Source organism: Carcharhinus amblyrhynchos, chromosome 34 (assembly GCF_965287045.1).
Source record: "Carcharhinus amblyrhynchos chromosome 34, sCarAmb.v2.hapA, whole genome shotgun sequence".
Classification (NCBI taxonomy): Eukaryota; Metazoa; Chordata; class Chondrichthyes; order Carcharhiniformes; family Carcharhinidae; genus Carcharhinus; species Carcharhinus amblyrhynchos.
This window is the reverse complement of record NC_137357.1, coordinates 4,607,683-4,724,109: the sequence shown is the minus strand read 5'-3', so window position 1 is coordinate 4,724,109 and position 116,427 is coordinate 4,607,683. Positions and strand designations below refer to the sequence as shown.

The 116,427-nt window shown below is 48.9% G+C and overlaps 3 protein-coding genes across 3 annotated transcripts; 1 reads left to right on the top strand and 2 right to left on the bottom strand.

The window, feature by feature from the left end:
• Positions 1-1,907: 1,907 nt before the first annotated feature.
• On the bottom strand, positions 1,908-49,558 carry LOC145361415 (STE20-like serine/threonine-protein kinase). Its single transcript, XM_080217145.1, has 20 exons — positions 49,406-49,558; positions 33,807-33,971; positions 31,300-31,348; positions 28,957-29,106; positions 26,955-27,027; positions 25,304-25,498; positions 23,260-23,341; positions 22,951-23,061; positions 19,634-22,078; positions 16,253-16,471; positions 16,134-16,160; positions 15,071-15,201; positions 13,914-14,037; positions 13,012-13,188; positions 10,241-10,370; positions 8,804-8,928; positions 7,190-7,375; positions 5,618-5,743; positions 4,653-4,766; positions 1,908-2,991 (listed from the first exon to the last, which is right to left on the bottom strand). The coding sequence occupies exons 1-20, from the start codon at positions 49,556-49,558 to the stop codon at positions 2,857-2,859; spliced, it is 4,917 nt and encodes a 1,638-aa protein (XP_080073271.1). The 3' UTR covers positions 1,908-2,856.
• A 5,389-nt stretch (positions 49,559-54,947) lies between these two features.
• timcc (TIM double twin CX3C motif chaperone) lies at positions 54,948-61,889 on the bottom strand. The gene is made up of 4 exons (XM_080216916.1): positions 61,785-61,889; positions 58,971-59,111; positions 56,872-57,078; positions 54,948-56,326 (listed from the first exon to the last, which is right to left on the bottom strand). Exons 1-3 carry the CDS (start codon positions 61,875-61,877, stop codon positions 56,890-56,892), a joined length of 423 nt encoding a protein of 140 aa, XP_080073042.1. The 5' UTR covers positions 61,878-61,889; the 3' UTR covers positions 54,948-56,326; positions 56,872-56,889.
• A 31,098-nt stretch (positions 61,890-92,987) lies between these two features.
• Positions 92,988-101,899, top strand: LOC145361414 (prolactin-releasing peptide receptor-like). The gene is made up of 2 exons (XM_080217144.1): positions 92,988-93,412; positions 101,266-101,899. Exons 1-2 carry the CDS (start codon positions 92,988-92,990, stop codon positions 101,897-101,899), a joined length of 1,059 nt encoding a protein of 352 aa, XP_080073270.1.
• The last annotated feature ends 14,528 nt before the right edge of the window (positions 101,900-116,427 follow it).

Sequence of the window (116,427 nt, the reverse complement as noted above, 5' to 3'; positions counted from 1 at the left end):
GCACAGAATACAGGAGATTCATTTTGAAAATCCCGCTGAATAAAGCAGCGCGATTTACTCCAGTTTTCCGGTGAATCTGGTACTTATTTTTGGAGAGAATCCGATCCAACCACACAAACAGAATATGCTCTTTGTCAATTAGCAGCCAACACTGCCATCTGGTGGCCACAGCCATTTTAACAAGAACAAGAGAGCACGAAAGGCAGAGAGTGAAATTCTATCTGGAAATAGTTTGAATGAGATCAATGGCAAAACAAGAATAACAAAAACAAACAGAAGTGAACAAATATACAATATTTTTCCTGTTTTTCTTATTCAGCTGATCTGATCCTAATATGGACAGAATAAGAAAGATATCCTGTGTCCCTGGAACTCGAACTCGACTAAGTTCACATCCTTTGCAAGAGTTGCGAGGAATCTAAGTGCTATGCAATTGTGGGGAGATCTTCTACACCCTCCCGAGAGGTCAGTGTCTCAGTTTAATACCTCATCCAACAGATGGCATCTCTGGCAGTGCAGCACTCCCTCAGTACTGACCCTCTCACTGTGCAGCACCCCCTCAGTACTGACCCTCTGACAGTGCAGCACTCTCTCAGTACTGACCCTCTGACAGTGCAGCACCCCCTCAGTACTGGCCCTCTGACAGTGCATCGCTCCTTCAGCACTGACCCTCTGACAGTGCAGCACTCCCTCAGTACTGACCCTCTGACAGTGCAGCGCTCCCTCAGCACTGACCCTCTGACAGTGCAGCACCCCCTCAGTACTGGCCCTCTGACAGTGCAGCGCTCCCTCAGCACTGACCCTCTGACAGTGCAGCACCCCCTCAGTACTGGCCCTCTGACAGTGCAGCGCTCCCTCAGCGCTGACCCTCTGACAGTGCGGCACTCCCTCAGCACTGACCCTCTGACAGTGCGGCACTCCCTCAGCACTGACCCTCTGACAGTGCGGCGCTCCCTCAGCACTGACCCTCTGACAGTGCGGCACTCCCTCAGCACTGACCCTCTGACAGTGCGGCACTCCCTCAGTACTGACCCTCTGACAGTGCGGTGCTCCCTCAGTACTGACCCTCTGACAGTGCGGTGCTCCCTCAGTACTGACCCTCTGACAGGGCGGCACTCCCTCAGCACTGACCCTCTGACAGTGCGGCACTCCCTCAGCACTGACCCTCTGACAGGGCGGCGCTCCCTCAGCGCTGACCCTCTGACAGTGCGGCGCTCCCTCAGTACTGACCCTCTGACAGTGCGGCACTCCCTCAGTACTGACCCTCTGACAGTGCGGCGCTCCCTCAGTACTGACCCTCTGACAGTGCGGTGCTCCCTCAGTACTGACCCTCTGACAGGGCGGCACTCCCTCAGCACTGACCCTCTGACAGTGCGGCACTCCCTCAGCACTGACCCTCTGACAGTGCGGCACTCCCTCAGTACTGACCCTCTGACAGTGCGGCGCTCCCTCAGCACTGACCCTCTGACAGTGCGGCGCTCCCTCAGCACTGACCCTCTGACAGTGCGGTGCTCCCTCAGTACTGACCCTCTGACAGGGCGGCGCTCCCTCAGTACTGACCCTCTGACAGTGCGGCACTCCCTCAGCACTGACCCTCTGACAGTGCGGCACTCCCTCAGCACTGACCCTCTGACAGGGCGGCACTCCCTCAGCACTGACCGTCTGACAGTGCGGCACTCCCTCAGCACTGACCCTCTGACAGTGCGGCACTCCCTCAGCACTGACCCTCTGACAGGGCGGCACTCACTCAGCACTGACCCTCTGACAGGGCGGCGCTCCCTCAGCGCTGACCCTCTGACAGTGCAAGAGATAAATAATTATTACTTAGAACAGCCGCAGTGAAACATTGTGAATATTTGAGGCTCAGTGTATAAAATTGCGTTAACCCCGAATAATTAGTAGGTCGAGAAAGTTTATTTACATTTCTAGACAATAATGTTAACAGGCGTTGTAAAAAAATTTACAGGTGTGCAGAACATGGGAAACCTTCTGCTTGATGAACGGTTAGTGGGCAGTGTGTCAGACTGACTTTTAATCATCCCTGGGACATGGGCGTCGCTGGCTGGGTCAGCATTTATTGCCCATCCCTCGTTGCCCGAGGGCAGTTGTGATTCAACCACATTGCTGTGGCTCTGGAGTCACATGTAGGCCAGACCGGGTAAGGATGGCAGATTTCCTTCCTTAAAGGACATTAGTGACCCAGGTGGGGTTTTCCAACAATAGCTGGTAGTTGTCACGGTCGCTGTTACTGAGGGCGGCACAGTGGTCAGCACTGCTGCCTCACAGCGTCAAGGGAACCAGGTTCGATTCCCGGCCTCGGGTCACTGCCTGTGCAGACGTTGCACATTCTCCCCATGTCTGCGTGGGTTTCCTCCGGGTGCTCCGGTTTCCTCCCACAGTCCAAAGATGTGCAGGTTTGGTGGATTGGCCGTGCACATCTTCATGTCCCAAAATGTGCGGGTTCGGAGGATTGGCCATGTCAAATTGCCCCTTAGTGTCCAAAGGTTAGACGTATTAGCTGCGTGGGCTTACAGGGATAGGGAGAAGGCCTGGGTAAGTCACCCTGTCAGTGAGTCGGGTACAGACTCGATGGGCTGAATGGCCTCTTCTGCATTGTAGGGATTCTGTGAATTCCAGATTGATGAATTGAATTTTAAATTCCTTTTGGGATTTGAGACCATGTTCCCCCACCCCAAGACCATCTGGGTTACTAGTCCAGTGTCAATACCACTGCGCCACTGTCCCTCCCCCGCCGCACTGACAATGCGAACCTGGTTCCAATCCCCCGCAGCGCGTTGGTTCTGGCTGGTTACCATGTCCTCTGGTGATGGGCGCAGGCGACGGGCGAGGGGCTACCTACGACGGGAAGCTGGGCAGTGGGAAGAAGCGGGAGATTCTGTGCAGCGAGGACTTGGAGGTGTCCGGCTCGCTGCTCCGTCGGTACGGGATGTCCGGCTGCGGCTGGTCCCGGGATAGTGTCTCCTCAAGGATCTGCGGGAGACACACAACAGAGGGGGAACACCCCCGGGAACATGTCAGTAACTCTGAGAATTATCATCCACCCCCTCCCAAAGATGTGTAGGTTAGGTGGATTGGCCATGCTAAATTGCCCCTTAGTGTCCAAAGATGTGCAGGTTAGGGGGATTGGCCATGCTAAATTGCCCCTTAGTGTCCAAAGATGTGCAGGTTAGGGGGATTGGCCATGCTAAATTGCCCCTTAGTGTCCAAAGATGTGCAGGTTAGGGGGATTGGCCATGCTAAATTGCCCCTTCGTGTCCAAAGGTGTAAGGGTTAGGGGGATTGGCTGTGCTAAATTGCCCCTTAGTGTCCCAACTGGGTTAGCACTGCTGCCTCACAGCGCCAGGGACTCGGGTTCAAAGACTGGCTTTGGTCACTGTCTGTGTGAAGTCTGCATGTTCTCCCCATATCTGCATGGGCTTCCTCGGGTGCTTCGCTTTCCTCCCACAGTCTGAAAGACGTGCTGGTTAGGTGCTAAATTCTCCCTCAGTGTAACCCGAACAGGTGCCGGAGTGTGGCGACTGGGGGATTTTCACCAGTCCACCAGAATGACGTGGAAGCTTTGGAGAGAGTACAAAGAAGGTTCACCAGGATGTTGCCTGGTCTCGAGGGTGTTGCTACAAGGAGAGCTTGGATAAACTGGGATTGTTTTCACTGGAAAGACTGAGGCTGAGGGGAGACCTGGTCTACAAAATGGTGAGAGGCACAGACAGGGTGGATAGTTAGAGGCTTTTTCCCCAGGGTGGAAGGGTCAGTTACAAGAGGACACAGGTTCAAGGTGAGAGAGGGATGGTTTAAGGGAGATGTGTGGGGGAGGTTTTTCACACCGAGAGTGGGTGGGTGCCTGGAACACGCTGCCAGAGGAGGTGGTGGAAGCAGGAACATGAGCAACATTGAAGAGACGTCTGGATGGTACATGAATCGGGAGGGAAGAGAGGGATACGGACCGAGTAAAGGCAGAAGGGTTATTGTTTAGTTTAGTTTGGGCATCATGATCGGCACGGGCTTGGAGGGCTGAAGGGCCTGTCCCTGTGCTGGACTTTTCTTTGTTCTTGGTCTCAGTTGAGACCGTTCTTGGAGGAGAGGTGGTTGAGAGGAGATCTGATGGAAGTGTTCAAAATTGTGAGGGGTTTAGACAGAGTGGATGGTTGCGACTGGTGAAAGGTTGAGAATTAGAGGGAAACAGATTGAAGGCAATTGGTAAAAGCAGCAAGGGAGACACGAGGAAAGATACCTTCAGTGAGTGGTTAGAATGTGGAATGCACTGTCCGAGAGTGTGGTGGAGACAGATCCAATTGGAGTTTCCGAAAGGGGAACTGGATCGTTAACTGAGGATTTCCAGGGGAAATGGTGGGGAGTGGGTTCGCAGAGCCGGGATATGATGGGCTGAACAGCCACCTTCTGTGCTGCACCCATTCTTGGGTGTAGGATGGGATTACAGACACAGGGGAGGGCATGGTCATTCAGGGGTCTGCACACAAGGGTGGGAACTCGAGGGCTTAGATGTGGCCGGACTGGGAGACAGAGCAAGTCAGCGATGGGCAAACGGTGAGGGTTGGGATTACAGGCAGCTAGGGTTTACAGAGGGAGGACAGCGGGAGCCCTAAATCTGGGAGCCTTTGTGTGAAGGTCACCTCTTTCCGGGACTCTAGGCGGTTCCTCCATTCCTTCAGCTCCATCGTGTGCTCTTCATCCAGAGTTTTCAGTTTCTCCTTCTCACCGGTGACCAACAGGTTCAGTTTCTCATTCTGGGAAAAGGGGACAGAAACAATTGGATCATCTCAGTGCCAGTCTGGCTCAGACCCCAGTTTACACGTGATACACAGTTCCCAGCTTACACATGACACGCGTCCCTCCCCAGTTTCCAAGTGACACAGGGTCCCCAGTTTACATGCAACACTCAGTTTACATGTGACACACAGTTCCCAGTTTATATGTGACACACGGTCTCCAGTTTACATGTGACACACAGTTCCCAGTTTACACATGACACACGGTTTCCAGTTTACATGTGACACCTGGTCTCCAGTTTACATGTGACACCCGGTCTCCAGTTTACATGTGACACACAGTTTCCAGTTTACACGTGACACACGGTCTCCAGTTTACATGTGACACCTGGTCTCCAGTTTACATGTGACACCCGGTCTCCAGTTTACATGTGACACACAGTTCCCAGTTTACATGTGACATACGGTCAGTAGTTTACACATGACATGCGGTCCCCAGTTTTGGAGAGGTGCGGGGTTAGGTGGGACCCTCTGTTCGTGATGCCCTCCCCACTCGCCTGGAGTTTCCCAAATTCCCCGGGAACTCCCTAACCCTGAAGATAGAGGCGAATGTTAACACCGTTGAGAGAGTGATCCTTGGGGGAGGAATCTTTTGCGGCCGGTGCTGTCACTGGGTTGGTGAACCAGGCCGATATCGATGTCCCGGGTGATCGTGAAACACTTTCTTCCACCCCTCCCCACTCCCCCCCCCGCTGTGGCATGGGTGCCTGTTTTGGGATTTGATGGGGGGGGGCTGGGGGGAGGAGCAGCGGAGAGGATGTTTCCTCTTGTGGGAGCGTTCCCTCTCTCACCCTCGGATAGAGAGTTACCTGAAGCTGCTGTAACTCCGCCATGTTGCTCTCGCACTGCCTCTGTAACTCCTTAAGGTGGGCTTCATGCTTTAGCTGCTGCCGTTGTCGCTCCTCCTTCTGTCGGACCTCCTCCTGGGCTAAAAACTGTGGGAACGGAGACAAAAAAAAATTGTTTTAGATACTTGCGGGATGTGGGTGTCGCTGGCTGGGTCAGCATTTATTGCCCATCCCTAGTTGCCCCTTGAGAAGGTGGTGGTGCTGAGCCGCCATCTTGAATCGCTGTTGTGGGTTGACCCACGATGCCATTAGGGAGGGAGTTCCAGGATTTTGACCCAGCGACAGTGAAGGAACGGCCGATATATTTCCAAGTCAGGATGGTGAGTTGCTCAGAGGGGAATTTGCGGGTGGTGGCGTTCCCCGTGTATCTGCTGCTCTTGTCCTTCTAGATGGAAGTAGTTGTGGGTCTAAGGATGAGTTGCTGCAGTGCATCTTATAGACGGTACACACTGCTGCTACTGAGTGTCGGTGGTGGAGGGAGTGAATGTTTGTGGATGGGGGGCCAATCAAGCAGGGCTGCTTTGTCCTGGATGGTGTCGAGCTTCTTGAGTGTTGTTGGAGCTGCACTCATCCAGGCAAGTGGGGAGTATTCCATCACACTCCTGACTTGTGCCTTGTAGATGGTGGACAGGCTTTGGGGGGAGTCAGGAGGTGAGTTACTCTCCGCAGGATTCCCAACCTCTGACCTGCTCTGGTAGCCACCGTGTTTATGTGGCGAGTCCAGTTGAGTTTCTGGTCAATGGTAACCCCAAGGATATTGATATAACAACATAAAACATAGGTCTGGCCACATTTGGAATACTGTGTCCAATTCTGGTCCCCACACTACCAGAAGGACGTGGAGGCTTTGGAGGGAGTTCAGGAAAGGTTTACCAGGATGTTGCCTGGTATGGAGGGTATTAGCTATGAGGAGAGATTGAATAAACTGGGATTGTTCTCCGTGGAAAGACGGAGGCTGAGGGGGCGACCTGATTGAAGTTTATAAAATTATGAGGGGTGTAGATAGGGTGAACAGTTGGAAGCTTTTTCCCAGAAATGACAATTACAAGGGGGCACAAGTTCAAGATAAGGGGGGAATGTTCAGTGGAGATGTGCGGGGGAAGTTTTATATACACAGGCGCCGGAGACTAGGGGATTTTCACAGTAACTTCATTGCAGTGTTAACGAATCAACTGAAATTAAGAGTTGGGAAATGTACAAGTGGAGCATTTCGCACAGTGGTATTGTAAAGTTAAAGTTTATTTATTGGCCACACAAGTAGGTTTACATTAACACTGCAATGAAGTTAATGAGAAACCGCCTGTTCGGGTACACTGAGGGAGAATTTAGCACCTAATCAACATATCTTTCGGATTGTTGGAGGGAACCGGAGCACCCGAAGGAAACCCATGCAGACACGGGGAGAATGTGCAAACTCCGCACAGACAGTGACCCGAGCCAGGGATCGAACCCGGGTCCCTGGCGCTGTGAGGCAGCAGTGCCAACTAACCGCCGCGCCGTCCGCACTGATTGTCACAAGGGGGGATAGCTGACCTGTTTGATGAGCTCCCTCTGCTCCAGGGAGCCGATGGCCCTGATCTTCAGGCTCTGCTTGAAGATGTTGAGGCGGGCCTTGCTGTCAGCTCGCTGCGCCTTGGGCATTCGGCCCCTCTCCTGAGCCTGCTGGCCGCGCAGCTCCTCGAGGAGGCAGCTGTGATGGTGGGTCATCCTCTCCGTCTCCTGCCAGGGGAAAGGACGCTCTTTATTCCGAGGGAATCCGATGGCGGGGTGCCCATCCCCTGTTTGCCCTGGGTCGCTCAGAGTCAACCACATTGCTCTGGAGTCACATGTAGGCCAGACCGGGTCAGGGTTTTCTTCCCCGAATGGAATCAGGTGGGTTTTTCCTGACAAGCGACAAGGGTCATCGGCAGATTTTTAATTCCAGATTTTTTTTTATTGAATTCACATTCCATCATCTGCCGTGGTGGGATTCGAACCCGGGTCCCCCGGAACATTAGCTGAGTTCCTGGATTAATAGTCTAGCGATAACGCCACTCGGCCATCGCCTGCCCTTGGGAGCAATCTGGGGCTTTTATAGAAACTAGGAGCAGGAGTAGGGCATTCAGCCTGCTGTGCCATTCAAGGCTGATCATCAAATTCAATATCCTGATTTCCAACCCCCGCATGTCCCTCGATCCCTTTCGCCCCAACAGCAAAATCTGATTTCTTCTGGAAATCACACAATATTTTCTGGCCTCAGCAGCTTCCTGTGGGAGTGAATTCCACACATTCACCACCCTCTGGGCCACCCGTCGCGAAAATCGGAGCGGAAGAGGGGGGGAAACTATGGAAAGGTTTCGGGCCGAGTGAGGGCGTAAAATCCCATGCACAGACTTTCCCAATTCCCTCTTCAGTGCCCCAGCTGTCCCCATTTATAGGGACCTCGTGGTATTATCACTCGATTATCCAGAAACTCAGCTAATGCTCTGGGGACCCCGGGTTCGAACCCCACCACGCCAGATGGTGGAATCTGATCTCAATAAAAAAAATCTGGAGTTAAGAATCTACTGATGACCACGAAACCATTGTCAGTTGTTGGAAAAACCCATGTGGTTCCCTTTAGGGAAGGAAATCTGCCGTTCTTACCCTGGTCTGGCCTACATGTGACTCCAGAGCCACAGCAACTGCCCTCGGGCAACTAGGGATGGGCAATAAATGCTGGTCCAGCCAGCAGTGCCCATGTCCCAGAAATGAATAAAATATAACAAATTAAACCAAATGAAAAGAGTAAGACAAAGGTCTCTTAAAGGGACGTTCTGTCAAATCAAACATACACATGCTCTCACACGAGTGCACATGCACACACACACACACAAATACACATACATTCACACACACAAACACATCTGTGTACACACATATGCACACGCACATACAGAAATACCACACACACACACACTTGCAAACACATGCAGCCGCACTCACACTCTCACAGACACGGAGAGGTAGGAACATATGCAGATACACACAAAAACACACGTGCACCGTCTGTGACATGTACCGTCTGTGACACACGTGCACCATCCATGACACAAGCACACTGTCTAGTACGCACATGCACCGTGTGTGACACATGCTTAGTTCAGTGTAAAGCTAAGGCACACGCACCTTCTCATGTCTCTTCAGGAGTAGCTGCCTCTGTAGGGACGACTGTTCCTTCACCTGCTGCTTAAACAGGTGATATTTCTCCTGTAAGTGTTGCTCTTCCACATCCCAGACCGCCGACTCCCGCTCTAATCCGGAGACACAGAGGAGGAGGCATGACACAGACCAACCAGACAGCCAAACAAGTTAACGTGTCGCATCACTGAGAAAAAGTTCCCAGGACATAGAGCCATAGGGGTTTACAGCGTGGAAACAGGCCCCGTTTGTCCACGCTGCCCTTTTTTTTAACCATTAAGCGTGGGGCGATTTTTTTACACAGAGGGTGGTGAGTGTCTGGAACGAGCTGCCAGAGGCAGGAGTAGAGGCGGGTACAATTTTGTCTTTTAAAAAGCATTTAGACAGTTCCATGGGTCAGATGGGTATAGAGAGATATGGGCCAAACACGGGCAATTGGGACTGGCCTAGTGGTAAAAACTGGCAGCATGGACAAGTTGGGCCGAAGGGTCTGTTCCCAACCTGTAAACCTCTATGACTCTTAGCTTCTATTCCATTTACCTTCCTTACTGCCTGCTGTACCTGCATGCTTCCTTTCAGCGATTGATGCACGAGGACATTGGAATGTTTTTTAATGACAGGAATGACAGCATGATATAGAAGTGCTTGACACTAAATGTGGGTTTATGTAGGATCAGTGACACAGTGGTTAGCACTGCTGCCTCACAGCTCCAGGGACCTGGGTTCAATTCCCGGCTTGGGTCACTGTCTGTGTGGAGTTTGCACATCCTCCCCTTGTCTCTGTGGGTTTTCTCCGGGTGCTCCAGTTTCCTCCCACATTCCAAAAATGCATGGGTTAGGTGGATTGGCCATGCTAAATCGCCCCTTAGTGTCCAAAGATGTGCAGGTTAGGTGAATAGGCCATGCTAAATTGTCCCTTAGTGTCCAAAGATGTGTAGGTTAGGTGGATTGGCCATGCTAAATTGTCCCTTAGTGTCCAAAGATGTGTAGGTTAGGTGGATTGGCCATGCTAAATTGTCCCTTAGTGTCCAAAGATGTGTAGGTTAGGTGGATTGGCCATGCTAAATTGCCCCTTAGTGTCCAAAGATGTGTAGGTTAGGTGGATTGGCCATGCTAAATTGTCCCTTAGTGTCCAAAGATGTGTAGGTTAGGTGGATTGGCCATGCTAAATTGTCCCTTAGTGTCCAAAGATGTGTAGGTTAGGTGGATTGGCCATACTAAATTGCCCCTTAGTGTCCAAAGATGTGTAGGTTAGGTGGATTGGCCATGCTAAATTGCCCCTTAGTGTCCTTAGCTAGAATAAATGCATGGGGCTATGGAGATAGGGCCTTGGTGGGATTGTGGTCGGTACAGACTCGATGGGCTGAATGATCTCTTTCTGCACCATTGGGATTCTATGGTTCCATGATCATAGGATGTTCTCACCTCTCTTCAACTGGTGCCCCTTCATCAGCCGTTCTGAATCTGTGGAGGATATCTTCGTCTTCCTCTCCTGAACGATCTTCTGCAGACCCTCGTTGAGCTCCTGTTGTTGTCTCTGGATGAACTCTTGCTCCTGGGTGAGAAAGAAAGTTCTGGTATTTATAATCGTCCCTAGTGTGACCACAGGACATCTGCAAAGATGGCCCTAAGTCAACCAAAGGTCCATTTTTATTGGGAGGCCATTCCGTATGAGGAAGGCAAATGGCAGGCTGGCTTCGATTGGAAAGGGATCAGAGTACGAAGATGAGGATGCTGAGGAAGAATATACTTGCACCAGATGCGGCACAGTGAAAGTTCACTCAATTAGATAGAATAATAGAATCCAAAGGTATAGAAGGATGGCCATTCGACCCATCGACTCTGCACCAATCACATTCCCACCCAGGCCCTACGCCAATAACCCCATGCATTTACCCTACTAGTCCCCCTGACACTGAGGGGCAATTTAGCATGACCAATCCACCTAAATTGCAAATCTTTGGACAAAATGGGACAACTTAGCATGGCCAATGCACCTAACCTGCATCTCTTTGGACACTAAGCAGCAATTTAGCATGGTCAATCCCTAACCTTACATCTTTGGACACTAAGGGGCAATTTAGCATGGCCAATCCCCCTAACTTGCGCATCTTTGGACACTAAGGGGCAATTTAGCATGGCCAATCCACCTAACCTACACATCTTTGGACACTAAGGGGCAATTTAGCATGGCCAGTCCACCTAACTTGCACATCTTTGGACACTTATGGGCAATTTAGCATGGCCAATCCACCTAACCTGCATATCTTTGGATATTAAGGGGCAATTTAGCATGGCCAATCCAGCTAACTTGCACATCTTTGGACACTAAGGGGCAATTTAGCACGGCCAATCCACCTAACCTACACATCTTTGAACTCTAAGGGGCAACTTAGCATGGCCAATCCGCCTAACCTGCATGTCTTTCGGACAGTGGGAGGAACCCGGAGCAAATGGAGGAAATTCACGCAGACACGGGGGGGAACGTGCAGACTCCGACAGGCAGTGACTCAAGCCAGGAATTGAACCCGTGTCCCTGGCGCTGTGTGGCAGCAGTGCAAACCACTGTGCCACCCACGTGTCTACCCTATCAAGCCCCGTTTTCAAGGGTCTTGACCATGTAGACAGTGAGGGATTGAGTCCCGCTGGTCGGGGAAACCTAGGACATGGGATAAGGGACTGAGATGTGGGGAAATTTCTTCACTCAGAGGGTGGTGAATCTTTGGAATTTTTCCACCCCAGAGGGTTGTGGTGCTCCATAACTGAATTCATTTAAAACTGGGACAGACAGATTTCTGGAACGTTTGAGTGATAAGGAGGGGCTGGGACTTTCTTCCCTGGGCCATAGGAGGATGAGGGGTGATCTTATAGACTTCTATGAAGTCACGAGGGGGCAGAGATAAGGTGAACAGCCGAGGTCTTTTCCCCAGGGTAGTGGAGTCCAAAACTAGAAGACATAGGTTAAAGGTGAGAGGGGAAAGGGGACTTGAGGGGCAACGTTTTCACCCAGAGGGTGGTGTGTGTGTGTGGAATGAGCTGCCAGGGGAGGGGTACAGGCGGGTACAATGGCAACATTTAGAAGGCATTTGAACAGGTAACTTTATTTATTACTGTCACAAGTCGGCTTACATTAACACCGCAATGAAGTTACTGTGAAAATCCCCCTAGTCGCCACACACCGGCCCCTGTTCGGGTTACTCTGAGGGAGATCTCATCACCTAACCAGCAGGTCTTTCGGACTGTGGGAGGAAACCAGAGGACCTGGAGGAAACCCACGCAGACAAAGGGTGAACTCCACACTCCATACAGCGAGCCAAGACGGGGAACCGATTAAATCGTGGCAGTTTCGGTTAATAACTGTGGTTACACTACAAGTTGAACTCTCCGGGTTGGCCGTCCAGTCTTCTTCAAGAGGAAGCGTGTGGACCCTCTGACACTGAACCCTGCGGGATTTCCTGTTACTATTTTTCTCCATTGCAGGAGTAGGCCATTCGGACCCTCCACCCTGCTCCGCCGTTCCATAGTTGCCCTTGGTGTTCTCCTCTACTTGTCCACCTGCTCCCCCTAACTCCCTGAGACAACATAGGTATTCAGTACTGAAACAGGCCCTTCGGCCCAACTCGTCCATGCCGACCAGTTTTCCTGAACTGAACTGGGCCCATTTGCCTGCATTTGATTCATATCCCTCAACATTTCCCATCCATGGGTTAGCACGACTGCCTCGCAGCGCCGGGCACCCAGGTTCGATTCCTGGCTTGGATCACCGTCTGTGTGGAGTCTGCACATTCTCCCCGTGTCTGCGTGGGTTTCTTCCGGGTGCTCCCGTTTCCAAAGATGTGAAGATTAGGCGGATTGTCTGTATAAAATTCTCCCTCAGTTTATCCTGACAGGCGCCAGAATGCGGCGACTGGGGGATTTTTATAGTAAGTTCATTGCAGTGTAAACATAAGCCTTACTTGTGACACTGATTAATAAACTTTAAAACTGTAAACAATGCCTGAATTGGAGAGTTCGGCGAAGGGTCAATGGGGTGGACTAATCGGATAGGTCTTGCACATCCCATTCCAAAGAAGCCATGTTTGACTCAAGACAGTAACTCTGTCCATCTCTCTCTCTCTCTCTCTCTCTCCCGCCCCACCCCGTAGGCGCTGGCAGACCTGCTGGGTTTTCTGTTGCTGCCCGAGAGAGATTCTTACTTGTTTTTTGTCCTTCAGCAATTGGCGCTGCTTTGCGAACTCTTTGGCTTGTTGTGCCTTCAGGCGTTTCGCCTCATCGCGCAGTCGGGTGGCGTAGTCTTGCTCCAGTCGCTGGAGGATCTGCCTGTACTTCCGTTCCAGCGTCTCAATCTCTTGGTCGTAATACTCCTTCTTGTTCTACCCAGGGGTAAAGCAGACCGGTAAGTGTATGAAGCTCTGTGCTAACATTGCTCCTTGTGTTAACCATTCCTCTCCGTGGGCAAAAACCTAGTCAGTCTGGGACAATTTAGTGACCGGAGGGTTTGAGAGGCTGAATAATCTAAAATTCACTGTCTGATCCTCCATCACGGTCACTTAGTGTCCAAAGATGTGCAGGTTAGAGGGATTGGCCATGCTAAATTGTCCCTTCGTGTCCCAAAATGTGCAGGTTAGGGGGATTGGCCATGCTAAATTGTCCCTTAGTGTCCAAAGATGTGTAGGTTAGGTGGATTGGCCATGCTAAATTGCCCCTTAGTGTCCAAAGATGTGCAGGTTAGGTGGATTGGCCATGCTAAATTGTCCCTTCGTGTCCCAAAATGTGCAGGTTAGGGGGATTGGCCATGCTAAATTGTCCCTTAGTGTCCAAAGATGTGCAGGTTAGGTGGATAGGCCATGCTAAACATGTCCAAAGATGTGCAGTTTGGGTGCTATGTAAGTGAGGGTTCCGGGGAGAGGGACTGGGTAAGATACTCTGTCAGAGATACTACAAAATGGCCCTAATTTACCTTAACCGAGCACGTTCCCGTATCGCTCCATCTCATCCGCAGCACCCCCCCCACCCCCCCCCCTCCCCACGCCCCCCCCCCCCCCCCCCCCCCCCCTCCCTCCCCCCCCTCCCCCCGGGCCCACTCCAGCTCACTCACCATCATCTCCTGCTCAATCTGCCGGATCATTTGCTCTCGTTGCTGCTGGAGCTTGAGGTCGAGCTGGCTCTGCAGTCTCTGCTCCTCCTTCTGTAGAAGCCGAAGTTCTCGCAGCTCCTGGCGCCTGTGAGGGAATCAGTCGGGTGGTTCGCTCGGGCTCTCACATAAGAACATAAGAAATAGGAGCAGGAGTAGGCCATCCAGCCCTTCGAGCCTGCCCCGCCATTCAATAAGATCATGGCTGATCTGTCGCTGCTCAGTTCCACTTTCCCGCCCTCTCACACCGTGACACGCCGCAGCGCTTGGCCAACCTGCGCTTTTCAGGGGGCAGTGGGGGGGGGGGGGAGATAGGGAATGGCAGGGGTGGCATTGGGTAGGGGGGGGTGAGGGTGGGGATGGGTAGGTATTGCACAGTGGTTAGCACTGCTGCCTCATGGCGCCACGGACCCCGGGTTTGATGGTTTGATTCCCGGCTTGGGTCACTGTCTGCGTGGAGTCTGCACATTCTCCCCGTGTCTGGGTGGGTTTCCTCCGGGTGCTCCGGTTTCCTCCCACAGTCTGAAAGACCTGCTGGTTAGGTGCTAAATTCTCCCTCAGTGCAACCCGAAGTGCGGCAGTGCCCTTTCGAGTGTTGCAGTGTTAATGTAAACCTATTTGTGACACTAATAATTAAACTTTAAATAGTTGGCTTTAAATATCCCGAACCTGATAGTTGGCAGGAGAAGTGTTAGTTTATTTATTAGCGACACAAGTAGGCTTACATCAACACTGCAATGAAGTTACTATGAAAATCCCCCCAGTTGCTGGGGTGAGGGGCTGAATGGCCTCCCTACGTAGGGCATGGTAGGGGAGTCTCACGTTTCTGAGCAGGTGGGAGAGGGAGGGAGGGTTTAGATGGAAGACGTCATTTGGGTGGCACTTGGCTGGTTTATTTATTAGTGTCACAAGTAGGCTTACATTAACACTGCAATGAAGTTACTGTGAAAATCCCCCAGTCGCCACACTCCTGTTCAGGTGACACTGAGGGAGAATTTAGCGCCTAACCAGCACCTAACCAGTGGGAGGAAACCAGAGCACCCGGAGGAAACCCACGCAGACACAGGGAGAATGTGCAGACTCTGCACAGACAGTGACCCGAGCCTGATTGTCTGTCTCACCTGGCAGACCGCATGGCCTGGCCCTTTTTATCATCCTCGCTGACAACTTTGGACGTTGTGACACTCACTTCCACTCCATCCACCACAAACTTGCGTGTTTTCTTTAAGGTCTTCCTCAGGGTGGGTCTGTCCTGGAACATAGAGCAGCCTGTTTAGAAACTGTACGTACAGCTCACCCCTTCTGTAACCGTGCGACAATGAGTTACAGGGCTTCATCCAAGCCTTTTCCAATCCGATGGGCTATCAGTACCTCTCCCTTTACTTGAGCTATGGTTTGAACCAGAGAATCCTGTGGTGCAGAAGGAGGCCATTTGGCCCATCAAGTCTGCACCAACCACAATCCCACCCAGGCCCTGTCCCCCGAATGTCAGGCATTTATCCTGTTGGTCTCCCTGACAGTATGGGGCAATTTAGCATGAGTTTGGGGGAGTTGGGGAGTTTGTAGAGTTGGGAAGTTGGGGGAGTTTGTAGAGTTGGAGAGTTTGGGGAGTTAGTAGAGTTGGGGAGTTAGTAGAGTTGGGGGAGTTGGGAGAGTTGGGGTTTGGGGAGTTGGGGGAGTTTGTAGAGTTGGGAAGTTGGGGGAGTTTGTAGAGTTGGAGAGTTTGGGGGGTTAGTAGAGTTGGGGAGTTAGTAGAGTTGGGGGAGTTGGGAGAGTTGGGGTTTGGGGAGTTGGGGGAGTTTGTAGAGTTGGGAAGTTGGGGGAGTTTGTAGAGTTGGGGAGTTTGGGGAGTTGGGGAGTTTGGGGAGTTGGTAGAGTTGGGGAGTTTGTAGAGTTTGGGGAGTTAGTAGAGTTGGGGAGTTGGGAGAATTGGCTACCGGAAAGTTAAGAATCCAGGAAAAGTATCCCTATATCGATTTTCTGCATAACTGTGCCTTCAGACACTGTTGCTGTGAGACCAATGGCTCTTTAACTATGAAAACTCTGAATGTTTGATGAACCACGGGTCCTTGTGTCAGCTTGAACGTGGGACACTGGACTTCATTACCAACCATGGTGAACATTCTGGAAACATCTACTGGTGCGGGAAACTGAAACTCCCCAGGCAGAGAAAAAAATACTCACTTCATCCTGAAACTCATCAAACTGCCTCTGGAATAAAAGAGAAATCCAATGAGATGGTTACCAAAAGCAATAAGAAATGGCAAAAATTTGAAATGTAGAAGGTTGTTAAATTGAGTTACCTGTCTGTCAAATGCATTAGCGCAAGGGGAGAGTCTGTTGGTTTCGAGGTCGTCAATGCCATATAGATAGGAAGATCGTCTCTCTCCAGTCTCATTTGCCAGTGACTGTTCAATCATAGCAGCACTTCCAGTGGGAAGATGTTGTGTCTCTCCCTCCACGATGGTCAGGCCGTTTGCCTCCAGTTTTTCCACTTTCATGGACACGGCTGTTTCGGGAATCTGAATCAAATTCAAGCGCAGAACGTTTTTGCTTTGTCCTTGCAAGGTTTCCTTCTTTTGAGGTGGATTGGCCATGCTAAATTGTCCCTTAGTGTCCAAAGATGTGCAGGTTAGGTGGATTGGCCATGCTAAATTGTCCCTTAGTGTCCAAAGATGTGCAGGTTAGGGGGATTGGCCATGCTAAATTGTCCCTTAGTGTCCAAAGATATGCAGGTTAGGTGGATTGGCCATGCTAAATTGTCCCTTAGTGTCCAAAGATGTGCAGGTTAGGTGGATTGGCCATGCTAAATTGCCTCTAAGTATCAGGGGAATGCACACTTTGTGTGGATTGGCCATGCTAAATTGCCTCTTAGTGTCAGGGGGATCAGCAGAGTAAATATGTGGGGTTACGGGACAGGGCCTGGGTGGGATTGTTGTCGGTGCAGACTTGATGGGCCAAGGTTTAAAGTTTATTTATTAGTCACAAGTGGGCTTCCATTAACACTGAAATCCCCGAGTCCCCACACTCCGGTGCCTCTTCGGGTACACCGAGGGAGAATTTAGCAGCCCATTCGATCCCTCAGGCTGAACCCAACATCGGGCTTGGTGAGTGGGGAATTGGCTTGCCCTACTTCCTGGCTCATTGCTGGATTCCCCTGGGGGAAGGGGCAAGCTTTATGATCTGGCCGCTGTTCCAAATGACACGGGGCGGAGAGAATCCTAGAATCTCTACAGTACAGAAGGTGGCCTGTAGGGCGGCACGGTGGTTAGCACTGCTGTCTCACAAAGCCAAGGACCCAGGTTCGAGTCCCGGTTGGGTCACTGTCGGTACGTTCTCCCCCGTGTCTGCGTGGGTTTCCTACAGGTGCTCCGGATTCCTCAAAGATGTGCTGGTTAGGTGCTAAATTCTCCCTCGGTGTACCCGAACAGGCACCGGAGTGTGGGGACTAGGGGATTTCAGTGTTAATGGAAGCCCATGTGTGACTAATAAATAAACTTTAAACCTTGGCCCATCAAGTCTGCACCGACAACAATCCCACCCAGGCCCTGTCCCATAACCCCACATATTTACTCTGCAAATCCCCCTGACACTAAGGGGCAATTTAGCATGGCCAATCCATCTAACCTGCACATCTTTGGGCACTAAGGGGCAATTTAGCGTGGCCAATCCACACAGCCTGCACATCTTTGGACACTAAGGGACAATTTAGCATGGCCAATCCACCTAACCTGCACATCTTTGGACACTAAGGGACAATTTAGCATGGCCAATCCACTTAACCTACACATCTTTGGACACTAAGGGGCAATTTAGCATGGCCAATCCACCTAACCTGCACATGTTTGGACTCTAAGGGACAATTTAGCATGGCCAATCCACACAGCCTGCACATCTTTGGACACTAAGAGGCAATTTAGCATGGCCAATCCACACAGCCTGCACATCTTTGGACACTAAGAGGCAATTTAGCGTGGCCAATTCCCCGAACCTGCACATCTTTGGACACTAAGAGGCAATTTAGCATGGCCAATCCACCTAACCTGCACATGTTTGGACTCTAAGGGACAATTTAGCATGGCCAATCCACACAGCCTGCACATCTTTGGACACTAAGAGGCAATTTAGCATGGCCAATCCACCTAACCTTCACATCTTTGGACACTAAGGGACAATTTAGCATGGCCAATCCACCTAACCTGCACATCTTTGGACACTAAGGGACAATTTAGCATGGCCAATCCACTTAACCTACACATCTTTGGACACTAAGGGGCAATTTAGCATGGCCAATCCACCTAACCTGCACATGTTTGGACTCTAAGGGACAATTTAGCATGGCCAATCCACACAGCCTGCACATCTTTGGACACTAAGAGGCAATTTAGCATGGCCAATCCACACAGCCTGCACATCTTTGGACACTAAGAGGCAATTTAGCGTGGCCAATTCCCCGAACCTGCACATCTTTGGACACTAAGAGGCAATTTAGCATGGCCAATCCACCTAACCTGCACATGTTTGGACTCTAAGGGACAATTTAGCATGGCCAATCCACACAGCCTGCACATCTTTGGACACTAAGAGGCAATTTAGCATGGCCAATCCACACAGCCTGCACATCTTTGGACACTAAGAGGCAATTTAGCATGGCCAATTCCCCGAACCTGCACATCTTTGTGGACTATGGAGGAAACTGGAGCACTCAGGGGAAACCCACAGAGACAAGGGGATTGAACATTCAGACTCCACACAGACAGTAACTCAAGCCAGGAATTGAACCCAGGTTCCCTGGCGCTGTGAGGCAGTAGCGCTAATCACTGTGCCACCGTCTCGCTGGTAAGTGAATAGAAAGAAAGGCAAGGAAAGAAAGGCAGAAAGAGAGGAAGACAAACAAAAGACAGAGAGAAGGACAGAGAGAACCTATAGAATCCCTACAGTGCAGAAAGAGGCCATTCGGCCCATTGAGTCTGCACTGACCGCAATCCCACCCTATCCCCACAACCCCAACCCACTAATCCCTCTAACCTACTCATCCTGGGACTCTGAGGGGTAATTTAGCATGACCAATCAACCTAACCCACACATCTTTCGGACGGTGGGAGGAAACCGGAGCACCCGGAGGAAACCCACGCAGACACGAGGAGAACTGCGACCCAAGCCAGGAATTGAACCTGGGTCCCTGGAGCTGCGAGTCAGATTTGCATTTACACCTGTTCACAGCCACTGAATGGCTCAAGGTGCATCACAATTTATTTTATGGTCACTGTTTTATGGACACTACATTCTGCACTCTCTGCCTTCCTAGTTCCCTATGTACTCTATGAACGGTCTGCTTTGTCTGTATAGTGCACAAGAAACAATATTTTTCACTGTATACTGAGACATGTGACAATAACATATCAAATCAAATCCCAGCTATGACTATAACGTTACATTCTGCACTCTCTCCTTTCCTCGTCCCCATGTTCTCTATGAACAGTATGCTTTTCTGTATAGCGCGCAAGAAACAATACTTTTCACTGTATCCCAGTACATGCGACAATAATAAATCAAATCAAATAAAAAACTTCTCCCAGTGCACTACCGAGGGTGTGCTGCATTGTTGGACGCAAGAGTAATGCAAATCCTGCTTTCTCTCCATCCACCACCAGCCCCATCCTTCCCATGAATTTGCAAACTACCTTTAGCCGAGGATCCGGAGGAGATCGACCCTGCTGGCTGGACGCATCCTTACTGGGTGAGACACTGTCGATCTCGGTCTCTTCTCTTTGTTCATGCTTCCCTTGTCCCCCCAACTTGTCTGATAATTCCCCCTCTTCCATGTGACTGTTCACGCATTCCTCTTCCTGTTCACTCTCGGAAGACTCTTCTGAAGTCTTCGGCCTATCATCAGGACTGTTGTCCTCTGTGACTCCACTTCCGGAAGATTCTATTGAAGTCTTCACCTCCTCGTTAGGACTGTTATCCTCTGTGATTACACTTCCGGAAGATTCTATTGAAGTCTTCACCTCCTCGTTAGGACTGTTATCCTCTGTGATTACACTTCCGGAAGATTCTATTGAAGTCTTCACCTCCTCATCGGGGCTGTTGTCCTCTGTGACTACATTTCCGGAAGATTCTATTGAAGTCTTCACCTCCTCGTTGGGACTGTTGTCCTCTGTGATTGCACTTCCGGAAGATTCTATTGAAGTCTTCACCTCCTCGTTGGGACTGTTGTCCTCTGTGATTGCACTTCCGGAAGATTCTATTGAAGTCTTCACCTCCTCGTTGGGACTGTTGTCCTCTGTGATTGCACTTCCGGAAGATTCTATTGAAGTCTTCACCTCCTCGTTGGGACTGTTGTCCTCTGTGATTGCACTTCCGGAAGATTCTATTGAAGTCTTCACCTCCTCGTTAGGACTGTTGTCCTCTGTGATTGCACTTCCGGAAGATTCTATTGAAGTCTTCACCTCCTCATCGGGACTGTTATCCTCTGTGATTACGCTCCTAGAAGATTCTATTGAGGTCTTCACCTCCTCACCGCTGACCTCTTCAATGGAACCATCTCCGCTGAGGGGATCAGCATCTTTCCCAAGGCCTGGCATGACTCCTTGCCCAGTTGTTTGCGAGTGGTTCGCCTCCCGTTCCCTTCCATCGTCTGCGACCAGGTCGATTAGATCACTGACAAGGCAGGTTACGATAGCAATGTCCTGGCTCCACTCGCATCCAGCTTCCTCCACTTCGGTTAAAGGCTCAAGTAACTGCTCTGTGCTTCCCTCGCTGGTGGCCTGGGTATGGTCCACGTTTGTCGCAGCACATGGCAGAATCGCCTCACCCTCGAGCGCTCCCGTCATGGGGGTGCCCTCATCTCCGTCAGCAACTTCCATCTTCCCGACTGAAGACTCGATCCGGCCGAGAGTCTCCACCGAGTGCCTTTCTGCCTCTCCGCACTGAGGGGATCCCATCGAGTCTTCACCACTCTGCACCCCTTCTGAAGCTGCCTCCCTGGGAACGTTGTCTGACTGATCCAGTGGGGGATCGGGCATTCCATCACTTGCATTCTCCAAATCCGATTCCTCTCCTCCTTGTCCCGTTGGAGATCCAACACGCACGGATGGCTCAGAACTTCCGTCAATCCCAACATTCTCAGGTAGCCGGAGATCACCTTGCAGGCAATTATTTTCGGTTGACTGGAGGTGAGAAATCGAGGATTCTTCCTTGAAATCCTGACCGTTGACTTGGAAATCTCGTACGACTTTCCTTTCTTCAGCATCCGTCGGGAATTGATCCAGCACTCCGGTTTCAACTTCCCTGGTGTGAAGGCAGCCGGCCCCTTCCCGCATTGCGCCCACGCTGAGTGTTCCAACGGGGAGTATTCCGGACGGAGCGTCCTCTGGAGTCGCCGCGTTTGTCTCTGCCGTTGCAGGATCGTCCAGCAATCCCGCCGTTTCTCCCTGCGGCTGCTCCGCCCGCTGGGACAGCTCGCTTTCCGCTTCTCCAAGTGACGGCACAGGCTCTGCTGGAGCCTCCTCTCCAGGGGGTGACGGACCGGTGGGTTCGACCCTCAAGTCCCCATTCCTCAGTCTTGACTCCGGGCCGTCCCGTCCCAGGCTGGGCGCCGCGCTGGTGGGATCTCCGGCCCCCGAGTGTGCCCCCGCTTCGCAATCAGCTCCCAACCCTTCACTCTTTGTCGGCTCAGATTCTGCAATGGGGGTGTGCGGTCTATCGCGCACTTGTTCCGCCTCACTTTGCATGGCGTCGTGCGTTCCCACTTCCAATCCCGTTGACTCCTGCGGACTTATCCGGATTTCGCCGCCTCGATTAGCGACGGGGGTTTGCGAATGGATCTCCTCGGTACTTTCGGCGCTCGCCTCGCGAGGTGGGCCGTCGGCCACTGTCAACCCCTCGTTTTCTGCCGATTCGCCCGTCTCCCCCTGCACCTCCTCCATGTTGCCTGTGCTCTCCATTGACTCGGTCACGCTCGCTCTGTCGTCAGCGGCTCCGCTTACGGTTGAGTCAATGCCTCGGCCCTCGTCAACAGACCCATCGGTTATCGACCCTTCCTCCAGGCTGGCTGTGCTGAGGTCCATCGTCTGTGCCTCCTCTGCACTGAGCCCACGCACTGAGCACGGCGGGCACGAGAGAGCCTGGCAGGGAGAAGATAAAGAGTGTGTGACTCCAACCGCAACTGAAAAACTAGTGTGTGCCCATCAGAAAATAAACTCTTGATGGGCATTGTTTATCAGAATCTTATTTAAACACGGTAGCAAGGCTTCCATCGCTGCTGGCTTTTAAGCTTAAATTAGAATCATAGAATTCCTACAGTGCTGGTACAGACCATTCGGCCCATCGAGCCCACACCAACAACAATCCCACCCGGTCCCTGTAATCCCGCATATTTATCCTGCTCACCTCCCTGACACTAAGGGGCAATTTAGCATGGCCAATTCACCTAATCCACACATCTTTGGACACCAAGGAGCAATTTAGCATGGCCAATCCATCTAATCGGTCCATATTCAGACACTAAGGGAGAATTTAGCATGGCCAATCCACGTAATCTGCATGTCTTTGGACACTAAAGGGCAATTTATCATGGCCAATCCACCCAACCTGCACATCTTTGGACACTAAGGGACAATTTAGCATGGCCAATCCACCGAACCTGCACATCTTTGGACACTCAGGGGTAATTTAGAATGGGCAATCCACCTAACCTGCACATCTTTGGGTTGTGGGAGGAAACTGGAGCACCCAGAGGAAACCCACGCAGTCACGGGAGGAATGTGCAGAGTCCAAAACTGTGTGTGTTAGGTGAATTGGCCATGCTAAACTGCCCCTTAGTGTCCAGAGACGTGCTGGTTAGATGCTAAATTCTCCCTCAGTGTACTCAAACAGGCGTGTGGCGACTGGGGGATTTTCACAGTAACTTCATTGCAGTGTGAATGTCAGCCTTACTTGTGACACGAGTAAATAAACTAAAAATAAGAACGGTATTAAACTCCTTCGGCTGCAGTACCTCCACTTGGTCTTCCTTATTATCTTCAATCTCCTCCATCACCTCTGCCTTGGCCTCAGCAATTAGCTCTCTGATTGGCTTGTTGCTTTCCGCTGCGGTAACGAATGGGTGCTGAGAGAGAGAGGGGCAGAGGTGTTAATCGGACTGGGTGGTAAACAGTTCGGGACAGCAACACCGCGCTGACGTGGGATTTGAACGCTCGATCATCAGGACAAGAAAATAAATGGCTTGGAACATGTGGCATCCACGCCACCGTGGGATGTCTTAACTTAAGATTTAACCCAGAGGAAAGGGGACTAAAATAATCACCTGGAGTAGCCGCTTTGCGCACCATCGAGCTTCGACATTTTTATCCAACGCTTTACGTAAGAAATCTTTGAAATCCGCTGACCTGTGAATTCAATAATCGAGGTGTTATTGGAAAGACATGGAGACATTTTTTTTGTTCCATCCCCGCTCACAACTCCATCCTCGAGCTCCGGACGGGATTCTCCCGAAAAAGTTCTAATTTGCGGGAAAACTGGAGTAATTCACGCTGTTTTCTCCGGTGGAAGTTCACACCGGGATCTCCCACTCCCTGTGCAACGCAGAGGCCACCAGTGTGAATATTATTAGGTTTCAGGGGTCGGGGCCTATTCACGCCTGAATTTGACAGTTCTGGTTCTCTGTGCGTGCACAGTGCCTGCGAAATGTCAGCCTCCTGTTTGCTGGCCAGTTCGATTACTGACCAGCCTGGGACCCCCTGTGGTGCTGCCAACCCCCAACCCCCGCCCCCCCATGGCCTGATCGCAGCCCCCCCTCCCCCCCATCCATTCATGGGCCAGCCCCGAATACCACCGCCACCACTACCCCACCACCCCCCGTTCTGGCCCACCCCAATCTCCGGCCCACCCTGTTTCCAGCCCCAATCAAGATATCCAGGGCTGGGAGATACACGCACAGCGGGAATGCATGAACGAATCCCGCAAGTCAGCCGACATGCAATTCTCCTGGCCTGCCACATTAAAAGATTAGCGCGGCAGGTTGGGAGAATTGCACCCCCCTCCTAACAGTTGGAGATCAAGGAAACCTTGGCGCTGCGTTTGACCCCGCAAGGAGATTCTGACCTCGCATTAGCATCGTTCACCCGGAGCATCCATTGCCGCCTCTGTACTATCGCCTGCGTCCGTCTGTCCCACTCCCCCCTCCCCACCTCAGCTCATCCGCTGCTGGAACCCTTCACTTGTGCCTTCGTTACCTTGGGACGGCGATTATCCCGACACACTTCCAGCTGCTCTTTGTTCTACAACACTCCCCAACACCCTACCATTAACTGAGTAAGTCCTGCTCTGGTTCAATCTACCAAAATGCATCACTTCGCATTTATCTAAGTTAAACTCCAGCTGCCATTCGTCAGCCCACTGGTCCAATCGATCAAGATCCCGTTGCAATCCTAGATAACCTTCTTCACTGTCCGCTACGTCACCAATCTTCGTGTCATCTGCAAACTTACTAACCATGCCTCCTAAATTCTTATCCAAATCATTAATATAAATGACAAATAACAGCGGACCCAGCACTGATCCTTGCGGCACACAGCTGGTCACAGGCTTCAGTTTGAAAAACAATCCTCTATAATGACGCTCTGTCTTCTGTCATCAAGCCAATTTTGTATCCATTTGGCTACTTCACCCTGGATCCCGTGAAATTTAACCTATGCAACACCTACCATGCGATACCTTATCAAAGTCCATGCAGACAATATCAACTGCACTGCCTTCATTGACCTTCTTGGTTCGCCTTTCAAAAAAATCAAATTTGTGAGACACGATTTTCCACTCACAAAGCCATACTGACTGTTCCTACTCAGTCCTTGCATCTCTAAATGCCTGCAGATCCTGTCTCTCAAAATAACTCCTAACAACTTACCCAGCACAGATGTTAGGCTCACTGGCCTGTAGTTCCCAGGCTTTTCTCTGCAGGTCTTCTCAAACAAAGGGGCAACAGTTGCCATCTCCCAATCTTCAGGCACCTCACCCATGACTATCAATGATTCAAATATCTCAGCTAGAGGACCTGGAATTTCCTCCCTGGCCTCCCACAATGTCCTGGGATACACTTCATCAGGTCCCAGGGATTTATCTACCTTGGTGTGCTTTAAGACCTCCTTCTCTGTCATGTGTACACTCCTCAAGACATTTATTTCCCCAAGTTCCTTAGCATCCGTAACAGTGAAAACTGATGAGAAATATTCATTTAGGATCTCACCCATCTTGTGGAGCTGCACAAAACGAATTTGTTGAGCCTTGAGAAGTCAATAATAAATCAAATCAAATCAAATGGAAAGGAAGGAAAGAGATGTAAATCTGAGTACCAGCGGGAAGGGTGGGATAGAGTTGGAGGGGGAGCCTTTGTGATCTTCAGGAGCACCCTCATTGGGTTGAGCTCATGGTGAGGTGGTTCCATCTCGGCCAGTTCGATCAGCGTGATCCCCAGTGACCAGACGTCCGCCTTGTGGTCGTAGGGAGCATCTTTTGAGGTTTCGCAGCGGACAACCTCCGGGGCCATCCTGCACGACAAGAAGACAAACTGTGAGGACAAAGTGCTGCCGGTGTACAGTCAAAAACAACGTTCCAAACGGCGCGGGCGGGGGGGGGTTCTCACAGTAACTTCATTGCAGTGTTAATGTCAGCCTACTTGTGGCACGAAGAAATAAACTAAAACATTTTGTACAAAGGACCCCCCGAGTTCTTTCTTCACACGATAAAGGGTTGAACACTGACGAGGGTCACAAACATAGCCAACTAAATAAACCCACACCCTTCCAAATAAACAGAAAATCCTTACAATCTCATCCCAACCTTGATTTGAGCAGCACGATGGCACACTGCTGCCTCACAGCGCCAGGGACCAGGTTCAATTCCTGGCTCGGGTCACTGTCTGTGTGGAGTTTGCACATTCTCCCCATGTCTGTGTGGGTTTCCTCCGGGTGCTCCGGTTTCCTCCCACAGTCCAGAGATGTGCAGGTTAGGTGGATTGGCCATGGTAAATTGCCCCTTAGTGTCCAAAGCTATCGAGGTTAGATGGGTCAACCATGGTAAATGTCAGGATTACAGTAAACACTCTGTCAGAGGTTCGGTGCAGACTCAATGGGCTGAATGGCCTCCTTCTGCACTTTCGGGTTTCCGTGATTTTTGGATATCTCTGGACACTAAGGAGCAATTTAACATGATCAATCCACCTAACCTGCACATCTCTGGACACTAAGGAGCAATTTCGCATGGCCAATCCACCTAATCTGCACATCTCTGGACACTAAGGAGCAATTTAGCACGATCAATCCCCCTAACCCACACATCTTTGGACACTGAAGTGCAATTTAGAATGGCCATAGACATAAGACCCAAGCTCCCCAACTGTGGAATAATAAATAATAACAGGGGCATCAAAAAAAATCGTGGTCCAATCACTCGTCTTCTTTTATCAGCGTATCTTTATGTGCAGAATGAACATTTCACATTCTGGAGAAAGCTACACAAGGCTGTCCAATCCTAAAATCAGGCCGAGGATCGTAAATGCTGGTATATGTGATTCTGTGACTGGGTAGCGTGTGAGCAATCCTAAGTGCGCTCATAGCTATGCCAACAACCAAAGCGAGTCGAGCTCAGAACGTGGCTCATTTATACATGCTCAAAGTAACATGCATTCACACACAGCGACTATTCCTCTGCAAACTGAAGGAATATGGTCAAGACTTGCGATTTTGTTTGAACTCCCCAAGATCCAATTGTTCCCTGTTACTTTGTCCATGGCAATACCTTGACCAACCAACCAATCAGCCCACTCTCCTCCTGCAGTATAAACCGTGGCGACTAATTGAAATTTGGCATTTTTGTGTTTGTCCTGAAGCGTGTAAGGTGAAAAGGTGCCACAAGATGTCTCTCTTTGCAGTGATACAGGGAGAACATTTTGAGGAATGGATGAAAAGTAGACTCCATGCTTTCTTAGGAAGGAGTGATACCTACCAGTAAGGTGTCCCGATGAAAGATGCTCGCCGTTGGATGGTGTGAGTGTTCTTTGCAGATACTCCAAAGTCAGCTGGAAGAGAGGAAACCATGGGTTAATTGTGACGATTCTGTGCCATTAAGAAATGTACCTTAACCGTGTTCCTTTGTAGGATTTTGTTGGCACAATGCTGTCTGTGACAGGTGTCTCAAATTATTACTGAAGCAGTATAATTGATATCACGCTGATGTAAACCCGGACTAGTGCAGCGTCCTGGGGTTTTATGGTCCTTTAAAAATTGCTGAGAGCCATTTGATTGAAGATGATTGACAGGTCAGGTGACATGCCTGGGGACAGCCTTTTTTACAGAGCATTTCAAGTTTTTAGTTTCACTTTCCCTGTCATAGAGGTTTACAGCATATAAACAGACCCTTGGGCCCAACTTGTCCATGCTGCCCAGTTTTTAAACCACTAAGCTAATTCCAATTGCCCGCATTTGGCCCATATCCCTCTATACCCATGTTACTCATGTAACTACATGCATTATAAAAGGCAAAATTGTACCCGCTTCTACGATTGCCTCTGGCAGCTCGTTCCAAACACTCACCACCCTCTGCATGAAAAAATTGCCCTGCTGGACGCTTTTGTATCTCTCCCCTCTCACCTTAAACCGATGCCCTCTAGTTTTAGACTCCCCTACCTTTGGGAAAAGATATTGAGTATCCAGTTGATCTATGCCTCTCATTATTTTATAGACTTTTAAACATTTTATTTTATAAGATCGCCCCCTACGCTCCAGGCAAAAAAGTCCCAGTCTATCCAGCCTCTGCGTATAACTCAAACCAACCAGTCTCTGTAGCATTCTCATAAATCTTCCCTGCACTCTTTCTGGTGCAGTGTCTCTCTGTCTCTGTCTTGTTCTCTCTAAAGGTTTGCTGAAGATCCAGGACTGGGAAGCCTCAGAGATCTGATCCAACAATCAAAGGACCAATTCGCGTAAGTGTTAAAAAGCTGAGGATCCAGCATCACGTGAGCAGACTTCCTTTGTGTGCTAAGTCTGGAGAAGTGTGTGTGTCTGTGGGATGTTGTTTGACTTGGAACAACAGAGATAGGTAGCTGTTAACGTAGAACATTGGAACATAGAACATTACAGTGCAGTACAGGCCCTTTGGCCCTTGAGGTTGCGCCGACCAGTGAAACCAATCTAATGACCCTCTAACCTAAACTATTCCGATGTTATCCATATGCCTATCCACTGACCATTTGAACACCCTTAAAGTTGGCGAGTCCACAACTGCTGCAGGCAGGGCATTCCATGCCCTTACTACCCTCTGAGTCAAGAACCTCTGACATCTGTTCAGGATTATACTGTGTTATGTTTGATTCACATAATTGATAAAAGTTATGGCAATTTTTTTTATATTCTAACTGTGTCCTGAAATAAACTTTGTTTGGTAAAAGTTCCCCAGTGGGTCACTTGAATCATACCTGGAGTGAAATAGCTTATAGCTTATAGCTTATGGAAATAGCAGTTGTAAATGCGCCTAGTTTGGGGGCGTTTAAGAGATTGGTGGATAGGTTTATGGACGAAAAGGGATTGGTTTAGATCAGTGGGTCAATGTTTTTTTTTAAAAATAAGACTGGTCGGCGCAACATTGTGGGCCGAAGGGCCTGTTCCGCGCTGTAATGTTCTATGTTCTATGTTCTATACTCACCCTAATGCCAAAACTAAATGCAAAACTTCGGATTTAGGCAAACTTCACAAGACCCCATGTCTGTGTTTAGTCCCATACTTTATTAGCTGGCTTGGATTCATTGAAGTTACATGAACCCTTTTGTCACATTCTGACACATGGGGGTACAACTTAACTTGAACTGAACTGGCGACTCAACTGTACCAAGAGACAGCAATCAGCTGGGAAGACCAAGTGATGGAAGCTGTACCACGTGGGATTGGTTTTGTCCCATTTTTCACTTCCTGCTCTCTCACCCTGCTGCCCGAACCCTGATTCCCCTTCTTACCCAGTTTAATGTCTCCGTCCAGGGTCAAGAGGATGTTTCCGGCCTTCAGGTCCCGGTGGATGATCTTGTTGGTGTGGAGGTAGTGCAGAGCTTCCAGCATCTGCCTACAAATGACACGAATCTGCGGCTCTGTCAGTCCTCTCTCCAGCTCTGAGACAGAAGCAAATCGAAATGAGTCTTTCTGATCCAGACCGTCACCTGTTTTCTCTCCCCTCCCAGAGGTTTAATGGGACACAAATGTTTGTGTGTGTGTAGATATGTGAGTGTGTGCATAAGCGTGTGTGTGTGAGAGAGACTGTGTATATGTGTGTGTGTGTGCATGAGAGTGTGTGTGTTGTGTGTGTGTGTGTGAGTGTCTCTGAATGTATGTGTGCGTGTGTGTTAGTGTGCTTCTGTGTGTGTGTGCAAGTGAGAGTGTGTGTATGAGTGTGTGTGTGTGTGTGTGTGAGTGAGTGTGTGTGTAAGAGTGTGTGTGAGTGTGAGCGTGAGTGTGTGTATGTCCTTGAGTATGTGTGTGTGTGTGTCAGTGTGAGTATGTGTGTTTGTGCATGTGTATGTTCGTGTGTGTGTATGTGTGCAAGTGACAGCATGTGTCTGAGTGAATGTGTGTGTGTGAATATATGTGTGTGAGTGAGTGTAAGTGTGTGATTATGTGGGTATGTGTGTGTGTGTGCGTGTATGAGTGAGAGTGTCTGTGTGTGAGTGAGAGTGTCTGTGTGTGTGTGTGTGTGTGTGTGTGAGTATGTGTGTGTGTCAAGTGAGAGCATGTGTTTGAGTGTGTGTGTGAGAGTGTGTGAGAGAGTGTGAGAGAGTGTGAGAGAGTGTGTGATTATGAGCACGTATATGAGTGTGAATGTGAATGTGCGTGTGCGTGGGGGCACACCAGCATGCCTGCTGACTAGCAACACCATCAAATTCACCTGTGATGCCTTCCGTAGTTGAATAGCTTAGCGGGAACACACACTGGAGTGACTGCAGCCTCGGTTTACCACAATAACCCCAGAACATCATGGGTCAAATAGCAGGGAGTGACTGCACAGACCAGAGTTGTATACCTGGCAACTGAGAAGGTTAAGGGGGTGATTGGGTCGAAGTTCCCGACACATTGAGGGCAATGGATAGGGTAGGTGGAGCAAAATTATTCCAACTGTTTGAGGTGGAATTTTTCTGGGAATCATAGCGGGTGGCACACAGACCATGGGAAGCTGCATTAACCCGGGGTGGGATTTTCCGACTTTGGAGTAAGCACGGACTGGGGGCCACAGACCAGAGAAGTGCAGCCAGATGCTTCAGGAGTTCTGGACACAGGTGAAGTATTAATCCAATAGCATCCCTGATTGGTGACAAGGCAACACCAAGGTTATTGCATTGTCAATGGAAGGATCTCTTTGCGCAGTTCCCCAACACCCAGAGTTTATGGAACTGTACCCCAGCTTCCTTCAGGAATAGAGCGGGGGAAGGTTATTTTTATTCATTCATGGGACGCGGGCTGGCCAGCATTTATTGCCCACCCCCTAGTTGCCCCTTGAGAAGGTGGTGGTGAGCTGCCTTCTTGAATTGCTGCAGTCCACGTGCTGTGGGTTGACCCACAATGCCGTTAAGGATGGGATCCCAGGATTTTGACCCAGCGACGGTGAAGGAACGGCCGATATATTTCCAAGTCAGGATGGTGAGTGGCTTGGAGGGGAACTTGCAGGTGGTGGTGTTCCCCATGTGTCTGCTGCCCCTGTCCTTCTAGATGGTAGAGTTTGTGGGTTTGGAAGGTGCTGTCTAAGGATGAGTTGCTGCAGTGCATCTTGTCGATGGTACACACTGCTGCTACTGAGTGTCGGTGGTGGAGGGAGTGAATGTTTGTGGATGGGGGGCCAATCAAGCGGGGCTGCTTTGTCCTGGAAGGTGTCGAGCTTCTTGAGCGTTGTTGGAGCTGCCCCCATCCAGGCAAGTGGGGAGTATTCCATCACACTCCTGACTTGTACCTTGTAGATTGGAGGCAGGCTTTGGGGGGAGTCAGGAGGTGAGTTACTCTCCGCAGGATTCCCAGCCTCTGACTTGCTCTGGTAACCACTGCGTTTATGTGGTGAATCCAGTTGAGTTTCTGGTCAGTGGAACCCCCAAGGAAGTTGATAGTGGGGGGATTCAGTGATGGTAATGCCATTGAACATCAAGGGGCGGTGGTTAGAGTGTCTCTTATGGGTGATGGTCATTGCCTGGCATTGGTGTGGCACGAATGTTACTTGCCACTTGTCAGCCCAAGGTGAGGTGTGGGAGGGTGGGTGAGGCGCGGGAGGGTGGGTGAGGCGCGATGCGGTATTGACCAATTTAGCAGACTGCAACAGCACTTACCCAACATTATGGCATCCACCGCACCACCAGGGCAGAACTCAATGAGAATCTGGAAAGGGAAATGAGAGGGTTTTAAGAGCGTCACAGAATCCCTACAGTGCTGAAGGAGGCCATTCAGGCTGTCGAGCCTGCACGGATTCTCCAACACAGCACCTTACTGAGACCCAAACCCTATACCCCATAACCCCACACATTTACTATGGCTTATTCCCCAAACCTACTTTGGACACTAAGGGGCAATTTAGCATGGCCAATCCACCTAACCTACACATCTTTGGACACTAAGGGGCAATTTAGCATGGCCAATCCACCTAACCTACACATCTTTGGACACTAAGGGACAATTTAGCATGGCCAATCCACCTAACCTACACATCTTTGGACACTAAGGGGCAATTTAGCATGGCCAATCCACCTAACCTACACATCTTTGGACACAAAGAGGCAAGTTAGCACAGCCAATCCACCTAACCTGCACATCTTTGGACACTAAGAGGAAATTTAGCATGGTGAATCCACCTAGCCGCATCCTAGGACACTAAGGAGCAATTTAACATGGCCAATCCACCTAATTCATACATCTTTGGACACTGAGGGGCAATTTAGCATAGCCAATCCACCTAACTTACACATCTTTGGATACTGAGTGGCAATCTACCATGGCCAATCCATCTAACCTCCATATCTTTGGATACTCAGGGGCTTTAGCATGGCTAATCTGGCTCACCTATACATCTTTGAACACTAAAAGCAATTTACCATGGCTAATCAAGCTAATTTGCACATCTTTTGGACTGCGAGAGGAAACTAGAGCACCGGAGGAAACCCATGCAGACATGGAGAAAACGTACAAGCTCCACACAGACAGTGACCCGAGCTGGGAATCGAACCCGGGTCCCTGGAGCTGTGAGGCAGCAGTGCTAACCACTGTGCCAAGGGTCAAATAGAACTCACCAAAGGAAATTGTATAGATAACTGATCATATCTCTAGATTCAAGTAACCAGACTAAATTCTCTTAAACTCTTAAATTGCAAGGACCCTGGGAAGTCACAGGTCACAGTCTCTAACTAGCCAGGATGCAGGACTCAGGAAACGCACAAGCAATTATAGTTTCAAATTCGATTACAAGTAATTGGCATATACCAATCAAGTTATCTCTGTCCACTCACTCGGTCAACTCAGTTATTGCTCATGGTTACATCATTCAGGTCTTAAAACCAATCACAATCACTTAATGCTTGCTTCATTGTCATATCCATTTGGTGTGAAGACTTAATCCATCCTTGGCACAAGTTATCATTGCCCCAGTGTGTGCCTGTGTACGTGGCTGGAATTTTACTGCTCCGCTCATAACAGCAAACAGAGCAGGCGAGAGGCGGACAATGGGAAGGTCCCCTGATTCTGCCGTTTTGGGCCATGCGAGGCCATAAAATCCCGCCCAGTATATCACTTCCTTTTTCCTGTTACATATCTGATTTCATGAATTTTCTCAGACTAATGACTTGGTGCTTATCTTTGAGGACTTTTATAAGGAGACCTTTCCTTTCAGAGCAGCACTTGTGATTTTTAATCTTGTGTGATTATTACCCCTCACCTCTTTCAGTACGAGTCAGAATAAAGTGGGAAAATGTAACAGCAAGATACAAGTCTACTACGCGATAAGCTTGAATGGATGTCAATGGAGAGAGGTGGATACTCAGTGAGACTTTGGCGTTCTCATGCAACAGTCACTGAGGGTAAGATCGCAGGTTCAGCAGGCAGTACAGAAGGCAAATGGTATGTTGGCCTTCATAGCGAGAGGATTTGAGTATAGGGATAGGGATGTTTTACTGCAATTGTACAGGGCGTTGGTGAGGCCACACCTGGAGTATTGTGTGCAGTTTTGGTCTCCTTATCTGAGGAAGGATGTCCTTGCTATAGAGGGAGTACAGCGAAGGTTTACCAGGCTGATTCCTGGGATGGCAGGTCTGTCATATGAGGAGAGACTAAGTCGGTTAGGATTATATTCACTGGAGTTTAGAAGAGTGAGAGGGGATCTCATAGAAACTTATAAAATTCTAACAGGGTTAGACAGGGTAGATTCAGAAAGAATGTTCCCGATGGTGGGGGGAGTCCAGAACTAGGGGTCGTAGTTTGAGGAGTTTTAGAACTGAGGTGGAGAAATTTCTTCACCCAGAGGGTGGTGAATGTGTGGAATTCACTCCCACAGAAAGTAGTTGAGGCCAAAACGTTGTGAGATTTCAAGGAATTAGATATAGCTCTTGGGGCTCAAGGGATTGAGGGATATGGGAGGGAACGGGAGGGGGGAAATCGGGATATTGAATTTGATGATCAGCCATGATCAAAATGAATGGCGGAGCAGGCTCAATGGGCCGAAAGGCCTCCTCCTGCTTCTAGTTTGTGTATGTTTGGATATTTCATTGGGATATTGGAGTTTCCCTGCTTTGGGAAGTTAAGGAGGAGGTCACTCCTATTTTGATCTCCCTGCCGCCTGTTCAGGACTCACCCACAGGCTGTTTCCATAGTAGAAAGCGTCGAGGAGTTTGACAATGTTGGGGTGATTGCACGAAGCCAGGATCTCAATTTCCACCATGTAATCCTCCAGCTCCTCCGCATCCAGGGGGCTGATCACCTTGGCAGCTGCGACGTCCCCCGTCTGCTTGTTCTGGGCCTTTGGGAAGAGACAGGTCATTGTTAGATAACGTCCGGAGGCCATTCACAACAGCCTACAAAGCCAATGTGGGCACAACAGGAACTTTTGTCTCACACCACCTATCAAAGTGAGGACTTCTTTGTCAAAAGCAACAGGACAGTTTTGTGGTCGCTTCTGCACAGAGTTTCCACCACCTTTCCCTTTCTAACCTTCTAACTTTGCTTCATACTTCCGTGAGGCCCTTCCACTGCCCTCTGGCTGGCCTCAAGGCTAATTCTGTGATTGGGCACACTTTTACCGCCGTTACCAGGCAAATTCCACTATTCGTCAAACGCGAACTGCTCTTGCAACCCTGCCAATTTACTCCCTCAAGTAAGTAGGGGCTGCGCGGTGGCGCAGTGGGTTAGCACTGCTGCCTCACAACGCCAGGGACCCGGGTTCAAGTCCCCGCTTGGGTCACTGTCTGTGTGGAGTCTGCACGTTCTCCCCCCATGTCTGTGTGGCTTTCCTCCGGGTGCTCCCCCCACGCTCCGAAAGAACGTGCTGGTTAGGTGCTAAATTCTCCATCAGTGTACCCGAACAGGCACCGGAGTGTGGCGACGAGGGGATTTTCACGGTAACTTCATTGCAGCGTTAATGTAAGCCTCCTTGTGAAACGACAAAAAAATTTCACAGGACAGTTCAGAGTCAACCACATTGCTGTGGTTCTGGGGCACCGGAAACATTGAAGAGTTGACAGAATATACGGGGGGGGAGGGAGGGGAGGATGCTAGGCCGAGGCCTGCACTCTGGTTGCCATGGAGACTCGCCTACATCCAACACTGCCGGGCATACAATGACTAAACAGGAAACAACCAAAAGTGATGTAGAAATGGGCCAAAACAATCACTTCCTCTTGTTTCCATTGTTTGTTGGCGAGCAGCAGGCTGGGGTGGGGTGGGGTGGGGTGGGGGGGGTGGTGCGGGGGAGAGGTAATTTGTGGTTCGTACTGCCGCCTCACAGCGTCAGGGACCCGGGTTCGATTCTGGCTCGGGTCACTGTCTGTGTGGAGTCTGCACATTTTCCTCCATGTCTGCATGGGTTTCCTCCCACAGTCTGAAAGATGAGTAGTTTAGGTGGATTGGCCATGGTAAATTGCCCCTTAGTGTCCAAAGATGTGCAGATTAGGTGGATTGGACATGGTAGTACCCCCTAGTGTCCAAAAGCGTGCAGGTTAGGTGGATTGGCCATGCTAAATTGCCCCTTAGTGTCCAAAGATGTGCAGGTTAGGTGGATTGGCCATGCTAAATTGCCCCTTAGTGTCCAAAGATGTGCAGGTTAGGTGGATTGGCCATGCTAAATTGCCCCTTAGTGTCCAAAGATGTGTAGGTTAGGTGGATTGGACATGGTAGTACCCCCTAGTGTCCAAAAGCGTGCAGGTTAGGTGGATTGGCCATGCTAAATTGCCCCTTAGTGTCCAAAGATGTGCAGGTTAGGTGGATTGGCCATGCTAAATTGCCCCTTAGTGTCCAAAGATGTGCAGGTTAGGTGGATTGGCCATGCTAAATTGTCCCTTAGTGTCCAAAGATGCGCAGGTTAGGTGGATTGGCCATGCTAAATTGCCCCTTAGTGTCAGGGGGACTAGCGGGATAAATACATGGGTTCTGTGGAGTGGGTAACATTGGGATCAGCGCAGGCTCGATGGGTTGAAAGGCCTCCTTCTGCACTGTCGGGATTCTAACTGAGGCTCAGGGTTCGGATTTGATGGTCGGTTCCTGTGTCAGAGGGAGCAGGGATTTGCCACAGATATTGATCTGGGAGTGCACTCTTTTTGACCCTGGTCAGCGAGCTCCGTGACTCAGCTGTGAGGGCTGCCAGAAATGGATCACAGCGACGGAGGACAAATTGTCTCACCGAGAAGAACCAGCAGAAGCAGATCCCAGAGTCCAGCGCATTCTGTTTGAGAAGGAGTTCTCATTCTGAGTTTGGTGTACAGCACTTTGCTCTGACAGTGTCTGTACCTGGGCCGTGCCTGTCGGGAGGGCAAATGAATTGACTGCACGCACATACTGTCTTCGACAAAAGATGTGCGCCTAATCGGAAGTGGTTGTGGTTTTTCTCTTTAGCTCGTTCTGGCAAGCGTTCGGCCTGAAGGAGAGGAAGGCTCTTCCTCTGCGTTCGAGAGATTGTATTGGCCGCCTTTCGCCGCCTCGTCCGAACTCAACAGCAAAGCCCGCTGTGCGAGGTGCAGAGGGGATGGTGCATCTTTTCAAAGGGGACCATGATTGCATCAGTGTGAAATTCTGGGTCGCAGAGGCAGGGCCCTGGGAGCTACTGTGAAGTCTGCATCACAGATAGTGCTGGTGTGTGGGTGTCACGTGAAGCAGGAGGCCATTCGGCCCTTCCAGCTTTTAACGTGGAGAATTTAGCATGTCGATGCGCCTAACCATCCACAATGGTGGAGGGAGTGAATGTTTGTGGACGGGGTGTGGAATCAGAGAATCCCTGCAGTGCAGAAGGAGGCCATTCAGCCCATCAAGCCTGCATTGACAACAATCCCACCCAGATCCCATTCCTGTAACCCCACATATTTACCATGCGAATTCCCCTGATGCTTAGGGGAAAGACGTGCTGGTTAGGCGCTAAATTCTCCATTGGTGTTCCCGAACAGGCACCGGAGTGTGACGGCTAGGGGATTTTCACAGTAACTTCATCGCAGTGATAATGTAAGCCCAGGTGTGACTAATAAACAAACTTTAAACTTTGGATGTTAGAAGCTGGAAATCTAGTATCATGTGAGCATACTTGTTTTAATGATAAGTAATTCTGAAAAAGAGTGGAGGCCTAAGGGGTATTACTTTTAAATTGGAACAACAGAGATAGCTAGCTGTTAAGATTCATGCAATATCATGTTTAAGTCATAAAAGTTATGCTAAGCCTTTCTGTTATATTCTAACTGCGTTCGAAAGTAAACTTTGTTTGGTAAAAGCTCCCTAGTGGATCAGTAGGATCATACCTGGACTGAAACACTTGATGCTCATTCCAATGCCAAAATCTTATGTAAAATTTAGGGTCTAGGCTAACTTCGTAAAACAACTTGAAGATTCTGGCATGAGTCTTAACACATGGTACAGAAATAGTTCACAAGGCCGAAATTGATGGAGTTAGATGCTGAGGAGTGAACGTGATGTATTTTTGCACTGTAAGGGAGCAGGGGAGTGGTATTTCATCGTATCTCTATAGCGTAGGAGAAGGCCATTTAGCCCATTGATTCTACACTGACAACAATCCCATCCAGGCCCTATCCCCATAACTCATTTACCCGACAAGTCTACCTGACACCAAGGGGCAATTTAGCATGGCCAATCCACCTAACCTACTCATCTTTGGACACTAAGGGGCAATTTAGCACGGCCAATCCACCTAACCTACACATCTTTGGACACTAAGGGACAATTTAGCATGGCCAATCCACCTAACCTGCACATCTTTGGACTGGGGGAGGAAGATGGAGCACCCAGAGGAAACCTATGCGAATCCAGGGGGGAACTGCAAGCTTTGCAGAGACGGGGCTGGAATCGAACCTGGTACCCTACTGACGTGAGTCTCTGGAACCACACCCAATTGAGTGACGTCACCACTGGGAGGAAGCGATGGATCCCGGGAATGCTGCCAAGAGGGAACGAGTGCTAATAGGATCTGAGTCAATAGTGATGCTGAAATGAAGCTGCAGTGGAGGCAACTGATTGGCCTGTCTCACTGCGCTCCCCCTACACAAGCCAGTGTCCCAGCCATCCCCTTTGAGTAGACATTTTAAAAATGGCTCATAAAATGAGCTGACTAATTAATAGGCAAATTAACAGCCCCAAGGCACTGTAACAGAAAGGCAAAACTTTAAAGGAACCTTATCAAATTGAATTGAAAGAGTGTTCTGGGGTTGGCGATGCACTCCAGTTTTCGCCCGCAGTCTAAAGATGTGCAGGTAAGGCGGGTTGGGACGTGGGGAAGATGTTTCCATTAGTCGGAGAGACTCGGATCCGAGGGGCACAGCCTCCGAGTAAAGGGACAACCCTTTAGAACCGAGATCAGGAGGAATTTCTTCAGCCAGAGGGTTTGGTGAATCTGTGGAATTCATTGTCACAGAGGAGGCTGTGGAGGCCGGGTCATTGAGTGTCCTTAAGACAGGGATAGATCGGTTCTTGATTGGAATATGGGTCAAAGGTAAAGTGAAGTTTATCTATTCGTCACTTTACATTAACACTGCTATGAAGTTACTGTGAAAACCCCAAGTTGCCACACTCGGGCGCCTGTTCGGGTACACTGAGGGAGAATTTAGCACCTAACCAGCACATTTTTGGGCTGTGGGAGGAAACCGGATCACCCGGAGGAAACCCACACAGACACAGGGAGAACATGCAGACTCCGCACAGACAGTGATCCAAACCAGGATTAGAACCGTGGTCCCTGGAGCTGTGGGGCAGCAGTGCTAACCACTGCGCCACAGTGTTGAAAAGGCAGAGGAATGTGGCTGAGAAACCATGATTGAATGGTGGAGTAGACTCAATGGGCTGAATGGCCTAATTCTGCTCCTATGTCTTATGGATACACATTACCTATTTCTCTTAAGCAGAACAATATCGACATCATGATGACAAGCCTTAATAATGTAATTTATGAGGTATTATTGGAGTATTCTGGGCAAGGGTTCTCAGCGAGAGTGTGGCCACAAACCAGCAGCACACACCTTCCTCTCTGACAACACAGGTCATCGCGTCCAGTGTTTGGAGGCAGTTAGCTGGATGCTTGCTGACCTCCCCCTCCTCTCTCAATGCCCTGGAAACAGTGTTGAGGGACAGTGAGCAGGCCGGGGCCCTCTTGAGCAGAAAGCAGTGGGAAACAGGAACAGTCCCCATCACCAAGTCCGTCCCAGGGTCTGTCCTCAAGACCCAAACTGTATCAGAGGCCTCGGGTACCTGACCGCCCGCCAGGCCGAGCCTTGCACCTTTGATTTTAACCTTTCAAACTGAGAGGCACTGTTTTATAAACTTAGAGTTATAGAATCCCTACAGCCCATTCGGCCCATCGAGCCTGCACCGAACACAATCTCACCCAGGCCCTGTCTCTGTAACTCCACAGATTTATTCTGCTAATCCCCCTAACACAAAGAGGAAGTTTAGCACGGCTAATCCATCTAACCCACACATCTTTGGAGTATGGGGGGAAGCTGGAGCACCTGGAGGAAACCCACGCAGACACGGGGAGAATGTGCAAACAGACAGTGACCCAAGCTGGGAATTGAACCCGGGTCCCTGGCACTGTGAGGCAGCAGTGCTAACCACAGTGCCACTGTGCTGCCCTGGTTTGGTTTGATTTGATTTATTATTGTCACATGTATTGGGATACTGTGAAAAGTATTGATTCTTGTGCACTATACAGACAAAGCATATCATTCACAGAGTACATGGAGAAGGAAAGGCGAGGGTGCAGAGTGTAGAGTTACATTCATAGCCAGAGTATCGAGACATATCAGCTTAATATAAGGTAGGTCCATTCAAAGATCTGATGGAGTAGGGAAGAAGCTGCTCTTGAGTCAGTTGGTATGTGTTTTGAGACTTTTGTATCTTTTTCCTGAAGGCAGAAGGTGGAAGAGAGAACGTCTTGGGTGTGTGGGGTTCCTTGATTATGCTGGCTGCTTTTCCGAGGCAGCGGGAAGTATAGACGGAGTCAATGGATGGGAGGCTGGTTTGCGTGATGGACTGGGCTACATTGACAACCCTTTTGTAGTTCCTTGCAGTCTTACTCAGGGCAAGAGCCCATACCAAGCTGTGATACAACCAGAAAGAATGCTTTCTATGGTACATCTGTAAAAGCTGGTGAGAGTCGTAGCTGACATATCGAATTTACTTAGTCTTCTGAGAAAGTAGAAGCATGGTGGGCTTTCTTAATTATAGTGTCAGCAATGAGGGGACCAGGACAGGTTGTTGGTGATCTTGACACTGAGAAACTTCAAACTTTCGACCTTTTCTACTTCGTCCCCATTGATGTAGACAGGGGCACGGTCTCCACTATGCTTCCTGAAGTCGATGACTATCTCCTTTGTTGTCCTGAGATTTGACAATACATTCGACAAAACCCGAAAACTGCTGTCCTTTGAGGAGAGGATCGAAAAAGACATTGGGGGTGTAAAACTGAGAGTGGCGGGACGTTTTGCTACTAATAAGCAAATAGGAAGGTGGGATCACAGAGCTGCTGGCTTGCCAACACAAACCCAATTGGTTCACCAACACCCTTTCGGGAAGGAAACCTGCTGACCTGATGTGACTCCAGACACACTAGTCTTAGTTGCTTGCAGTTGTTTGGAATCACATACAGGGGTCCAAGGAGCCAGCCGACTGTGCGTGCGTGTGTGAGCACACGTGTGCACGTGTGTATACATGGGCACACACTGTGAGGGAAATCAGCTGAACATTTTCCACAGTGTCGGTGTGCAATACAGTCATCGCAGCAGGAGCCCTGCAAGAATAGCCAGGGACATTTAAAACTCTCCCTCTGACTGTGGAAGTCCAACCAGTCAGCAAAGAAGGATGGCAGCTGACAAAAAGAACTCAACCAAATCGCAGGACACCCGGACAATCACACCAGCAGACGTCAACTACATTGGAATCGATTCTTAACGGCCACATTTGATCAGTTACTGTTTGCAACTCAAAGACACATAACTTTTTATTAATATTTTTCACTGACGACTGGACTCAATTTTTACTTCTCATCCATGTGAATGTAGTGGAAATGTGTTTTGTCGTAGAAATGTGTCAATGCGTTTTGCTTTTTCTTCTGCCGACTAGTTAATAAACTTGCTCCCTCTTAACTCAAGAAAACCTGGTTAAATTTGCTCCTTCTTAAACACAACTGTTGGGTCTGGAAAAGGTATCCAAGGGGAAGGGAACTTTTTACATCATTTACATTCCTTTTGTCCAATTCACCAATGCAAAGTGGAGCAACAGCGGCTCACTTCTGACTGGGCACTTCACAGACTTCCGGACTCAACATGCAATCACAGAATCCTACAGTGCAGAAGGAGGTCGTTCAGCCCATCGAGTATGCACTGACCACAATCCCACTCAGGCCTTATTCCTGTAACCCCATGCATTTTACTCCATGCTAGTCTCCCTGATGCAAAGGGGCAATTTACCATGGCCAATCCATCTAACCCGCACATCTTTGGACATTAAGCGTCAACTTAGCATGGCCAAACCACCTATCCTGCACATCTTTGAACACTAAGGGTCATTTACTATGGCCAATCCACTTAACCTGCACATCTTTGGACACCAAGGGGCAATTTAGCATGGCCAACGCATCTAATCTGCACATCTTTGGACACTGAGGGTCATTTAGCACGGCCAATCCACCTAACCTATACATCTTTCAGCCTGTGGGTGGAAAATGGAGCACCCAGAGGAAACCCATGCAAACATGGGGAGAATGCACAAACTCTGCACAGTCACCCAACTGGGAGTCGAAGCCAGGTCTCTGCCTCTGTGAGACAGCACAGAACAAACAAAAGAACAAAGAAAATTAAAGCACAGGAACAGTCCCTTTGGCCCTCCAAGCCTGCACCGACGATGCTGCCCAACTGAACTAAAACCTCCTATATATCCCGCTGTTCCCATCCTACTCATGCGTTTGTCAAGACGCCCCTTAAAAGTCACTGTTGTATCTGCTTCCACTACCTTCCCCAGCAATGAGTTCCAGGCACCCACCGCCCTCTGTGTAAAAAACCTGCCTCGTACATCTCCTTTAAACCTTGCCCCTCGCATCTTAAACCTGTGCCCCCTAGTAATTGACTCTTCCACTCTGGGATAAAGCTTCTGACTATCCACTCTGTCCATGCTCCTCATAATCTTGTAGGCTTCTGTCAGGTCGCCCCTCAACCTCCGTCGTTCCAGTGAGAACAAACCGAGTTTCTCCAAAGTCTCCTCATGGCTAATGCTAGGCTTAGTAGTGCAAACCACAGTGCCAATTTGCCGCCCAACCACTTCAGAGCATCAGTGCTCCCCTCTGCCCAATTTCCATTTATTTTATCTCATTTCGTCTCATTCTCTATCTTTCCGCTGTTACCCCCCGCTTCCCCCCCACCTTCAGGTCATAGAGGTCATAGAAACCCTACACTGCATTCGGCCCATCGAGTCTGCACCGACCACAATTCCACCCAGGCCCCACTCCCTCATCCCTACACATTTTACCCACCAATCCCTCTAAACTACACATCTCAGGACACTAAGGGGCAATTTTAGCATGGCCAATCAACCTAACCCACGCATCTTTCGGACTGTAGGAGGAAACCGGAGCACCCGGAGGAAACCCACGCAGGCACGAGGAGAATGTGCAAATTCCACACAGACAGTGACCCAAGCCGGGAATCGAACCCAGGACCCTGGAGCTGTGAAGCAGCAGTGCTAACCACTGTGCTGCCGTGCCGCCCAATTGCCACGTTCCCCGGGCAGTCCTTTACCAAGTTGTACCTTTGTTTTTGCCATCCAGGCATTGTGATCACTTCCGACACTTTCTCAGCTGACTGCATCCTCATTTACATTCCCTTTGTCCAATTCCACCACCTCTCTCTATTCTCAGTGTAAATTCCTGCTGACTCCCTTTCCTTCTCAGCGCTGAAGAAGGGTCATCCAGACTCGAAACGTTGGCTCTATTCTCTCTCCCCACAGATGCTGTCAGACCTGTTGAGATTTTCCAGCGTTTTTCTGTTTTTGTTTCAGATTCAAATGTGGCTGGCACAGTGGTTAGCACTGCTGCCTCACAGTGCCAGGGACCCGGGTTCAATTCCCGGCTTGGGCCACTCTGTATGGAGATGCTATAGTTAAGAAAGCCCGCCAACTTTCTCAGAAGACTAAGGAAATTTGGCAGATCCGCTACAACTCTCACCAACTTTTACAGATCCACCATAGAAAGCATTCCTTCTGGTTGTATCACAACTTGACATGGCTTCTGCTCTGCCTAAGACGACAAAAGGTCACGAATGTAGCCCAATCCATCACGCAAACAAGCCTCCCATCCACTGACTCCGTCTACACTTCCTGCTGCCTCGGGAAAAGCAGCCAGCATAATCAAGGATCCCACGCACCCTGGACGTTCTCTCTTCCACCTTCTTCCGTTGTGAAAAAGATACAAAAGTTTAAGGTCATGTACCGACTGACTCAAGAACAGCTTCTTTCCTGCTGCTGTCAGACTTTTGAAAGGACCTCCCTTGCATTAAGTTGATCTTTCTCTACACCTGAGCTATGACTGCAACACTACATTCTGCACTCTTGGTTCCTTCTCTATGAAAAGTATGCTTTGTCTGTATAACACGCAAGAAACAATACTTTTCACTGTATCCCAATACACGTGACAATAATTATTCAAACAATACTTTTCACTGTATCCCAATACACGTGACAATAATAAATCAAACAATACTTTTCGCTGTATCCCAGTACGTGACAATAATAAATCAAACAATACTTTTCACTGTATCCCAATACACGTGACAATAATTATTCAAACAATACTTTATACTGTATCCCAGTACATGTGACAATAATAAATCAAACAATACTTTTCACTGTATCCCAGTACATGTGACAATAATAAATCAAACCAAATCAAATCAGTTTGCGCATTCTCCCCATGTCTGCGTGGGTTTCCTCCCACAGTCCAAAAGTGTGCGAGTTACGTGGATTGGAGATGCTAAATTGCCCCTTAATGTCCATAGGTCTCAAGCTTAGATGGATTAGCCAGGGTGAATGTGTGGGTTTATGGGGATAGGGCAAGGGAAAGGGCCTGTGGAAGATACTTTACCATAGAGTCGGTGCAGACTTGATGGGCTGAGTGGTCCCTTCTGCACTGTAGGGATTCTATGATTCCAGCATCTGCAGTATTTTGCCTTTATGTTATTGTGGTGGGGAAGGAAACTTTGTTGTTACTGCCAGAGGGTGGGTTGAATAAAGACAGAGAAGCAGTCATACCTCCTCACTTGGGTTTGCAGTAATGTGGGGAGGCAGGGGGGGAGCAAGTGGAGAGGGGGGAGAGGGAAATCCCGGGCAATAATAATACAGCAGACTTGCCAAGCACTTGCCAGCGATCATTTCTAAAGACTGAATAAAATGGAGAAGTACTCGAAAGTACATAAGCTTCTTGGATATCCTGACACTGGTCTCCTCTATACTTTTCATGTTCTGTGGTTTGAACCCACTTACTGTCTCTCCTTCTCCAGCAGCCTCTCGGGATTGAGGGCGAATAGTTAACAGCTGGTGAGGCGATAGCTGAGTGGTATTATTGCTAGACTATTATTCCAGAAACTCGGTTAATGTTCTGGGGATCCGTGTTCGAATCCCACAACGACAGGAATTTTCAATTAAAAAAATACCTGGAATTAGGAATCCATGAAACCATTATCGATTGTCGGAAAAATCCATCTGGTCCACTAGTGTCCTTTAGGGAAGGAAATCTGCCATTCTTACCCAGTCTGGCCTATGTATGACTCCAGACCCACAGCAATGTGGTTGGCTCTCAATTATTTTCCAAGAGCAACTGTGGATGCACAATAAATGCTGCCCTTGTCCCATGAGTGAATAAAACAAAAAAAAACCTGCCCTGGTTCAATGGGTTCTGAGATGGCTGGTGTGTCCAATGCGTGATCTGCAGACTCTGAGGCACGCGGAGGCTGGTGGTGCTCGGAGGATTGGATGGGTGGGCTGATTTGAGGTTTGTGAGTTCCCTCCGAGACCTCGGCCTCCCTTCCGCACAATGCATTGGGTCCTCAAATCAGCCTCCTATATTATGGAGCAGTTCTCCCATGAATCTGCCTGAGGTTTGTAATATAAGGAGAAGCTGGATAGGATCATAGAATCCTTACAGTGCGGAAGGAGGCCATTTGGCCCATTCAGCCTGCACTGACCACTGTCCCACCCAGTCCCTATCCTCACAACCCCACATATTTACCCTGTTAATCCCCCTGACACTAAGGGGCAATTTAGTATGGCTAATCCACCTAAACTGCACACCTTTGGAAACCGGAGCACCCGGAGGAAACCCAGGCAGACATGGGAACAACATGCAAACTCCACACAGGCAGTGACCCAAGCAGGTCCCTGGCGCTGTGAGGCAGCAGTGCTAACCACTGTGCCACCCAAGGCTGGGGCATGTTTTTCCCCAGAGGGTAAGAGGATGAGGGGTGACCTTATAGAGGTTTATAAAAACACGAGGGGCGTAGATAAGGTGAATAGCTGAGGTCTTTTCCCTAGGATAGGGAAAACTAGGGGGCATAGGTTAAAGGTGAGAAGGGAAAGGGGACCTACGGGGCAATTCTTTTCACACAGAAGGTGGAGTGTGTATGGAATGAGCTACCAGGGGAGGTGTTAGATGCTGGTACAATGAAACATTTAAACAGGATTGGATAAGTACATGGATGGGAAAGGTTTAAGGGGATATGGGCTGAACGCAGGCCAAAGGGACTAAGTTCAGTTTGGGAAAACTGGTCAACACAGACGGGATGGGCCAAAGGGAGATGTTTGATCATTTCAGGGATGTTTGGAGGACATCCTTGGAAGAGTTCCCGCTCTCCTCCTGGGAGCTGCCTCCCATGACTAAGTCCCGAGCACAGCAGTTGCCTCAGGGGTCAGGAACTGGACATATTAACATGGTGCCCCTGCAATGGAGCTGGTTTCCGGTGATTGGCGCCTCGGTCCAAGGCAAGTTTGGGAGAAAACCACAATGTTTGGAGGAGATTGTATGGAACAGCCCTTGTCACCTTTTTGCATTGGACCGCCTTTCTTGCTATCAGAATCAGAGAGTAACACAGCATGGAAACAGGCCCTTTGGCTCAACTGGTCCATGCTGACCCTGGTGCTCTCCCAGCTAGTCCCAATTGCCCACGCTTGGCCCATATCTCTCTAATCCCTTCCCATCAACGTACTACTTACCCAATGCTGTTTAAATTTGCTATTGAACCTGTGGCGTAACTAGAGGGGGAGGGCGACCGCTCCCCCGAGCACATTCTTCAAAAGTGGCGCCTTTTCAACGGGGTGTTCCTCATGGACCCCACATATCTCTTCCCGAGATCTGAAGTCCTCGATCTGAGTACTGCAATCGCGGGATGCAATACGGGGGAAGTTTCTCACGCAGAGAGTGTTGGGTGCCTGGAACACGCTGCCAGAGGAGGTGGTGGAAGCAGGTACATTAGCAACATTTAAGAGGTATCTGGGTGGACATCACATTCTTTCCCTACACCCTAGCTATGACTGTAACACTATATTCTGCACTCTTTTGTTCCTTCTCCATGAACAGTATGCCTTGTCAGGATAGACCAAGGTTGGCACAGTGGTTAGCACTGCTGCCTCACAGCGCCAGGGATCTGAGTTCAATTCTCAGCTCGGGTCATGGTCTATGCAGAGTTTGCACATTCTCCCCATGTCTGCGTGGGTTTCCTCCCGCAGTCTGAAAGACACGCTGGTTAGGTGGATTGACCCAAACAGGCGCTGGAGTGTGGCAACAAGGGGATTTTCACAGTAACTTCACTGCATTGTTAGCGTCTGCATGGGTTTCCTCTGGGTGCTCCGGTTTCCTCCCGCACTCCAAAGATGTGTGCATTAAGTTGACCCGTGTCAGGGGATTAGTGAGATAAATGGGTTGGGTTGTTGGGATAGGGCCTGGGTGGGATTGTGCAGACTCGATGGGCCAAATGGCCTCCTTCTGCACTGTAGGGATTCTATAAAATACGTGAATAGGGAGGCAATAGAGGGATACAGACCAAATAAGGCATGTTTTTTTCAGTTTAATTTGGGCATCATGATCAGCACAGGCTTGGAGGGTTGAAGGGTCTGTTCCTGTGCTGTACTTTTCTTTGTTCTTTGTCAACCCACTTACTGAAGTTTAAAAAAATTCCCTCCGTACCCGGAACATGTTCCCCTGCTGTTTTAATGGAGGTATCATTTGTTTCAAGTGGATAGCTAGTCTCTTAAAATAGCAGACAGGAAAACAACATTTAACACATGTCGTTAGCTGTCACTTTTAACTTACTCAAAGGCAAATGGTGCGTTGGTCTTCATTGGGAGAGGTTTCGAGTACAGGAGCAGGGATGTGTTGTTGTAATTATACAGGGCATTGGTGAGGCCACACCTGGAGTATTGTGCGCAGTGTAGGTGTCCTTATCCGAGGAAGGATGTTCTTGCTCTCGAGGGAGTGCAGTGAAGGTTTACCAGGCTGATTCCGGGGATGGTGGGACTGATGTATGAGGAGAAATTGACCAGGTTAGGATTGTTTTCACTGGAGCTTTTGGGGGCGGAATCTCAAAGAGATTTAATACATTCTAACAGGACTACACAGGGTAGATGCAGGGAGGGTGTTCCCGATGCTGGGGGGTTGGGGTGGGGGGGGGGGGGGGGGGGGGAGTTCAGAACCAGGGGGTCACAGTCTGAGGATTCGGGGTAGACCATTTAGGACGGAGATGAGGAAACATTTCTTCACCCGGTGAGCCTGTGGAATTCATTATCACAGGAAGTAGTTGATGCCAAAACATTGAATGTATTCAAGAGGCGGCTGGATATAGCACTTGGGATGAACGGGATCAGAGGTTATGGGGAGAAAGCAGGATTAGGCTATTGAGTTGGACAATCAGCCATGTTGATGATGAATGGCAGAGTAGGCTTGAAGGGCCAAACGGCCTCCTCCTGTTCCTGTCTTCTAAGTTTCCATTCAAAGAAATACGAAATGAAGTTTGCAACAAAACGAGGTCTCCACCCGATCGCGGACGTCTGTCAGTCGGCACTTCGAATACGGTCCCTTCTGTCAGTTGTGTTATCATATTTGGACGCCCCAGTTCTTGTGATAAAAGTTTACACCCTCCATTAGCGACACGGCAGCACCAAACGCAAAGTTTACTTGATTCATTTACAGGATGTGGGCGCCGTTAGTAAGGCCCCTTTTGAGAGGCTGACAGGCCATTTTGTGGGGGGGGGGGAAGGGTGGATGGGGGGGGTTCCGTGGTTGACAAACACCCGTGTTGCTGTGGGTCGGGGGTAGATAAGGAGGGCGGATTTCCCCTCCTCGTGAGAACCAGATGGGTTTTTAACCACAATCCCAGTGCAATGGTCCCAACTCCAGTGAAGATTCATTCCTTCGATAAATATGTCATTGAATTTAAATTCGGGGGTGGGGGAGAGAACTTCGAATTTAGTGTCCAAAGATGTGCAGGCTCGGTGGATTGGCCATGCTAAATTGTCCCTTAGTGTCCAAAGATGTGCAGGTTAGGTGGATTGGCCATGCTAAATTGTCCCTTAGTGTCCAAAGATGTGTAGGTTAGGTGGATTGGCCATGCTAAATTGTCCCTTAGTGTCCAAAGATGTGTAGGTTAGGGGGATTGGCCATGCTAAATTGCCCCTTAGTGTCCAAAGATGTGTGCGGTTAGGTGGATTGGCCATGCTAAATTGCCCCTTAGTGTCCAAAGATGTGTAGGTTAGGTGGATTGGCCATGCTAAATTGTCCCTTAGTGTCCAAAGATGTGTAGGTTAGGTGGATTGGCCATGCTAAATTGTCCCTTAGTGTCCAAAGATGTGTAGGTTAGGGGGATTGGCCATGCTAAATTGTCCCTTAGTGTCCAAAGATGTGTAGGTTAGGTGGATTGACTATGCTAAATTGTCCCTTAGTGTCCAAAGATGTGTAGGTTAGGGGGATTGGCCATGCTAAATTGCCCCTTAGTGTCCAAAGATGTGTGCGGTTAGGTGGATTGGCCATGCTAAATTGCCCCTTAGTGTCCAAAGATGTGTAGGTTAGGGGGATTGGCCATGCTAAATTGCCCTTTAGTGTCCAAAGATGTGTGCGGTTAGGTGGATTGGCCATGCTAAATTGCCCCTTAGTGTCCAAAGATGTGTGCGGTTAGGTGGATTGGCCATGCTAAATTGCCCCTAGTTTCAGGGAGATTAGTAAGGGTAGACATGTGGGGTTACGGGGAAAGGATGGGGTGTTGTCAGTGGGGGCTCATTAGGCCAAATGGCCTCCTTCTGTTCTACACTGTGCAGGAGGCTACTCGGCCCATTCAGTCTGCACTGACAACAATCCCACCCAGGCCCGATCCCCGTAACCCCATCTATTTACCCTCCTAATCCCCCTGAAACCCGGGGGGTCAATTTAGCACAGCCAATCCACCTAACCTGCGCATCTTTGGAGTGTGGGAGGAAACCTACACAGCCACGGGGGGGAAGAAGGTGCAAACTCCACACACAGACAGCGATTCCCCAGGCCGGGAATCGAACCCGGGTCCCTGGCCATGCGAGGCAGCAGCGCCAACCCACTGTGCCTACCTGGGGGAGGGAGTGGAACTGGGGATCGGGATGGGGGGGGGGGGGTGGAATTGATAACTCATCTCCCCAGAGTAATCTGAGCACTGTCTAGAGCAGCGGAGCCACCGTGTTCGTCCCTACCTTGAGAACCTTGCCGAACGCTCCGTCTCCCAGTTCTCCGATCACTTTCCACACGTCCTGGGGGTCCACGCCTCTCTTCAGGTGCCGGTACTCTTTGGGCTTCTTCTTCTCCGGAGCCAGTTTAAAAAGCTTCATGAAGCTGAAGAAAGCCATTCTGCGTCTCCTCTCCCCGCCGCCCCTCCCACCACCCCCCCACCCCCCGTCCTCCGTCAGCCAAAATCGACAGAGAGAGATTGCGGCAGTAAAGGAAAGCTATGCCAGCCTCCCCTGTGGCAGACGAACCATCGCCGGTCTCCCTCGAAACGCCGGGTGTAACTTCACTCCGCGTGGCGTGGAGGCTTACCGAATTCGGAAGGAGCGCTGGCGCTGCCGGGGGAGAGCATCTTTGAACGCTTTCAGGTACGGGGAAGTGGGGGGGGGGGGAGGGGTGCGTCGCTTGTGAAAAGACACGTCGTCCCCCCTTCGCGACGAGGCTGTCAGAGGCAGAGGTTTGTAGCGAGCGCTCCTCAGCGAGGTGCGCTTGTCGGGTCTGTGGCCGGAAGGATTTGACTCATTTTAACATACAGAGCGCTGCCAAAGTCTAGCTCCTTAGGCACCGTGCCCAAACCCCGCGCATCCTTCCCAACTCAACCCCGCGCCCTCTCCCATCCTGACGGGAGGGGACTGATTCCAAATCGAAACGAGACCCCCGTGAGGGGATGCCGTCCCCAAAGCAACTCCGGGCGACAGTCACAGGGGGTGTTTTGGCGCTTGAGAGGGGTGGTGCAATTCAGAGACGGTCCCTTAGTGGTTTGCTGCCTCATTGAGCACCTTTTACCTTGAGGTGACAGGCATGAATGGAAAGAGTGTCTCACTTCAGTTTATAAGATCAGAGAAGGCTGCCTGTGTGGCAAAGAGAAGTTGTCAGTGCAATGAGTATTGAGGCCGATATTGGAGATGCCTCTGGTTCTCCTGTCCAGCGAGCTCACCCCAATCAGCAGAACAATCCCAGATTAAATTTGCCTGTCGGTATCGCAGTGACTCATGTTTCATCGGATCCCTACAGTGCAGAAGGAGGCCATTCGACCCATCGAGTGTGCCGACTCTGACGCAGCACCAAGCCCACTATCTACCATCCTGTAATCCTACACATTGACCCTGCTAATCCACATAACCTGCACGTCTTGGGACACGAAGGAGCAATTTAGCATGGCCAATCCTACCTAACCCGCACATCTTTGGACACTAAGGGACAATTTAGCGTGGCCAATCCACCTAACCTGCACGTCTTTGGACACGAAGGGACAATTTAGCATGGCCAATCCACCTAACCTGCACATCTTTGGACACTAAGGGACAATTTAGCACGGCCAATCCACCTAACCTACACATCTTTGGACACTAAGGGACAATTTAGCATGGCCAATCCACCTAACCTACACATCTTTGGACACTAAGGGACAATTTAGCATGGCCAATCCACCTAACCTACACATCTTTGGACACTAAGGGACAATTTAGCACGGCCAATCCGCCTAACCTACACATCTTTGGACACTAAGGGACAATTTGGCATGGCCAATCCACCTAACCTGCACATCTTTGGACACTAAGGGGCAATTTAGCATGGCTAACCCACCTAACCTTCACATCTTTGGCTGGCTTACTTGATGGATTGGGCTACATTCACAACCTTTTGTACTTTCTTGTGGTCTTCAGCAGAGCAGGAGCCACACCTAGCTGCTTCAGCCCTTTGAGCCTGCTCCACCATTCAATCAGATCATGACTGATCTCTCCCTGATCTTAAATCCATCTCCCCACCCGTTCCCCGTATCCCTTTAACCCGCTTTCTTTCAGAAATATATCCATCTCCTTGGAACCATTAATTATTTAGACTCCCCCTTGGTTATGATGTGTTCTCAGAATTTTGTATCTTTTTCCTGATGGAAGAGAGAATGTCAGAGGTGCGTGGGCTCCTTAATTAAGCTGGCTGCTTTCCTGATGCAGCGGGTAGTGTAGATGGAATCTGGTTTGCATGATGGATTGAGCTATATTCATGATCTTTTGTAGTTCCTTGCGGTCTTGGGCAGAGCAGGAGCCATACCAAGCTGTGATACAACCAGAAAGAATGCTTTCTATGGTGCATCTGTAAAAATTGGCGAGAGTCGTAGCGGACATGCCAAATTTCCTTCGTCTTCCAAGAAGGTAGAGGTCAATAATTCTCTCCTCCAGCACCTTATCAAGATTAAACTTCAAAAACAAAAGGCGCTACATAAATGCACAGATGGATGCATTTTCAGCAGGAAGATGGGAATGATCGGAAAGCCAGGAATTTCTGGTGCTTCGCACTAAAAGATTTCAAAGATCAAGTGTTGGAGAGAGACCATGCGACCTTCAGCGGAACGCGTGTCATCACCTCGACAGCTCAGTTATGTTATATGTTTAAGAGGCTGGCAGGTTGCTCTGAGGGCTGTGTGATTATTTGTTGGTCTTCGTTAAGAAGCACTGCTGTCTCACTGCACGAGGGATTGGGAATTGATTCCCGGCTTGGGTCACTGCCTGTCTAGAGTTTGCACGTTCTCCCCATGTCTGCGTGGGTTTCCTCTGGGTGCTCCAATTTCCTCCCACAGTCTGAAAGACATGCTGGTTAGGTGCTAAATTCTCCCTCAGTGTACCCGAACAGGCGCCGGAGTGTGACGACTAGGGGATTTTCATAGTAACGTCATTGCAGTGTTAATGAAAGCCGATTTGTGACTAATAAATGATAAACTCGTTTAAAAATTAGGTTAAGGAATAAGATTTATCAATGAAGCCGAGAGTTTTCATTGAAATTAAATTTCTCTGGTGTCTCTCCGTGTGAATCACACTTATTAGTGTAACTTCGATTGATGAACAAAGTTGCTTTGCCTGTCTCGATTTCTACGTGGGTAGCACTCTGGTTTCTGGGTCTAAAAGCTGTGCAATGATGTTACTGTGAAAATCTCGTCGCCACACTCCTGTTCGGGTTACACTGAGGGAGAATTTAGCACCTAACCAGCACGTCTTTCAGACTGTGGGAGGAAGCCAGAGCACCGAAGGAAACCCACGCAGACACGGGGAGAAGATGCAAACTCCACACAGACAGTGACTCGAGGCCGGGAATTGAATGCGGGTATCCGGTGCTGTGAGGCAGCCTCCTTGGGTTTCCTCCAGGTGATCCGGTTGCCCCCTACACTCCAAAGATGTGTAGATTAGGGGGATTGGCTATGCTAAATTGCCCCTTAGTGTCCAAAGATGTGCAGGTTAGGTGGATTGGCCATGCTAAATTGCCCCTTAGTGTCCAAAGATGGGCAGGTTACAAGTAATTGGTTATGCTAAATTGTCCCTTAGAGTACAAAGATGTACAGGTTAGGTGGATTGGCCATGCTAAATTGCCCCTTAGTGTCCAAAGATGTGTAGGTTAGGTGGATTGGCCATGCTAAATTGCCCCTTAGTGGCCAAAGATGTGTAGGTTGGGGAATTAGCTATGCTAAATTGCCCCTTAATGTCCAAAAATTGTGGGTTGGGGGATCAGCAGGGTAAATATGTGGGGTTACATGAATAGGGCCTGGGTGGGATGCTTCGCCACAGAGTCAGTGTAACGTCAATGGACCGAATGGCCTCCTTCTGGTCTGTAGGGATTCGAGCACTTGGGGCGAATGGGGTCAAAGGTTATGGGGAGACAGCAGGATCAGGTTGTGTTGGATGATCAGCCATGATGGTGATGAGTGGCAGAACAGGCTCGAAGGGCCAAATGGTCTCCTCCTGCCTGATCTTCCATGTTTTTCTGAGGTGGCAGCATTGGAGGAAGAAGCAGAGATTTACAAGGAAGATATCTGAAATGCTTGGGTCAGTAAAAGTGAACAGGTCGGCTGGTTGGTTCTCTGAGAAAAGGCTGATCAGATGAGCTAGCCAAGCGCTTTAAAATTTGGAAAGGTTTTTGACAGAGTGGATACAGAGGGAATGTTTGCTCTTGTGGGGGAACTGCAGAACGAGAGGTCGTCAATATGAGATAAGACACCGAGAAATCCAGGGAATGGGGAGAATGTGGAACTTGCTGCTGCAGGGAGTGGTGGAAGTGAACAGTGTGGGTGTATTTCAGGGTGAGTTAGACAAACATATGAGGGAGAAGGGAAAGAGAGGACGGTAGATTTAGATGAGAAAAGATGGGAAGAGGCTGGGGCAGAGCATTGACCGGATGGGCTGAATGGCCTGTTTGTGTGGGAAATCTGATACAGACGAATGTAATTGAAGGAGGTAGCGGAGATATCCTGGACTCTGAGTGAACCATAACATGTCACCAGCACATCATTCCATCCAAAGTGCAATAATTTTAAAAATTTATTCATGGGATGCTGGCATTGCTGGCTGGGCCAGCATTCATTTCAGAGGGAATTTAAAAGTCAACCACATTGTTTTGGCATCTGGAATCAAGTGGAGGCCAGATTGGGTAAGGACGGCAGATTTCCTTCCCTAAAGGACATTAGATGGGTTTTTCCGACAATGGTTCCATGGCCATCATTGATTCTTAATTCCAGATATTTTTTATTGCATTCAAACTTCACTAACTGTTCTTTTTTATTTATTAGCGTCACAAGTGAGGCTTACATTAACACCGCAATGAAGTTACTGTGAAAATGCTCTAGCTGCCACATTCCAGCACCTGTTCCGGTACACTGAGGCAGAATTTGGCACCTAACCAGCATGTCTTTCGGACTGTGGGAGGAAACTGGAGGCCCCGGAAAAAAATCCAATCAGGCACCGGGAGGATTGCACAGGTGGTGACTCAAGCCGAGAATGGAGCCAGGTCTCTGGTTCTGAAAGGCCGCAGCGCTGACCACTGTGCCATCATGCTGACCCAAAGTGGAGTAATTTACACTTATCTGCATTTGTCATATGTGGGACATGGGCGTTGCTGGATGACCAACATTCATTGCCCATCCCTGGCTGGCCGAGGGCACTACATTCTGCACTCTCTCCTCTCCTTCTCTATGAATGGTATGCTTTGGCTGTGTAGCCTGCAAGAAACAATACTTTTCACTATATACTAATACATGTGACAATAACGAATCAAATCAACATCAGTTGAGAGTCAACCATATTGCTGTGGCTCTGGAGTCACACGTAGGCCAGACCGGGTAAGGATAGCAGATTTCCTTCCCTGAAGTGAACCAGATGGGGTTTTTCCGACAATGGTTTCATGGTCATCAGTAGATTCTTAATTCCAGATGATTTTTATTGAATTCAAATCCCACCATCTGCCGTGGTGGGATTCGAACCCGGGTTCCATTACCCCAGGTCGCAGGATTACGAATCCAGTGACAATATCACTGCGCCACCTCATTTAAGTCTTCTCCCCATTTCACCCTGAAGCTCATCACCCTCACTATCTTGCTTCCACTGCTGAGTCAGTGTTAGCTACCATGCCGGAGCGGACCCGATGGGCCGAATGGCCTAGTTCTGCTCCTATATCTTAGGAACGGATGTTCAAAGCGTGGCCTGCATACACAGATAAATCAAACACATGAAAGACAAATGCTCAAAATCTCTTTTTTTTAATTGGACACACACACACACACAAGGCCACACGTAAGAAAACTTCACAGTTAAACCAACTCCAGCCTGAAGGTGGGCACCAGGACGAAAAGTCTTCACAGCACATCGCTCGTGGTAGCTCCTTCATAACGTAAAGGCCCCACACTTGCACCTTTGGTGACACACACCGACAAACAACGGCATTTTTCTTTGGTCCCTGCTTTCAGGGGAGGACTTTCAAATTGTCTTTATCAATCTCTGAGGCTCATACGTGAGACACGGGGCAGTTGTAGTTAGCAGCAGCACAGAGCAGGAGGACAACAACCTTCCCACTCATCACACGGCTCTCGGGCAAGGTTTTAAAGAACCGCGCAAACTCACAATTCGCTTTGGCTTCTTTATGGTTGATGGTATCAGAATTCGGGTAGAATCAAGCATATTCTGGAGGCCAGCTCAGTGGAATCTGTCCGAATGTGATGTGACTTCTTTTAATTGAGGGGCGAGGGAGAATTTGGGGACAGCTCCAAGCTCGAGACTTACGCACAGATGCGATCAGTAATAACAGTTCGCCAGGCAGATACGAAATAACGTCGCCGCTTCCGAACTCGTGAAAAGAGACGGGTCGCTGAAGTTTTTCAACTTGCACTCACCAGGACAAACACAAGAATGCCGAATTTCAAACTCTGGCAACGAAGGGTGCAGTTCCGCTGGCAAGGTGAAATGTTTCGGCAACACGCCTCTCCTGTCAGCAATATTCCCGTTTCGCCTGCCAGGCTGTGACTGCAGGGCGCCGTACCATTTACAACGCACTACCCAGAGGGAAACTGATGCACTCAACTAATAGAACTCAACACTGATTGGCAGAATCCAAATTGCAGAACCGTCAAACACAAACATTAAGTGAGGGGTAAAAAAAAAATCACAGAAAGTGGGGCGGGAGGCAGGGGGAACGCAGCAGCTAATGGATGTGTTTCTGGGACGGGGGGCAGTAGTGAGGGTGGGGTAGTTAGAAGCACGGTTATTGCCTCCCCCCTGAGAAATATTTAGCATTTGTCTGCTGTTGCCTGGTACCAAGTACTTTATCCATTATTACAATCAATCAGATTTTTGAAAAAGCAGAAATCAAAATCTACGGGGATAAGCACACAGATTTCGGAGCACCAAACAGACAAAATCTGTGCCGAGTCCATCCCCAACCCCATCGACCCCCAGACAGACCCAAGCAAAGAGTGAGGAAAAATACAGAGGTTCGCAAAGTGCAACTCAATTGAGTTCATAACCGGAGTGGCACTTCCTCCCCCCTCCACAACACGTTAGGCCCTGTAGGAAGTTTGCTTCCAGTTCAGCATCAGTCACGATAGTCATCGGCACTATCAGCGTGCTTCCTGTCTGTACAACAGTCAGTGGATCAACATGTTTGTGTGAGAGAGAGAGAGAGAGGTGAGAATGAGTATCAGGGTGACTCAACTAATCAGTTCCACTGACATTTCATTCTCTCCCTCAAAGTCGTCAGAACCAGCTTGGTGTGAGACTGGGGAAGGGGGAATCTGATGCCCAGCTGACCCCGTGCTGGTTTGAGCATCGGGGGCTCAGCCTGGCGAGACAGATAGAGAGAATCAACTCTGCCTCGCTGCCCGAGATATCACGCGGAGACCATGGCCCACCTGGCTACGATCCTGGCACCCACCCTGGCCCTCTCCTCCTATCAGCATTGGACTGGAGTCCACAGTTTGCGTCATGGCCACGGGTTGGGCAGATCCCACCAGGATGGGTTGTCCTTCCATGATTTGGAGTGGGTGGTTTGCAGCGTGCTGCTTGGGGATATGGGAAGAGATTGGTTCACTGTGATGTCCCTACTTCAGTGCGCCACCCCATCCCCTCCCCTTCTTCAACAAAGGGCGGGGGGGGACAGAGGGTGGGTGGGTGGGAATTACCTGGCTTTGGTCCAAGCCTCATTTCGCTATGGATGTTAGCGATTCCTTTAGTGTTCGGGTCATGCTCGGGATGAGGGCGGCATGATCGCCCACGCACTTGGTGACGCACGACTCCACTTTTAGCCGCACGTCGGGCTCCTTGATCCCGGAGTTGAAGGCGTCCCGGCCTTTGTCGTTACAGTCCATTATGCAACGCTGCAGCCGGTTCTGTAACAAGCAGACACAAACACGGGCTGAGAAACGCATCCCTCCCTTTTTTTTCCTCGCAATCGGGCATCAATCCATTCGGGCCGCTGACTGGTGACACAGAACACTCTCCCTCTGCCAGCCTTCACCCTAGAAAGGTCTGTGCTTTCACCGCCTCCCCTGAACCCACTCAGGTCTCATTCCCAAATCTCGCATTGCAAACCGAGGGGTCCTTTCGTTCACAAGCTCCGGGACAAGTCATCGAGATAGCCAACACAGAAGCAGGCCCTTCGGCCCATCCCCTCCATGCTGGCCAGGTTGCCCAAACTGAATTTTGTCTCATTTGCCTGCGTTTGGGCCCCATATCCCTCTAAACCTCTCCCATCCATATACCCTGTCCAAATGTCTTTTAAACGTTGTCAGTGTGCCTGTCTCTATCCCTCCCCGGCAGCTCATTCCACACGCCACCCTGAGTGAAAAAGTTACCCCTCTGGTCCCCTTTCCCCTCTCACCTTTAACCTATGCCCTCTAGTTATGGATTCCCCTACCCTGGGTAAAACGCCTCAGCCATTCACCTTATCTCTGCCCCTCGTGATTTTCCGTAAGGTCATCCCTCACCTTCCTACGCTCCAGGGAAGAAAGTCCCAGCCCATCCAGCCTCTCCTTCTAATTCGGAGCTGAATTGAAATGGGTGCAGAAGGAAGCCGTTCGGTCCACTGATGCTGTACTGGCCACAATCCCACCCAGGCCCGATAACCCTAGCTAGTCCGTCTGACACTAAGGGGCAATTTAGTATGGTCGATCCACCTAACCCCCACATCTTTCCAACTATGGGAGGAAACGGGAGCACCCAGAGGAAACCCACGCAGACACGGGGAGAAGGTGCAGACTCCACACAGACATGGGGAGAAGGTGCAGACTCCACACAGACAGTGACCCAAGCTGGGAATCGAACCCAGGTCCCTGGCACTGTGAGGCAGAGTGCTAACCACTGTGCCAACGTGCTGCCCATCTTGTGTGTCCAGCAAGAACAGCTTTATTTGCAACACCATTCTTATCAAATAATACCCACAGGAGTGGGCCATTCAGCCCCTCGAGACTGCTCCGCTGATCAATAAGAACCTGTTTGTGTTCGGTTCCACACTTCCATTTCACTTGAGACGGTGCCTGTAAGTTTTAAACTTATTTATCAGTGTCACAAGAAGGCTCACATTAACACCGCAATGAAGTTACTATGAAAATCCCCGAGTCACTACACTCTGGCACCTGTTCAGGTACACAGAGACTATTTAGCATGTCAGGCCCTGTGGCTTAGTTGGTTAAAGCACCTGCCGAATAAACAGGAGATCCTGGGTTCGAATCCCAGCACTGCCTAAATCCCTTTAAAGTGATCTTTGCACTTGCACAAGGCGAAATACCCATTTCTTGAGGCGACACAATGGCACAGTGGTTAGCACTGCTGCCTCGCAATGCCAGAGACTCAGCTTCGATTCCCAGCTTGGGCCACTGTCTGTGTGGAGTCTGCACGTTCTTCCCCGTGTCTGCGTGGCTTTCCTCCGGGTGCTCCAGTTTCCTCCCACAGTCCAAAAGACGTGCTGGTTAGGAGCTAAATTCTTCCTCAGTGTAACCCAAAGGGGTTTTCACAGTAACTTACTTGCAGTGTTAATGCAAGCCTATTTGTGATGAATAAGTAAACTACTTCAACCAGGACATCTTTCAGACGACAGACAAGGGGGAGAATGTGCAGACTCCACACAGACAGTAACCTGAGCCGGGACTCGACCCTGGGACCCTCGTGCAGTGAAGCAGCAGCGCTAACCCACCGTGACACCTCCAAAACTCTCTCCCTGTCCCAGTGAGCATTACGTTAAAAAGCGCATGCTGTTTCATGTGTTGGGTTGAGTGTCTCTTACCTGGAATCTCTCGAGTTCACCAGTGACAGCAGCTTGGGCCTTGGCAAGAGGGGCGTGACACCGCTCGATACACTGATGTACCTCTTCCATGGAGGCATTCCCGTTGTCACAGCAGTCCGCACTGCACCGGAACATCTTCCCCTGGACAGGCAGTTCCAACATACAGACATCAGTCGCATGAACTTTGCACGACAGAACACTTCAATGCAATCAAACACCTCATTTATTCCCTATCCTCACTGTTCGAGTTATAGAATCATAGAACTCATAGAATCCCTACAGTGCAGGAGGGCCATTTGGCCCATCAAGTCTGCACTGACAACAATCCCACCCAGGCCCTATTCCCACAAACCCACATATTTCCCCGGCATCCAATGCAACTTTGGACACGAAGGGGCAATTTAGCATGGCCAATCCATCTAACCTACACATCTTTCAACACTAAGGGGCAATTTAGCATGGCCAATCCACCTAACCTGGACGCTAAGGGGCAATTTGGCATGGTCAATCCACCTAACCCACACATCTGTGGACACTAAGGGACAATTTATCATGGCCAATCCACCCAATCTACATATCTTTGGACTGTGGGAGGAAACCGGAGCACCCGGAGGAAACCCACACAGACATGGGGGAGGATATGCAAACTCCACGTAGACAGTGATCCAAGCCAGGAATCGAACCCGGGTCCCTGGTGCTGTGAGGGAGCAGTGCTAACCACTGCTCGATGCCAGGTTGCAAGCTTTTCCACCATATGGGCCTTCGCAGTCAACTGATGCACCCGCTCTGCCCACCCTTATCAGAGGAAGAGGTGGGTGGTCTACTGTAATGGCTAGTTTGTGTCTTAGCTCCTGTTTATCTGTCCAAGGGTTAAGGAGCAGTGAAATCCTGGCTTGCTTGTGTCACGGACCAGAAACACTGGCCCCAGTTACTTTTAAGTGCCCTGACCCAGCTCAGGGTTAAGTGCAGGTGCACAGCTGCAGTGCCAGAGCCCTGGGCTACGCTTACTGCAGAACTGGGTAGTCCCAGCCTATTGATTAACACTGCTGCCTCACAGCGCCAGGGACCCGGGTTCGATCCCCGGCTTGGGTCACTGTCTGGGCGGTGTCTACACATTCTCCCCCTCCCCAACTGTGTCTGCTCCTCCGGTTTACTCCCACAGTCCGATAGATGTGCTGGTTAGGTGCTAAATTCTCCCTCCGTGCACCCGAACAGATGCTGGAGTATGGCAACTAGGGGATTTTCATCCTGACTTCACTGCGGTAAGTCGACCTGTGACACTAATAAATAAATGTCAGCTATTTATTCAGTGAGTTTGATGTATTTGTACGCACTGAGATTGCAGGGACCAAGCAGAAAGCTCCCACTGGGGCAACGTGCTGATATTCAGGAGTGACCCTTGCCCGTGCAATGATAACAGGATAATGGACTCGCTGTTAGTTCATAGTCAAACTTGAGACGAAGGTCACAGTTTACTGGGGAGCAGTGAGTTCTTCCCCACCCCCCAACACCCCTCATATGCTTCTGGGACATGGTTTGTATGCTGAATACCAGATTCCTAAAGCAAATTCTCTACTCAGAGCTCAGTCGCAGGAGTAGACTTCGGGGGGGTGGGGGGGTAAGCACTGCGGCCTCACAGTGCCAGCGACCCGGGTTCGATTCCCAATCCTGTCTGTGTGGAGTTTGCACGTTCTCCCTGTGTCTGCGTGGGTTTCCTCCGGTTTCCCCTCTCAGTCCGAAAGATGTGCTGGTGAGGTGCTACATTCTCCTTCAGTGTAACCCAAACAGGCGCCAGAGTATGACGACTAGGTAGATTTTCACAGTATTATTACAGTGTTAATGTAAACCTACTTGTGACACGAATAAATAAACTTTAAAACTAAAAAGCAAGCTTTAGGGATGTCCACCAGTCAGCATCTCTGTCGCCTCAGAACCCAACTAGGCAGACTATCGAGAACTCTCCACCCTGCCCTCCCCCACCCCACAAACAGCTTTTGAGACTGAAGGAATTGCATATTTAATAAGAGTCTGATAAAAATGACACAAAGAGACAAGGAAGCAGGGCCAGCTGATGGTGTTAGATAAAGATCAGCCACAATCTCACTGAATAGCCTCCTCCTGTTCCTCCCTAGATGAGGGCACATGGCATGTGCCTCCCCGCTACTCCCCACAGGCAGGCCCACTGTCCCTCAGATAAGCTTCCTCCTTCTGCCCCTTTCCAACCCGCTGGACAAGCTGGTCGCCCCCCACCCCAGCCTAAACCCTGCCTCCCCTCCATCCCGCCTCCATTCTGCTCTCCCCTCTTAACCCCAAGCCCTGTCCTCATTATCTGACCCTCACACTCCCCTCGCCCTCACTGCATTCCCCCACATCACCCCAAACCGTGCCCTCATTCATCTGACCCTCACATTCTCCCCCAGCCATCCTCCCCTCTCCCTCTCACCTGCATCCCTCTGATCTGCTCTCCCTCCCATCTTCCCCCCTCCCCTCCCCCTCTCCTCTCCCTCCTCCATCTCCCTCCCCTCACCCCCTCCTCCCCTCACCCTCTCCCCTGCTCCTCTCACCCCCCCTCCCTCCCCTCACCCCCCACCCCCTCCCTCCCCTCACCCCCCACCCCCTCCCTCCCCTCACTCCCCTCCCTCCTCCTCCCCACCTCCCCACCTCCTCCCTCCTCCCCCCACCCCACCCCCCTCCCTCCTCCTCCCCCCCACCCCCTCCCCCACCCCACCCCCTCCTCCCCCCCACCCTCTCTCCACCCCTCACCCCCCCACCCTCTCTCCACCCCTCACCCCTCCCCCTCCCCCTCCCCCTCACCTGCATGCCTCTGATCTGTTCTCTCTCCAGTCTCTGCACCATCTTGTCCACCTCCCGCTGCAGGTTCTGCTGTTGCTGCTGCGGGCCCTCCATGGCCAGCCCCCCACCCCCCCCGCCTCACACTCTCTCTCACAGTCTGTCACCCTCTGTGTCACCCTGCGTGTCTGCCCCACGCTGCCGCACACTCTGACCCCCGGCAGCGGCCCCGCACCTCCCCCGGCAGCGCCCCCTCTGCCCCGGAGGAGCAACAACAGGCAGCTCAGCTCAGCAGCATTCCCAACTTCCCAACTGGGAATTGGGAAAACTCTCCCCCACTGTTACCCAGAAAGGAGCTCCTTGGATACAGGATCCAGGGATATCAGGAAACAGGATCCCGGGATACAGGGACACAGGATATTGGAAAAGAGGCTCCCGGGATACAGGGTTCTGGGAAACAGGATTCTGGGATGCAAGATCCTGGGATCCATAGATACCGGATATCGGGAAACAGGATCCCGGGAAACAGGATCCCAGGCTACAGGATTCTGGGAAACAGGATCTCAGGACATTGGGACACAGGATCCTGGGATACAGAATCCTGGGATACAGGATTTCAGGGCACTGAGATACATGGAGCATGACACAGTGGCACAGTGGGTTAGCGCTGCTGCCTCACAGCGCCAGGGGCCTGGGTTCGATTCCCAGCTTGTGTCACTGTCTGTGTGGAGTTTGCGCATTCTCCCCGTGTCTGCGTGGGTTTCCTCCGGGTGCTCCGGTTTCCTCCCACAGTCCGAAAGACATGCAGGTTAGATGTTAAATTCTCCCTCAGTGTAACCCGAACAGGTGCCGGAGTGTGGCGACTAGGGAATTTTCACAGTACTTTCATTGTAGTGTTAATGTAAGCCTACTTGTGATACTAAGAAATAAACTTCAAACCTTAAGCTTTGAGGATCTCAGGGCACAGAGAATATAGGATCTCAGGATGCTAAGATACAGGATCTTGGAAAAAAGATTCCCAGTATACAGGTTTCTGATGCATTAGGATACAGGATTCTGAAGCACTGGAATACAGAATCAAGGAATCATGGAATTCCTACAGTTCAGAAGGAAGCCATTCAGCCCATTGTGGCAGCATTAACTCTCTGAAACACCAGGTCTATCCCCATAACCATACACATTTACCATGGCTAACCCCCTAACCTCCACATCTTTGGACTGTGGGAGGAAACCGGAGCACCCGGAGGAAACCCACACAGACACAGGGAGAACATGCAGACTCCACATGGACAGGGACCCGAGGCCGGAATTGAACCTGGGTCGCTGGCGCTGTGAGGCAGCAGTGTTAACCACCGTGCCACCGTGTGCTGGGAATCCCATTCCTGGCAAACAGATTCTCGGAGTGCTGGGAATACAGGATCCTGGGGCACTAGCATGAAGATTCCTGGGATGCTGGTTTCCAGGATACAGATTCCTGGGGCACTGGGATGTAGGTTCCCTTTGTATTTTCGTTAATAGATAGTAAATGGCTGACATTACTGGGAGCTTTTCAGTCAAAGGCATCTGAACATATGGAGGATAAATAGGGAAATGGTATTGATATATAGCGCTGCTCCAGAGTCCAATTAGATGATAGAACTGTTTTGAGGGGCTGAATGGCCTCTCCCTCTGCCGAGGAATGTGAGATTCAGCGGGATTCTTGCTCCTGATATGAATTCACCCCCCCAGCTAGGCCCACCCCATGCCCCTCAGTTACCCCCAAAAGACAGGAGGTTGTTTACCCAGGGAAATGAGGGTGGGATCCTAATTTACCAAGGACAGTGTCATTCATATATCTACGAGGGAGATTTCCCCCGTGTTTCTGGATAAACTGATCTCTGGAGTACAGGAATGAGACAGAGAATCTGGTGAACTGGTGCGGCAACAATAATCTCTCCCTCAATGTCAACAAAACGAAGGAGATTGTCATCGACTTCAGGAAGTGAAAAGGAGAATATGTCCCTGTCTACATCAACAGGGACGAAGTAGAAAGAATCAAGAGCTTCAGGTTTTTAGGTGTCCAGATCACCAACAACCTGTCCTGGCCCCCACCCATGCCGACACTATAGTTAAGAAAGCCACAACGCCTCTATTTTCTCTGAAGACTGAGGAAATTTGGCATGTCAGCTACGACTCTCACCAACTTTTCCAGATGCTCCATAGAAAGCATTCTTTCTGGTTATATCACAGCTTGGTATGGGCTCCTACTCTGCCCAAGACCACAAGGAACTACAAAAGGTCGGGAACATAGCCCAATCCACAATGGCAGAGTAACCATTTGGCTGAGTAGGCCTAAGCCTCGGGGCTTGGAAGGGAGGGGGGGGCGGGGCCCGAGAGCAAAAAAAATTGGTTTAACCCTTTTGCGGCACTGAAGAGGATCAAAATCTATTTGCGGTCAACAATGTGCGATGAGAAACTTAATCATCTGGCACTCATACACATTGAATCAAACATGCTTCGATCTGTTGATTTACATGCTGTTATTGACACATTTGTAAACCAAAAAACACGGAAGCTTTTTAAAGTACAAATGTGAAGAGAATGAAAAATAAATGAATAAAATGGTTGTAATTGATACATAAAACTTTATGATACACATGTAGTATGTGAAACACAGTACAATGATATAAGTTATCTAACGTCACTTCATTCTATTCATCGAAGGGTGGGGCAGAGGGCAGGGCACAAGGTCAGGGGGCCTTAGTAAAGCTCAGCCTAGGGGTCCGGGTGGTAGATAATCCATCACTGCCAGCCCATCACGCAAACCAGCCTCCCACCCACTGACTCTATCTACACTTCCTGATGCCTAGGGAAAAGCAACCAGCATAATTAAGGACCCCGGGCACTCTCTCTTCCACCTTCTTCATTTAGGTTAAAGATACAAAAGTCTGAGGTCACGCACCAACCGACTCAAGGACAGCTTCTTCCCCGCTGACATCAGACTTTTGAATGGACCGACCTTACATTAAGCTGATCTTTCTCGACACCCTAGCTGTGATTGTAACACAACATTCTGCACTCTCTTGAATCCTTCCCTCTGAATGGTATGTTTTGCATAGTGCGCAAGAAACAGTACTTTTCACTATGTTAATACATGCGACGATAGTAAATCAAATCACAAACTCAATGACTGAAATACAAAGGGTGTCCACAAGATGTCACAAAATGTCTTAATAATCTCTGTTGGTATTTGTGACTGGCTCAAGACTGCTGCTATTCCATTCGCCTCATGCCCTCTGATTTTTATTCATTTGTGGGACATGGGTGTCGCTGGCTGGGCCAGCACTTACTGCCCATCCCTAGTTGCCCGAGGGCAGTTGACAGTGAACCACATTGCTGTCGCTCTGGAGTCTCACACAGACAAAATGGATAAGGACGGCAATTTTCCTTCCCTTAGTGAACTAACCCACACATCTTTGGACACCAAGGGGCAATCTAGCATGGCCAATCCACCCAACCTACACATCTTTGGACACTAAGGGGCAATCTAGCATGGCCAATCCACCCAACCTACACTTCTTTGGACACTAAGGGGCAATACAGCATGGCCAATCCACCCAACCTACATGTCTTTGGACTGTGGGAGGAAACCAGAGCACCTGGAGGAAACCCACGCAGACATGGGGAGAACATGTAAACTCTACACAGCTGGGAATTGAACCCAGGTCTCTGGAGCCGTGAGGCAGCAGTGCTCACCACTGTGCTACCGTGCCCCCCCGAAGGCAGCAGGAAGTGTTGACAGTGTCAATAGATGGGAGGCTGGTTTGAGTGATGGACTGGGCTTCATTCATGACCCTTTGTAGTTTCTTGCGGCCTTGGGCAGAGCAGGAGCTAGACCAAGCTGTGATACAACCAGAAAGGATGCTTTCCACGGTGTATCTGTAAAAGATGGTGAGAGCCGTAGCTGACATGCCAAATTTCTTCGCCTTGTGAGAAAGTAGAGGCATTGGTGAGCTTTCGTAACTATAGCGTCGACGTGGAGGAACCAGGACAGGTTGTTGGTGATCCAAACACCTCTCGACCATTTCCAGCTAAGCACATTGTGCAAAAGTGTGCACGGCCAGAGGAACACGGACTCCCTGTGTGAATCGTAATCCGCCACCACACTCTCCAGGTGTACGTCTCAAAAACAAAGACAGTGTAAATCATGTCAAAGGTGCCCATAAAAACAGTAATTCATCCTTGCATTAGTGACCAATAATGGCCAAAAAAGGGGCACTTAAAAGAGTTTGCCACTTTCCACTGATAATCCATTTGTAACCATGGAAACGTTTTCCGTGCAAAGTGGCCTTTTGGTAGCTCTTATGAATATATCGAAAGAGAAAGAAAGGCTCAATTAGAATTCTGGTTTTTAAAACCTCTGGAAATGACGCAGGTCACTGCACAGGTTAGGCGAAATTGAGTGATCTGTCATGGAGTACAGACGCGAGTGAGTCCAAGTGGAAATGATACCTGCTAGCACTATCGAGGAGGCAAGAGTGAGGGCCAATGGAACACAATGATCTGTGTTGCCATCTTCAGGCACTGTCCGTTTTAATCCAAAATGCAACAGCCCAATTGGGAATCTTGCTCCCCCTTTCCGCAGTTTCACCTTTCTTATTTATTTCAATCTCTTTTGCTAATAGTCCAATGTTTCATGCCATCCAGATGACCAAAAACCTGTCCTGGTTTCCCCCATGCTGAAGAAAGCCCACCAACGCCTCCACTTTCCCAGAAGACTAAGGAAATTCGGCATGTCAGCTGCGAGACTCACTAATGTTTACAGATGCACCATAGAAAGCATCTTTCCTAGATGTATCCCAGCTTGGTATGGCTTCTGCTCTGCCCAAGACCACAAGAAACTACAATAAATTGTATTAAATTCAATAAACTGAACGAAGGCCAGTCCATCACTCAAACCAGCCTCCCATCCATTGGCTCCGTCTATACCTCCCGCAACTTTTGGAAAAGCAGCTAGCATAATTAAGGATCCCAAGCGCCCCGGACATTCTCTCTTCCACCTTCTTCCATCGGGAAAAAGGTACAAAAGTCTGAGGTCATGTACCAACCGACTCAAGAACAGCTTCTTCAATGCTGCTTTTGAACCTTATATTCAGCTGATCTTTCTCGACACCCTAGCTATTACTGTAACACAATATTCTGCACCCTCTCCTTTCCTTCCCCCCGTGTACTCAATGAACAGTATGCTTTGTCTGTATAGCACACAAGAAACAAGGTGTGTGACAACACTTTTTACTGTATCCCAATACGTGACAATAATAAATCAAACAACACTTTTCACTGTATCCCAATACATGTGACAATAATAAATCAAACAATACTTTTCACTGTATCCCAACACGTGACAACAATAAATCAAACAATACTTTTCACTGTATCCCAAAACAGTGACAATAATAAATCAAACAATACTTTTCACTGTATCCCAATACACGTGACAATAATAAATCAAACAATACTTTTCACTGTATCCCAATACACGTGACCATAATAAATCAAACAATACTTTTCACTGTATCCCAGTACACGGGACAATAATAAATCAAACAATACTTTTCACTGTACCCCAGTACATGTGACAATAATAAATCAAACAATACTTTTCACTGTATCCCAATACACGTGACAATAATAAATCAAACAATACTTTTCACTGTGTCCCAATACACGTGACAATAATAAATCAAACAATACTTTTCACTGTATCCGAACACATGTGACAATAATAAATCAAACAATACTTTTCACTGTATCCCAGTACATGTGACAATAATAAATCAAACAATACTTTTCACTGTATCCCAGTACACGTGACAATAATAAATCAAACAATACTTTTCACTGTATCCCAGTACATGTGACAATAATAAATCAAACAATACTTTTCACTGTGTCCCAGTACATGTGACAACAATAAATCAAACAATACTTTTCACTGTATCCCAATATACATGACAATAATAAATCAAATCAAATCAAATTTCCAATTCAATGAATTGAATTTATAGTCCTCATTTTTTGGCTGTTGCTTTAACCTTAACTGTCCCATTCTATCCATCAGAGAGTTACAAACATTTATTTGCTGGGAGCATAATTGCTTTATTAATTGTTTTGTGTCTTTTTTTGTGTCGCACATACAGCTGGTGTTATTTTTCTGTTTACCACTGCCCACGCAGTGATTAATAATCCTGTGCTTCCAGTGTCAACAATAATAGCCCCTTCTCCGACAGACGCCCTTTAGTTACCTCTTATCGTATCTAAGTGGGAATAAAGGGATCGAGTGGCAGCTGTGTAACGTGCAGAGGAAACTCAATGCTATTCCCCTTTTACTTTCACTTTATGTCGAGGGTGCTATTTCTGATTCCATTTGCTTCCAATTCCATCAGTGTTCTTTCTTGGACCCCCTCACCCCCCCATTCTCCCTCTCTCTTCAAATATAATCCCATTTGTACTGACTTTAGGACAGCACAGTGGCACAGAGTCTCACAGCGCCGGGGACCGGGTTCGATTCCCAACTTGGGTCACTGTCTGTGTGGAGACTGTACGTTCTCCCTGTGCCTGCACCAGTCAGTTGGGAGATTCCAGCGTTCTGTGGTTTCGCTGGGAGGAGTTGCCCTGTTTCCTTTCCCACAATGGTTTTGCTGACTTGCGCTGCTTCACCAGTCAGCAAGAATGACCTGCACACAAAAGTCATAGCTGACATGCCAAATTTCCTTGGTCTTCTGAGAAAGTGGTGGTGGGCTTTCATAACTATTGCGTTGGCATGGGGGGACTGGACAGGTTGTTGGTGACCTGGACACCTAAAAATATGAAGCTCTCGACCCTTTCTACTTCGTTCCCTTTGACGTCGATGGGGGCATGTTCTCCTCTACGCTTTTGTTGGATTTTTCCCCAGTCTTTTACATTCCCAACAGGCGAAAAACCCACTTGCCCCTTCGTGTCCACAAATATATCGGTTTGGTGGGTTCGCCGTCTGGGACATTGCTGACGGGTCATCATCCCTGCTGAGGTGATCATTAGCTCCCATTGTCTCCACAAGAGATGACAGTTATTCGCTGCTTGACTCCTGTGCCTTTGATCTGGGAACAGGATGTGACTTCCGTTGCCTCTTTCTTAGCATCACCACTTAATGTCATCATCAGGGGCAAGTCAGAAAGTGACTGAATTGGTATGCAGAGAATTTAACCCCCCGCCCCCGCCAATCCCCTTTTGGTCAGTACATCTGCATGTCTTATTTAAAGCTTCAGTAGGCCTGTACATTAGTCAATTTTTTTCCAACATCATCATGTCAAATGTGAAGAAAAGGGCAGTGGACATACGGATTATATGAATTAGGGGCAGAAGTAGCCACTCGGCCCCTCACGACTACTATGCCATTCGGCAAGCTCCTGGCTGATCTGAAACTTGCCTCTGAGATCCGGGTTCAATTCCCGCTCCAAAACCTGATGTCCAAGGAAGATGTATTCACAAATGTGGGCTGAATGCGTGCTCAACCCATAATTCCTTTTGACGCATGCCAGGCGGGAGGGCGCACCTGGTCGGCTGTGGGGCAGAATGAACGTTGGCACCGAGGCCTTCACCAGATCATAGAATTCAGACAGTGCAGAAGGAGGCCATTTGGGCCATCGAGCCTCCACTGCCAACAGGCCCTATACCCCGTAACCCCACATATTTACCCGAGCTAAGCCCCCTGACACTTTCGCAAGGCCAATCAACCTAACCTGCACCATGTTTCAGCCTGTGGGGGGAAACCGGGGTGCCCGGAGGAAACCCACGCAGGCACGGGGAGAACGTGCAGCCTCTGCACAGACAGTGCCCCAAGCCGGGAATCGAACCCGGGTCCCTGGCGCTGTGAGGCAGCGGTGCTAACCCACTGTGCCACCCGAGGCACAACTTTGATGTACAACGGGCAGGTAAGTGTGCGTGTTGCCACGGTAACGCCGGCCTCCCCAGAGTGAATCACAACACACAGCCACCGCAGGGAGAAGAAAGAGAAATCATTATCTAGCACTTCACGGTTTCAAATGATTAATTTGAAAGTCTCTTTGTGCTCCAGATAAACCTGTTTGAGAGGTATGGTTGCATTCTGATTATAGATAATACCTTTGATTCAACCAACGGGTTTTCTGGCTGTGACCAACACTGATTCCAATCAAACGGGGATGGTAATTTTTTCCTGAGAGTGCTGTTAGAATCTAACTCATCATGAAGATTAGTTATCGAATCCCTACAGTGCAGAAGGAGACCATTCAGTCCATCAAGTCTTCACCGACAATCCCACCCAGGCCCTATCCCCATAACCCCACATATTTCCCCTGCTAATTCCCCTGACACTAAGGGGCAGTTTAGCATGGCAAACCCTCCTAATCTACACATCTTTGGACACTCAGGGACAATTTAGCATGGCCAATCCCCCTAACCTGCACATATTTGGACACTAAAGGGCAATTTAGCATGGCCAATCCACCTAACCTACACATCTTTGGACACTAAGGGACAATTTAGCATGGCCAATCCACCTAACCTACACATCTTTGGACACTAAGGGACAATTTAGCATGGCCAATCCCCCTAACCTGCACATATTTGGACACTAAAGGGCAATTTAGCATGGCCAATCCACCTAACCTACACATCTTTGGACACTCAGAGACAATTTAGCATGGCCAAACCACCTAACCTACACATCTTTGGACACTCAGAGACAATTTAGCATGGCCAAACCACCTGACCAGCACATCTTTGGACACTAAGGAGCAATTTAGCATGGCCAATCCACCTAACCACCAGCACATTTTAGACACTAAGGAGCAATTTAGCATGGCCAATCCACCTAACCTGCACATCTTTGGACACTAAGGAGCAATTTAGCATGGCCAATCCACCTAACCACCAGCACATTTTAGACACTAAGGAGCAATTTAGCATGGCCAATCCACCTAACCAGCACATTTTTAGACACTAAGGAGCAATTTAGCATGGCCAATCCACCTAACCAGCACATTTTTAGACACTAAGGAGCAATTTAGCATGGCCAATCCACCGAACCTGCACATCTTTGGACAATGGGAGGAAACAGGGGCTCCCGGAGGAAACCCATGCAGATACGGGGACAAAATGCAAACTCCACACAGACAGTGACTCACGCCAGGAATCGAACCCGGGTCCTTGGCGCTGTAAGGCAGCAGTGCTAACCACTGTGCCACTGGGCTGCCCCAAAATTTCCATTTTGTTTCCCTGGTTAATAAATTCAACCCATGGATTTTATTGATAATGTGTGAGTTCTGCTTCATACCGGAGACAATTTAAGACTGTAAGATACAGGAACAGAATTAGGCCATTTGGCCCATCGAGTCTGGGCCATTCGATCATGGCTGATGTTTCTCAAGCCCATTTTCCCGCTTTTTCCCCAAAACCTTTGATCCCCTTACCAATCAAGAACCTATCTATCTCTGTCTTAAATACACTCAGTGACCCGGCCTCCTCTGTGGCAATGAGTTCCACAGATTCCCCAAACCCTCTGGCTGAACAAATTCCTCCTCATCTCGGTTCCAAACGTTTGTCCCTTCACTCTGAGGCTGTGCCCCTCGGATCCGAGTCTCTCCGACTAATGGAAACATCTTCCCCACGTCCACTCTATCCAGGACCTCTCAGTATTCTGTAAGTTTCAGTGAGATCGTCCCCTCATCCTTCATCCAGTACAGACCCAGAATCCTCAAGCGCTCCTCATATGTCAAGCTCTGGTGTACAACGTGCGGGTAAATGTGCACGTTGCCCCTAAATTGTCCTGTACATTTTTTGGTTTTCAATTGTCAAAATTCAGATCTTGCAAAGGGCCTATCTCCAGGCCGACTGTTTTGGACAGAGGTAGTCCCAGCATGCCTTGCTTTTATGCCAATTTCTATGTCAATCTCGACGCCATCTTGCTGTGCCTGCACCCCTGGCCTAATGCTTTGTCCGCGATTGGTTTCTTTTCAATGATTCTATTTCACTTGAGCAATCACAGGCTGCTACAAGACCCTCTTCAAGATATGCTAAATTGCCCGTTAGCATCCAGAGATGTGTAGGTTAGGTGGATTGGCCATGCTAAATTGCCCCTTAGTGTCCAAAGATGTGTAGGTTAGGGGGATTGGCCAAGCTAAATTGCCTCTTAGTGTCCAGAGATGTGTAGGTTAGGTGGATTGGCCATGCTAAATTGCCCCTTAGTGTCCAAAGATGTGTAGGTTAGGGGGATTGGCCAAGCTAAATTGCGCCTTCTTGTGCACATACTTCCTTAGTGTTCAGGATCGCTAAGTTTTGCTCAAGTTTCATCCCTTGTAGTTTCTTATTTCACTTTTGGAGATTTTCTGAAGCAGTTCTTCAGGTAACTAAAGGTTGTTTTTCAAGGGCAATTGGACAAAAGTTGCCTTTTGGAATGGGACAATGTACATGTCAGGGCTGACTTACTCTCGGAAAACATTGCTAACCACCCAGGTGGAAAAGCCTGACAGGTAGACCTCAACAAAAGGGTTGTGTGCGTGGGGAACTGCTGAGAGATACACAGATTCTCCTACTAAAGGCAGGAACTCGTGTTAACAACCCCCATTCTCCTCTCATTCCCACACAGGTAATTGAGCTGAGGCAGTTAGCAGCCAGGGGATAGTCAAAGGATTCTGTCTCAGCCGCAGAATGGCTCGACGTCACGGCTGAATCAAACAGTGACTAAGGATAGCGACATTATCCCTCTGTTTCCTTCGTTTTGTTCTGCTCCGTGATGGTTGTCAGCAGTTAAACTTGGAATCTGGCCAGTGTTCCTCAGAGACCTGTGCTGCTGATAAAAGGCACTCAGTAAAGCTATCATTGTGCTGCCACATTATCCCTCTGATATTCAGCTTAGAGTGAGAAGGAATTAACCCCAGAGTCTAGTGTGTGGGTGTATACACACTATGCTCAAACACCCTTACTCACACACACACACACACACACACTTACACTCATATACACACACATGCACACGCACAGTCACACACAGTCATACACACACACTCTCATACATAGTCACACACACACACACACACAGTCACACTCATACACACACACACATTCACATACACACACTTGTACACACACACACACACACACACTCACACACACACACACACATACACACACACACTCATACACACACAGTCACACTCATACACACACACACATTCACATACACACACTTGTACACACACACACACACACACTCACACACACACACACACATACACACACACACTCATACACACACAGTCACACTCATACACACACACACATTCACATACACACACTTGTACACACACTCACACACTCACACACACACACACACACACACACACACTCATACACACACACACTCATACACACACACACATTCACATACACACACTTGTACACACACTCACACACACACACTTGTATACACACACACACACACACACACACACACACACACACACACACACACACACACTCGCTCACATCCACACTCATAGAATCCCTATAGTGCAAAAGGAGGCCACTTGGCCCATCAGGTCTGCACTGACTCTCTGACAGAGCATCTTACCCAGGCCCTCTCCCTCACCCTATTTCCCATGGCCAATCCCCCTAACCTGCACATCTTTGGACACTAAGGGACAATTTAGCGTGGCCAATCCATCTAACTTGCACATCTTTGGACACTAAGGGACAATTTAGCATGGCCAATCCATCTAACCTGCACATCTTTCGGACTGTGGAGGAAACTTAGAGCACCCGGAAGAAACCCACGCAGACATGGGGAGAACGTGCAGACTCCGCACAGACAGTGACCCGAGCTGAGAATCGAATTCTGGCACTGTGAGGCAGCAGTGCTAACCACTGTGCTACCATGCACACACACACTTGCATACACACTCATTAACTCCCACAACCTCACGCACACTCCCTCCCACCCACACATGCACAGACAGACACTCACTCATGACACTCATACAAACACTCACACACTCACTCAGACACACAGACACACTCACATTTGGGCTACATTAACTCAATCAACCCCTTTTGGTATTTTGTACATCTCAATCAGATCCCCTCTCTCCTTTCTAAACTCCAGCGAGCATAACCTTAAGCTTCCCTGAAAGTTGGCACCCAGGTTGGTAGGGTTGTTCAGAAGGTGTACGGTGTGTTAGCTTTTATTGGCAGAGGGATTGAGTTTAGGAGCCATGAGGTCATGTTGCAGCTGAACAAAACTCTGGTGTGGCCGCACTTGGAGTACTGCGTACAGTTCTGGTCGCTGGATGCAGAAGCGTTGGAAAGGGTGCAGAGGAGGTTCACCAGGACGTTGCCTGGTATGGTGGGAAGGTCTCATGAGGAAAGGCTGAGGGACTTGAGGCTGTTTTCCTTAGAGAGAAGAAGGTTAAGTGGTAACTTAATAGAGGCAGAGAAGATGATCAGAGGGTGAGATAGGGTGGCCAGTGAGAGGCTTTTTCCTCGGATGGTGATGGCTAACACGAGGGGACATAGCTTTAAATTGAGGAGTGATAGATATAGGACGGATGTCAGTGGTAGGTTCTTTATTCAGAGAGTAGTAAGGGTGTGGAATGCCCTGCCTGCAACAATAGTGGACTCGCCAACATTAAGGGCATTTAAATGGTCATTGGATAAATATATGGATGAGATTGGAATAGTGTAGATTAGATGGGCTTTACATTGATTTCACTGGTCGGCGCAACATCGGGGGCCGAAGGGCCTGTACTGTGCGGTAATGCTCTATGTTCTATACTTGGGTGGCATGGTGGCACAACGTTAGCACTGCTACCGCACAGCGCCAGGGGCGCAGGTTCGATTCCCGCCTTGGGTTACTGTCTGTGTGGAGTTTGCATGTACTCCCTGTGTCTGCCTGGGTTTCCTCCGGGTGCTCCAGTTTCCTCCCACAGTCCACAAGATGTGCAGGTTAGGTGCTAAATTCTCCCTCAGTGTAACCCGAACAGGCACCGGAGTGTGGCAACTTCGGGATTTTCACAGTAACTTCATTGCAGTATTAATGTGAGCCACTTGTGACATTGATAAATAAACTTTAAACATTGAAACAATACTGACATCACGAGAGGGGACTTACAAGTCTGCAGTTAGACTTGAAATTTTGAGAATGGGCTGGCATGGTGCCACTACTGTCCCACAGTGCCAAGGACCCGGGTTCGATTCCTGGCTTGGGTCACTGTCTGTGTGGAGCTTGCACATTCTCTCTGTATCTGCGTGGGTTTCCTCCGGGTGCTCTGATTTCTTGCCTCAGTCCAAAAGATGTATGGGTTAGGTTAATTGGCCATGCTAAATTGACCCTAGTTTCAGGGTGAACTAGCTCGGGTAAATATCTGGGGTTATGGGATAGGGTGGGATTGGTGTTGGTGCAGACTAGATGGGCTGAATGGCCTCCTCTGTACTGTAAGGATTCTATGATTCGAATGCCCAGGGGAGAAAGAGTGGAGGGGAGGGCGGGTCTGGTGTGGGTTTAAACTATGATTCATTACGTGGTCGAATAGCCTTTTGGTATTCACTGTCTGTGGGCCCATCTGGGAACAATGGCCTCCTGAAGGAATCTGTCGTGCCCTGGTAACAAAAAGCTCAGGGTTGATGCAGTGTTGAGATAAATAATCTTGAGTCATCAGTTGCGGAAACGCCTTCGGGAACTGAAAAGGATTGAAATGCGGAGGGAGGGAGAGACCCCTTCACGGAGTTCTGACAATGCAAGTGCCTCATGGCTCCCCTTCAGCACGGTCTCCGTGGAATCGGGGCTGTCCGCCCGCCAGAGATTTCTTTTCCTCGGGACAAATGTGTCGTTTTAGATGGAAATTAAAATTAGCAGCATCAGTTGGTGTGCTTTCTGCTGATGCTCTCTCTCTCTCAGTCACACAAAGCGATTGTGTCTCCCCTTCAGAATAAGATCAATGTCAAAGCTTATCTCCGCACAGTAATGTCACGGTTAAATTGGTCCGGTCTTCCAGCTTCTGAAGCAATCCAAACTTTCAGCCTCTTGCTTGCTGTGTTGAAACTTGGTGGTACGCTGGCGGCACGGTGGGTTAGCACTGCTGCCTCACAGCGAGTTCGACTACCGCCTTTGGTCACTCTCTAGTGCGGGGTCTGCACGTCCTCCCCGTGTCTGGGTGGGTGCGAAAGACGCGCGGGTTGGGCGCTAAATTCTCCCTCAGTGTCACCCGAACAGGAGCATGGCGACGAGGAGGATTTTCACAGTAACTTCATTGCAGTGTTAATGCAAGCCTACTCTTGACTCATAAATAAAAGTTTATCCGCCGTGGTGGGATTCGAACCCCAGTTCCCCCCCCTCCCAGAACGTCAGCTGAGTTTCTGGGTGAATAGACAAGCGACAATGCCACCAGCTGGGCGGAGAGGAATCGGACAGTGCGTGAGCTCTGCCAGAGGTGAGTTCAGGAGAACCTTGCCTCCCCAGTCTCTGGCGGAAACGCAGCAGCCCATTTTGGGAGTGAAGACAGAGCAAACTTCGCCGCCAACGTGTGTGAAATTCAATCGGTTGAGTCATGGACGGCTCCACTCGTTCCAAACCTTTTATCTGCCTTTTTTTTTTGGCAGGCGGTCTGTGACCCTCGCAAGAACAAATCCCTCGCTCGCCAGCCCTCTGAAAGAATCGGAAGCTTTAAAAAGGCCCATTGGTAGCCAAGTTCTGACAATCATCGTCCATTAGCGTCCGGGATAATTACTGACGGTCAGCCAAAGTAGCACCTCGCGAGGGGCTGAGAATTATTTATATAAAAAAAATTATGCTAACTGCTTCCTGAAGATAAATGCCTTGTTAGAAAAGTAGAGTGCTCTTAGAGTCCTCCCAAATGACAGTAATTCCCACTGACGCACGTCTTGATGGTAATTAAGGTGACAAGGTAGAGAGACAGAGATGTTCTCAATCAGTTATCGCCCAGTCATCTCTATCCAAACGCCACGAGAGACTTGGCTGTCTTATATATTTTCCAACCTTTTTTCAATTCTGGATTCGAAAGGGATCTTTCTCCCTCTCCCGCGCGCGTGGGCAAATTTCCACAACCCGATAGAATCCCTCCAGTGCAGAAGGAGGCCATTCAGCCCATCAAGTTCTGTACCCAGGCCCCACCCAGCCCCCCCATTCCTGTCACCCCACCCATTTACCCTCTAATCCCCCCGACTGTAAGGTCAATTTAACATGTCCAATTCTCCTAACCAGCACATCTTTGGGTTGTGGGAGGAAACCGGAGCAGACACTGGGAGAATGTGCAATCTCCACACAGACGGTGACCCAAGCCAAGAATTGAGCCTGGGATCCTGGTGCTGTAAGGCAGCAGTGCTAACACTGTGCTAACACTTGATTTATTACCACCCTATGATGATGTCCTCTGCAAAGATCAGAACATTCCACAAGACCATAAGATATAGAAGCACCATCAGCCATTCAGCCCATCGAGTCTCCTCTGCTATTCAATCCTGGCTGATAACTTTTGATTTGATTTATTATTGTCACATGTATTGGGATACAATGAAAAGTATTGTTTGATTTATTATTGTCACATGTATTGGGATACAGTGAAAAGTATTGTTTGATTTATTATTGTCACGTGTACTGGGATACAGTGAAAAATATTGTTTGATTTATTATTGTCACGTGTATTGGGATACAGTGAAAAGTATTGTTTGATTTATTATTGTCACGTGTATTGGGATACAGTGAAAAATATTGTTTGATTTATTATTGTCACGTGTACTGGGATACAGTGAAAAGTATTGTTTGATTTATTATTGTCACGTGTATTGGGATACAGTGAAAAGTATTGTTTGATTTATTATTGTCACGTGTACTGGGATACAGTGAAAAGTATTGTTTGATTTATTATTGTCCTGTCTATTGGGATACAGTGAAAAGTATTGTTTGATTTATTATTGTCACGTGTATTGGGATACAGTGAAAAGTATTGTTTGATTTATTATTGTCACGTGTATTGGGATACAGTGAAAAGTATTGTTTGATTTATTATTGTCACATGTACTGGGATACAGTGAAAAGTATTGTTTGATTTATTATTGTCACGTGTACTGGGATACAGTGAAAAGTATTGTTTGATTTATTATTGTCACATGTACTGGGATACAGTGAAAAGTATTGTTTGATTTAATATTGTCATGTGTACTGGGATACAGTGAAAAGTATTGTTTGATTTATTATTGTCACATGTATTGGGATCCAGTGAAAAGTATTGTTTGATTTATTATTGTCACATGTACTGGGATACAGTGAAAAGTATTGTTTGATTTATTATTGTCACATGTATTGGGATACAGTGAAAAGTATTGTTTGATTTATTATTGTCACGTGTACTGGGATACAGTGAAAAGTATTGTTTGATTTATTATTGTCACGTGTACTGGGATACAGTGAAAAGTATTGTTTGATTTATTATTGTCACATGTATTGGGATACAGTGAAAAGTATTGTTTGATTTATTATTGTCACATGTATTGGGATCCAGTGAAAAGTATTGTTTGATTTATTATTGTCACATGTATTGGGATACAGTGAAAAGTATTGTTTGATTTATTATTGTCACATGTACTGGGATACAGTGAAAAGTATTGTTTGATTTACTATTGTCACATGTACTGGGATACAGTGAAAAGTATTGTTTGATTTATTATTGTTCACTGTATGCCAATACATATGACAATAATAAATCAACTGAAATCAAATGTGACTGTAGAATCACAGCAATGTGGTTGACTCTCAACTGCCCTCAGGAAACTGGGGATGGGTAATAAATGCTGGCCCAGCCAGCGATGCCCATGTCCCACTGGAGCTGATGGTGGGGGTCCCTCTACCCCGATCACACCTCCAGAAAGGCAGATCAACTTGGCCCATCCTCCAGACTGAGCGTTGGCTGGCACCTTCCGGTGAGGGACGCAGTGCATTGATGTAGAGGCTGGGTTACCCTCAGAAGAAACACACAGAGGGGGAACGGAGAAGGGGGCAGAAAAGTAGGTCAAAAGGCAACAGAAGGCCAAAGTAGCGAAGGAAAAACAAAATGCAGCTCCTCAAAGCGGACACAGTTGGACAAGTGCTAGCGTGATGGGATTAGGCCTTATCAGCAACAATTTGCCTCAGGCTGGCTTTTAAACAGACAAAGAGTGGGAGAATGCATTAGAAGCAATGCGTAAAAAGCCTTTGATGAGTTTAAGTACCAGCGACTGCGACAAGTGAATATGTTAGATGAGCTGAAACCTAACTGAACTAGTTGGAGGTTAGCAGGAGGTTTCTACATCAAAATGGGCCCCGATTACAATCTGCTCCCTCACATTCTCCACTCAGCAATTGTCCTCCTTGAAGAGGAATGTAAGTTCCTCATTCTCATCGCCCTTCCCTTCCCCACAATGTTGTCCGAGCCCTCGACTGCAAAGGCAGTGCCCATTCATTCCCCAGTATAATTTCTCTTGTCTCAGCCACTGAAGTGACCCACACTTACCTTGGCTAATCTCTTCCTTTTTCAGAATCTCACAGTGCAGAAGGAGGCCTTTCGGTCCATCGAGCCTGGACTGATTCTCCGTCAGAGCTCCAGGTTTTATCCGTGTAATGCTATGTATTTATCCCGCTCATGGCCAATACACCTAACCTGAACTTCTTTGGAGACTTGGGGGTAGACATTTGATTGGTCATGTTAAATTGCCCCTTAATGTCCAAAGATGTGTAGGTTAGGTGGATTGGCCATGCTAAATTGTCCCTTAGTGTCCAAAGATGTGTAGGTTAGGTGGATTGGCCATGCTAAATTGTCCCTTGGTGTCCAAAGATGTGTAGGTTAGGTGGATTGGCCATGCTAAATTGTCCCTTAGTGTCCAAAGATGTGCAGGTTAGGTGGATTGGCCATGCTAAATTGCCCCTTGGTGTCCAAAGATGTGCAGGTTAGGTGGACTGGCCATGCTAAATTGCCCCTTGGTGTCCAAAGATGTGCAGGTTGGGTGGATTGGCCATGCTAAATTGCCCCTTCATGTCCAAAGATGTGCAGGTTAGGTGGATTGGCCATGCTAAATTGTTCCTTCATGTCCAAAGATGTGCAGGTTAGGTGCTAAATACTCCCTTGGTGTAACCCAAACAGGTGCTGGAGTGTGCTGATCAGGGGATTTTCACAGTAACCTCATTGCAGTATTAATGTAAGCCAACTTGTGACTAATAAATAAATAAAAATCAATAAACTTTAACTTTAAATACATAGGATTACTTAAGGCATTAGATTTGATTTCATAGAATCATAGAATCCCTACAGTGCAGAAGGAGCAGATTCGGCCCATCAAGTCTGCATCGATATCACCCAGGCTCTATCCCCATTAACCCATGCATTTACCCCAGCTAGTCCCTCTGACACTAAGGGTCAATGTAGCGTGGCCAATCCACCGAACCTGCACTTGATTTATTATTGTTGGAATAACCAGAAACTAGAAGCAGGAGGAGGCCATTTGGCCCTTCCAGCCTGTCCCGCCATTCATTTTGATCATGGCTGATCATCAAATTCAATATCCTGATCCCCCCTTGTCCCCCTTATCCTTTGATCCCATTAGCCCCAAGACCTATATGTAATTTCTTCTTGAAATTACACAATGTTTCGGCCTCAACTGCTTTCTGTGGGAGTGAATTCCACACATTCACCACCCTCTGGGTGAAGAAATTTCTCCTCACCTCAGTTCTAAAAGGTTTACCCCTTATCCTCAAACTATGACCCCTAGTTCTGGGCTCCCCCCACCATCAGGAACATTCTTTCTGAATCTACCCTGTCTAACCCTGTTAGAATTTTATAAGTTTCTATGAGATCCGCTCTCACTCTTCTAAACTCCAGTGAATATAATCCTAACCGACTTAGTCTCTCCTCATATGACAGACCTGCCATCCCAGGAATCAGCCTGGTAAACCTTTGCTGTACTCCCTCTATAGCAAGGACATCCTTCCTCAGATAAGGAGAAGGGAGGGGATGCAGAATGTAGCGTTACAGTCATAGCTAGGGTGTAGAGAAAAATCAACTTAATATATGGCAGTCCATTCAAAAGAGTGATGGCAGCAGGGAAGAAACTGTTCTTGACTCGGTTGGTACGTGACCACAGACTTTTGTATCTTTTTCTTGACAGAACAAGGTGGAAGAGAGAATGTCTGGGGTGTGTGGGGTCCTTAATTATTCTGACTGCCTTTCGAGGCAGCGGGAAGTATAGACAAAGTCAGTGGATGGACGGCTGGGTTGCATGAAGGACTGGGCTATGTTCACAACCCTTTATAGTTTCTTGTGGTCTTGGGCAGAGCAGGAGCCATACCAAGCTGTGATACATTCGGAAAGGATGCTTTCAATGGTGCATCTTAAAAGTTGGTGAGAGTCGTAGCTGACATGCCAAATTTCCTTAGTCTTCTGAGGAAGTAGAGGCGTTGGTCGGCTTTCTTAACTACAGTGTCAGCATGGGGGGGAACCAGGACAGGTTGTTGGTGATCTGGACATGTAAAAACTTGAAGCTCTTGACCATTTCTACTTTGTCCTCATTGATGTAGATGGGGACATGTTCTCCACTCCACTTCCGGGAGTTTCTCTGTTCAGCTATGTGTGTGTTTGAAAACAGGAGGATACAGTCTCTTGCAGCTGCTCCATCACTCATTCACCATCGCTGATGTGATTACCCACCTCTCTGAGATTTCATTATACTTGCTGCTCATTTAGTCCTGTGTAGATTGTGCCCCCAGGCGGGGTATGTTCTGTAAGAAGGAGAGGGAGCGTGGGAAGGGGGAGACGTTCATGTTACCAGTCAACAGGACCCCCCCTCCAATAAATATCACATTTCCACCCTCCCACACCAAGAAACAGGCATCTCCCAACGGCACTCACTCCTACAGACAACCTGCTGAAAAGGAAAGACTTGGATTTCAGTCGCATTTTGTTCTGGGACTTGGGACGCCCGTGTGAGTGTGAGTGTGTGCATCTGAGTGTGTGTGAGTGTGTGTATCTGAGTGTGTATGTGTGAGTATGTGTGTGTGTGTGTGTGTGTGAGTGTGAGAGTGTGTGTGTGAGTGTGTGTATCTGAGTGTGTGTGAGTGTGTGTGTGTGTGTGCGTGTGTGAGTGTGAGAGTGTGTGTGTGTGAGTGTGTGTGTGTGTGTGTGTGTGTGAGTGTGAGAGTGTGTGTGTGTGTGTGTGTGTGTGAGTGTGTGTATCTGAGTGTGTGTGTGTGTGTGAGTGTGTGTGAGTGTGGTTGCATGAGTGTGTATTTGTGAGTGTGTGTGTATGTGTGAGTGTGTGTGTGAGTGAGTACGTGTGTGTGTGTGTGTGTGTGTGTGTGTGAGTGTGAGAGTGTGTGAGTGTGTGTGTGTGTGTGTGAGTGTCAGTGTGTGTGAGGGTGTGTGCGTGAATGTGTGTCTGAGTATGTGTGACTGGGTTACGTTCATGACCATTTGTAGTTTCTTGCGGTCTTGGGCAGAGCAGGAGCCCATACCAAGCTGTGACACATCCGGATAGGGTGATTACAATGGAGCATCTGTAAAAGTTGGTGAGAGTCGTAGCTGACATGCCAAATTTCCTTCGTCTCCCGAGAAAGTAGAGACATTGGTGGGCTTTCTTAACTATCGTGTCAGTGTGAAGGAAGCAGGACAGGTTGGTGATCTGGACACCTAGAAACTTTGCTTGTGCTCTTGGGTTTATCAGAGGAGCTCAGTAAGCATTTGTAGATTAACCTGATAGTGATCGGGGTCCCTCCCTCATCTGCAGGCAAGAAACAGGTAGATGTGGCGAGAGAGGAAGAGGTGGGCATTGGGCATTAAACCCACCAGGAAAAGCTTTATTTCTCCTCAACTACCGTTTTCATGGCATTGAGAAATAACTTATACAAGTTTTTAAAATTCATTTGTGGGACGTGGGCATCGCTGACTGGGCCAGCATTTATTGCCCATCCCTAGTTGCCCTTGGAGGGCAGTTGAGAGTCAACCACATTGCTGTGGCTCTGGAGTCACATGTCGGCCAGGCCGGGTAAGGATGGCAGATTTCCATCCCCAAAGGACATTAGTGAACCATGAGGGTTTTTACCACAATGGTCATCAGCAGATTCCTAATTCCAGATATTTTTTATTGAATTCAAATTCAATAAAACATTGGCGGGATTTGAACCCGGGTCCCCAGAACATGAGCTAAGTTTCTGGATTAATGACCTAGCGATAATACCATTAGGCCGTTGCCACCCATCCCTCATTGCCCTTGAACTGAGTGGGTTGGCAAGGCCATTTCTCCCCTCCTCCCTATTTGCCTCTCCTCCATCTGCAGTGCTGGGATTACGAACTATGGGTCTCTGGAACTTTAGTTGAGTTTCTGGCTTAATAGTCTCGTGATAATACCACTCAGACATCACCTCCACCAGTTTGGAAACTCATTCCTTCATCACTGAAGACTTCAATCAAAAATGTATCATTTTTTTCTCTCTCTCTCTTGCTTGATTCGATCTTTCTTTCACTCTGCTTATTTCGCTTTCCCAGATTGACTTGGTGTCAAGTGAAGTGTTCTCGTCGCGACCCCAGTCGCTTGTTCCGTTTCGTGTTCTGCATTCAGATCAAATTCTCATCTAATCAGTATCTAACAATCTTCTGAGCTGCCACCAGTGGAGGAATGTCTCTCCGCAATTACCAATCCATTGGAGGTGGCTGATTTGCAGAGCAGGCTGGTAATGCGAGCCAATTCGATTCCCCAAGGGAAATTACCCTGTTTGTTTAATAGCCTGAGATGGAGATGCTCGCCAAGATCTCACGCATGTGGAATTTAATCAGAGATTCCAATCCACACATTGGGTTAATATCGGTTCAGGCATTATCACTCAATCAATCACAATTAGTTTCTGCCCTCTGTCCCTGGCTGCTGGATCACAAAAACTGGTGCCAGGATTACTGTAGGTTGGCGCTGCGTCCGAGGTGGTGTTTGGGACATCACAGAGCTTGGTGTTGTGGTCTGGGTGGTGTTTGAGGGATCACAGAATTTGGTGTTGTTCCCTGGGTGATGGCACTTGGTGCCGTTCCGTGCGCAGTGTTTGAGGGGTCACGGAGTTTGATGTTGTGCTCTGGGTGGTGTTTGAGGGGTCACGGAGCTTGGTGTTGTGGTCTGGGTGGTGTTTGAAGGGTCATGGAGCTTGGTGTTGTGGTCTGGGTGGTGTTTGAGGGATCATGGAGCTTGGTGCTGTGGTCTGGGTGGTGTTTGAAGAGTCATGGAGCTTGGTGTTGTGGTCTGGGTGGTGTTTGAGGGGTCATGGAGCTTGGTGTTGTGGTCTGGGTGGTGTTTGAGGGGTCACGGAGCTTGGTGTTGTGGTCTGGGTGGTGTTTGAGGGGTCATGGAGCTTGGTGCTGTGGTCTGGGTGGTGTTTGAGGGGTCATGGAGCTTGGTGCTGTGGTCTGGGTGGTGTTTGAGGGGTCATGGAGCTTGGTGTTGTGCTCTGGGTGGTGTTTGAGGGGTCATGGAGCTTGGTGCTGTGGTCTGGGTGGTGTTTGAAGGGTCATGGAGCTTGGTGCTGTGGTCTGGGTGGTGTTTGAGGGATCATGGAGCTTGGTGTTGTGGTCTGGGTTGTGTTTGAGGGGTCACGGAGCTTGGTGTTGTGGTCTGGGTGGTGTTTGAGGGATCATGGAGCTTGGTGTTGTGGTCTGGGTGGTGTTTGAGGGGTCATGGAGCTTGGTGTTGTGGTCTGGGTGGTGTTTGAGGGGTCACAGCGCTTGGTGCCCTGTGGCGCACCATGAGTAATATTTCAGTGGGTCACATACCTCAGTACCCAGTTGCGCCCCCTGGCTGATTCTGCAGGGTTGCGCTATGGAAGTGGAGGAGATTTGGGAGGGATGGGGGGGGGTCACTGAATATTGGCAGAGGTAGATAGATTCTTTTCTTTATTCACCTGTGGGACATGGGTGTCACTGGCTGGGCCCAGCATTTATCGCCCATCCCTCGTTACCAGAGGGCAGTTGAGAGTCAACCACATTGCTGTGGCTCTGGAGTCACATGTAGGCCAGACCCGGGTAAGGACGGCAGATTTCCTTCCCTAAAGGGACATTAGTGAACAAGATAGGTTTTTCCGACAATGGTTTCATCAGTAGATTCTTAATTCAAATTCCATCATCTGCCGTGGCGGATTCGAACCCAAGTCCCCCAGAACATTGGCTGGGTTTTTGGGTTAATAATCGAGCAATAATACCACTAGGCCATCACCATCTCCTCTGTTTGTCAATGGAATCAAATTGTGGGGGAATATAGAGTCTGGAAGATGTGTTGATCTTACTGAATGGTGGAGTGGGTTGGAGGGGCCGAATGGCCTTCTCCTGCTCATGTTTTGTGTATTAGTAGGGGGAGCAGAACAGGCTCCATGGGCTGAATGGCCACCTCTGGGTTCTATACTCCTTGGAGTTCAGTCAGAGGGTGGAAACTTACCATCCCGCCCAGCCACGGGAATGGTAGCAGACAGGACATGGACCATAGAATCCCTACAGTGCAGAAGGAGGCCATTCAGCCCATCGAGTCTGCACCGACCTCAATCCCACCCAGGCTCAACTCCCGTAATCCCACATATTTACTAATCCTCTGACACTAAGGGGCAATTTAGCATGGCCAATCCACCTAACACACACATTTTTGGACACTAAGGGACAATTTAGCATGGCCAATCCACCTAACCTACACATCTTTGGACACTAAGGGACAATTTAGCATGGCCAATCCACCTAACCTGCACATCTTTGGACACTAAGGGACAATTTAGCATGGCCAATCCCCCTAACCTACACATCTTTGGACACTAAGGGACAATTTAGCATGGCCAATCCACCTAACCTACACATCTTTGGACACTAAGGGGCAATTTAGCATGGCCAATCCACCTAACCTACACATCTTTGGACAGTAAGGGGCAATTTAGCATGGCTAATCCATCTAACCTACACATCTTTTAGACTGTGGGAGGAAACCAGAGCATCTGGAGGAAACCCACGCAGACACGGGGAGAACGTGCAGACTCCACACAGACAGCGACCCAAGCTGGGAATTGAACCTGGGTCACTGGCGCTGTGAGACAGCAGTGCTAACTACTGCGCCACCCATGCATTGAACTGGATGGGATTTTCCGGAATGGGGCAATGGAAAATCCTGCTGATAGTCTTTAAGGATAAGGGGAGGGGGTCGAATGGAACTCTGCTGTTCCGACATTTGAAGCAGAAGCCCATGGGGAGACAGGCAGCCAGACATGGGGCCAGTTAGCCCATCTGTATTCCCGCTGTGCCCAATATTCCCAATTATTTGCTGTCGTCTGTTGCGATAATGTACGTATAGGCCATGTGAAAACTTAACTCAGTTGCCCTGAAGTCCGGAGTGATTTCTGACAGATAACTGGGTTCCCCGCTGCTCTGACTTGTTGATTTGATGTTGATATGCAGGTAGTGTAACTGCTGCATATAACATAACAACCTCAGCCTGGTCCAGACAGAGAGACAGAGAGAGAGAGACAGAGAGAGAGACAGAGAGGGAGAGAACGGCAGAATTCTCTCTCTCTCTCTGACAGCATGTGGGTTCACACCTCTCTGACACCGCCCCACTGCCCTCCGGCGTAAGGTAGTTCATTTGATTGGGAAAAATGATCAGGGAAGGGGGAGGAGAGAGAGAAGGGGAGGGAGAGAGAGAGAGAAGTGGGGTGGAGAGAGGATGGAGAGAGAGAGAGAGAGAAAGGGGAGAAAGAGAAGAGGAGAGGGAGGGGAAGAGAGAGGGGGAGAGAGAGGGGAAAGGGAGGGGGAGATGGGGGTTAGAAAGAGAGAGAGAGAGAGGGGAGAGAGAGAGGGGGAGAGGGGGGACAGAGGGAAAGAGAAGCGGGGAGGGGGAGCGGGAGAGAGAGGTGGCGAGAGAGGGAAAGATGGTGGGATAGAGAGAGGGGGAGAGAGAGAGGTGGGAAGAGAGGGGGAGATAGAGACGGGAGAGAGAGAGAGGGGAAGAGAGAAGGGGGAAGAGAAGTGTGGGGGGGGAGAGAGAGAGAGGGGGAGATAGATTTCTAATAGACAAGGGAATTAAGGGTTATGGGGAGAAAGCGGGAAAGTGGAACTGAGCCACTTCAGATCAGCCACAATCTTATTGAATGGCGGGGCAGGCTCGAAGGGCTAGATGGCCTACTCCTGCTCCTATTTCTTATGGTCTTATGAAAGGGGGAGGGGGAGAGGGAGGAGAGAGAGGGTGGAGAGAGAAGGGGAGAGAAAGGGAGAAGGGGGGAGAGAGGGGAGAAAGAGGAGAAAGGGGGGAGAGAGGGGCTGGGGGAAAGAGGGGTAAGGGGGGGCACAGAGAGGGAGAGAGAAGGGTGACAGAGATGGGGGAGAGAGAGTGAGAGGGGAGAGTCGAAGGGAGAAGTGGGGGAGAGAGAAGGGAGGGAGAGAGAGAGAGAGAGAAAGAAAGAGAAAGAGAGGAGGAGAGAGAGAGAGGGGGACAGAGAGAGCGAGGCAGAGGGGAGGAGTGTGAGAGGAGGAAAGAGGAAGGAGGAGGGAGGGAGAGGTAGAAAACGAGGGGGGTAGAGGGAAGCGGGTGAAGAGACTGCATTCCCACACTCCCACTTGTCTGCAGGCATTTTCACACCAGTGGTGCGATTCTCAATCCCTCCCCACCCCCAGCACCTTCCACACCATCCAGAATATATTCCCAGAAGCTGCCATCTTCCAGTGAACCACACTCTGCCCATCCTCTCTCTCTCTCCCCCCCATCACTCTTCCTCTCCTCTCTCCCTCTCTCTGCACCTCTCTCTCCCTCCTCCCTTCCCCCTTCCTCTCTCTTCTTCTCCTCTCTCCCTCTCTCTCCCTACCTGCTTCCTCTCTCCTCCCTCCCTCTCTGCCCTTCCATCTCTCCCCCACTCTTTCTTTCCTCTCTCCCTCTCTCTCCTCCTCTCTCTCCTTCCTCCCTCTCTTCCCCTCCATGTCTCCCTCTCTGTCCCCGTCTCTCTTTTCCTTTCATCTCTCCCTCTCTCTTCCCTTTTCTCCCTACACTCCTCCTCTCTCCTTCCTCCCTCTCTCCCCTCACTCTCCCTCTCTTCCCCCCATCCTCCTCTCTCCCCCTCTCACCCTCCCTCTCTCTCTCCCCTCTCTCATTCCCACCATCTCTCCCTCTCTCTCCTCCCCTCTCTCTCCCCCACTCTCTCCCCCCTCTCTCCCTGTTCACCTCTCTCCCTTGGAGTGTGGCGATTTGAAGATTTTCACAATAACTTCATTGCAGGGTTAATGTAAGCCTTCTTGTGACACTAATAAATGAACTTAATGCTTCAAGAAGGAAATCTGCCATCCTTACCCGGTCTGGCCTACATGTGACTCCAGAGCCACAGCAATGTGATTGACTCTGTGTACAGTTTTGGTCTCCTTACTTGAGAAAGGATATACTGGCACTGGAGGGGGTACAGAGGAGACTCACTAGGTTGATTCCGGAGTGGAGAGGGTTGGCTTATGAGGAAAGACTGAGTAGACTGGGGCTATACTCATTGGAATTCAGAAGAGTGAGGAGAGATGCTATAGAAACATATAAGATTATGAAGGGAATAGATAAGATAGAAGCAGGGAGGTTTTTCCACTGGCGGGTGAAACTAGAACTAGGGGGCATGGCCTCAAAATAAGGGGGAGCAGATTTAGGACTGAGTTGAGGAGGAACTTCTCAGCACAAAGGGTTGTGAATGTGTGGAATTTCCTGCCCAGTTGAGGCTACCTCATTGAATATTTTCAAGGCAAAGATAAATTTTTGAACAGTAAAGGAATTAAGGGTTCTGGTGAGCGGGTGGGTAAGTGGAACTGAGTCCACAAAAAGATCAGCCACGATCTTATTGGATGGCAGAGCTGGCTCGAGGGGCCAGATGGCCTACTCCTGCTCCTAGTTCGAATGAATCTTAACTGCCCTCTGAAATGGCCTAGCAAGCCACTCAGTTCAACGGGCAACTAGGGATGGGCAATAAATGCTGAACTCAGCCAGTGACACCCATGTCCCATGAATAAATTAAAAAAAAATTCAAGGTCATGACGGGAGGCGATGGCCGAGTGGTATTATTGCCAGACTATTAATCCAGAAACTCAGCTAATGTTCTGGGTTCAAATCCCACCACGGCAGGTGGTGGAATTTGAATTCAATAAAAAATATCTGGAATTAAGAATCTACTGATGACCATGAAACCGCTATTGGAAAAACCTATCTGCCGCATGAAGACAGTCTGGGTTGCTTTGACAAAGGCTCAACTGGACTCGAAATGCCAACTCTTGTCTCTCCCCACAGATGCTGCCAGACCTGCTGAGATTTTCCAGCGTTTTCTCTTTTGGTTTCCGGGTCACTAATGTCCCCTTCAGGGAAGGAAATCTGCCGTCCTCACCCGGTCTGGCCTACATGTGACCCCTGCAATACAGCAATGTGTTTGACTCTCGAGTCAACAGAATCAAAATGGAATTGAATGAAGAATAAATCTCATAAGGAGGCGACGGCCGAGTGGTATTATCACGAGACTATTAATCCAGAAACTCAGCTGATGTTCTGGAGACCTGGGTTCGAATCCCGGTACAGCAGATGGTGGAATTTGAATTCAATAAAAAAAATCTGGAATTAAGAATCTACTGATGAAACCATTGTTAGAAAAACCTATCTGGATCACTAACGTCCCTTTAGGGAAGGAAATCTGCCGTCCTTACCCCGGTCTGGCCTACATGTGACTCCAGAGCCACAGCAATGTGGTTGACTCTCAACTGCCCTCTGAAAATGGTCGAGTGAGACTCTCAGTTCAAGAGCAACTCATAAGTCTCACAACACCGGGTTAAAGTCCAACAGATTTATTTGGTGTCACAAGCTTTTGGAGCACTGCTCCCTCATCAGGTGGGTGCACCTGATGAAGGAGCCGTGCTCTGAAAGCTCGTGATACCAAATAAACCTGTTGGACCTTAACCCGGTGCTGTGAGACTTATTACTGTGCCCACCCCAGTCCAATGCCGGCATCTCCACACCACGGGGCAATTAGGGATGGACAACAAATGCTGGCCCAGCCAGCGACGCCCGTGTCCCATGCATGAAAGCTGGCAAACATGTTTCACACATGTTGGTGCCTGTACGGTCACCTTCTGCACTGTGGCCCAAGTTGGGAATCGAACCCAGGCCCCTGTGAGGCAGCAGTGCTAACCACTGTGCCACCGTGTCACCGCCTAATCTCTATTTCGTAGAATAGTCATCTAATCCCGACATTTCAGAAGGTGGCCATTCGGCCCATCATGTCATGTCTGCAATCCCGCCCAGGCCCTATTCCCGTAACCCCACATATTTATCCTAGCTCACCCCCTAACACTCGGGTCAATGTAGCACAGCCAATCCACCGAACCAGCACGTCTTTCGGACTGTGGGAGGAGACCGGAGCACCCGGAGGAAACCCACGCAGACACGGGGAGAATGTGCAGGCCCCGCACCGACCGTGACCCGAGGCTGGGAATCGAAGCCCCTGGCACTGGGAGGCAGCAGTGCGAGCCGCTGTGTGATTCTATGAGAGGGTTGTAAGCAAGATGATGCAGTGGTTGTGCAAAGAGTGTTGCTTTGGGGTCTCGGGGGAGGCGATGGTTAAAAGAGAGAGAGAGAGAGAGAGAGGGAGGGAGAGACGTGCTGTGATCAATAGAGGGGGCTAGTCGCTGACTATTTATTGCAGTGATGGAGAGGAGTTCGAAAGCTGCAGAAAGCAGAGAGAGAGAGAGAGAGAGGCAACATCTGAACAGAGGGTGACAGCTTCCCCTGGCCAGCGCAGGGGAAACAAGGGAGAAGGAGCAAGGGAACAGGAGCAAGAGCCGGCGAACCTCTCCTTGGTAAGTCTGGGGTTTTAACAAAGCGAATCGTATGCACACCAACATGTACATTCGCTCCGAACCGGGGACTGCAACTATTTATCCAACACAAGGCAAATTCACGTTACGAGAGTATTTCGATACATCCCCTCGCAACCTTATTCCAAAACATTTGGCAGAACAGTTCGAAATTTGTCAAACCACCCCGCGTCCAGAAATAATCCCACTCCCTCGATATTCACGCCACACACGTGTGAGTGAGTGATGCCTGTGTGGATATCGATAATATCTGATATTTCTTGGTACACAATCATATCCCTGATAAAAATGGATTGTTGGTGGAGGGGGATGGCGGGGGGGTGGGGGGACTGGCACGGTGGTTAGCACTGCTGCCTCACAGCGCCAGGGATCCCAGTCCGATTCCCGGCTTGGGTCACTGTCTGCATGGAGACTGCACATTCTCCCCGTGTCTGCGTGGGCTTCCTCCGGGTGCTCCGGTTTCCTCCCACAGTCCGAACGATCCTCAGGTTAGGTGGATTGGCCACGCTAAGATTGCCCCTTAGTGTCAGAGGGATTAGCAGGGGCAAAATTTGGGTTTATGGGAATAGGGTCTGGGTGGGATTGTGATCAGTGCAAACTCGATGGGCCGAATGGCCTCCTTCTGCATTGGAGGATTCTACGATTCTGTTCTATGAAATCGGGGTTAGGGGTGGCACGGTGGTTAGTACTGCTGTCTCACAGCGTCAGGGACCTGGGTTCGATTCCGAGCTTGGGTCACTGTCTGTGTGGACTCTGCACGTTCTCCCTGTGTCTGCGTGGGTTTCCTCCGGGTGCTGCGGTTTCCTCTTACGGCCCGAAAGATGTGCGGGTTAGGTGCATTGGCCATGCTAAAATTGACCCTGTGTGTCACTCCCACCAGTGCCCCCCCGCCGCCCCCCCCCCCCCCCCCCCCCCCCCCCCCGCCAACCCCCCGGCAGTCTCTTGTCAGAAGCGAGTAGCTTCACTAACCCCACTGACACTTGTGGGATCAATAGCCCTCAACGAGGGCTGATGCGTCCATCGATTGAGTGAGGGGATCGGACAACAGGTTACAAAGAAAAATTCATTCTCGCCGTTACCAACATACTGCGGGATGCTGAGATCCAAACCAAAAACAGGAAGGTGCTGGAAAATCTCAGCAGGTCTGACAGCATTCTGTGGGGAGAGAATGTTTCAAATCTGGATGACCCTTGGTCATCAGGGAGCAGCAGTACTCCTTCAGATTCTCAGACTGCAGGGTCATCTACACTCGAAACGCTGGCTCCTTCCTTTCCCCACAGACGCTGTCAGACCCGCTGAGATTTTCCAGTACTTTCTGTTTCTGTTTTACGTAACGTTCGGCGGGTTCCAGACCCCCAGCTGCTGATAATGTTCTTAAGACCCCGACCAAACCCACACACCACCCACCACCCCCCCGTCCCCCCTTGTCACCGGTTCCCCCACCCTGCTAATTTTCAAGGGCTGTTTCTTCTCTGTTTTTCTGCAGGAGGAAGAAAAGAACCGGGTACTGATTTTCTCACTGCGTCCAAATACAGGCAGGAGGGAGAGAGAGAGAGACTGAGAGAGACAGGGAGAGAGAGACAGAGAGAGACAGAGAGAGACAGGGAGAGAGAGAGAAACAGAGAGAGAAAGAGATAAAGAGAGAGAGAAACAGAGAGAGAGAGAGAGATAAAGAGAGAGAGAAACAGAGAGAGAGAGGGAGAGAGAGAGAAACAGAGAGAGAGAGAGATAAAGAGAGAGAGAAACAGAGAGAGAGAGAGAGATAAAGAGAGAGAGAAACAGAGAGAGAGAGGAAGAGACAAAGAGAGAGAAACAGAGAGAGAGAGAAAGAGATAAAGAGAGAGAGAGAAAGAGATAAAGAGAGAGAGAGAAAGAGACACAGACAGAGAGAGAGAGGGAGACAGAGATAAAGAGAGAGACAGAGAGAGAGAGACACGCACAGAAAGAGAGAGAGGGAGACGGAGAGAGAGGGAGACGGAGAGAAGGAGAGGAAGAAAGAGCGACAGAGAAAGAAAGACAGAGAGAGGGAGAGAGCAGAGGAAGAGAGCCATCATCCAGACAAGGAAGGAAGGAATCAGTGGCAGTGAAGTCTGTTCGAGTGCCTGATTGTTCCAGTGAAGTTCCCAAATTGTAGGGGAGTTTGCAAAGAGTGACTGTTGAGCTGCACAAGTCAACTTAGGCAAAGAAATACTAAGGCTGGTCAACCTCAAACGAGCAAAGGTTCCCCCGTCCCTGACAAGGTGAGGAGGGTGCCAGACAGAAGGGTGGTTACCCCACACACAGGTTAGAAAGCGGGCGAAAGGGAAGGATGCTCTCCATCGCCACGGAAAGCTGGAGCCTCTACCCGGCAAATGCCACCACCTACCAGCTGGCGTTGGCGGACAGCTCCAACAGCTCCTCTCAGTTCACTGGCGTGACGCTGATCCAGTCCTTCAAGCCCCTCATCATCCCTTGCTATGTGCTCCTGGTCTTTGTGGGCATCGTGGGCAACTACCTGCTTCTGTACGTCATCTGCAGGACCAAGAAGATGCACAATGTCACCAACTTCTTCATCGGCAACCTGGCCTTCTCCGACATGCTGATGTGTGCCACCTGTGTGCCCTTCACCCTAGCGTACGCCTTCCACCCCCGGGGCTGGGTCTTTGGCACCTTCATGTGTTACTTTGTGTTCCTCATGCAGCCGGTCACCGTCTATGTGTCTGTCTTCACCCTCACGGCCATCGCTGTTGACAGGTAACCGAGAGACCAAGTTTCTCTATTGATTTATTATTGTCAGATGTACTGGGATACAGTGAAAAGTATTGTTTGATTTATTACTGTCACGTGTATTGGGATACAGTGAAAAGTATTGTTTGATTTATTATTGTCACATGTACTGGGATACAGTGAAAAGTATTGTTTGATTTATTATTGTCACGTGTATTGGGATACAGTGAAAAGTATTGTTTGATTTATTATTGTCACATGTACTGGGATACAGTGAAAAGTATTGTTTGATTTATTATTGTCACAATTGTCACTATTGAAAGGGTGCAGAGGAGATTTACAAGGATGTTGCCTGGACTGGGAGGCATGCCTTATGAAGTTAGGTTGAGGGAGCTGGGACTCTTTTCCCTGGAGAGACGAAGGTTGAGAGGCGACCTGATAGAAGTTTACAAAATGTTGAGAGGAATAGATAGGGTGGACTCTCAGAGGCTATTTCCCCGGTTTGAAATGGTCGCTACGAGAGGACACAGATTTAAGGTGCGGGGAGGGAGGTTCAGAAGTGATGTTAGGGGTAAGTTTTTCACTCAGAGGGTGGTGAGTGAATGGAATCGGCTGCCGTCAGTGGTGGTGGAGGCGAACTCGCTGGGGTCTTTTAAAAGACTTCTGGATGAGTATATGGGGTTTAATGAGATTGAGGGTTATAGATAGGTCTGTAGGTTGGTAGGTGATGTGGTCGGCGCAACTTGTGGGCCGAAGGGCCTGTTTGTGCTGTAGTGTTCTATGTTCTATGTTCTATGTACTGGGGTACAGTGAAAAGTATTGTTTGATTTATTATTGTCAGATGTACTGGGATACAGTGAAAAGTATTGTTTGATTTATTATTGTCAGATGTACTGGGATACAGTGAAAAGTATTGTTTGATTTATTATTGTCACGTGTACTGGGGTACAGTGAAAAGTATTGTTTGATTTATTATTGTCACGTGTACTGGGATACAGTGAAAAGTATTGTTTGATTTATTATTGTCACGTGTACTGGGATACAGTGAAAAGTATTGTTTCTTGCGTGCTATACAAAGTATACCGTTCATAGAGTACACTGGGGAGAAGGAAAGGAGAGGGTGCAGAATGTAGTGTCACAGTCATGTCTAGGATTTGATTTGATTTGATTTATTATTGTCACATGTACTGGGTTACACTGAAAAGTATTGTTTCTTGCATACTATACAGACAAAGCATACTGTTTATAGAATACTTAGAGGAAAAGGAAAGGAGAGGGTGCAGAATGTAGTGTTACAGTCATAGCTCGGGTGTAGAGAAAGACCAAATGAATATTTGATTTAATTTATTATTGTCACATGTACTGGGATACAGTGAAAAGTATTTTTTCTTGCACGTTATACAGACAAAACATACTGTTCATAGAGTACATAGGGGAGAAGGAAACAAGATGGTGCAGAAAGTCGTGTTACAGTCAGGGCTAGGGTGTAGAGAAAGATCAACTTAATATTTGATTTGATTTATCATTCATAGAATCTAGAATCCTACAGTACAGGAGATTGCACTTGTACCGACAACAATCCCACCCAGGACCTATCCCCATAACCCCATGTGTTTGCCTTGCTAATCCCCCGACACTAAGGGGCAATTTAGCATGGCTGCGCCACCTAATCCGCACGTTTTTGGAGAAAACTGGTGCACCTGGAGGAAATCCACGCAGACACGGAGAGAACGTGCAAGCTCTGCACAGTGACCCAAGCCAGGAATCAATCCCGGGTCCCTGGTGCTGTGGGGCACGATGTTGCATGATAGCACAGTAGACAGTGAAGAGGGTTATCTCTGATTGCAATGGGATCTTGATCAAATGGGCTAGTGGGCTGCAGAATGGCAGATGAGTTTAATTTATATAATTGTGAGGTGATGCATTTTGGTAGATCGAACCAGGGCAGGACTTACTCAGTTAATGGTAGGGTGTTGGGGAGAGTTATAGAACAAAAAGATCTTGGGGTACAGGTTCATAGCTCCTTGAAAGTGTCAGAGTTGGAGGCGGAGATATGCTTGGTTTCATTGGTCAGAACATTGAATACAGGAGTTGGGACGTCTTGTTGAAGTTGTACAAGACATTGGTAAGGTCATACTTGGAATACTGTGTACCATACTAGTCACCCTATTATAGAAAGGATATTATTAAACTAGAGAGAGTGCAGAAAAGATTTACTAGGATGCTACTAGGATTTGATGGTTTGAGTTATAAGGAGAGGCTGGATAGACTGGGACTTTTTTCCTCTGGAGCGTAGGAAGCTGAGGGGTGATCTTATAGGGGTCTGTAAAATAATGAGGGGCACAGATCAGCTGGATAGTCAATATCTTTTCCCAAAGGTAGGGGAGTCTAAAAGTAGAGGGCATAGGTTTAAGGTGAGAGGGGAGAAGTACAAAAGTGTTCACAGAGAATGGTGAGTGTCTGGAACCAGTTGCCAGAGGCAGTAGTAGATGTGGGTACAATTTACAAGGGTAAGATGGGTATCAAGGGATATGGGCCAAATGCGGGCAATTGGGACTAGTTTAGTGCTTAAAACAGGGTGGCCTGTTGGGTTGAAGGACCTGTTTCCATGCTATAAACCTCTATGAGTCTTTTATCTGAGAATAGTATCAAATAATCCCTACAGTGCAGAAGGAGGTCATTCCGCCTATCGAGCCTGCATTGACAGCAACCCCACCCAGGCCCTATCCCCATAACCCAACATACTCACCCTGCTAACCCCCCTGACACTCAGATACAATTTAGCATGGCCAATCCACCTAACCTGCACATCTTTGGACGTTAAGGGACAATTTAGCATGGCCAATCCACCTAACCTGCACATCTTTGGACGTTAAGGGACAATTTAGCATGGCCAATCCACCTAACCTGCACATCTTTGGACGTTAAGGGACAATTTAGCGTGGCCAATCCATCTAACCTGCACATCTTTGGACGTTAAGGGACAATTTAGCATGGCCAATCCACCTAACCCACATATCTTTGTACGCAAAGGGACAATTTACCATGGACAATCCATCTAACCTACACATCTTTGGATAGTGGGAGGAAACCCACACACACATGGGGAAAATGTGCAAACTCCATACGGACAGTCACCCAAGTCACCCAAGGCTAGAACTGAACCCAGATCCCTGATACCGTGAGGCAGCAGTACTAACCACTGTGCTGCTGTGCCAACACTTATCCCTCTGTGGAGGTGGGGAGGCTCTGTTGGAGAGTCAGTGCAGGCTGGATGGGCCCCAAATGGCCTCCTTCTGCCACTGTTGGGATTCTGTGGCCTCAGAGTTTGGTTGAGTCACTCCTGAAGGGCTCAAAGGGCCTGGGTGACTGCTGGTACCTTACCAGTGATAGGTGAGGCCTCCCAATCATGGCCACCCAGACCTGTCCACCTTTCTGGGGCCTGCCTCACTGGTCTTGGTGAGGCTGTCACACCCACCCTGCAGCCCAGGCTCCCCCTTGCCAGGGTGACGTGCTTACGCTGCCAGTCCCAGCGCTGGCCACCAGGTGGCTGTGCTGGGTCAGTTGAGGCACCAGTTGACATCCTCCCTCACGAGACTGGAAGCCATGACACCTCGGCCACTCAACTCAAACCAAGGCTTCCCGGCCTGGCTCACCCCCTAACCTTCCAGCTGGAGGAGTGGGCGAGGTTGGCTACCTCTTCTCGCCTGAGATCCTCTCCCAGTGTAAGAAATCCTCGGAGGCAGAAGTCCCTTCACCAAAATCCCTTTATTTACAAGTCTGACAACAGCATACAGAGTGCTTTCAGTCTTTGCTAGGAGTCCCAGAGGAACTGGCGCGCCTGGTTGAGTACAAAGCAAGCGGCTTCCCGATCGGCCCAACAATTTGGCCCTTAATCAGGGGGTTCCCATTCTAATGGGCCCACCTCAATTAAAGCCGTTACGCCTAGTTCTCGATTCTGGCGATGAAATCTCCCACTGCCTCGTCAGCAATGGATTTGAGGAGCCAGTTCATGATGGAGGGGCCAAATGGTCTCGTCCTGTTCCTAAATTCCTTCCTCCAGGAGTAAGTGCCTGGGGAATTGTGGCGGGGGGGGGGTGGTCACAATAAGGTGTGGAGGGAGTTTAGCCCTACCTTGCGATGGGTATATGGAGATAATTCACTGCAGAGGCCATTGTGAAGTGGGCAGCGCGGTTGGCAGAGAGCGAGGCTTATGCCCTTAAACACATTCTTACGTTCGAAAATCTTACCCACCCTCCCTTTCTGTTTGAGAACTCTATCCACACTCTCAGAGTCTGCCTCACCCTTCGCTGGGGAACTGTGTCCCCGCACTCGCTGGGATGATTACATCCAAGTCCCGTAATTGGGCTTGGAGTGGGATCGATAGGGAGAATTCCGCAGTGCTCTCTGGAGTGACGTGACCCAGTTTCTCCTGTGTATTCCCCGGGTGAAGATTCTGCCTCTTCGCTTCCTGGTCACAGATACAGCAACCTTTTGTCTGCGCGTGTCTTTGGAAACGTATTTTCAAGGCCGACACTCGACCCTGTGTAAAAGATAAAGGCTGCTGTCTATTTTGTAAATTGAGTTTGTGTCTTCATATACCCTGTTTGTGAACAGAACCACCACTCACCCGCTGAACGGGCAGCGCTCCGAAAGCTAGTGGCTTGTGCTACCAAGTAAACCTACTGGACTTTAACCTGGTGTTGTGTGGCTTCTTATTGCGAGCTACAGAACAGAGAAGGAAAGAGTAGAAGAGAGAGGGGAAAGAGACGAGAGAGAGATAGAGAGCGGAGAGAGAGCAGAGAGCACATCTTTGGACACTAAGGGGTAATTTAGCATGGCCAATCCACCTAACCTGCACATCTTTGGACACTAAGGGACAATTTAACATGGCCAATCCACCTAACCTACACATCTTTGGACATGAAGAGGCAATTTAGCATGGCCAATCCCCCTAACCTGCACATCTTTGGACACTAAGGGGTAATTTAGCATGGCCAGTCCCCCTAACCGACACATCTTTGGACACTAAGGGGCAATTCATCATGGCCAATCCATCTAACCTGCACATCTTTGGACACTAAGGGACGATTTAGCATGGCCAATCCACCTAACCTACACATCTTTGGACACTAAGGGACAATTTAGCATGGCCAATCCACCTAACCTACACATCTTTGGACACTAAGGGACAATTTAGCATGGCCAATCCACCCTGCCCACACATCTTTGGACACTAAGGGGCAATTTAGCATGGCCAATCCACCTAACCCGCACATCTTTGGACACTAAGGGGTAATTTAGTATGGCCAATCCACCCAACCTGCACATCTGTAGAGTGTGGGAGGAAACCGGAGCACCCGGGGGAAACTCACGCAGACATGGGAAAAACGTGCAGACTCCACACAGACAGTGACCCGAGCCGGGAATCGAACTCGGGTCTCTGGCGTTGTGAGGCAGCGGTGCTAACCCACTGTGCCACCGTGCTGCTCAGATTGATTGATAGCTTGATATTCACCATTTGTTTTGACTGGACTGCGGTATCACCAGTCAACCACATCTAAATTGGAGCGTCTCTGACCTCCACACGGATCCAGATACAGATTAATAACTCAAACCGAATGTGGCAGAGCACATTATAGTTTACATGACCTCTCAGGTAAGTTGAGAATTGATTGTTGGGTGGATAATTATGTTTCAAGTGAATAAGTAATATTTTCATTCCCCTGCCTGCTGCGACAGCAGGATATTCAATTATAATGTGGTAATTGTAGGTCTGCCAATCTGCCGTTGATCAAGGCATTATTAAAATCTTCACTCGTTAACTTGTAATATATTCCAGGACAAAGCAGCCCCACTTGATTGGCACCCCATCCACAAACATTCACTCCCTCCACCACCGACACTCAGTAGCAGCAGTGTGTACCATCTACAAGATGCACTGCAGCAACTCATCCTTAGACAGCACCTTCCAAACCCAGGGTGCATGCTCTCCCTGTGAATGTGTGGGTTTCTTCTGGCTGCTCTGGTTTCCTGCCACATTCCAAAGATGTCCAATTCGAGGGACTGGCCATGCTAAATTGCCCCTTCGTGTCCAAAGATGTTCAGGTTAGGTGGATTGGCCATGCTAAATTGTCCCTTAGTGTCCAAAGATGTGTAGGTTAGGTGGATTGGCCATGCTAAATTGCCCCTTAATGACCAAAGATGTGCAGGTTGGGTGGATTGGCCATGCTAAATTGCACAGGTACAGCACAGGAACAGGCCCCTTGGCCCTCCAAGCCTGTGCTGCTCATGATGCCCTGATCAAACTAAAAACTTCTGTCCTTACTTGGTCTGTATCTCTCTATTCCCTCCCTATTCATTTACCCATCCAGATGTCTCTTAAATGTTGCTAATGTGCCTGCTTCCACCACCCCCTCTGTCAGTGCGTTCCAGGCACCCACCACTCTCTGTGTGAAAAACCTCCCCTGCTCATCTCCCTTAAACTTTGCCCCTCTCACCTTGAACCTGTGCTCCCTTGTCATTGACACTTCTACCCTGCAGGAAAAGCCTCTGTCTATTCCCTCATCATTTTGTGGACCACTATCAGGTCTCTCCTCAGCCTCTGTCTTTCAACCACACTTCTGTTTGGGTACACTGAGAATTTAGCCCCTAACCAGCACGTCGTCCAGACTCTGGCAGGAAACTGGAGCACCCGGACAAAACCCACGCAGACACTGGGAGAATGTGTCGAGTCCACACAGAGAGTGACCCAAGCCGGGAATCGAACCAGGGTCCCTAGCACTGTGAGGCAGCAGTGCTAACCACTGAGACACCGTGCCCTACAGTGTGGTTGGCTCTCAAATGCCCTCTGAAACAGCCTAGTGAAATGGTATACTCGGTAAGGGCAACGAGGGATAGGCCAAGCCATGGACGCCCACATCCCACCAAATAATGAATCTAAAAATTGAAATTCAATTTAAAAAAATCTGGAATTAAGAATCTACTGATGACCATTGTCAGAAAAACCCATCTGGTTCACTTTAGGGAAGGGAATCTGCCGTTCTTACCCCGGTCTGGCCTACATGTGACTCCAGAGCCACAGCAATGTGGTTGACTCTCAACTGCCCTCAGTAATGGCCAAGCGAGCCAGCGAGTTCGAGTAAGAAGTCTCACAACACCAGGTTCAAGTCCAACAGGTTTATTTGGAATCACAAGCTTTCGGAACGCCATTCTTCCTTCAGATGAAGCATTCCGAAAACTCATACGGCATGATTGGCTTCATCGGTCGGGGCATTGAGTATAAAAAGTTGGCAGGTCATGCTGCAGCTGTATGGAACATTAGTTAGGCCTCATTTCGAATATTGTGTTCACTTCTGGTCACCACACTACCAGAAGGATGTGGAGGCTTTGGTGAGGGTACAGAAGAGGTTTACCAGGATGTTGCCTGGTCTGGAGGGTATTAGTTATGGGGAGAGGTTGAATAAATTGGGATTGTTCTCCCTGGAACGATGGAGGCTGGGGGTCGGGGACCTGATATTGCAAGACTATGAGTAAGTCTCACATCACCAGGTTCAAGTCCAACAAGTTTATTTGGAATCACGAGCTTTCGGAATGCCGCTCCTGTTTCAGGTGAGTGAAGTGGTGGCAGGAGCACCTGAGGAAGGAGCGGCGCTCCGAAAGCTCGTGATTCCAGATAAACCTGCTGGACTTGCACCTGGTGTTGCGAGACCTCTTACTGCGTCTCCACATCATGGCTCAGTTCAAGGGATGGACGACAGCTGTTGGGCCCAGCCAGTGACGCCCATGTCCCACCAATGAATAAAAAGAAACTTTCATGTCATGGACTCTGAGGACATGGATGTGACTATTGATTGTTGTCTCTCTCCTTGTTCCGGCAGGTATTATGCTACGGTTCACCCGCTGAAGAAACGTATCTCCATCGGGACCTGCATGTACATCCTGGCCGGGGTCTGGCTCATGTCGTGTGCAGTGGCCGCCCCAGCGCTCGCCCACACCTACCACGTGGAGTTCCAGGACCAGGGCCAGATCATCTGCGAGGAGTTCTGGTTCGAGAAGGCCAAGGAGCACCTGGCCTACGCCTACACCACCCTCATCGTCACCTACATCCTGCCGCTGTCGGCCGTCTCCCTCTCCTACCTCCGCATCACCCTCCGGCTGAAGAACCGGGTGGTCCCCGGAAACGCCACCCACAGCCAGGAGAGGTGGGAGAAGGTGCGGCGCAAGAAGATCTTCCGGCTCTTGGTGCTGGTGGTGGCCGCCTTCGGCGCCTGCTGGCTCCCCCTGCACGTCTTCAACGTCATCCGGGACATCGACATAAACCTGATCAACAAGCACTACTTCAACCTCATCCAGCTGCTCTGCCACTTCCTGGCCATGACCTCGGCCTGCTGCAACCCCTTCCTCTACGCCTGGCTCCATGACCGCTTCAGGGCCGAGCTGAAGAAGATGTTCGCCTGCCAGAAGAAGATCGTCCCCAGCAACAACTGTGTCGCCGTCAGCGTGGTGCTGTGATAGCGCCAGCCCAGCCCCGAGTAGCTTCTGGGAACGGAATTCCCCGTGTCCCTGTGCGCTGCTCCCCCCACTATCCGTGGAGACTGTGAGATACGGGATGTCCCAACGCTCGTTGCGTTGCCTCGGAATGAGGACGGGACCCTCTGGGAGCATTTCGATAGGTCCCCCTGATCAGCACACAGTGCCTCTCATTCATTTTCAGGCAGCGTCCCAGCCAACCAAAGGGATAGAAGCAGCTCCCAGTCCAGTTACGTTTAATGGCCTCACAGCGCCAAGGACCTGGATTCATTTCCTGGCTTGGGTCACTGTCTGTGTCGAAGTTTGCATCTTGTCTCTGTGTCTGCGTGGGTTTCCTCTGGGTGCTCCAGTTTCCCCCCACAGTTCCCTCCTGCAATTCAAAGATGTACAGGTTCGGTGGATTGGCCATGCTAAATTGCCTCTTAGTTTCCAAAGATGTCTGAGTTAAGGGGATTGGCCAAGCTAAATTGCCCCTTAGTATCCAAAGATGTGTAGGTTAGGTGGATTGGCCATGCTAAATTGTTCCTTAGTATCCAAATATGTGTAGGTTCGGTGGATTGGCCATGCTAAGTTGCCCCTTAGTGCCCAAATATGCGTAGGTTCGGTGGATTGGCCATGCTAAATTGCCCTTACTGTCCAAAGATATGTGGGTTAGGTGGATTGGCCATGCTAAATTGTCCCTTAGTGTAGGGGAATTAGCGGGGTAAATACATCGGGTTATAGGGATAGGGCCTGGGTGGGATTGTTGTCAGTGCTGGCTCGATGGGCTGAATGGTCTCCTTCTGCACTGTAGGGGTTCTATGATGATTCTAAGGAGCTGTGGGAAGCAGACCTCAAGCGATGAGGGCCCCTTAAAGCAGTGGTGGCCTGCTTGGCACGACTGCAGCATCTGAAAGTGCGCTCAAAGGTACTGGGGATCCAAGAAGAAGGAATCTCGGAAGGCGAGATGAAATGTTGCGAGCCCAGACTATTGTTAAAGCCATCCGAATGGGAGCAAATTTGGAGAGAATTCCGAGGAGCGACCTTTGAAGGTGAAGCAGGCAATCCCTGGTGAGATGGAGTTTCAATGAGATCGTTTGACTTGCAGTTCACTGGGATGGGTTCTTGGGAAATCCGTGGACTCTGTCTTGGTTGCATCTGTCAGTTACTCTGTAACATGGCGCGTTCGACAACAGTTCGTTTGCTAATTCATATGAACCTTGTGCTTACCCTGAATGTTAACGTGTTAGATACATATTGTAAGTGGTTTCATAGTTTTGAACTTGTGGAATAAAGTTTGTTCTTGCTTCTTAAAAACCCATGGATTCTTGTAACTTCATTCCAAAAGGGTGAATCTCAAAATCTATCCACTTTCAACAAAATATTATTGGTTCTGAACTAAATCCATCTCTCCCGCCAACACCAACCCACCCTGCCACATCCCTTGGTCTGGCCAAAGATCGTAACAATCCCCATTGCTTGGGGGGGGCGGGGTGGGATGTTGGCACAAAGGACAATCTCATTGGGAGCTGAGGATGTAGGGTTGGCAGAGAAGGAGGCTCAGAAAAATCCCAAAACCATTCCGGATGATATCATCCAGCAGAAACAGAGAAACATAGCAACTGGAAGCAGGAGTAGGCCATTCAGCTCTTCAAGCCTGCTCCGCCATCCATTTTAGAACCATGGAATAGAATCATAGAATCTCTACAGTGCCCATCAAATCTGTACCGACCACAATCCCACCCAGGACCTAACCCCGTAACCCCATGTGTTTACTCTGCTAATCCCCCTGACAATTTAGCACGGCCAATCCACCTAACCCACACATCTTTTGGACTGTGGGAGGAAACCGGAGCACCTGGAGGAAACCCACACAGACATGGGGAGAATGTGCAGATTCTGCACAAACAGTGACCCATCCCAGGAATCAGCCTGGGAAACCTTCTCTGTACTCCCTCTATAGCAAGGACATCCTTCCTCAGATAAAGGAGACCAAAACTGCACACAATACTCCAGGTGTGGCCTCACCAACGTCCTGTACAATTGAAGCAAAACATTCCTATCCCTATCCTCAAATCTTCTCGCTATGAAATGTCGGACTAATCCAATCCTTGCCGGTGTTGTAAACATCAAGGGTGTGGTGGGGCCTCTCAAATTTGGAGGATTTGAAAGTTGGCATGGAAAAGGTTGGAGGGGGGGGGAGCAAAAAATGTCACGCTCTGGAAATTGTGAAAGATTTAATGTTACCATTTCTTAGTCCTTTGTGTTTGATGTCACCCCAGTTTTGAGAGGACGAATCAGTGAATTGACAGCATGCTGAAGATTGTGTCACTTTGTTCATTGGGCTCAATGGGGAAGCTGGATAAACATAACATGGGAATTCGGAGCAGAAGTTGGCCATTCAGCCCTGCTCCGCCATTCTATCAGATCATGGCTGATCTCTCCCTGGTCTCAAATCCATCTCCCCACCTGTTCCCCATATCCCTTTAACCCATTTTTCTATCAGAAATATATCCATCTCCTTCTTGGAACCATTTAATGATTCTGACTCTCCTGTGCTATGGGGCAGTGAGTTCCACAAATACACCCCCCTCTGTGAGAAGTAGTTCCTCCCCATCTCAGTTTTAAATCTACCACCTCTCAACCTCGACCTGTGATCTCTTGTTCGAGATTGCTCCACAAGGGGAAACATTTGGTTTACATCTACTCAAACAATCTCTTTTAGAATTTTACGTACCTCTATCAGATCCCTTATCATCCTAAACTCCAGCGAGTACAAGCCCAATCTGTTTAATCCCTCCTCGCACGTCAACCCTTTCATCCCCAGAATCAACCTCCTCCGAACTGTCCCCAATGCCACCACATCCTTCCTCAAATAAGGAGACCAGAACTGGACACAGTGCTCCAGTACGTGGGCGGCACGGTAGCACAGTGGTTAGCACTGCTGCTTCACAGCTCCCGAGTTCGATTCCCGCCTCGGGTCACTGTCTGCTTGGAGTTTGCACATTCTCCTCGAATCTGCGTGGGTTTCCTCCGGATACTCCGGTTTCCTCCCACAGTCTGAAAGATGTGCAGGTTAGGTTGATTGGCCATGTTAAGAAATTGCCCCTTAGTGTCCAGTAATGCGCAGGTTAGAGGGATTAGTGGGGAAATGGGGGTAGGGCCTGGGTGGGATTGTGTTCGGTGCAGACTCGATGGGCCGAGGGGCCTCGTTCTGCACTGCAGGGTTCTATGATTCTATGAGATGTGGCCTCATCAGTACCCGACACAACGCTTCCCTACTTTTACACATACGGGAGTGAAAGAGAAAGATTCACTGAGGGATGAGATGGAGCAGAGGATGACGAGAAGACTTGCGCTCATCCCAGTGGACCTGATGACTGGTTTCTGTCCTGTAACTTCTCCATCGATCAGGGAATTGAGCAGAACCTTCAGACACAGGGGCTCAAAATCCACATCTTTGCAGTGGAGCTGCCAATCAATGGACTCAATTGGTAAGACTAGGCCCAACGCCAACACAATTCAATCCTCATTTGCACATCACACGGTGAGGAACATCTTCAGAAATCCAGGTGATTTTGAGGTGCATTTCAAACATGTTCTTTTGTTTGAGGTCAGTTTTCGCCCTCTCCCCCAGCTACAGTTGTGAAGATTGGACTGTGGGAGCAAACCGGAGGAAACCCATGCGGACAAGGGGGGAGAACGTGCAGACTCCGCACAGTTGACCCAAGCCGGGAATTGAACCCGGGTCCCTGGCGATGTGAGGCAGCAGTGCTAACCACCGTGCTGCCCCTCGAGTGAGCCTATCACCAGTGAGCAAGAGGGAGAAACGCACCAACACACTCACACATACTCACACCCACTTGCACAAGTGGGCAAGGCTAAATGAGAGGGTGAGCATGGTGGCACTCTGCCTCACAGCATCAGGGACCTGGGTTCAATTCCGGCCTCAGGTGACTGTGTGGAGTCTGCACATTCTCCCCACCATGTCTTTGGACACTAAGGAGCAATTAAGCATGGCCAATCCATCTAACCTGGGCATCTTTGAACACTAATGGACAATTTAGCATGGCCAATCCACCTAACCTACACATCTTTGGACACTAAGGGGCAATTTAGCATGGCCAATCCATCTAACCTACACATCTTTGGACACTAAGGGACAATTTAGCATGGCCAATCCATCTAACCTACACATCTTTGAACACTAATGGACAATTTAGCATGGCCAATCCACCTAACCTACACATCTTTGGACACTAAGGGACAATTTAGCATGGCCAATCCATCTAACCTACACATCTTTGGACACTAAGGGACAATTTAGCATGGCCAATCCACCTAATCTACACATCTTTGGACACTAAGAGAGAATTTAGCATGGTCAATCCACCTAACCTGCACATCTTTGGACACTAAGGGAGAATTTAGCATGGTCAATCCACCTAACCTGCACATCTTTGGAGCGTGGGAGGAAACTGGAGCACCCAGAGGAAACCCATTTAGACACGGGGAGAATGTGCAAACTCCACACAGGTACCTAAGGAGGCTGACTCATGGCGCCAGGGACCAGGGTTCGATTCCCAGCTTGGGTCACTGTCTGTGTGGAGTCTGCATGTTCTCCCCGTTTCTGCGTGGGTTTCCTCCAGGTGCTCCGGTTTCCCCCCACAGACTGAAAGAGATGCTGGTTAGGTGCTAAATTCTCCTTCAGTGTAACCAAAACAGGCGCTGGAGTGTGGCGACTAGGGGATTTTCACAGTAACTTCACTGCAGGGTTAATGCAAACCTACTTGTGGCGCTACTAAATAAACTTAAAACTTTAAACTTATAAGGATATACTTGGTCAGATGAACAAAAGCTTGGTCAAAGAGGTCGATTTAAGGAAACCTCTCAAAGGAGGAAAACGAGATAGAGACGACAGAAAGATTCCGGGAAGGAATTCCAGATCTTGGGGCCCCTGGACAGCTCAGGGCACAACTGCCAATGGCGGAGCGATTAAAAGAAGGGGTTTGCTGAAGAGACCAGAATTGGAAGAACGCAGAGTTCTCAGAGGGTTGTGGGGCTTGGGGGTGGGCGGGGGACGGGGGGGGGGGGCGGGCGGTGTTGGGGAATGGTGCTGGAGGAGGTTAACGAGTTAAGTGTAAGTTTTAAGCTTATTTATTAGTGTCACAAGTAGGCTTACATTAACACTGCAATAATTAACACTATGGGTGGCACAGTGGTTAGCACTGCTGCCTCACAGCGCCAGGGATCCGGGTTCGGTTCCCGGCTCGGGTCACTGACTGTGCAGAGTTTGCACATTCTCCCCGTGTCTGCGTGGGTTTCCTCCAGGTGCTCCAGTTTCCTCCCACAGTCTGAAAGACATGCTGGTTAGGAGCTGAATTCTCCCTCAATGTGCCTGAACAATGTGGCGACTAGGGGAATTTCATAGTAACTTCATTGCAGTGTTAATGTAAGCCTTACTTGTGACGAATAAATAAACCCTAATGAAGTTACTGTGAAAATCCCCTCGTCGCCACATTCCGGCGCCTGTTCAGTTACACTGAGGGAGAATTTAGCCGGCACGTTTTTCAGACTTTGAGAGGAAACCCACGCAGACATGGGAAGAATGTACAAACTCCACATAGACAGTGACCCAAGCTGGAAATAGAACCCAGGTCCCTGGTGCTGTGAGGGAGAAGGGGGATGGGAGCAGGGGAATAATGGCTAGCGCAGACAGAGAGAGGAGAATTAGTTGTGAATAAAACAAATCACAAAGAAGCATTTTCATGTTCCAGAGCTTAAAGAAACACCGGGCATTTTTAGTTACCCGGGCGGCTATGTGTGTACATTTGGGAGTGAGGATTTGTCAAAGAAATCATTGCTGCATTACTCGTCCCAGAGGGCACAACCTCAGGCTAAAGGGACGATCCTTTAAAACAGAGATGAGGAGGAATTTCTTCAGCCAGAGAGTGGGGAATCTGTGGAACTCTCTGCTGCAGAGGAGGCTGGGTCATTGAGTGTCTTTAAGACAGAGATAGATAGGTTTGTGATTAATAAGGGGATCAGGGGTTATGGGGATGAGAAAAATATCAGCCATGATTGAATGGAGGAGCAGACTCGATGGGCCGAGTGGCCTAATTCTGCTCCTATGTCTTATGTATTGTGTATGACCAGGGCAGCCCTGATGGATGTTGAAGTATGAAGGGGGAGAATATGAGGTGCATGTAGAAGGTACAGCTAGACAACAATCACCACAGGCATCAACTTCGTTCACATAGCGAGCTCTCAAGTTGCAAACCACTTACAACCAGAAGGTGGAGTGATCTTAAAATCCTTTACAGGGGGAAGGCTTCGCTATGGCTCAGAATCAAGGTGAATTTCTTCCCAGGGCATTAAGCCTCGGCAACACAACTAACAGAAGACATTTGTGATGCTGCTCTCTGAATGTCTGGTCACAATAATAGGAAGACAGATTATTATCTGAATGGGTGTAAGTTGAGACAGGTAGATACTCAGCAAGACCTTGGTGTCCTCGTGCATCAGTCGCTGAAAGTAAGCGTGCAGGTACAGCAGGCAGTAAAGAAAGTAAATGGTATGTTGGCCTTCATAGCGAGAGGATTTGAGTATAGGGATAGGGATGTTTTGCTGCAATTGCACAGGGCATTGGTGAGGCCACACCTGGAGTATTGTGTGCAGTTTTGGTGTCCATATCTGAGGAAGGATGTTCTTGCTATAGAGGGAGTACAGTGAAGGTTTACCAGGCTGATTCCTGGGATGGCAGGTCTGTCATATGAGGAGAGACTAAGTCGGCTAGGATTATATTCACTGGAGTTTAGGAAAAAATTTATTTATTAGTCACAAGTAAGGCTTACATTAACGCTGCAAAGCAGTTACTGTGAAATTCCCCTCGTCGCCAAAGTCTGGTGACTGTCGAGTCAATGCACCCAACCTGCACATCTTTCAGACTGTGGGAGGAAACGGGAGCACCCGGAGGAACCCCATGCAGACACGGGGGAGAACGTGCAGACTCCACACAGACAGTGATAAAGTCAGGAATTGAACCCGGTTCCTTGGTGTTGTGAAGCAGCGTGCCAACAAATGAGCTACAGTGCCACCCCAAGTGAGAGGGGATCTCATAGAAACTTATAAAATTCTAACAGGGTTAGACAGGGTAGATTCAGAAAGAATGTTCCCGATGGTGGCGGAGTCCAGAACTAGGGGTCATGGTTTGAGGATAAAGGGGTAAACCTTTTAGGACTGAGGTGAGGAGAAATTTCTTCACCCAGAGGGTGGTGAATGTGTGGAATTCACTCCCACAGAAAGTAACTGAAGCCAAAACGTTATATGAGTTCAGGAAGAAATTAGATTTCGCTCTTGGGGCGAAAGGGATTGAGGGATATGGGGGGAAGGGGGATCAGGATATTGAATTCGATGATCAGCCATAAATGGCAGAGCAGGCTCGAAGGGCCGAATGGCCTACTCCTGCTTCTACTTTCTATGTTTCTTGTATATTATACTGGCAAAGCATACTATTCATAGAGTACATGGGGAGAAGAAAAGGAGTGCAGAATGTGGTGTTACAGTCACAGCCAGGGTATACAGGAAGATCAGCTTAATATTTGATTTGATTTATTATTGTCACATGTTTGGGATACAGTGAAAAGTATTGTTTGATTTATTATTGTCCCATGTACTAGGATACAGTGAAAAGTATTGTTTGATTTATTATTGTCCCATGTACTAGGATACAGTGAAAAGTATTGTTTGATTTATTATTGTCACGTGTACTGGGATACAGTGAAAAGTATTGTTTGATTTATTATTGTCACGTGTACTGGGATACAGTGAAAAGTATTGTTTGATTTATTATTGTCACATGTACTGGGATACAGTGAAAAGTATTGTTTGATTTATTATTGTCACGTGTATTGGGATACAGTGAAAAGTATTGTTTGATTTATTATTGTCACGTGTACTGGGATACAGTGAAAAGTATTGTTTGATTTATTATTGTCACGTGTACTGGGATACAGTGAAAAGTATTGTTTGATTTATTATTGTCACGTGTATTGGGATACAGTGAAAAGTATTGTTTGATTTATTATTGTCACATGTACTGGGATACAGTGAAAAGTATTGTTTGATTTATTATTGTCACATGTACTGGGATACAGTGAAAAGTAGTGTTTGATTTATTATTGTCACGTGTACTGGGATACAGTGAAAAGTATTGTTTGGTTTATTATTGTCACGTGTACTGGGATACAGTGAAAAGTATTGTTTGATTTATTATTGTCACGTGTACTGGGATACAGTGAAAAGTATTGTTTGGTTTATTATTGTCACATGTATTGGGATACAGTGAAAAGTATTGTTTGATTTATTATTGTCACGTGTACTGGGATACAGTGAAAAGTATTGTTTGATTTATTATTGTCACGTGTACTGGGATACAGTGAAAAGTATTGTTTGATTTATTATTCTCACATGTATTGGGATACAGTGAAAAGTATTGTTTGATTTATTATTGTCACATGTACTGGGATACAATGAAAAGTATTGTTTGATTTATTATTGTCACATGTATTGGGATACAGTGAAAAGTATTGTTTGATTTATTATTCTCACATGTACTGGAATACAGTGAAAAGTACTGTTTCTTACATGCTATACAGACAAAGCATACCATTCATAGAGAAGGAATGGAGAGCGTGCAGAATGTAGGGTTACAGTCATAGCTCGGGTGTAGAGAAAGATCAACTTAGCGTAAGGTAGGTCCATTGAAAAGTCTGACGGCAGCAGGGAAGAAGCAGTTCTTGAGTCGGTTGGTGTGTTATATCTTTATATAAAGATATAAAAGACTTTTGTATATTTTTCCTGATGGAAGAAGGTGGAAGAGAGAATGTCAGGGGTGCATGGGGTCCTTAACTATGCTGGCTGCTTTCCCCAAGGCAGCGGGAAGTATAGATGGAGTTAATGGATGGGAGGCTGGTTTGTGTGATGGACTGGGCTATATTCACAACCTTTTGTAGTTCCTTGCAGTGTTGGGCAGAGCAGGAGCCCATACCAAGCTGTGATACACCCAGAAAGAATGCTTTCTCTGGTGCATCTGTAAAAGTTGGTGAGAGTCGCAGCGAACACGTCAAATTTCCTTAGTCTTCCTACTTGTGTATGGGGTTAGTGTGCTCCCTGGCCCACTCGCCACTCACCCCTCACCTCTACACCCCTCCTCTCTCCCTCCCTCCCTTTCTGTCCATTGCTGTGGAATCTTGCTGTGCGGTCAAGTGGCTGTCGGGCATTAGTCTTCAGAGAAATTCTGCAGAGAGCTTTAGGATGTCCTCGGGCTGTTATTGTAGTGCTAGTTCTCCTCGTACAGGGACGCGCTGTCCCGGACTCCTGATGAATTTTTCAAGAGGGAACATTCTGTTCCTCACTAAACCCAGTCTCCTCTGATTTCAATTCAACACACACGCAGTTCCCAGCAGCAGACACCAGGTAGCGATCATGAGCACCAGATTTTACCCTCTCTCCCTCTCTGCTCCCTCTCCACCCTCTTTCTCTGCTTCATTCTATCTCTCTCTCCCTCTCTTTCTCCCCCTTCCTCTCTCCCTCTCCTTTCTCTCTCCCTGTCTCTCTCTCTCACTCTTTCTCTCTCTATTTCCCTCTCACCCGCCTCCTCCCTCTTACTCCCCATCTCTCTCACCCCCTCTTTCTCCCTCTGTTCCTCCCTTCCTCTCCTTCTCTCCACCCCCCCCACTTCTCCCTCCCTATCCTTTCCTCCCCTCTCTTTCCCTCCCTCCCTCCTCCTTCTTTCCCTCCCTCTCTCTCCCCCCATTTCTCTCTCTCTCTCTCTCACACCCACCTTCTCTCTCCCTCTTTTCTTTCTTTCTCACCCTCCCTCTCTCCCTCTCTGTTTTCCTCCCCACTCTCTCTCTCTCTCTTTCTCTCTCACACACGCACCCCCTCTGTCTCTCTCTCTCCCCCTCCCACTTTTCTACACCAAGAGTATGGGCTACAGTTGACTATTTTTGGACCAATTCTGCTCGAGTTCACAAAATAATATTAAAACCCTGTTCAGAATTGCCAGCTTTGCTGTTGGTCAGCTGAAGCTGATGGATCATTGAAAGTAGGAGCAGGAGGAGGCCATTTGGCCCTCGGAGCTTGCTCCGTCATTCAAGATGGCTGACCCTCCTTCTCAACGCCACACTGCCGCTCGCTTTCCCCACACCCCTTTTGTGTCTAGAGACCTATCACCTTCTGAAATACGTTTGGTAACTTGGCTTCCACAGCTTTCTGTGGTGGAGAATTCCAAGGCTCACCACCTGAGGAAATTTCTCCGCTCGCAATCCTAACTGGCCTCCCCCATATCCCGAGATTGGGACCACCACCACCCCGCCCCCCACCCCCCACGCCCCAGCAGAGGAAACAACTCCTCCGCATCTACAAGCCTCCATCCACCCTCCTCCGAAAGTTAAAGTTTATTTATTATTAGTCACAAGTAGACTTACATTAACAATGCAATGAAGTTACTGTGAAATTTCTCCCCATCACCTCAGTCTTCTGGAATGTGTGAGGAAACCTACACAGACACGGGGAGAATGTGCAAACTCCACACAGACAGTGACCCAAGCCAGGAATCGAACCCAGGTCCCTGGTGCTGTGAAGCAGCAGTGCTGACCACTGTGCCACTGTGCCGCCCAACAATTTCTTCATTTCACCCGATCACACATCCTTCTAATCCTTTCCCCCTCAAATCGTTTAAGTTTTTCATTTGATTTATTGTTGTCACATGTATTGGGATACAGTAAAAAGTATTGTTTCTCGCACGCTATACAGACAAAGCATACCGTTCATAGAGTACATAGGAGAGAAGGAAAGAAGAGAGTGCAGAATGTAGTGTTACAGTCACAGTAAGGGTGTAGAGAAAGACCAACTTAATATCAGGTTGGTCCACTCAAAAGTCTGATAGGCAGCAGGGAAGAAGCTGCTCTTGAGTCGGTTGGTGCATGATCTCAGACTTTTGTATCTTTTTCCCGACAGAAGAAGGTGGAAGAGAGTATGTACGGGGTGGAGTCAATGTACGAGAGGCTGATTTGAATGATGGAATGGGCTTAGCTCATGACCCTTTGTAATCTCTTGCAGTCTTGGTCAGAGTAGAAGCCACACCAAGCTGCGAAACAACCAGAAAGGATGTTTTCGATGGTTCATCTGTAAAAGTTGGTGAGAGTCGTAGCTGACACACCAAATTTCCTCAGTCTTCTGAGAAAATAGAGGTGTTGGGTTTTCTTAACTCCCCTTTTGAATAAAAAGGGTGGCACGGTGGTACAGTGGTTAGCATTGGCCTTGGGTCACAGTCTATGTTGCAGTCTGCACATTCTTCCTGTGTCTGTGTGGGTTTCCTCCGAGTGCTCTGGTTTCCTCCCACAGTTTGAAAGATGTGCGAAGTATTTCCTGCGTGTATCCGAACAGGTGCCGGCATGTGGTGACGAGGGGATTTTCACATAAGAACCTAAGAACTAGGAGCAGGAGTAGACCATCTGGTCCCTCGAGCCTGCTCCGCCATTCAATAAGATCATGGCTGATCATTTTGTGGACTCAGCTCCACTTACCCGCCCGCTCACCATAACCCTTAATTCCTTTACTGTTCAAAAATCTATCTATCCTTGCCTTAAAAACATTCAGTGAGGTAGCTTCAACTGGACAGGGAATTCCACAGATTCACAACCCTTTGTGTGAAGAAGTTCCTCCTCAACTCAGTCCTAAATCTGCTCCCCCTTATTTTGAAGCCATGCAGCACCCCCCCCCGCCGTTCTAGTTTCACCCGCCAGTGGAAACAACTTCCCTGCTTCTATCTAATCTGTTCCCTTCATAAACTTATATGTTTCTATAAGATCTCTCCTCATCCTCCTGAATTCCAATGAGTATAGCCCCAGTCTACTCAGTCTCTCCTCATAAGCCAACCCTCTCAACTCCGGAATCAACCTAGTGAATCTCCTCTGCACCCCCTCCGGTGCCAGTATATCCTTTCTCAATTAAGGAGACCAAAACTGTACACAGTACTCCAGGTGTGGCCTCACCAGCACCTTATACAGCTGCAACATAATCTCGCTGTTTTTAAACTCTGTCCCTCTAGCAATGAAGGACAAAATTCCATTTGCCTTCTTCATTACCTGCTGCACCCGCAAACCAACTCCTTGAGATTCCTGCACAAGGACACCCAGGTCCCTCTGCACAGCAGCATGCTGCATTTTTTTATTATTTAAATAATAGTCCATTTTGCTGTTATTCCCGTCAAAATGGATGGCCTCACATTTACCAACATTGTACTCCATCTGCCAGACACCCTTGTCCATCACTTAGACTATCTATATCCCTTTGCAGACTTTCAGTGTCCTCTGCACACTTTGCTCTACCACTCACCTTTGTGTCATCTGCGAATTTTGACACACGACACTTGGTCCCCAACTCCAAATCATCAATGTGTATCATAAACAATTGCGGTCCCACTACTGATCCCTGAGGCACACCACTAGTCACTGATCGCCAACCAGAAAAGCTCCCATTTATCCCTACTCTTTGCTTTCTGTTAGTTAGCCAATCCTCTATCCATGCTAATACCATTACCTGTAAAAACATACACCTTTATCTTATGTAACAGACTTTGGTGCGGCACCTTGTCAAATGCCTTCTGGAAATCCAGATACACCACATCCACAGGTTCCCCATTGTCCACTGCACACATAATGTTCTCAAAGAATTTCACAGACTTCATTGGGCTGTTAATGTAAGCCTACTTGCGACACCAATAAATAAACTTTAACCTTATCAGAAGAACTGACTTTCTTCTTACGCAATAGTTTTCAGCTCCCAAACCTTGTGACTCGCACATGGTTCCGAGTATCATTGTCTCCTCCGGATAGGATTGCGGCTGTCGACAAGAACGTGAGTGCCTTTGGGGGACTATCTAATTGGCGCTTTTTTAAAATTTTAAAGTCTGGTATGCATTCATGCTCTCCACTTGAAATGTATTCCTCGTTACTCACACTCAGTTCGACATGGGATGAATCACGGAGCGAATGGCAAGGTGACTCACTGATCCCACGCCCAAGTCCTGAGAATTTTCAAAACATCAAGCCCTTCCGTGTGTCTTACGTAAAGAATAACATGACGAACTCCGGTCAAAGATTACACCGACCTCAAATTCAATGTGCAAAATACTTTTTTGACACACATCAGACCTCTCCAAACTTTGTTGCCTGGGACAGGGTCCAGGTTAAGTTTTAAGTTTATTTACAAGTAAACTTACATTAACACTGCAGTTACTGTGAAAATCCCCTAGTTGTCACACTCAGGCGCCTGTTTGGGTTCCACTGAGGGAGAATTTAGCTACTAACCGGCACATCTTTCGGACCGTGGGAGGAAACCGGAGCACCCAGAAGAAACCCATGCAGATATGGGGAGAATGTGCAAACTCCGCACAGACAGTGACCCAAACTGGGAATCGAACCCGGGTCCCTGCGTCAGTGAATTTCTCTCTCATTCTCACTGCTGATTAGGCTCACTAGAGGGGCGGCACAGTGGTTAGCACTGCTGCCTCACAGCTTCAGATTCCTGGGTTCAATTCCTGGCTTGGGTCACTGTCTGTGTTGAGTTTGCACATTCTCCCCATATCTGCATGGGCTTCCTCTGGGTGCTCCGATTTCCTCCCACAGTCCGAAAGTTATGCCGGTCAGGTGCTAAATTCTCCCTCAGTCTACCATAACAGGTGCCGGAGTGTGGCAACTCGGGGATTTTCACAGTAACTTCATTGCAGTGTTAATATAAGCCTACTTGTGATGGGGTGGCACAGTGGTTAACATTGCTGCCTCACAGCGCCAGGGACCCAGGTTCAATTCCCAGCTTGGGTCACTGTCTGTGTGGAGTCTGCACATTCTCCCCGTACCTGCGTGAGTTTCCTCCAGGTGCTCCAGTTTCCTCTCACACTAAAAAGATGTGCAGGTTAGGTGGATTGGCCATGCCAAATTGCCCCTTGGTGTCCAGAAATGTGCAGGTTAGGCGGATTGGCCACGCTAAATTGGGGCTTAAGTGTCGAGGGAATAGTAGGGTAAGTATGTGGCGTTATGGGGAGATAGGGCCTAGGTGGGATTATAGGATTGCTGAGGGCACCATATTTGAGAGCAGCCTTGAGAAGTTGGACTCGATGGGCTGAATGGCCTCTTCCTTACTGTAGGGATTCTGTGATTCCAATAAATAAATTTATACTGGAGCAACTGCTGGAGAAGGAATGGCCTGTGACTGGAAGAGCAGCCACTCATGGGATCTCCTTCACTGACCTTTCCATGGGCATGTTTAATCGTGATGCTGGGGGTTGGGGGGTATGTAGAATGGTCCCAGAAGGAGGGTCATGGCCGGCCCTTGGACCACAAGTCAAGCAGGACGATTGCACATTAATTCATAGAACAGAATCTTTACAGTGCAAAAGGAGATCATTTGGCCCATTGGGTCTGCACCGACCACAATCCCACCTGGCCCCTATTTCCATAACCCCA

Bases quoted from the DNA above. Each gene is read 5' to 3' on its own strand.
- timcc (XM_080216916.1), bottom strand. From the start codon at position 61,877: ATGGAGGGCCCGCAGCAGCAACAGCAGAACCTGCAGCGGGAGGTGGAC. The intron at 59,112-61,784 runs GTGAGGGGGAGG...CTGCCTGTCCAG, and splicing joins AACAGATCAGAGGCATGCAG to GGGAAGATGTTCCGGTGCAG. The intron at 57,079-58,970 runs GTAAGAGACACT...TGCTTGTTACAG, and splicing joins GTGAACTCGAGAGATTCCAG to AACCGGCTGCAGCGTTGCAT.
- LOC145361415 (XM_080217145.1), bottom strand. From the start codon at position 49,558: ATGGCTTTCTTCAGCTTCATGAAGCTTTTTAAACTGGCTCCGGAGAAG. The intron at 13,189-13,913 runs GTGAGTGAGCTG...ACCCCTGGGTAG, and splicing joins AGATTGAGCAGGAGATGATG to AACAAGAAGGAGTATTACGA. The intron at 4,767-5,617 runs GTAACTCTCTAT...CCCTTTTCCCAG, and splicing joins CGGAGTTACAGCAGCTTCAG to AATGAGAAACTGAACCTGTT.
- LOC145361414 (XM_080217144.1), top strand. From the start codon at position 92,988: ATGCTCTCCATCGCCACGGAAAGCTGGAGCCTCTACCCGGCAAATGCC. The intron at 93,413-101,265 runs GTAACCGAGAGA...TTGTTCCGGCAG, and splicing joins ACGGCCATCGCTGTTGACAG to GTATTATGCTACGGTTCACC.